Source organism: Dysidea avara, chromosome 4 (assembly GCF_963678975.1).
Source record: "Dysidea avara chromosome 4, odDysAvar1.4, whole genome shotgun sequence".
In the NCBI taxonomy this organism is placed as follows: domain Eukaryota; kingdom Metazoa; phylum Porifera; class Demospongiae; order Dictyoceratida; family Dysideidae; genus Dysidea; species Dysidea avara.
The window spans coordinates 22,067,851-22,212,029 of record NC_089275.1 but is presented as its reverse complement, the minus strand read 5'-3'; the positions used below and the strand labels follow the sequence as shown (position 1 = coordinate 22,212,029).

Genomic DNA, 144,179 nt, shown 5'->3' with positions numbered 1-144,179 from the left:
GGAAGTGATGAGTACTTCTTCTGCTTTATTATCACAATTAATATCAATATGTTTAAAGCAAACCCTATTGTGAGAAGTGCATAATTTGCAACTATGAGAAACAAACTTAGTTTATTATCGTCATATTCTTGTTCACAATAACTGGTGGTGTTATCATTGACCTCCAGTAGCTGCAGTGTAGTGGTTGTACAGCCCAGATGATATTGATCATTATGATATGCAATATTCAGTTCATCTCCAGTCTTTATGATCTTTACTGTACAGTTATCAACATGACAATATTGTGTAGCATTAATTATCACAACAGTACTGATATTGAGGTCATCATAAGGAATTGTACAGTTGATAGGATCCAGTGGACATTCATTAGCTGCAATGCAAACTCCAAGCAACAAACTTGTTATCAGGGATAGGAACATGTTGAAAGTGTGAATGTGGAGCAGTGAAGTGCATTTTCTATTTATAGGTGCACCTAGCTCTGTACTAGAAGAAATTACCTTTACAAGCTTAACTTGATATGTATTTGAGATCACTATATACACAGAACTACATAGCACGTAATATGAAACTTCATTTCCTGCATTAATTGCATCATGTGTAAAATGTTAAACAGGTTCATGGATTCGTTATGTATAGTCAATGTGCATATTATCTTCTGTACTGTACAAGTATAAATAGATATACAGAAATTAAGAATTAAATTCATGTTCAATTGCTTAGTTACTCTCCACAAGTTTATACCCAAATACTGCATACCTACAGCATTTTGCATTTATGTGATTAAGGCGATTAAGCAAATTTAAAATTCAAATTGAAATATATAGCATACTTGTTTATGTGTTATAGTTATGTATGCATCATCACTGTTACAGTAGTAACTATATAGCTAGCTAGTTGTAGGAATTATAGATACTGGTTTGTTTCACACCATATTTACAGAGCCCTATTGTATTAGCATATAATGTGTGTTGGTTGCGTGTACACACTATAGTGTAAGTTCCGCTTCAGCTTTTAATTCAATTCTGTCAAATCATCCAATAATCCTGTTTTCCTTAAAGGCTTTGCATTGGCTCCATCAGTGCCCTGGTAATTGGTAATGTCTATTATATTCAAGTGCTGCTTTACTTGATAACAATTGTGTTTTATAAAATGCACTAATGATTAGGCCTGCGCCTATTATGCCGGCATAATCTTGAGAATAATAGGTCACCAATTTTTTATTTATTTATTAATGCTTTACAGCACAAGTGCTGAAGGTCTGTAGGGCACCTGGTCCTACAGCCAGCTCAAAGACTTTAGCTACATAAGGTGTGTTTGAAAAGTTGGAGAAAGGAGAAAAAATCCATGACTGGACCTAGGTAGCCTCGAACCTGCAGCCATCCGATTTACGCTCGAACGCTTACAGGAGTCTACCAGGTGGTCAGGATGTTTTCTCCTTGTTATTTTCATGTAATTATATCCATAGGAATTCTAGAGAGTAACTCAATATTTCTAAGTTCGTGAGAATAATTCCGGAATAATAGGATGGTTACACGCATAATTTTAGAATAATCGGACGACCACGGGAATGATCAGTGGAATTAGGGGGCGTGTCTCTTCTTGATTACCTAGAAGAAAGAGGTAAGGTACTACAAATGATACAAAGCTGACGGAGTGCTGGCTGAAAGGAGCTGAAAAGCCTCTAAAAGATCGATATACTCTAATAGAACACTCAAATACTCTAATAGAGCAGTCAGATAGTTTCATGTTAACAATCTACAGCCAGCATCATGGATTTAACTGCATGATTATCTGCAATTCTGAAATTGTACATCTTATACCAGTGTATCTTCTTCAAGTCTTTGAGCATTATTATCTACCTAACTTAGTAGCTATAGAGTAGTTACAGCATATTATTATAATACACTAATAATTAAATACACTTGAATTATTACTGTAGATAGCTATTCTAACCCTGCTGTAACTATTATGGATAGAAAAATGATGTATAAGGTGGAATGCTTCATATATGGCTATTAATAATTCGGACAAAACTACTTATAGCAGCATCTTGAAAACTAAGTGACTAGCCACAGATATATACTGAATGAGAATAATTATGGAATAATAGGCTGGATACAAGAATAGGAGAATTTTTTTGGGAAATTCTGGAAAGAATAGTAGGTAAAATTTTGAGCATAATAGGCTCAGGCCTACTAATGATATGTGCTACAAATTATCATTTCTCATTGCTGAGAGCATATAATATGTATATATTGAGAAACTTATATGCTCCCTGATATTTGTGAATCACATCATCACATTCAAGAAATTTTCACAAGCTGTAGGCCCCACACATACGCTGAATTTAAATATTTAAACTGAAATTACATATCAAGACATGTTGGATATTATAATGACGATTATGTAATACGAATAATGATGTTTGATTTACACTTTGTCTGGGGAACTATACAATTATTAGTAGTAACATATTTATTATATTGAGTGAATGTCCATTGCACCATATGTCAACCTACATGGCACCTAATGTGTAAAATCTAAGCTTATATGCACAAGTGCACATTTGTTAATTCTACATGATAAATAATAACATAGAGATGGTAATATTGCTATATCTTGCGATAGACAGCAGTTTAGCTACAGCAAGCTGACATTACACAGTAAGTGTTAAACTGTATTAAACTATTACATGCAATTATTACCTTAATAACTGCATGACTCCATTACATAATCATAAATATGTAAGTAAGTCTGCCCTAACTGCATGTAGCAGGATATGAATGTAGAGCCCACAATTTATAATGCATTCAACATGGCTCAGTTGACTCATGCATGAATTGCTGCAGATGTTAGTACACATACATGTCAAGTGATTACGTAATAACTAGAGAATCAATAATCTGAAACTGTATAGCTAATGTAATAGTTACACGTCAATGTACACGTCAATGTACACGTCAATGTACACGTCAATGTACACGTCAATGTACATGTCAATGTACAAGTCAATGTACACGTCAATGTTCACATTACACTTTGTCTGGGCTAGTAGACAAGTGTAAACTGAACATCAGTATTGACATTACATAACAATCCCATTTATGATACTAATATTATGATCCTTCCTTTATCCTTCCTCTACCACTAAGCCTGTATTCATGAAGACTGTGCAGTATCTTGAGGACACTAGCTCCCCATCAAATGAATGGGTGGTATAGATGCACAGCTGCAGAAAAGAGTGTTCCTTAGCTACGTATATTTTCACTAGTGTTTAGTCTAGGGCTGTTCAAAAGTCTTTCTCAAAAACTCAGACTCCCTACTAAAAGTGACAACTAAATACATGTATGCATTAGGTTAAGCTTAATTGGTTTTACTGAAGAAGTGCACAAAACTGTCAAAAATGCTCTCAGGCTTGGTTTAAAAGCTACTTAAAATTTCCCAGTTCAAGCTTGCTTAAAAATTGCACAAACAACTTAAAAACTATCAATATGACCACAAATTCAATTTCAAAAAGTGAAATTTACAAGCCAGTTTGCTTTAAAACAAATTTTTACAATCAACACAAAAACTCTCAGATTTAATCTCAGAATGCCTAATTTTAAAAAGTTCCTTCGCTTTAAAAATTTTATTTTATCTTGGAAGACATCCACACAGAACTTTTAAATTGTAGTTAGCTAGTGCCTCATTGTGGTATCATACAAATATGATAATGATGGCTTACACAAATTGATTACTCAACAGACTCAACATAATTATGATATTAATTTGTGTATATGCGGTTGCCATCGAAGTCCTATTACATCATTATATAAGTCATCATTGTAAAACTCATACATCAAGCTCTGCCAACCATAGGACCTAACTTTACCCAATCAACACTCTGACGTAAGTCTGAGTAACTAGTCAACTACATATTATGTTTTAGTTGTATGTAGCTACATAGTTATTGTGTAGACTTTCACCCAGTCCCCCAAATTCCTGATCTCCTCTCCCCCCTCTAAAAGAGAAATCACTGATTTGAACCTACATGTATTAGAGGTGGCAACTACGTAAATGGTGGCATTAAAGTGGCAGCCACTATAGTAAGGTTTGCTATACTAAAAATAGACCAAACTATAGAGGCCATATAGGTCCTAATTGAACATTAATGATACTGTCACATTCCTTCAAGATAAGGATTAGATATTTTTTACACAGCACTCCTGTCACCATGGGGGCTCTGCACCAGCTATCCTACTACATGACCATGTATGCAAGTCAAGGGACAACAACATCCTTGTAAGTTCCATAATACTGTGGATACCAGGAGCAAACGAAGTGGAGTATTTCTTTTCCTTTATTATCACAGTTACTGTTTCAATGTTGGTTAAAAGTGCCATCATGCCAATTGCATAATTTGCAGCTACGTAAACCAAATGTTGATGTGGTTAATGTGACCGAGTCTGACAGAATCAGCCTTATAGCTGGAAAATAAATGTGTTCACGTAATATTGTGGATCTCCATTTCTGTGTAAGCTATAACAATTCTGTAAGTTTCATCCATAAATTTCTACATAAAGTGGTGAAAATTTTAAATAGTTATCATGTCCACAGAAAAAGTTACTGAATTTCAAAATATGGTCAAAATTTGATGGGCTATAAAACTGATTTTGTCTGACCATGCAGGTCACATTTATTTTCATCATCTTCTTGTTCACAATAACTGCTGATGTTATTATTTACCTCTGGTAGCTGCAGCAGCAGTGTAGTTGCATTACTACATGTTTTAATAACACTTACAAGCTTTGTGCAAACTTTTTGAAACTGAAAAAATCCCTTACGGTATTCTATACATTTAACCACTGCCATAAACTATACTATCTGAGGAAGCTATACAGAAACTGTTTCGGAGCTTGGATATTGTATAGATGTCCCTGACATGCTTGTAGCTAATCCTTTCACACAAATCATTAGTATAATAGAGTATACCAGTGCAGTTGTTCTTCAGATTATTTTCATAGTTTGTATTGTTATTTTGCTCTACACTTTATCAAAGAATAGCAACTCCACACAAGCTGATAGCAGTCATAAATGTTTACTAAAAAATTGCAGTAATTTTGTCACCTGTCAGTTTGGCAAGTAGAATTCAGCAATATACATGCTCGGAAAGTACTGCATTTTAGTTAGTACTTGTGTGATGCTTTGTGAAAGATAATTATTATTTTGTACATGCTGCTAAACAAAGGCAACTTGAAAACTTTTTGTAAACGTTGTACTTAAAATAAATATGATTGTGTCAATGTATTGTTATATACTAAAATACAGAGTGATTGTTTCATTGTAGCTGACTGAAGTTCATTGTGGCCACCCAGAGTTAAATGATGACAGAATGGCAGGTGATCCAGTGATTATTATTATAGCAGAAATATGTGATCTCCAATAGGACATACATTGACAAGCTTCTATATCCAAACTACAATAGCTTGTTTTGTATGGGCACACTCTTTTTTCTCACAACTTTTTGATTAGATATCATTTGTACTGTGTTACGTGCCTTAATTGCACTATAGGTCTCTACGCCACACACACACACACGTACACACACACACACACACACACACACACACACACACGCACACGCACATGCACACGCACAAATGAATAAATGCACACACGCACAAATGCACACACATACACGCACACACACACACAATGTAACAAGTACAGCGAATCAGCTCTAACTTCCTAGTGCATGTGTACTGTAATCTAAAGTATAATTCATCCATAATGGTAACATGTGCCATTGTAGATACCATTATTATCATTTTAATGCATAATTAATGCTACTGTATACTTACGTATGACAAGTGCAAGGAAACATCGATCTATTTTGGGATTTTACAGGCTAGGGATCACTACAATCAAGAGTAATATATACTCTTAAAAGTGCTTAAACAAAGAGGATCATTACCTTAAGTGCAAATTTAATAACCCTACTACACTGTATGAGCTTGGCTAAAGAAGATAGGGCTTTAGGGGTCGGTGGCACTTTTTATTGCAATGATCTTTGTACTTGTAAATTCTGTTAGTTAACCAAAGTATTTTTTTTTAAAAAGGATTAAGTGCTCACTCTATGTCATACACAGCTAGCTGTATCAATAACAGGTAATTTATAATAATAGTACAAAGTGAGTATACATCTAAACATTGTTCAAGCATATAGTTTAAAAGTATCACAAATAAATAGGATCGTAAGTAGAATCTCTCAAGTAAGTAGAATCTTCCATCGATCTCTCAAATAGGTAGTAAAAAAATCTCTCAAGTAGTTGAAAATCCCTCAAGTGAAAACCTCTCGAGTAGTCTAAAATATCTAGAGTAACTAATAGTCAGTAGAGTGGCATAGTGCAATAGTTGTGCAATTTTTGATACAATTACGAAACTTTCCATATAAGTTGTACTCCTTGTGACATATATAATTTTTTGGATATAGAGCCATCGCATATTTAACCTTTGGTGACCTTTACAGCCGTTTTTGTATTGAAAATTCATCATTTTTGTCTTTATCTCCCTGAGGCATCATTTTTTACAGTTTCAAATTAAAGGAGATGCTTAAACGAACTACTCGGCTTTTATTTGAAGTAAATAGGTGATTGCATTCCAAAGTTATGATCATTTATATTAACCATGAAATTCTATGAATTACTTAATTCATACCCGAAGGGCAAAGAATTTCATGACTTACAAGAATGATCATAACTTTGTAGTGGAATGAGATACTAACTTCAAACAAAAGTCAATGTAGTTCTTAGATCAACACCTTTAATTTGATACCATGTTTTAACAGTGTAAAATAATGCCTCAGGGAGATAAAGACAAAACAGATTAATTTTCAGTGAAAAAATGGCTCTAAAGGTCACCAATGGTCAAATCTGTGATGGCTCTATATCATAAAACATAATTATGTCACGAAGAGCACAATTTGTGTGGAAAGTTTCATAATTGTATCACAAAGTGCACGAAATGTCAATTTTTTGGTGCTATGCCACTCTACTATAAATAAAAATCTCACAATTATTTTCTCAAGTAAAATATCTCAAGTTGTCCAAAATCTCTCAAGTAAGAAGTACTCTAGTGGTGCAATATCTGTCTAGTGAAAATCTCCTAAGTGGCTAAAAATTTCTCAAGTACGAATTAGAACTTAGCATGTACACAAGTATAAGAGTTCAGTACAATATACATGACTTTTGTTATTCTGACATACAGTATGGTTGATATAAATAAGGAAAAATTAAGAATTTTAGGGATTACAGAAATAAAAGTAGTGAAACAAGGGAGGTTGCATTCCTACACCTCAGTTTCAGCAATATTCCACCCATTAATGGCCATTATACAGCATTTCAAATGAAGAGCAGTATGAGAAGTATCTCTGCAATGAATCAGTCACACTATGGAAATTAAAGCACTGAAGCCATGACACATTACTGTTAATCAACACCTACGTGGTAGAGGAGAAAGACATGAGACACGAAGGAGGACCAAGGTAAGTTTATGATGCATGAGCTACTGGGGTTGGCAAAAAGGCAAGTCTGCAATTGAGCCAAAGCAACGTTGAGTAGTGAAGAAATTAAGCCTGTAGCCTTGTGTTATGCTTGGCTGAAGGCGTCAGTTAGTTAGTAAGTCAGTTAGCTAGTCAACATTAAATAAATTTTACAAGTTGAAGAAACATTTTGGAAGGGTTTGGGGTCACTCTGAAGCATTTTGAGATACCTAACCAGTACTGCCAAGGTGAAGCTGTCAAAAAGGAAAAGCGAGGCTGCAGGTTTTTCGTTATATAGAATCCAGATTTAAACACAGAATTTCAACACACTAAGCTGCCTTGTGTTGCTCTGTTTTGTTATCCTAGCAGTTTATATCAGCTTCTATCACGTTGTACTGTGTGAATGACAAGAGGTTTGTTTATGACTTAGTTTGTATATGCTAGTCTGTTATTCTTGGGATGAAAATGATTGGGTAAACTTCCATGATCCTAGTTTTAGAAAATTTGCTGGCTGGTTCCATGTATCTCCCGGCCAAAGTAGAAGAAACTCATCGTTACTTTACTTATGCATAGTGTAACAGTCATGGTCCATGGTTTCTCTGATACTTTACATTTGAAAAGGGGTTTCACTTGAAGCAATCATGGTAACTATCCATGAGTAAAATAACCCTAATAAACCATTTCACTGTTGAATCTTACCATTCCTGGACTTAAAGCCAGTGTAGGGTTAAGAATTGAAATAACAATTATTTTTAGAGGTGCCTGGAGGAGAAATTTTGTAACAAAAGAAGGTAATTTACTTATGACATTTGTATGGTCACTGAAAGTTGCACAATAGGTAATATCTTCAACATTTAGACTTTGGAGTACTGTACAACAGGAAATTCGATGGAAGGAAATGATGATGAACCATCAGCTTTGATTGAAAATCAAGAAATCATATAGATCTAAACTCAGATTTAAACATATACTTTTTAAGGGGGCCTATTATTTTTTTCATTTTAGAGGGAGACTGAAATTTACTGCTTTTCAGCTACGTACATCCATGCAATACATAATAGTTACACTACATTAGTCTTGTGTAGCCAGACCCTTTTCTTTCTTTCATGTGGGGGCAGGGAAAGTCTAAACAATCTGGAAGCTATGCAGAAGAATCCCCACAACCTCGGAATAGGCCAATGATGATGCTATACCATGTTCACCAGACCCTATTTTCCAAATCCCCACACAAAAGAAAGAAAGGGGTCTGGCTACATGAGACTAACACTACATACGCCTGACATTTGATGAATTAACAGTTGATGAATTTAACTAATTTGTCAAATTCATGAACTGTTTTCTTCCATAAAACTTTCCTGTTGTACAGTGTTTAGAATCTTACAATTTTTCGATCTTTAAAAGTTAACTAGTTATAATATAGTTTCCAGATCCAGAAAACCCATGCCCAATCCCTAGTATTCACTACTACTGCATAATTATAGGCAATTCTAAGGTAGAGGGACATGGCCCCCCTGCTGAAAAACAAGTTTTAAAAAATCTTGGGGAAAAGTTGCACTATAGATTGGCATTGTTATTTTTAGCATTTTTCATGTCTTTAGCATAAATTTTAGGTTGTTATTCTGCTTTATATTACAGCCATACAGCAATAGTCATGCTGTTCCTTACTTGGTCCCCCTGTAGGTCAGGTCTAGAATTGCCACTGCCGTACTGTATGATTGGTATCAGTTTACAATGTCATGATAGCTACAACCAAGTCATAATACAAGAAATGACTGAATTCTTCCTATATACAACACTGCAAAAAATCATACTCCATTTATTTGTCCTACACAATTTTCACTTGTATTTCAAAGCAGGTACAAACAGCTCCACTGTCGTCAGTCATGTTAGACTTAGCTGCCACAGAAATCTGTAATTATACCACACCAACACTATAGGATGCCATTCACTAAGTAAACTTACTTCAGGGTATAGCTTGCTTATAGTGAGGCTAAAAATGTACGTTGCATCTGTGTCACTGGGAACAGGACATGCTGGGGTGGTATTGGAACAAGCATCTTCCGTTTTAAATTGAACCCAAGTTCCACCAACTAATCCTTCAACAGTGTTCTTCAAATCTTTCATTTCACTACCTGTAAATCAGACAAAGGAGAGGCTAGCTCCGGCGGATGGTTTTGACTGCATGCCACTCACTTGTGGTGAACTTCAATGTCATGTTGACTGTTTGCCCTCTGACCACGTCGCAGCTTTGAGCATTTTCCGCACAACCGCTTACGTCCACAGAGTTTATCTTACAAGTAGCAGAACCTGTAAAATACCGTAGATTAGCTATTGACTCGGCTATTGAGCTACTTATACAGTATAATTACGTATACTTTACCGCAGTCCTTGAACATGACGGCCTGAGTCACAAAGACCACGGAAAACAACAACGCAACTGCGTAGAAGAGCTTCATCTTTCTTCGACAGTCTGCTAGCTGGTAGCTAAGATTAATTGCCAGTGACCCGACGCAGTGACCCTTTATAACTAGACCATACGAAATAATGCTGCGATTTGATTGGTTGCACTAGTCGGGCGATATCCACGTGTTTTCGATGAGGCCATCAATCATACGATTGTTGCGCAAGTACATAATAACATTTTTGTGCATGCATCGAGATTGGTTTCCGATAATTGCATCTGTTGTTCGAACAAACGTTTTCCCCCACCAATACATGAAGGTTAACTAGTTAAACAAGGTTAATAAGTACGGAGGGCGCGCGGCTACAGGAAAAGGCGTTTATTGGAATGTGCTTGCTAGAAGTGCACAGACGAAATTGTGGGAACCGCATGGCAAGGCGAAAAAAACTGTTGTCCCACCCATCCCATTCCCTCTTTAACCAAAGATAGGTCTACGTGGGAACAAATGGATATAGTCACCCTACACAGTTGCTCCATCAGCATAATAAACAGAGTCCTAGGACTATGTTGTGCATTATCGTGTTCCTTGTTGTAAGATGTTGGTACAGTAGAAGATCTGTGAACTTAACAATTGGTTGAATAGGATATAATCAACTTGGCAAGTGTGCATTGAACAAATTTGTTACACCTATACTCGGCATGCACCGGCATTCCCAGGAAATGATGAGTGGTCAATTGATAGCTCAAGATATCTCATGTCTAATTTTAAGGAGTTATATAATGTACAGCATTATGTATAATTTGATATATTTCATTATGATCTTTATAGTTATTCATTCAGAAAGAGCTTGTTTGCCACTAAAATGTAATGATGTGCTACTTCCAGTTAAGTGAATGCATGCTCTCTCACTTTTCCATGAGGTGACTGGGTGTAGTGGAAAGGGCCCTTCTCACTTATTCTCCCCCAAGCTGATTGTGAATACTATTTTTGTATAAAATACAGCCAGATGCACTTCTCTACCCAAGGCAAGGGGTAAGGAACGAGTATGACAAGAGTGGGGCCCCTCATGCAATAGAAAAACAGGATTTTTAATTCTAGAGCCTCCCCAGACTGGGATCTATTGATTTGCCTAAACTGAATTTTCTGCATGCTATAGAATTTTTTTTTATAATAGTGTAAGTCTTGCCAGGGCTCCTGTACTGTCCACCCAGTGCATGGTACCCCTGAGTCTAGACACCTGTACTTATGTTGTATATTGTCTTAACAAAATAAGATGTCTCTCTCCTATCACTTCAGTTTATAGCACTGCTCAGGCTTCATGCATTTCATCCTCCAGCCGCAATTTCCCTCTGCAAGGCCTCGTAAGCTGGGGAGTTGGTCGAAGCATAGATAATATAAAGCTTACCATCTATGGTCGAAGAACGAAAGGACATCGAGATGCTGTAGAGGAAGGTTTTATTTGGGGCCTTTGGCTTTGTGGAAACACTTCTGAAATGTTGTTGTCTAGCATCAGGAACATCAGATCTATCTTAGTTTGGCAGCAATCTTGAGTTTTTCATTTCATTTGAAGGATTTGCCTATGTATTTTGATCACTATGCAATATCTGATTAGCCATAGATCCATAATTGATATTTGCCAGGAACCAAGCATAATAATTATATTGAAATAGTCCATGAAATCACAAACCTAATGAATGTTGAAGCATTTTAATGCTCAGCGGTTGGGGTTGCACCCCAGACCCCCTGCACTAAACCCATTACCAAATCTTGAAACCCCCTATATAGGTGTTCAGGGGCAGACCTAGGATTTTTAGAAAGGGGTTTCCAGTGGTAGTAGGACTTAGATGAGGGGGTCTGGGGGTGCAGTCCCCAGACGCTGACAAGGTTTTTATTTTACAATGCTTGAAATTTAATAAAATTTACTATTTAAATAATAATCATACTAGCTATTTCACAGAGCTTCTGATCAACTGAGAATTTAGTATAATCATGTTTCACCAATAGTTATGTGATAGATTGGTCTACTGAATGCTTTATGATTATAGCTTCAAGTATTTAGCTATAGCTTTATAACTAATCATGATTCTGTTATCAACTCTTTGCTTCTTCATGGCTACTTGGCATTTCTCCTTCATTATCACTATTACCATATACGTGTATCCTCTTCTGTTTGCTCTGGTTTATACTGCTATGTCAATAACAAGAATTAACAATAGCAGAGAACAGTACTTTAAGTCTTTGGCAAAGTCATATGAGGTGGTTAACATTCAGGATATATCTTTAACTGCACCTTAGTGTGAAAATCACAATATTAGGGCCACAGGAAATTTTTGAGTTCTGAAGTAAGCCCAGCCCCAGAAACCCCCTATAACTGCCCCCGGTGTTGGAAAATTCCTGCATGGATATGTCCCTGACAGCCATGGCACTTGGTGGATGAGTGTGCCATTAGGGCCAGTTCTTCTGTCCTAAATGAAATACAGTCTAGGTATATAGGCATTCCATTGTCCATTATTTCTATAATGAAATTTTTATGTGATTGTTTCGTCATCCAATCAAGCTGGCTGTGGAGAAGAAACTTGATAATTTTTTTAGTGTATGTGCATACACTGATCATTGTGGAAATCTTAGTTTTATTTCGCATGTTATATCTAAGTATATAGCTACATTTTGTGTTGTTTTGTATTATTTTAAGAACTTGGAAAAGCGATTTTCAGCTGGCAATTTCCTGATTGTTGTGGTCAATTTAATCACCTTATAATACTGTTGCATCATTGTGACACTTCCATTTCAGTTGTTTGTGTCTTTATACGTATGTTATTAGCTTCCAATATTTTACCTACTTGTGGTGGCCATGCAATTTGAAAGTTCCCAACAAATGATTGGCTTGCACATCTATAACAATATAGCTAGAGCTCATTCTGTATCTGCCCAGTGCAATTTATATGCTTAAATCTCTTTTCTCTGTTGTGATATGAGTTCCAGAGACCTAGCTGGTTATACAAATAAGAAACAAACCTGATAATGACTATCGCAGGAGCAGGGAAAATTTGAAGATTTGCAATATGTGATTTGAGCATGGATTACAAACAACTAACCAACTCTCATAAGTGGAAGAGGATTTAGTTGGTGTCTCGTACTAACTTATTGAAATTTTGCAGTAAATAGCTTTCCTGGAATCCAATCCTGGCTGAAGCTCCTTCAAACAAACTCACCAAGGAATCATTCGGTGTAGCTACACAACCCCTAAAGCATAAAAGGCTGGTGGTATAATAAAAAAGGAAAGTGAATTAGTGTTGTACGTACCTGACAAACAAACATCAGCCACTAAAGCACCCATAAAATTAATATTCTGAAAATTAAGCACTTGTGTAATGTAATAGTCAAGTGTTCACCTGATTAATATTCAAAAGTAGGGTAGCAATAGAACTTATACCATGGCATAATCCTGCAACAATAATGGCTGCCAACAACAACCATCATGATCATCTACTACTTATTATAGTACTACTTGACTACAGTGCTAGGAAATAGTTTACAGATTTATATCATGATTATGATGTTTTCATATGGCTAACAGGTCACTGTAATTTTTCAGCTTTGAAAGTGCGTGAATGTTTCATTAATTGACAGAATGTTATATTAGAGTGTTTGACTGCTCTATTAGAGTATTTCATCTTCACTTATTTAATTACCTAATATATAGCATCACATGATTCAATACTATGATTTTAAAAATAATATCTGTATTATACATCTACGTAGATATAAAACATTATTTTTTAAAACCTAGCAGTAACCAACCAGTTAATAAGCTACATAGCTGCACATTGTATCCTAGCTAGTCTATGGATGGTGTAAAGACTGTAATGCTTTCATGCACATAAAATTTGTGATGTTTGATTTCATTGCACTAATGATTTATATAAAGTGTTATTTTTGTAATTGTCAACAAAACATATACACATAGCTGTTTCTCTGTATTAAACTTGTTAGCAAGAAGTCCTGGATATAACTACACAATTTGTTTTCACCTCATATCATCAGAGTCATATGTGCACAACCTTTCATGTCAAGATCATCATTTCAATGTGTGATGTTTCTGCAAGTCTTGTCTAGACAATTTCCAGAGAACTACCAATGTTTATGCTAGTGCACTGTATATTACAGCTCCTATTACATTAAACAAGTTAACCAGGACATTGTGCAGGTGTCTTCATGTGATGTGCACAACAGGGGCAGGAGTTGTGGGCAAAGCAATTGACATAAATGAAAAACATGACAGCTGTCATGAAGTATATGATGACATGTAGTGCAAGTGTGGCACTATAGTGGTATAAGATACACAAGTTTGAGAGGTAATAATGCAGTCAATCCTGTAATCCCGTATGACGGTTGCAGATTAAAAGTTTTAACTGCTCTATTAGAGTATATGAATGTTCTTGCTATTACAGTATGTATATTACTCTTATAATGGCTTTTTCTCATAGCAAATTCCTCATAATACCACTGTTTATGTCTCTTGGCGCCCAATAATTCTGTATAGTATAGACTATAGTGGCTTCACAAGCAAAAAAAAATTGTTTATTAGCGATTCATAGTCCTAGCAGCCTATACTATGTACATAGTAGTGACCTTGCATGGGACAACCATTACAGTAATTAACAAAATTGTCATGTGCATGTCTGAAGGGAATACACCCTCAAACACCACAAATAGCTGCTATCCTCAATAATAATAATAAAAAAGATACACCTCAAGTTACTTATAAATGGGTATTACGTATGTATACATTAGGGCTGTGAATTTTTCAATGTCCAAATGATAGTAAGACACTGTTCATGATAGACAATAGTATAATGATAGTGAAAATCTACTTATTACCTCCACAGAGATATGCAAGGAGGGATGTACTGCTTATGGATATGTTTTTGACTAAGAGACTAAACAGCCTTAGACTGATTGTTGTTCCTAGATATTATTTTTACAAGTGTTTTGCATTTAATGACTGTCCAGTAGTAATTTTTCGAGCAATAGGCAATGCATGATAGCGATACTATCCTGATATTCCGATATGTTCATACTATCCCCCAGCTTATAGTATACATACGCAACTTTGCTGTGAATTGCTTATTATGCAGTAATGATGCAATGCACAACATTAATATATACATCACTTCATTCTTATGTGCACAAAATATACAATGCTCAAATGTACATCCCACTGTATAAATAAGTTTCTAGCTTGTCTCTCTGTAAATGATCATCATCATAGAAATGTAACTGAATAGTGAAACTTAAAAGAAGATTAATATTATGTATCATTCCCTAACTGCCCACATATGGTTTAAAATCAGCCGTGCAGAGTTGGGATACATGTAACTTACTTTTTAAAGCAACCGAAAGTTACTTTCATAATGCATGTTTGTTAACTTTTATAACACGTTTTCATGATTGTTATACTTAGCAACTTCCGGAAGAAGACCACTGTAGCTATACATGTGTGCACTTCCTAGCACTTCCTAGAAATGATATTGTCAACTATGATTCTGCTATTTTTCTGTCTGTTATTCAACTGCATCATGACAAACAGTGCATAGAATGTGTCTACTTAATGTAGCTGTAGCATGTATGGTGCAAAAATTATAAGGCATGATTACTAGTTGCTATTACGATTCTAACTTAGTTACTTTTCAGACATATATACATGTTCCTGGTTACAAGCTACTAAAGCATGTAACTAGTTATATTGCTAGTTACTTTGGAAGCAATTTATTTTGTATATTACTTAACTACAGTTCCCTGCTATATATGTGTACATCAGTTGGATTCCATAATGTTTGGTGTCAGTTTGCACATAATGGCAGCACATCCATTGTCAAAAATTAATTACTTGTAGTACATATAGTTTTCAAATTCTCACTTACTCTCCACCCCACCTGTACACAATCTTATGCAGGATTTAAAATAATAAGTTGATGACAGATATACTAGTGTTAAGCTATTAATGTGCATGACTTTTGACCATGTACATGCATGTACCTATTTCTCACATGTTCAAAATGGAGATGAAGTCTTGAGAGGAAGAAGCAAACAGAAGCATAATTAATCATCAGTTGGAATCGGTGACTACAACAGATGATACCTTAGTTACCAATCTTCTGTGGTATAGTAGCTATATCAACTGTTTTTAATTCAATGCTTTAATTGAGCCCCTAAATGTTAATCATGATCATGTAATTTGGATATCAGTGTTAGAACCTCATGCACGATGATGATAAGATCTGATGAATGCACATCCAATTCTATTCACTGAAGATTTAGTTGCCATGGAGGGTTTTGAATCATTCTTTGCTTTGCTTAATCCTCCTACCTATTATAAAGACACATTCCATTAGTAACTGTATGTTCTTTTAGATAAGTCTTGACTGTTCTATTAGATACGTAGGAATAGTGTTTTCGATATCAAATGCAAGTGCAAAACTAAAAAGAATGCTGGTGCATGTCAACAACACGGGATCCATAACTCATTACCTAATCTTGTAGTAAATTTCCCATACAAAATTACAATAAGCTCATAGAGATGCCACAACTTTGGGAGTGAAACCTAAACTCCACGCAAAGTCCCATGCAATTGTTATTCTAGGAAAACTGCAAACCACACATGCACATGTTTTGTAATGCATGATTGTTTATATAGATTGCCACAGTGTTTTGTGCGAGATGCATTGGCTACCTCTATACTGTCTATATTGTTAGAGCCAAGGAGTCTGACATGGTTGGTGTCAACTTTTTGAACTATATATTTTACTTCCTTAGCTCAGACATGGTGATAATGGCTCATGTGATCTAATTAACCACAACACCTATACTTTTCTCTATATCTACTGAATTACCTATAATGTGCACACTTCCAACAATGTCCCTTAAATAAGGAAAAAGTATAATTGTAGTGAAATAAGAGAGGTCGCCTACATCTGAAGATACTTATAACAATGGCGAACAGTGTGGACAAGGTTTTATGAGCCAGCAAAACAAGGGATATGCAAAATCTCCTATTAGATACTGTATAGAGGGAAACTTTGGCGAAATAAACTTTGGCAAATTCAAGCTCAATCTATAGCTATAAAGATGCTAATCTCAGACAATACAAGTAATTGGCGGGTTAAAACTTAGGCGAATTTGTAGCGAATCATCAATTAGCCAAAATTTCCTTCTACACAGTATATTGGAATAGTTCTTTCCCATAACATGGAAAATCTGTGAACAAATAAATAATAAATCTGAAGTGTGGCAATGTAAACAAGTACTTGATAGACATGCCAGGGACCTTAAAAACAAAAGTTTACAGACCTAAAGATATTTTGAAGCGTCTTCTACTGATGCACGACTAACAGTTGCGATGCCACCATCAATGTGTTGGCAATGCAATGGAGCCTGTCACAAAGGTTCAATGTTTGATTTGTGTAAGAAGTCTTGAAACGACTTTCATGAAGCTTTGGTACAAACGGGAGACCTATCACTCAGAACTGGTCACTCTTGCTAGCATGGCTGTAAGTTTGCAACACTGACACCAACTGATCAACATTGTAATTGTAATATTTAAGCAGGGAGTCCACTCAGCTTATGCTGATTTTCAGTGGAGTCCTGAAAACAACATACACCAAATACACAATACAATAACTAGAAATACACTTAATTAAAATACAAGATTGTAGGTATGTTGTGTACAGGGCGTAGCTGAAGAACAGCTTTGGCTGATGTTGCCTCCCTGCCACACTTTTAAAAATGTTACCACTCTAGTTGCTTAATGTACGTAGCTTTATGAACTGTATGTGTATTGGGCCTCAGTGCTAAGATGACCACTGTGTGTGTTTTGTTATAGGGGAGAAGTGTACAATCAAGAAAGAAGCCCTAATGATGGATGAAGATTATACTTTACAACTGCACTTCTCAGAAGTTTATCAATTTTCTGCACATTATGTACTGTTTCATAAGGTTTCTTACGTGCAGTGTACTTCATGAGATCTTGATCTGGAAAAGTCATTGGCAATATGTTTTTTTTTTCTTTTTTGTGCAGCATGTTGTTTGTTGCGTTTCGTAACTATAATCACAATAGTATATTTCAATTGAGACCATCAATATTGTTCATGTCGTACCAGTCATTATAACACACTTTACTCAAAGCCATTCCAACAATTCAATATATTTAGGGGACTGCTCCACAAAAGTACCAAGTCATACAGTCAGCTGTACATCTTTGTAATATTAGTGTTTCAGTCGTAACTGAGAGATCTGGAATAACAGTTAGTTCTTGTAAACTTCATATGTTCACTTAGTATCTCCATATAACTGCCTGATTAATTCTGTTAAGTTGTGACACACATGAGAGAGAACATCCTATATAAGCACAGTTAAATATAGACACATACAAAACTATACTACTAGGAGACACATCAAGGGCTCTGACCACTGGGTATGCTGCCTACACACACAAACACACCACAAGAAACAGCAAGGTGTAATCAATTCAAATATAGATGAGACTAACTTCAAACTTACTCCATAGCTTTATAACCATCTAGTGCCATCAGTTTTTTCACTCAAGGTATGTGTAATGCTGGTGTGATTACTCTGCATACAAGACCATACTGCAAGTAGATGCACATGCATAATACTCAGGGGCGGATCTAGGATCTATAAAAGGGGGGGGCTAATTCAAGGTACTAATCTCTTGGGTAGAGGTGTTCGAAGCACACTTAGCATGCTGGAACTAGGAGGGTCTGGGGGCATGCCCCCCCAGGGAAAATTTTGAAAAATAGATGCTAAAACACTGCAATTTGGAAACATTTCCACATAAAATTCATAATATTTTCTGCCTGTAGGTATTTTATATACTGCCTTTAGATTATAGGTATGGCTCTCTGAAGCATTTTGTTAATGAAAGGTTTGGGTAGGGACAGACAACCAAGTACATGATGGACCCCTCTCACAATTGCACAACACTGAATAGGTACATGTTAGAATAATAATGTTGAAAGTGGAAAATTTTGAAATTTGAGCAATACAAGATTAAATCTGAGAGCATTTTCAATGTAAATTGTGTACCTTGAATTAAGTATTGCCATACATATTAACTACACAAGTAGATGAATGAAGCCCTTTAAACAGACCAATTCACTTCATTGTATGTATAGGTGCAGGCAGATTTGGAAAAATTCCATAACAGAACCAACTGCATGCTTCCAGTGAATGTCCTATTAGAGTAGTTAGCTGACTGCTCTATTAGAGTATCTCGATCTTGTACACCTCCAATGCTGATCCGGGTCCTTGTTGCATAAACTTTAGCATAAATCCACTGATATTATACCTTGGAAAGATGTTTATAAGGTGGTTTTATGAGTATTTGTATTACTAGTGATCATATAATTATGCTAAGACAAAATTTCATTATAGTACTCAGCATATTGATCAAGTAAAGCCTAAATATGAAGGGGGGGCTTCAGCCCCCAAAGCCCCCCCCCCCCCCCTAGATCCACCCTGATACTCACTATAAATACTAGTTAAAGCACCGCCTCAAGCGCAATATGGAAAAAATAGCACGAGGACGTGGGCGTGAGACTAATACAGCACGAGGTGAAGCCGAGTGCTGCATTAGGTTCGAGACCATGCCCGAGTGCTATTTTTTTGCCATGTTGCACGAGCAGTGGCGGTGCTTTAACTGGTTTATTGTACTAAAGTAGTGGCAGTGAAGAATGGGGGTGACGCCAAGTAGCAGGAGATGAGTGCCTATCTGCGTAAGCTTGAGACCTTGTGTATTCAGTGCAGTGATTAACATTATTCATACTCGTTCATACTGCACCAGCGTCAGAGCACCAGCATGATGAAACTAGCTAGCTACGTAGCTTTAATTGATTTGAGCTGCCGAGAGCGACAGTCACGGTTAAGTGACCAACTGCGGTTGAGGCCTGGCCGGCTTAATGCCCATGAGTAAGTCTATGACTTTGTTATAGAGAGGCTTGCTATCCGGCGTGTTTAGCGGGTGCGAGTGCATTTATAGAAGCCATGGTGTGGCGCTGGGAACGATACCACTAAGGCAACTGGAGCGAATTAACTTATCGTGTTCCGCCTGGCTTTACAACATGGACAGGAGTCATTTTGTAGTGTTGATAATGCCGCTCTGTTCCTTTTAGTGCAGTTGTTGAAGGTTAAAAAATGACCATGCCCAGAAAAAAATGGTATAAAGATAAAATTGGTATCATTAGATGCAGAATTTTCTGGAGAACAACATATCCAAAATCCTCTAAAATCCTCTTTGGGAAAAAAAAAGTAATGGATGTTTGAAGCTTTATGCTAATATAGTGCAACAAGGCATTAACCTCCAAAAAGTTTCATTTCATGTTTCTGTTTATAACTTGAGATGTACACCACATATCTTAATTCTGTTTTTTGTACATGGTTATGTTAATGTATCTGTACTTATTTGTACACTGGTTACCATGACAACAACCATAATCATCTCGCGATTTGTATATATATATATTAATTTATGGTTTTTTAGTTGTTATCCATATCTGCTTTTACACAAAAGCTACTTTTGAGTTGGTAATAATCATTTTTGTGGTATAGATGAAAACTCTCATTAAGCCCAAAAATTCAGTCAGTAACCCATTTTAAAAAATGCTTTAAAATTAAGTTTCGGCCATTTTTGTGATTTGCTTAAGGTTTCATAAAAATATTTCTAATTTTATGTCCTCAAAAAAATTTTACATAATATGTTTCTGGAAGAAGATAAACATGTATTGGTCTGGCTGTTGAAGGGTGATAACCAGCAAAGTAATATCATGATAATTTGGTGTCATTAACAACATATCCAAAATCCTCTGAGAAATCTCTTTTCAGAATATTTTGTACAGTCGTTTGATTTTTAATGAAAAAATTACTATATAGGAGCATGAATTACTTATTGAGTTTATAAAAAATAGCTTTTAAAACACTCTAACCTTAACCTTATGTACATAAAATTCTATGTAAACTAAACAAATTCACTTTTAGGTAATTCAGAACTGTGCAGCTGCATGTTTGTTTTGTTGCAGTTTGTATACACATATAATTATTGTTTTCAATGTAAATAGCTACGTATAAGCAAGAGATATACTCTTGGTATAAGTAGTACCATGCTTTCTCAATAACAATTTCTTTATCAATAATCTTTTAGCCTTGTACAATATTCTCCCCTCAAGCTGTAAATCCATGATTGATCACTGTTATGACATAATTTAACTTTTTTGAAACTGCCGCATGTACACCATAAGTATGACAGTTTGCATTTAGATTGAACTGTGTACATGTCTTATTACAAATGCATTAAAGCATAGCACAGCTTAGTAAGCATTTATGAGCTCATTCCAGTATGTAACCTTCAAGTGAACCTGCAATTTAAATACCTCAACCTCAACATCAATACTTTCATGCTTTCCACCATAATATTTAGTGAGACCCCAGCAGCCAGCCTATATATGGCTACCTTAGAGCTTACTTAATTGCTTCTTTGTGAGGCTGATCACAACAAGTTAGCATACACAAGGTGAAGTTTCAATTATTGTTGTTGATTTTCAACAAAGATCAATAATTATTGAAAGAAAAATAATTTAAAATATTGGAGTAGCATTATTAGGTCATGCATTATTTGGTGAGTTTCTGTTTCATCAGAAAATGGACATGTGGGTCAATATTGCTATAATATAGCTACACAGTAAAAACGACTTTGTCATACTAACATATTTCATGTTATTTCAGATGCAAAACCAAGCAAACACGGTTCAAAAACGGTATTTTGCATTTCAGATAACATAAAAATTGTTATAATGACACAACTGTTTTTACTGTGTATAGGCTTATTATCATACCCCAACTCTCTGTATCACTGTTAGTTAGCTATATACATACAGTAACTGATCTGAAAGCAGCACAACACCATGGTCTACTTCAGATGTAGCTATGTATAGTTGTCTTTTGTGATTACAGAATTTTACTAACATAAAATTAATGTTAGAAGGTTCACTGCGCAATCCTTAAGGATTTCAATACTACAGTGAACAAGGTAGCTGGTATATAAGTGCAGTAATCTTAAAAACTTAACTTCACATGCTCAGTCTTTTGATATTCAGACAAATAATAGTTGGCTACATCTTTAATAATGGGAAAATATTTGTGGCAAAGAAAATACAAGTGGGATGCTGATGAGAAACAGAAGATCACTAAGGCCTTACAGAATAGTTTGACTATTTGACTAAAAAATACCCACCACAAATGCCACAGTAAACTAGAGCACAGTTCTAGTGGTAAAGGATATGGAAATAACAGATATTTGGTTTCCTAGAACTGGCCTTTATACCTGGTGGATTTATATAACTATAAGTACTGCTCTTTATTCACATGCACTAGGCATTGTACTTGTATAGTTTTGATCATTGTATCTAAGAGTGAATCATTCCTTGTCCATTGTACCCTAATGGCAAAACATTTGCCTCTTGTGTTTATTAACACTTTACAGTGACCAGCACTGAAAGTCTGACACCCTCCTGGAGGAAGACTGAGTATGGCCTCAACTAGACATTGGGTGCATGACCTGCAGTTTGGATACTGGGGTTGGAGGGATTTTTTTCCTTACTTTGGTCCCTTTTCTGTTACACCTTATCAGTTATAAGTCATTAAGTCTAAGTCCTTGAAATTAGGTTAGGTAATCCTAAGGCTGCAGCACATGTTGCATGGGTAAACTTAAAGTATTCATAAGCGCTACTTTGTTCATTATGCTTTATGTGGTGCACTGCCCAATGGTATTGTGTAATTTGCAGCTTTACTATGGATATACATTTACAGTGTCAGATCACACTTTTATACATAAATTGTGGTTTCAACCTGTAACATGAGTTCACAATGTCATTAAACAAAATACTAAAAAGAAATGTACAAAAACCACTTCTACAGATTTTAGCAATGTCCATTTTCTTCCAGAAAACATATGCAAAATATCTTTGAAGTAGAAACATTTCTTTTATGAAACCCTATGCAAATCACAAAAAAGACTGTAGCTTAGTTTTAAAACATTCTTTTTTAAATGGCCTACTATATGACCTGTTGGGCTTAATGAGAGTTTTCATCTATGTACCACATAATTATTACCAAACTCAAAACTATAGCTATTATACGTAAAACTATAGATATGAAAAACTAAAAACTATAAATTAATATACAAATCGTGAGATAATTGTGGTTGTTGTCATGGTAACCTGTGTACAAATAAGTACAGATACATTAACATAACCATGTACAAAAAACAGAATTAAGATATGTGGTGTACATCTCAAGTTATAAACAGAAACATGAAATTAAAATTTTTGGATGTTAATGCCTTGTTGCACTATATTAGCATAAAACTTCAAACGTCCATAACTTTTTTTTCCTCAAAGGGGATTTTAGAGGATTTCGGATATGTTGTTCTCCAGAAATTCTGCATCTATTGATACCAAATTTATCTTTATACCATTTTTTTCCAAGTATCACCCTTCAACAACCATACTATTTGCTAACTGCATTCACTAAGACGGCTTTCACGGTAATTCGCCCACTTGTGTTTAGGTCATGGCATTGTTCTATGTGTTTATGATACGTCATAATTGTTGAATGGCTTCATAACATTGCAGTGGTTTGGTGAAAAGAATGCAATAATGTGTCTGGCATTGGTCATGTTTTGGTCAACTTGTTTACTGTTTCAACAGTGCTGTATAGGGATCAAAGGGAAGATACAGCACACTTGGGCAAATACAGCACAGTTGAAATAAATACAGCACCCTATCAGCTTTGAAGTGTGCAGCCAGGTGTACAGTATGGAAATAAAAGTACACTTTTCACTTTGATCTTTTCACCCAAAGTACAATAAGGTAGTGAACAGAATATGTACTATGATATCACAATGTATACATAACCAGTCAGGGACACATCCTGCACTCACAATACCAGTGTGGATTTTTATTTTATTTTTTACTAACTAGATAGCTGAATAAACTAGCTAAAACGACTTAGAAAGCACAGTTTTCTTACACTGCTCTAGCAAGGTACCAACTTTTAAAAGGTGCTGGATGGCTGCACTAAGCCACCAGTGGTGCAAAAAACCCTAAGTAAAATGGCAATGCGGGCGGGGATGAGAAACTAATAATTAAGTTTATGTGGCCTTAGATAGTTAGATTTAGCACACTTGTTGCAGCCCAATATTTGTTTCTGAAATCCAGGTTTTTCAAAAAGCTAATGCGGGCATTTTACCCATGTAGCTATTTCTGAAATTTCACATTCTCCAAAAAAGGATGCAGGTGGTGGACCTGAAACATAATCTCCAATTGGAGTGGCCTTACCCAGCCATGCTAGCAAGAATTCCAGGAAGTCGTTTGAAGACTTTTTACACAAATCATACATTGAACCTTTTTGAGAGACTCTGTCCTTTGCCAGCACACTCAACATCGCAACTGTTATATAGCCGTACATCTGTAGAAGATACTTTTAAAATATCTTTAGACCTTTAAACTTTCGTTTTGAAGGTCCCTGGCGTGTCAATCAAGTACTTTACGTCGCCACACTTCAGAATTCCGTGAGATTTTCCGCCTGAGCGCTGTCTGACTCATTACAACGTTGCAGGACGAAAACTTTCATCAACAATATGTAGCTTCAAACAATAATGTTATGTACGTAATCACTCATTTCCATCATTACTTCTGTTGCCCTGCAAAAATCGCGTTCACGTGATCATTTTTTTTTTTGAAGTTTTTAAAACTATACAGTCTATTTCAGGTTGGTTGTCCACGGAAGCCAAATGCAAAAATATCACGTGAATAGAATAACCAATGAAATTTCACGCCAGGCGGACGGCGCTAGTTTAAACTGAAGGCTACTGATCTCATTGGCTACTTTCAAGCACGTGACTTTTAACATTTCGTTTCTCTAGTCAACCAACCGGAAATAGACTGTAATCACGTGACGTCTAGTCTCGCAAAGTAGAACCGCTGTATTGTATTTTGCATGTTGGTTGTGGGTAATGGTAAAAGGAGAAATAGGAAACGGGAAACGAGAAATGAGTGGAAATGGAATTCCTTCGTTGCAGAACACTCTTCATTTGTAATTGAAGGGGTAGCAGAGCACAGATTTTCTCACGACTTTTATGGCCGAAGTAGCAGTGACTGCTGTATTAGAGTGTTTGCAACTCAATTGCTAAAAAAAATCATAAGATAAGCATACAACTGTACTAACAGAATGGAAATTGTATAATGTCTTTGTACAATATCAAATCTATCAGTTAGATAAAGTCCAGAGGAGTGCACCCTATTTCATTATGAATGACTTCTCGATTCAGCAGCATGCTGGATCATCTACCCTGGCCAACTTTAGAACAAAAGAAGAAACTACTTATGCTCTTTAAATTGATTCACTGTCTTGTTGAAGTCTCATCATGTTACTCTAACTCCCTTAATCTCATGTACTTGCGGTCACTGTCATCATTATGCTATCAGTCCACCAATTAGAACTGAAAATATTTACATTCTTTCTTGACTTTAGCAACAAAATTATGGAATGATCTACCTCAATCACTAATGATGTTGATGATTTTATGCAAGTACTTGAACTCTACATATATATATCCTTCGCACCCCCTGTATGATTATCTGTGTTTGTAAATTCTTTTACACAGTAATAATTAAATTTCTGTTGGTGGATAATGCATATCACCCTGGCGGTATCAGTGGCTTAAGTTGAAGTGACTGCTCTATTACAGAATGATCAGAGCATTATACAGGTTTAACGTCATTACGAGCTTCTGAGAATTTTAAAATAATACAGTGGTATACATGCCAACTTGGATTTAAGCATTAATGTCATAATAGTGGTAGTGCATTTGCTAGCTGACTATAATTATAATCTAGCCACTGATACCACCACCATCAGAAATTTGATCAAAGATATTATTCAATTGCCATTCTGTTAATACAGTCATCATTTTTAGCAATTGAATTGCAAAACACTCTAATACAGCAGTCACTGCTACTTCGGCCACCAAAATTGTGAGAAAATCTGTGCTCTGCTATCCCTTCAATAGAGCGTTTTCATTTCCATGGTAACGAATAATGCCGTAAAGGGCACACCTACGGTCGCCATATTGTTGAACCACGTTGCGGTAGTGATTGTTGTTTTAACAGCATTTGTATTGTGAATACAATGGTTAACTGTGCTATTGTTGGCTGTTCTAGTGACAGTAGCAAGCCTGGAAGGAACAATTGCTCGTTCAAAATCTGTGCTCTGCTACCCCTTCAATTACAAATGAAGAGTGTTCTGCAACGAAGGAATTCCATTTCCACTCATTTCTCGTTTCCCGTTTCCTATTTCTCCGTTCCTGGTTTTACCACTACCAGTCGGTTGTCAGTCGTACAAAAATTCTGAATAGGACTCACGTGAAAAGCAACCAATGATAAGCGGCCAGACATTTTCAAATTCTTTCGAAGTATCTGATTGGCTGTTTTTTACGTGATATCGCCAGCGAAATAAATTGTAACTGACAACCGTCTTGCAATCTAGAGTAGTATCGCCAGCGAAATAAATTATAACTGACAACTGTCTTGCAATCTAGAGTAGAATCGCTTTTTGCAAGACGGTTGTCAATTACATTGTACAATTTATTTCGCTGGCGATATCACGTGAAAAACAGCAAATCAGATACTTCGAAAGAATTTGAAACTGTCTGGCCGCCTATCATTGGTTGTTTTTCACGTGTCCTATTCAGAATTTTTGTACGACTGACAACCGACTCGCAAAAAGCGATACTGTATACAGCCTACAGCGGCTGGTTTACAGCGGCTGGTTTACAGCGGCTGGTTTACAGCTACTGATTTATTGAAGTTATGGAAATAGATCTAGTTACGCAGACTACTCAACATTGCCTTGGTGGATACGACCACAAATTTGTTGCCGCTCCCCATGATCGTTTTGTTTGCAAAATATGCGACCTTCCTTGTCGAGATTCTCAATTGACTGTGTGTTGCGGGCACAACCTCTGTAAGTCTTGTCTGGATAATGTCAAGAAAACTACCGAAGTTTGTCCATTGTGTCGCGATGGACAGTTCTTCACTGTCCCTAATAAGCAGGCTGACCGAGAAATAAGAAGCCTTTACGTGATGTGTACTAACAATGAGAGAGGTTGTGAGTGGCAGGGTGAAGTAAATAACATCAACAATCACCTTCTAAATGATAATGGTTGCCAATATATGGATATAAACTGCCCTAACGAATGTGGGAAGTTGTTACAAAGACAGGGACTCACTAGTCATGTTGAAGCAGATTGTTCACGTCGCAAGATTGAATGTCAGTATTGCAACATTAGAGGTGAACATCAATTTATCGAGAACAAACACAAGGAGCAGTGTTCTAAACTTCCCTTGCCTTGTCCCAACGATTGTCAGGTAGGGACTATTCTTCGTGAAGACATGGAAGCCCACAGAAAGGAGTGTCCCCTAGAGATGATCCAGTGTCAGTACCACAATGTAGGCTGCGAGGTGGGGATTGTGCGTAATAAGAGAAAAGCACATGAAGAAGAAAGCACAGAGGAGCATTTACAATTGACCAAAAGTAAACTAGCCAAAACTGAAGAATTGATGTCAGAAAGGATCAATAATTTAGAATTGGTGGTGAATCAGCTGATCAGTAAGAGCATATCAGTTGATAAGATAATTGCTCCAGCACATTCTTCCATACATCTGATTACCACGTCAACACTCGTATGTCCAGTTACAATGAAGATGTCCCAATACAACAAGTACAAAAGGAGCGGTAATAGTAGTAAATGGTACAGCGACAGCTTCTATAGCCACAATAATGGGTACAAAATGAGTTTGTATGTTTTGGCTTCTGGTCACGATGCTGGTAAGGGGACTCACATGTCAGTGTTTCTGGTTATCATGAAGGGTCCATATGATGATGAACTGTCTTGGCCACTGAGGGGAGCATTTGAGATAGGATTACTGAACCAAATCAGTGACAGCAACCATCATTCATGTCCCGTCACATATGATGATGACACCCCAGATGAAACTGCTGGTAGAGTTATTGAAGGAATGAAAGCTGCATACGGGCATGGAGTTCCTCTATTTATCTCTAACGAAGATCTATTTAAGAATACCTCCACTTGTCAGTATATCAAGGACGAATGCATCTTCATTCAAGTTAGTAAACTGTAAGCGTATATATATAGGTGCTACTTTTCTGTGTATGCATTCAGTATGCAAGCTTAATTTTAGTAATAAACATTGCAATATTTTTTATTCATTTTATAGTAAAGGGATTTTGCAAGTGTACTAAGTAGTAACATGACAAGAGCAGGGATTATAGTACCCTGCCTTGCACTTGCCCACAAATATGAACTACTTATTGACACAAAATGTCTTGTTTAATATAATGCTCATTAGGAATTTCCAATGTATTGTCAAGGTTGGCTTGAGTGCTGTAGGCATAAGTATACAGTGCTTCTGATAAGAATTCTTACAAAATGTTGGCAGTAGGCAGTACCTTTGTTGTGTTGGATAGATTTTTGTGTTGCTAGGTACATTGTGTGGTCACTCATTTGGGTGGCCTGAATGTTTTATTTTATATAGCAGCTAAGTGACAGCTGTTACCTGGGCTTGGTCTCCTTTGATAGGACAGTATGTCCTGCCAAATGGAAGTATGGTCAGACAATGGTAAATTTGTCTGGAAGTTGTGTGACCATTATCAGGAGCACTGCCATAAAGAGTCCTTCTTATGGACCAACTTTATGAATTCTCTTACACAAAGGGAATTTCCCTTGGAATGTTTACACTTGGCCACTAATGTAGGTTGTAAAAATTGTACCATTGCTTAGCAACAAATTAAAGTGATTTGGGTCATTAGTAGTATGAATTAACAATTAATCAAGCATATACACATCTCAGACCTTAGGCTTCCTTCCTTGTTATTTGACAGGACACTAGTAAAAGCAATGGAAGGCAATACCAGGATATTGACTTGTAACCGTTACTAAATTATTTGTAACTGGTAAAATAATGCTTTTAGCATCATTATAAAAACAGTAAACAAAGAAATTTTATATTTTTGAGTATGGGATCATAGCAATGACACAAGTGATGTCATCAACACCCTCAACCGTACTATTGGTCATGTGTAGCTATGTGACTGAAGTAGGAATTAAATGTGCACTAGTATAGCTGCAGGTGTAAATGGCCCATTGCCTTTTATTTCTATGATCCCTATATACTCGATTATAAAACTTCTAACTTTTCCTTAGACTATGAATAAGGTTACGGGCTTGAATTCTTCACTGTTCAGGCCTTAAATTAACGTGCGGTCAATGGACAAAATTAACGTGCGGTCAATGGACAAAATCCGCGCAAATAGCACAATGTCTGCACATAATTGGTTTTGGGCGGACACCCATGTCCTTGCAAAACCAATAGTGGTACCATAAAAGCTGATGTGTGCATGTTTGTAGTGCTAACAATAACTGCATGTCACTTGGTTGCTAGGAGATACTACATTTTCCCAACCCAAGGATTTACCAATGCCACCTCCCCTTGTGTACTGCTATCACCAGCAGCTGTTATGACCATATGTTGCAGCTATGTGGTTGTGTTTAACCTCAAAACTTTCAATGAAAACTCCCTATTCCAATTCCAGCAGTCTATACAAAGTGCTCCTCTAGCTCATGTCTGTACAATTTGACGCTATGTCTGTACATTTGTGAATATGTAAGGACATTTATCCTCAGCACCTTAAAAATTAAATTAAGGCCTGCTGTTTGACATCACTTCAGCCCAAGACATGCCTTTTCGCCAGTTACGATACACACAACATGGACCTACCATGTACAGATGTAACATCGCAACATACATGTTAACACATGTACAGACACATTAAGGGGAAAATTATAAGATCTAAAGGACAGCTGCCTTATTCACTTACTTACTTACAATTAATTATAATCACTTACATACTACAAAATATTATTAAAGTTACATGAGTGGGGAAGCTGAAGCTGTTGTACTCCTTTGTGTACCATTTCTTTTTCCACTACCACCTAAGTGTTGATTGGTGGTAACGCATGGCATGGCTATGGTGCTTTATTTTCCGTAGTGTGACTGGATTGATTGCAGGTACTGTTCTTCATTTGTAATGTTCTAACAAGTGGAACATAGTTGTAACTGAAGTGAAATGGCTACTTCACAATTGATAGTCGGGGCACATGTTCAAAAGTAATTCCCATAATGACTACATTGATTGCAGGGGCACTTCTCATAAAGTATTCTTCATTTGTAATGCTGTATAATGAGTGATAAAATGGTGACTATATACATTTCAGTCATTGATATTTGGGGCACACATTTACTAGTGTGAGTAAATTGTTTCCTTTGATGCGGTATGCAATGCTAATGAATCATGTTACTACAAAAATGTAAACACAACAAGTGCATTAAACAAATTTAAGGAAAATTTTAAAATTTTACATTTGAATATAGATCGCAAAAAGTAGTGAAACAAGGGAGGTTTTCTATACCTGAACATAAAAGGTTTTCAGTATGGACACTACAACAAACATTTAAAAAGTGTGGCAGAAAGCTTAAAAGGTGGTCACTACAAGCTTTGTAAAGAAAGAAAAATTATGAAAAAGGTGTGTAAAAAAGAAAAAGAAACCAAATCAGGAATTGAACCCTGGCCATCATGACAACTTTGGCAACTTGAGACTCATGCGTTAACCATTGTGCTACCAAGTATAGTACTTATGTCAACTTTTCACAGATACCGATATTGATTTGGTACCGGTACACCTCTAGTAGCTGCTGTACTGTTGACAGGTTGTTGAAATGAATTAACTGACATGCAGATAGTGGCTTTGGAGTTTGTTTTTACTCTCATTTCTTCTTATCTACAGACAATAAGACAGATGATATAATTGTATTGTTTTGACACATATACATGTGTACTATAATGTAATACAAGTATAAGGAAAAATTACAATTTTTACCTAGGGATCACAAAGTAATGAAACAATTAAGCTAGGTCATCTAGACCTGCAACACATTGCCTATGGCTGGCCATGTAGGGTATATACAAAAAGATACAAAATCTGAAACAAAAACAAAGCAGTTATGCTAAAAAAGATGCAATTGAAAAGAGTTGTGAAATTGAAGGTGGTGGACAAGAAATGGCTGCATTGCTAATAAATTTTAATAATGGCTATATTCAAGAGGGCCCCTTAACTAATAGGTTCTAAGGAATGTTCATGCAATTTTGATGATTTTCTCTGCTCTGTCATGACTATGGAAAAATATGACACTAAGCCAACTAACTTAATGCAACAGTCAACATGCACAAAATTTAATATACATTCTGACAAGGAATGCATTAAAAGTGAAGCGTGTTTGCCATCCTGTGCCAGTAGTCCAGTCCACACTGTACCTACCCTCTGGGCTATATAGTCTGGGGGTAAACCCTTTTGAAATTTGTACTTAACATTATAGGTTTGGAGCATCAAAATCACTCTCTAATCCAACATGGCACCTCTACAATTCAGAACACCTCTATAATCTGATATCATTTACAATTGCTTCACCAATATAAAATTTTCTATACATTGATTGATGGAAGTTCCCAGTTCAGCATGATGCTATATGAATTCTTTTTGTGTTTGTTTGCCTGCTTGGGCTCCAATTCAAGGAAATAAAACCAACAGCATTCACGTAAGTTATTCTATCCAATGGTGTGTTCTAAGTTTTCAGAAATTTGTCAAGTAATGTATTCAGGGAATTGATTTTACATACTGAGATATTCTAATAGAACAGTCAACCACCCTAAGTGTATTATTACTGCATGCTTCATAATGATCAGCACTAAATGTCAGTATCTCTTAAACATTAATAGAGTGCTCCTTCTATTATCCGAACTTGTTGGGCCCTGAGTGTGTTCAGATAATCGAAAATTTCGGATAATAGAAGCCCATTCATTAATATACACAGCCCTGTTCAATTGTTCTAATAGAACACACACTTTAGACAAAATACTCTAATAGAACAGTCACCTCTACAGGTAATGGAAAAATTGGATAATCAATGGGCCACTGCCTGTAGCAGCACATGTATAGTGAAGATAGTCTATAAAAATCTTATCTCAGGGTGAGGATATCTAAAATCTAAAAAAATTCTGGCAGCATCCCTCAAGAATTCCAGAATGGCATCCTTGCATTGCATACTTCAAATTTCACATTGACCCTGTCACCTATATGTCAGTAATGAGTTATAGAGTTTTGAGGAAATCTGCTAGGTTCAATTTCAGTCTAAAAACATACTGGGGAGAGTATACAAATATCATCCACAAATAATTCAATACACACCATTAAAGCTGCACACATTACTCTAGCTACATGTGTACATGTATTAAGTACTTGTGTCACTCCGTGGTTATAACTATACAATGTGTGCACAGCCTCTGTAAATCTTGTCTGGATAACGTTAAGAAAGCTACCGAAGTTTGTCCAGTTTGTCGTGATGGACAGTTTTTCACTGTTCCTAATAAGCAGGCTGACCGAGAAATAAGGAGCCTTTACTGGCAACCGTTGTACCAATCAAAACACACGCATACGTGTTGATATCGATCAGAGAGAGCAACTCACGGCGAACTATATAGCAATGTGTAAGTCAATAAGTATAGTTTATTTAGTAACAATGTTAAACCGAGTCAGGTCATCCAGGTCCTGCTTTACAGATTATTCGAGTCTGATCCCACGTGCTAAATTAAATGTGGACGTGTTACCACACGTCATAGCGTAGCTCTGCTTCTTTCGTGAGCCACGCCCACTTACGTAAATTACAGTCTGTAGACATGGTAGCCACGTCCATTCATCAGTGTGTAGGTATGCACGAATCCACGCCCACTTACGTAAATTACTGTCTGTAGACATATGGTAGCCACGCCCATGTAGATATGCACGAATCCACGTCCATTATTGTCTGCAGGCTTATGTAGAGCCACGCCCACTGATCAGTTGTTATTGTATTAGTCATAATCTAGTATAAATTAGTGCTGTGAGTAACTCAGCAGATATTTAGTGCACTGTTAAAACAGGGGAGTAGCAGTAACTATGGGAGTAAAATATTTTACTCTAAAAGGGGAGTTCGGATTACTAGGAGAGTAACAGTAACTCACTAAGGGTAAAGAGAACTCCAAGTAAGTGAAAGCACCAAACTGAAGAGTTCCCATTACCAGCTAGCTAGTAACTAAGGTGAACTCAGTGAGCCAGTATATATATATATAGCTAGCTACTGAGGCCATGCACATAGCTGAACTGAATGAAGAGCCACTAGTATAGCTGTCTCACTATGATATTTTCTCCATTAACTAGCCAGTTCAATTCTAGCCACTCAATGTAAAAAGGAAAGTAATTATTTAGGTTTCCTTTTCAATGGCAGCCATTTACAGACTAACCAAGACATAGTGAAGGAAACAGACAGTACGAAAGCAGGAGGACGAATTGTTACTCAAGAGTCAAGAATATTTTGAAATACGTATGTATAATTATTAAATACCATTTATATTACAAGCGCATTATTTAGAGTGAAGAGTATTACCATAGAAACGGCTTCTTTAACAACAGAACCCTGTTGAGTAGTTGAAAGCGGTTTGTTTCTCTGAGGAATTGTAGTGCTTAAAAGGTGATACTAAAGTGTTTACTTGTTCGTGAATAATTACTGGACGTTCACTATCTCGTTCATTCTTTCTGCAGGCACGTTTGAGCTCATATCTTAGTGGTCTCGTGTGACACGCCGGGTTTATTAAACTGGTTCCAACGAAAGTCACCACTGCTCGTGAGGGTTTAGGCGCCTTATCGTGACACAGCAGAAATAGTTCAAGACTCAGGGAAAAAGAATAAAATTCGGTGGACTCAGCCGTATCACTGGCTAGTACGTACAGTATTCAGCCCACTCACCGCTAGCTACTAGTATTCAGTGTGTAAGAAGTTGAAGACTTGAAGGAGGAGAGGAAAGCCACCTAGCTTAAACATGGCGTACATATCATGTCCGTCTGCTTTCAGTTGACGTTAGCAGCCGGACACAATGATATTGCTGGTAAGGTCAGTAGCCTGTATCATTGTCAGTGTCTTTACATAATTACATGCAGATTCACTGGAATTAACTAGTAAGATATATCGTCTGCAGTTAACAAGAATCTTTATGATACAATGTACATTGTGTGTCTTCGACTTCATCAACTTTCCAAGACCTGTAAGGAGATAATGTTTATAGTTACGTAAGCACATAAGCACGGATGTCTCAATGTCACTGAGAACATAGAATTTAAACAACATCCAGTAAGTGTGCTAACATACAGTGACTGTGCATCAACTTGTAAACATATATTACAGGTGCCACAGGAAATCAGTGAACAAGTAGACAAACAAAAATGAATGATGAACTCCAGGTAGCAAAAATGTGCTGTTTGCATGATAGCAACCGTGGTTATTTTAGTTTACACTACCAATGCTGCTGGTCTGGCAGAATTGTTTTTACAACTTGGTTGGCAACTGCGTATGATGTACCTTCAGCCATACAGGTAACAAGTATGTGATTGTTGAATATTTCTTTACTATACTACTATTTACTACAGCTGATAACATGTCATGTGACAGGCAGTAACTCCAGTGAAGTGTCGTTTGCTGATGATGAAATGAAGTCTTGCTACTGATCTCTTGAGTGACTTTCCAATATTATAAAGCTGGATATTGTAAACATTTTGTTACAGTTTTGCTGTATGTCTTTAACATCATTTGAGATTTTATACGGAGTCATTTGTAGAATTTCATGGAGTAAAGGAAACACCTTGCATGCTTATGTGAACTCTCCTAGAGTAACTAAAACTCCCTACAATAGATTTTTCAAAGGGTTCCTGTTACTCCTTTGCAGGGTGTTAGTTACTCTCCACAAAAATATAGGGGTGTTAAATCCTCCCTACACTGGGAACTCCCCTAGGGGAGTAACAGTTACTCCTTATTTTTAACAGTGTGGTCATGAGCTTGCAAAAAAAAACTTCACAAACAAGTATAAGAAACAGCACAGTAGGGATATTCACTTCTTATTGTTTTATAGTATTTGGACATTACGTACTACTCCGATCCAGCTTGTTTCAGTACTTTTTATTGCAGCATTATACACTGTCCCTAAAATTTAAAATTCCAATTTTTTTCTTATACTTGTATATATAGCTTTAAGGTCAATTTTGTGCTAAGGTTAAGCTAGTAAGTGTTATTTTGTCTAGCTTTAGTAATAGTTAGACACTCGCAATAGGTGTCTTCGAGGATTTAAAAACCTGGGTGACGTCAATAATTACCGAGGCGCAGCCGAGGTAATTATTGACGTCACCGATGTTAGGGCCCGCAATCCGAAAAATCAACTTTTACAAATCGATCCCCTACCATTGTGGGATGTTCATTGTGGTATCCCATTGCAAGATTCACCATGAAACCGGAGGCACGATTGTTGTCTTCACAGAAATATCGATTTTAGTATTTCGTGAGATGCAAATATTATTTTTAAAATTTCGTGCTCCACACAAAGAACAGGATAGAACTTGCTGCTTAGCTAGATATTATCTAGAGTTAATGTAGTTAAAAAGTACGCACAGTAATAAGCAAATGATTCACTGGGTTCCCGGCATAGGGTCGCTTTCTCTCAAAAAGCAGAAAACGAAACACAAATTTTCGAATTCAAACTGCCCTACCAGCCAAGACAAGAAAAGCCAACTCTTCCTCATAGTGATGTGATAAGGTTGGATGCATAGTCTGTCTATGCTGTTAGTCTGGATAGGATCTGAGACTTCTCACCATCTGGGTGAAGAACGTCAAAATTTTCGTGCGTCATTTCAAGTGATTCTCTCAATGGTACCAAAGTGCTTTCCAGTACTTCTGATGCCACACTGGTCACTTAATTTTGTTTAGAATGATGATAAATGATGGATCAAAACGTTTGGTAGTAGTGGTAGTTGGTGTTTCTGTGATTTCATATGATGCAGTATACCAGCAGCTCACCAGGAGCTCCACCCAGCTCGAATCAAAAATGACAGATTATGTGCTTTTTTCGGTTTGTTTTTGGATGTTTTGCATCATAATGGTGATGTAGGGTGATCTAGTGAAGATTTGAAGCCGCTGTGGAGCGTGAGAGGTGAAGTCACATTTGGACGATTTTGCTGCCTCCCTTGATGCATAGCTTAGAACGAGGCGTGGAAGCCATAGATGAAATAATAATTGACAACCGCTGTTACCAAACGTTCAGGGACATCTTTTGCCATAGTTTTAGTTTATAATTGATGATTGTTGTGGCTGCAGAGGCGCTGGAAATGGCTAGAAAGCGCGACACAATTCTTTGATGCTGCAGAAAATTTTGACGTTCGTCACCCAGATGGTGAGAAGTCTCAGATCTTTTCCAAACTAACAGCATAGACAGACTATGCACCCAACCGTATCGAAACACTATGAGGAAGAGTTGGTTTCTCTTGCCCTGGGTGGTAGGGCAGTTTGAATTCGAAACGTCGTATCTCTTTGTCTGTTTTTTCAAAGAAAGCAACCCTGTGCCGGGCACCCAGCTAGTCATTTACTTATTTCTATGAGTACTTTTCAACTACAACAACTCTGGATACCATTTGGCTAAGTAGCAAGTTTCATCCGGTCCTATGTGTGGAGCACGAAATTTTAAAAATAAATTTTACATCTTGCGAAATACTGAAAACAATATTTCTGTGAAGACAACAATCGTGCCTCCGGTTTCATGGTGGATCAAGCAATGGGATACTACAATGAACATCCCACAATGGTAGGGGGATTAATTTGTAGAAGTTGACTCTGATTTTTCGGATTGCGGACCCTACCGATGTTTTTTAAATCCTTCGAAGACGCCTATTGTGATTGTCTAAGTGTTTTAGACAATGGCGTAGAAGCAGTGAGTTAGTATAGAGAGTTCCCATTGTAAACACCTAGGGTATTTCAGCGAGCAAGAGGTGAGGTTGCGCAAGCCGGCATGAAGCGCGAATAACTGAAGGTTTGTAAAGTCGATAAAAAGTATGTTTGAGGCATTATAAATACGTGTGAATGGCAGCAAATGGGAATAGCCAGTGCCAACATGGCTGTCTTGGTCTACAGAGCGTGCTTTAATATGGCGAAGGCCACAAACTGAATTAATGGCTTGTACCACGATGGTCTCGGTATAAATCCACAGAGCTACCCACGATAACAGCGTACCTGAGTGTAATTTCTTTGTAATAATCTGCTCGCAATCGCTTGGTGTTTACTGATGTGCGAAATACTAATTGTCCACAAAAGGCTAATTGCATTACTCTGTAGGCCACATTGTGGGGTGTCTTACCAGTAAGGCACCTGATACCAGGTTTCTTCGCAAATAAGAGACCTCCACACATCAAACGAAACGCTAGTAGATTGAAACACAGTTTTAATAGTTGCCAATTTTATTTCTATGTCTTCTTATAGACAACACTGTTTGGACAGTAAATTATATAGATTATCATCAACATCACTGCAGCCATTTCATGGCCACCACCTTTGATTTCACAACTTTTTTCAACCAGGATTTTTGAAGGCTGTACCCTTTTCATAAGCAGCAATGTAGTGTATATTATAGACATGCATACTTGTCCGTAAACTATCCTTGCTCACCATCAGTATGATTTCACACTGTACCCAAATGAATGTTCACCATATGGATCCACTAGGTATTTCATTAAATTCCATGGATGTGTAATTTTCTTCCCGACCACATCATAATATAACACACAGAATAATATTATACGCATTATAGTCAGACAAATGTTTACTCAATTAGTCTCGCATTCATGATTTCCAAAAGTACAAGACTCCTTATGATGTAAGACAGTAGAGAAGACTGTGATGTATAAATTCTGAAAAAGTTGTCATGTAATAAAACATTAACATTAAAATAGGCACAAAGTAGCAAATAAATAAAGGAACAGCATTTATGTGTGTATTTGTATACAAAAAGTACTAAACTGTGTTGTATGTCAAACGTGAATAACTTGAAGACGCCGATTGCTCCCCTCTGAAATCAAGATAGTACCAACACTGTTGATTGCTATGCCATGGATATGATTAAATTGTCCCTTTTCATTTCCTTGCATTCCAAATGTAGTAATCTCTTTCTGCGCAGGGTCGAACACAATAAAACAATTATCGGAATGATCATTGGTTAATATATATTCACCAGGAGTAAGACAAATGGCATATGGTTTGTGCCGGTCTATTTTTGTAATAAACTTTCCAGCTTCACTGAACATAACTATTCCTCCACTACCACTCTGGTCAGTCACATACACTTGGTCACTGGTGTCCAGGGCTATACAACGTGGATACTGAAGCTGTCCTGGACTAGATCCTTTAGAGCCAAATTTGAATAAAAAGTCATCATTTACATCAAAAACTTGAACTCTGCAGTTACCATGATCCACTACGTACAATAAATAGTTACTATTAAAAGCTAACCCTTGAGGGTTATAAAATTTACCATCTTCACTGCCACAGGAACCAAACTCTGATAGGTATTCACCTATTAGAGAAAACTTCTTCACCACCATATCACTATACTCACTGACTGCTATGACATCTTTACCTACAGCTACACTTTCAGGATTGTTCAGTCGATCTTGACCAAATATTTTGATGAGATTCAGATCCTTGTCCAAAACTATGATGTCTCGATTGTCACTGTCTACAATGACAAATTCATCATTATTTGTTATGGCAACATCACGAGGATGCTGAAACTGCTTTCCCCCATATTGAGTAATCAGTTGGCAATTGCTTGATTCAAGTTTAGTGTAGTCTCTCAACCTCGTTTCCACACTAAGGTAGTTTAAAATGATGCATACCATGCAATAACTATGTACTATGTAACAAATCCATAGCTGTATACAGGAGCAACATATAAGTATGTAACAGAATCTACAAAAACTGGCACAATGGCACATTTTTTGAATTTTTTATTATTGAATAGTTATCTACATAGCCAAATCAAGCAAAGTTTCAGCCTCGTATGCCAATAACTTTTGGAGTTGCAGCCCTACAAAGCAACAACAGAAAGATTGATTTGTACAGGAAGAGTAGGAAAAATAAATTATAGAATACAGAAGTTTATAAAAATGGTTGTAACTTACGAACGCAATGATATACAAAGCACCTCCGTGTTTGCCATGAATAGGGAATTCACTGCTGGGTAAGTTTTTCTTCGTATCACCTTAATTGCTTTCTTCACCACATACAGAGACAAAATCAATGGAGAAAGATTGGTCATGTATGATCACTTCAATGCAACATAAATTAAAACAAATGTCCATAACTACTTGTATCTGTTAGTCTACTGCAAGTCTGCAACAAAAGAAAAATTTTCAAATTCTTCTTGAGTAGGGGAATAAGATGATATACATGTTTTTACTGTTAGATCCTTTCTTTTAAGGATTTTTATACGCAAGTATTTTACCTAAATGTTGTTATCAACAGTTTATACTGTAAATTTAGGCTTTTGCCATTGTGCCAGGTTTTGCAGATCCCTTCCCATTATCACATCATATGCAACCACATTTTTAAAATGTACCCTTTTCCATTAAGTACAATAGTGTAATTGATGTGGTAGCATTACATACACTACATGGCTAGGTGGGAATATCCTTACATTGACATGTTTGTTTAATGCAAAGTGTGGATTTCTCACATAGCTATGTAGTGTAATGCTACCATCATTCATATCACCATAATCCAAAATATTGCATATAAGTTAGGGTAAATTGTGACTGGATTTTGGAAAAACGTTCCAAATTGTACATTGGAAGTTTCGAGATTAACAGTTTTAAGTCAGCATAACTTTCCAAGGATAACAAGCATGCATATGAAATTTACAATAAAGATGCATTGATCAGACCACTTCCAGTACTTGTAGCTGCTTGTACAGTTTCCTGCCAAATAAGATAGAAAACCTGAGCAGTTGGACAAGCGAAGTAGTATCACGAGTACTGACAAAGGGTGGGGAGTGGCAAGGTGGGCAAGAGATAGACTTTAAAATGGAGGCAGACCATGATTGAAGTCCAGGCATGAGATTACAGGGTTGTGCTGGCTTCTTAGTGGCTGATATGCAGCAAAATCGTCAGAAAAATATTTGGCCAACAATATCAGGCCATCCACCAGCAAACCACTGATTCTTACCAAGCCAGGCCCTTCACAAAGCCAGAAACCACCATTCGAGCTAGCCACACCACCCAGAAAAGACATCTGTTAAAACCAGCCTTGAGTAGTTTAAGTAATGCTGAGGGTCAAAACTATTAGTATGATAGCGTAGCTATGCAATGGTGGTGTTAGCTTGATTTTACCTGATGTGTGATTTGGATTGGTTTTGTAAAATCTGGTCACAATTCATGATTGTAACAGATGTGACCTAATTTTAGAAAATCGTCGATCTATGCACAATAGTACTTTTGTAATAAAATGCATCTAAAAACAATGGGTAAAAAAACGAAAGCTCCAGAAAAAATTTACACAAGTTTTTATTACCTTGCTGGTCAGTGAATTGACACTCCAGTGGATAAATCCTGGGCATCATCATGTTCCCCAATTCATAGGGAGTTCAAAAATCCTTCATACACAGGTGGGTTTCTAAGTTACAGATGTTTGTTTACATTGCAGTGACGAAAGGATTTGTGACGATCTTACTTCGCCTTCCTTCCGGATTACAGAAGAATACCTTTGGCAAAAGCTATACCTTGGTGGATTCACAAATTCATGGCGAATACAATAAGCAAAGATTCAACTCCATATGCCATTGTATCAGTAAGTTATGATGGTTCCTGTAAGTGCCTGTAGATTATTTTCTCAATGGAAACAGATATATGGATGATGGCTACTTTGGCATTGAACAAATGTTATGACATGCAATGTAGGGATTTCCCACTAGGCTATGTTGTAATACCATCATTACTATCTCTTGTTTTACTAGATTTTATCGCTTGGATCCCTACTTCATTTTAAATGATACATTTGTTGATTCAAAAAATAATTGCCAAAACTTTATTTTTGGTCTACCAGCCTGCCCGCCTGCCTGACCACAGTAACAAGGCTAGAGGCCAAACAAAGTACAGCACGGCTGCCACAATAGCAAACTCACTTGTGGGCCTTTTCTGGTTCTGACAAGTGTCTGTTTTCTACACTTTGTCTTTCTTTTTATCTTCTAGTACATGGTTGTCTTCTTCACGCAAGGAAACCATACCATGGCATTAATTTGACTTTCCTTAGGGGAATGGATGCCACAAAGCTATTTGAAGTACTTAAGTTAGGGAGTAGAAGCCTGTTGCAATCATGTACAGTAAAAACAAACTATAGTGAAGGTCACCACTAAACATAGTGAAGGTCACCATTAATGTCTGCTACAATACTCATTATTTTTATATGATGTTCACTACTAATTGCGACCGTCTCAGCAAAAACCCTACTTGTTCGCACAAGAATGCGTATTGAGAAAATAGAAATTTAAAAATATTTCGTAAAATTATGCATGCTACTATAAAAAAAACTACGCAAGTTTTTATCGGGCCAGTACTCGAAGAAGGAAGACTCAAATTGATTAAAACTATATACCATCCTATTCGCCTGTTCATGGAGAGTTTGAAAATCTTTGTTTCATTTCTCTAGCTCCAACTGTGTGCATGTCATGTGCGTTTGTTTACGATGCAGTAAACGTAAACAATATTGTCATCGTTTCTTCTACCAAACCGCCTTCATATCCATATGTGCAAGTATCTACAGGGCTAACACTATAGATGTGCTGATCCATGGTGAACGTTTTAAGCCAAATTGCAACATTGTAGACTAATCCAAATGGAAGTTATGGCTGCGAATGTAAACGCCTGTAGTTTATTTTCAGTATACAGTAGTTGCTGTACAAATCGATTACCTTGCTCTTCCTACTGTCTAGCGCTATAATTCCAAAACTACACACCACAGAAGGCTGACACTTTGGTGGTCCATTCTGTGGACACTGCTGATATTGCTGAGTGAATAAAAAATTTTTTTTTAATTGTGCGAACAAGTCGGGTTTTGCTGAGAAGGTCACAATTTTGTAGTGACCATCACTACCATGTAGTGAGGGTCACTACAAATTAAAGTAGTGATCATCACTACCACGTAGTGAGGGTCACTACAAATTAAAGTAGAGAGTGTCACTACACAAAAATAGTGAGTATTGTGGCAGAAATTAGTAGTGAAATTCATACTAATTTTTTTACAGTGCAACTACAGTTTTGCTGTAGAAAAAAACAAGAACCATGTGTAGCTCACTGCAGATAAGCAGGAAGATCAAGATACTCTAATAAAGCAGTCATAGCCACATGTGTATAATTATCATAACTATGCTATAACAAACAAAGTTAACAAACTTGAGCATTTAATTTAAAATGAAGCAGGGTTTCAGTGATAAAAAGTAATGAAACAAGAAATATGAATGATGGTATCTATTACAACATAGCTATATAATTAATATGTGGATTGGACAGAACAGGTGGTGGTAACATGCCATTTCCCACAAGCTATGTTGTAATTGTTACCATTATTCATATTTCTTGTTTCACTGCTTTGTGAAGTAGAATTCAAGGAAAACGGTAATGAGACAGCAACAGAAAGCAGGAATGGGAACGACCCACAGAAAATGCCTGATAAAGGCCATCATGTAATACACAGGTTGGATAGGTTTTTTACAGCAAAATGTTTCTTTGCAACATTGTTAGGATCCTTTGGCTAAAATGATCGAAACACTCTAATAGAGCAGACACTTGCATTAAAATACTTTAATAGGGCAGTCAAGAATATTTTGTTAAACTATCCCACCAGGGACCCACACTGATGGCCTGTGAATTGATGGACTATAGCTGTCATAGATTAGGTACATAGAGAGCTAAGTCATCAATACTGAAAGTTAGCTATACTCCTTTGAAACCATAAACATTATTTTAAACTATTAAACATTAATGAAAACGAAAATTGAGATTCACAAAGTATTCTAGTTAAATGACTGCCTATTATAGGCTTCGAAAACTGTACCTACTACTTCCAGACAAGAAGTAATTTGATGGGAGTATGGATGCAGCACTGGTATGCTTGTCAAACTGAAGTGGCTCCAAGAGGAATTAGTCTCCTCATTGGAGCCATGTACATACACATATTGTAGCTACCACATACCCATCATGTGCTTTTTCCTGAGGTTGCAGGGGCACTGGCACTGTCAGTTAAATAGAATCCTTTGTAAACCTATTTATGCTATAATGGTTTAAATTTTATGGTTTCAAGGGAGGAGCTAACTTTCCATGTTAATAACTTAGCTAGTCTATACTGACCCACGCGCGGAGCGAGATGATCTGGTGACAGCCACATTACACACCTGTGCCAGCCTTATGAAAAACTGGTACGTCCAATCAAATCACTCTAAGATCAATTAACGACATTCTATGATGTGACTTCTTCTATAGCCAGCCTCGAATTAATTCGTGCATGCCATACAATTGAAATATTTTGACAGGGAACAGCATATAGCAGCCTCCTCTCTGGTGAGTTTGTTATACCAAATGAACGTCCAGCATAAATGTAGGAGTTTGTTGCCATTCAAGTGTCACCATAGTTCTGTAACCGAAAATTGTTAGTGTTTTCACGTGCAAATTTTGAAATTAATTGCATTCTATTTGCACAAGTGCCTAATGCAACTGTCACCAGACCCTTGTGCTCCGCGTGTGGATCAGCTATGCCAGACTGGCTAGTCTATATACCTAATCTATGACAGCTATAGTCCTTCAATTCACAGGCCATCAATGTGGGTCCCTGGTGGGATAGTTATTGAAATATCCTTGACCGCTCTATTAGTGTTCAAGCAGGTGATTGCTCTATTAGAGTATTTTAATGCAGGTTCGATTGTTTTAGCAAAAGGATCCAAACAATGCTACAAAGAAACATTGTGCTGAATATTGCATAATGACTTCTATCAGACATTTTCCATGGGTCGTTCCTGTTCCTGAATTCTACTTAATTGCTAGAACCCTACTTCAGTGCTTTTAAAAATATTATTACACTATAGTTCAATGTTTACATACATAAGGCCATGTCATCTGTTTTCTGGGCCCAACTGACCCACCTTTTCATGATTGTAAAATTATAATAAATTTTTGCATTAGTCAAAAAAAAGTCAAACTAAAATGCCAGCTTTATAATTACAGACGATACCTGTGTAGTGTATTTAACTCCTGATTTATGTTTATATATATTACTTATATACTGATATACCAACCCAATATCTTCTGTCCGTCAAACAACTAATCAAGTCGAATAGGCCAACTACAGTTCTAGCAATTACAAGTGTGCCGGTGACACCAATAAGACAGTTAATTACAAAGCTATGGTACCATTCAAATGCAATGTCGTCTCACGAAAATGCAAATGATTCAAAAACTAGCCAATTAAAGGGTGTAGCACTCATTTCGCTCACTAGTATTTATCCCTGACAAAATGAGATGAATACTTGCGAGTAAAATGGGTGCTACACCCTTTAGTTAGTGAGATTTTAATCGCTCCCACTCTTGCAAGATTACGTTGCATTTGAGCAGTAACATATGTAAGTTTCTAATTATTGTATCTACTGTATGAACCTACTTGAGTGGGCTTCCAGGAATCTGATATCCTCCCACAAACACAAAAACAGCATGACTTTCGCCACCTTTGCAAACATAGGAACCTTCACAGGCGCTGGCATTAACAGCTCTGACAGAAGCTACATCAGTTGATGCGTCAGCATACTGGACTATTATCTGTACATCTATTTCTTCAGCATTATTAATGTCCTTACCAGAGGTGTCTTTCAACAAAACTCTTACAGAAGTTTTCTTGTTAATAGGTACTATATTCTTTATATGATTGATAACACATTTTCCTGGGTCACAAAATAATCCTAAAGAGGAAAATCGACTTATCAGGTTGTTTATTCTGAGTGTAATTGGGAATTGCTCCTGGTTTATTGGATTTAGTTCTGCCTTGCATTTAACTTCTTTCAGTGTATCTCTTCGTTGCAGCATTGATTTCTTCATGGACAATACATCTTTGCTAACACCTCGTTGTAGTTTGTCACCGATGAAACTCCAGCAGCTCTTCAATTGGCTTAATAAGGAACACAGTTCAACTTCCTGTAATGCTAAGCCTTTATCCTTCCCATCCGCATCTTGTGCGATGTGTTGTTGTAACTGTCTTTTTCGTTCATCTAGGGCAGCATGGAGAGCTTCGAATGTGCCATCTAATTTGTGCAAGTTATCTTTCTTCCTGTTCTCTACAACTTGCCTTTTGCTCTTCACACCATTGACAGCTCCTTCTACTTCATCTATTAGTTGCTGGATATCAGGAAGAGTTTCCTTCAGTATCTCCTTTTCACTGTCTACAACATCAGAGATCACATCATAGTCATGGTCCTTGTGTTTCTTGATGCAGGACCCACAGATTAATACATTTTTGCACCTGCAATATAACTCCAGTGGTTCTGTAGGATGGGTGGGGCACATCTCATCCTTCTCAGTTAAAACTGGTGGGATTTGGTTACCATTTTTTCTCATGTCTTCCAGAGAAGAAATGCTGTGGTTCTTCGTTGCTTTTACCTTTCGGTGAGCCTTCTCGCAAAATTTACACAAGAAAATTGCGCACTCACTGCAAGATGACGCTGCTGAGTCTTCCTCACAACTTTGACAATTGGGCGTGTCACTTCTCGCCCTCTCCTGTAGCCGGATGATTTCTAACATTCGGATAGCCGAAAAATGTGATGGCAGTTCTTCTATAGCTCGTGGACTGGATAACGTAATTTTTCCTCCGCAACATTGTAATGGACATTCTAGTTCTTGCTTTGATGCCTCCAAGTATGACGGCACTCTGCCCAGCCATTCCTTAAGGCAGCCGGTGCAAAAGGAATGAAGACATGGAAGTATCTTGGGATTGTTCAGAAGATCTTGACAAATTGAACAAGTAAGCTCCTGTTTAACCATTTCCCAATTTGTCTCGTAGCTTGTCGCCATCATTAAGCGGTATGTCAAGCATTAGCGCGGGCCCGGTTGGACACGAGACACAATTAACCGGACATTCACCGCAGCTAGACTAGTCGCGCATAATGCTAGCAGACCTACCAAGTCACACGCCTAATGCGCATTTTAATCAAATCTCCAGCATACTTACCTAAATCTCCAGCATTTCACTGCCTGGAAAAGTCAAACCCACAATCGAATCCTGTAACTGATGAACGGACACGTAATAGATTTGCTAGTGTAAACAACCTATACTACTGCTTATGAAAATAACTGGTATGTTGTCCACTAGGCATACTTTTTCCATAAAAGGCATGAAGTTGCTAGGCACGTGATTATGCACTTGTCAATTTCATGCCCCACCCCCGGGGGAGGTGGGGGAATACAGGGGGTTTGACAAATCGTGGTGTCAAATTCCCCACTACTGGGGCAAAATCGGCTGTCAAATCCCCACTATGTCCCCACCCCCATAGTAAGGGGATTTGACAACACCTCAAGGATGACTAAGCGCATATTTCATGCATGCGACTAGTAATAAACCTGCCCTGTAACTAGTAAAATTATAGCAAGTGCCGCGATTTTATTGTTTAGAAATGCAACTACCGAAAATCGGTCAGTGAATTGGACAACTGTCAATTGCCCCAGGGGTGGGGACAAGAAGCAATGTCAAATCCCCACCTGGGGTGGGGCATGAAATTGACAAGTGCATTACAGATGCAGCGCGGTTGGGACATTGGAAACAGTGGAAATTGAAAACTGAAACAGAAAAACTAAATTGTTCAAAACTTCATATTAACTGGTACCTCTTAACAAAGACCACCTCTATAATAAGACCGCCTCTAAAAATAAGACCACCTCATTATAGTAGTTATGTCAAGTAGGTCCGGCTAAGGTGTATTCATAATGTAATAAAGTATCAATCAATCAGACAAGACAGTACTTAAAAGTTTAAATGACAGCTACAGGGTTGTACAAAAGGATATACTACCTTACCGTGCTAAGACCTAAAGTCCATGGTCATGTCACAAATGAATATGGAGCAATTGCATGTATAATTTACTCCTCTGATACTGGATTTGATAATGGATTTCTCATGAATTGTGCATGATTTAGTAGTTGCATAGTTACAAAATCAACATTAATGATCTTGGACTTTGTGTCTTGATAATTGTTAGGTACTCGTAATAAGCATCTTCAAAGATTTAAAAACCTGAGGTGACATCAGTAATTACTGAGGCACAGGTAATTATTGACATCACCTCAGGTTTTTAAATCCTCGAAGACACCTATCACAAGTGTCTAACTATTACTAAGACACAAAGTCCAAGATTATTAATTTAACTATGCAACTCTTAAATCATGCACAATTCATGAGAAATCCATTATCAAATCCAGTATCAGCAGAGTAAATTATGCATGCAATTACCCCTTTTTCATTGTGACATGACCATGGACTTTAGGTCTTGGCATGGTAAGATAGTATATCCTTATGTACAACCCTGCAGCTGTCATTTTAACTTTTAAGTACTGTCTGATTGATTGATACTTTATTACATTATGAGTACACCTAATGGCCTTTTTGTTGGACCTACAACTACTATAATGAGGCGGTCTTATTATACGGGTGGTCTTATTGCAGAGGTGGTCTTTGTTAAGAGGTACCTGCTAATATGAAGTTTTGACCAATTTTTGTTTTTCAGTTTCAGTTTTCAATTTCCACTGTTTCCAATGTCCCAGCGCAGTTTATAGAACTTTGTCCTCTTACGGTACAAGGGCAATACTCCTGTAGAACCATTTGTGACCGGGATCAAAATCGAATCAAACGATCATGATCAAGAGGTTATTTCACACTGAATCAAACGATCAAGACTTCCTAAAAAAGGGTGATCAAGCACCTTGGACAAGACCTTAGAAAGCCAACTTGTAGGCAAACCGAGAATTTACAAGGCTTCTATGCTAGATTGTCAGGGGATCAAGGTACCTTTTAAATGAAATCAAGGTGCATTTTCGTCAATCAAAAATCTTGATCCCGGTGGCAAATAGTTCTACAGGACTACTGGTAGCAGTGTTTATTCTAGGGATGTTAGGGTGGGGAACTTTCCCCCCTAAAATCTCAAACTCACCCCCTAAAATTGTGAGTAACTGCTACACCTATACTTAGGTCCAGCTTGTTTTTAAAATGGCACACAAAACTTTAAAATGCTCTCAGATTCAATCTCAAGAGTGATTAATATGTAAAATTTTCTCAGGTTAAAATTGCATGTGCTAGCTACCTTACAATGCTTTCAGGTTCAATATTAATGTTTAAAAGTCTCCTAGGGTACATGCACAATGAGAGTTCAAGTTTCCCCAGTTTCTTAAAATGTTCTGTAATTTTGTAAAATATTTAAAATGGCAAGCACAGCCAGCAAATATACTGCCAGATTAAATCTCAAAGCCTGATTTTAAAAAATCCATAACCATAAAAATACCCTAACATTCAATTTGAAATAGCCTATAAGGTTCTTGTAAGACAACCACCCATGCAGTTGGTATTATACATGCAATGATAGTCAATACAACATCTTAGTGATCTCACACAAATTGTTTATTCACCAGATTCAACAAACGCAGTGCACTACTAATAGAATAATTGTGTACATGAGGTGCACATGGTTGTCCTAGATATTACATCACTATGTGAGCTACCAACCATAGGATTTGGCTTCACCCAATCTGCACAAAAATCAAAACCAACACTCATGACACAGCCTTAAACGACTAACCAGTTTCACAACTATTTCAACTGTTTTAAATTATAGTGAACTTGGACAACTATAATTATGTAGACTTTCAGGCACCTGGTCACCCCCAAAATTCCTGATCCCTCCCCCCCCCCAAAGTATAAATCCTAGAATAAACATTGACTGGTAGGGACTACCCCTTGCAGTAGAACGACGTGTGATGATCCTGAGGTTTGCGGAATGTTTGCAACAAAACCGTAAAGCGCCAACCGGAAAACATGATCCATCAACTTTGAAATGCGTCACCACAACTTTGATAGGTCACATTTCTGGTGACTTACTGAGATTCTGCAATCTGAATGTACCTTATCCACAATCATGTCAAAGCACAAAATGGCGGCCGATAGTGTGCATGGACACTTTATGTGTGCTGAGTATTTGACTGACTGCTCTATTAGAGTATCTCAAATTTGTTTTTTCTTGTTTTTGGAGACATGCCCCCCTGGAACTGCCATTGATCATGTACTAGCTACTTCAAAAGTATAGCTAGTTAATTACTACACTCCCGCTTGGATTGGATCTAGATCTCTTTCCTAGGTCATTTATATGATCACCTTAAAATCCACCATACACACACACAATACAAACACACGCACACACACAACACAAGTACATATCCTTCAGGGGTCTAAATGTACATAGCAGAAACATGTGTAAATTTTTTGAAAGCTAGTTCCTACTTTTTGGTGATAGATTATTTGCTTTTAAAGACTATGAGTAGGACATGTAATCTGACTGCATCTGAAGAAAAACATGCATGCATATCAACCTGGGATTACTTGCATGATTTTGGCTATATGATACTATTACAGTTCAAGAAAGTTGAATTAACGTATATACCATATACACACATGTATGGATTGTTCTTGCAAAAACAGGCTTACGTAACTACACAATCTGTCAGTATAGCATGCATGCATAAACTGTAGATATTCTTTACTCAATCAAACTTACAGAATCTGTACATTTTGAAATTCAAGTGATCATTGCCAACACGATTAACAAGTAACGCATACACCCTTGGCAGGCAAAGACTGTGATTGCATATACAGTGCATGTGCACATGCAATACGTATGTGGTATAACTGTTCTATAGCTATCTATACATCATATAAAATGGTTCACTACACTTGAGTTAAAATAGCTACTGTGTCCTAGTAGTAAACAGGTAGAGAATTAATTACATCATTATACTCATTGTTTATGCCTTAATTGGTTCTCATGTTTATGCTAATAGATTAAAACTGTGCTTTCTAAATGGACTTTTGGAGTTGTGAGTAGGTAAATACATTGTTTGCCTGTACAATAACGTCACCTTGTAATGAATAGAATAGTCACACCAAATACTATATTACTTGGTTAAACACAAGTAATCAGTGTGATTTTGTTGTGATTTTAGTAATAAACACCACAGCATTTATTACAAAAATTCAATGCAGCAACTAGTCAAACTCGACCACTACTTGATGATTGAAAACAATGTTTAAGCCCCCCCTTATTGTCAAACTCAATTGTGGCACTATGCTACTATTTAAGGTAATAAGGTGCAGTGAATGTGTTTAACCAAGTAAGTATGGCAACTACCTGACTACTTTATTAGATATACTGATTGTTCTATTAGAGTATAATTATGTCAAAGTTTTGTGGAGGATGTTTTTCACAAGCAAATATTTATAACATTACATTTGGCCTGTTGTGACAGCCTTAAGCTTAGTGCTTCAGGCACCTAAAAATTAATTATGCCATCATAATCGTCAGGTGCCTAACAAAATGTATTTGATTTTAAAACAGTGATTCCAGCATAAAATTGAGTATGGATAATTAGTGGAGGTAATACATGTTTGATGTACAGTAGCCAAGCTCTTCACACTACTCTCTTTCATGTTGACTGAACACCTAGTTATAAAAGTAATTAAATAAGTTTCTCAACACCTACACATGGCTCTGATTCCTACTGTTATCAGTGCGGCCTATTTTTAAGTACATGCCGATAGCTTTACTCAGAGTTAATAGATCTCCTTTCTTACATTATACTAGCATTGATACCTGCCCCATGCGCAGGACCATCTCCCTCACCATCCCCACATTAAGCAATTTATACAGAAGCCAAGCATTAAACATCAGCGTGCACCATTCATGTAGCTAGCATACATGGTGATATCACTTTAAAGAACATGAGGTTACTTCATGCCATCCTGCAAGTCTACTACAAAATGATCTGAGCATGCATACAGGCTATACAATAGAGCTAAGACAGCTGTAGTATTGTGCTTATAGCTAATTATATGTTTACCACACATGCAGGTGTAAACTATGTGGAATAGTAGTACCAGGAAAATATTATTTATGCTTTGATAGTACGTACCCATACTCACATTCTACATGCTGGATTGCAGCAATGAATTTGTAGCTAGCTATACATATTGTACCTGCATACATGCCATACAGTGCAGTACTTGCCCTATTGTGTACATATACATGTTACTCACTTAGTTAATTAGTTACAAAAGTTAATTCTTTGGTATTTATAAATTTTTATTTATTTATTTATTACTGTGTAGGACTCCATCAAGGAGTATAACACAGAGATACAAAACAAAATCAAAGTAAATTCAGATGATTTAACAAAATGTCCTTAAAACAGTTTATAGATGGCTGATTGACCACATCTTCTGGCAAAGTGTTCCATAATTTAATAGTGGATGGTAAAAAGGAAAATAAGTACAAGTTGATTCTTGTTTGTGGGATTCTGAAACGTTGTGAATGACCTCTGGTAACTGATGACATTGATGTTAGTGAGATAGATGGAACTTCCATTTGACAATTGATTATCTTATAAAACATAACTAGTTTGCAAAATGTACGTCGTGATTCTAGAGAGGGCCAATTAAGTGATGTGAGCATGTTAGTAACACTACTTCTCCAGGAGTAATTGTTCATTGTATACCTTGCAGCACTACGTTGAATCTTTTCTATGGCACAAATATCAGATTGAAGGTGAGGAGCCCATATAGGTGAAGCATATTTTAGTATGGGTCTGACAAGGGACTTATAGCAATGAGATCTTACAGATCATCACATGTCCCATATTTAATGCAGTACCATGCACTATCCTGTTATTGAAGCAGCTAAAGTGCACAGTGAAGCAATTGCAAATTGAAATATTCCAGCACACATCCTGAAACCCAAGTCTCATGGTGAAACTGAGAGATCTGAACATTACTGAACAATTGCATATTAATAAGTAATATGTTTTTGCAATCCAACATAACTCACAATGACCAATCCTATAAACTTGTTTTTTGTCTATTGTATGCATACATATCTATAATACAGACTCCAGGGATAGGCAACTACATACATGTTTCATACCACTGAGCATCTGCACCTTAGTGTTGAAAGTCAACCATATGGAACTAGTTAGAAACACTAAGCAAACTGAGAATCAAAAGATTGTGAGTGAGCCTTGGAAAACCTTCAGCCTTGAGCTTTTGGAAAACCTTGTGAGTGTTTGACTGCATAATGCATGTCTTGAATCCAATATCAAGGCCAACATATTATATCATTTTTCCCACTCTTCCAAGCCTCTTCATGCAGCACCGATTCAAAGAGTGTAGTCACTCACTCATTATAATTAATGAATGTCAACCCATGCTATACCCACCAATTTGAATCAATGTTGTGTGAATTGTATTATGCAAGTGATAATGCTCCTGCTCTTATTATACGTCTGGGATTTCCACTAACTTTTCTTAGCATCTCAAGCTCAAAAAATTTTAGCAATTTTCTACACACCTTTAGTGCAGCTCTCAGTTTCCCAGAAAATTTAAATTTAAATCCCACATGACCAGTGTGTGTATTTAAGCCCTATGTGTATGACCAGTACTTGACGGAGTCTAACTGCAGAGAAGATTGGGTAAGGTTGCTTTAGCTTCTCCTGGTGTTATAGGTGTATATGTGCATCTAGTACAGGAGGGACTGTCCGCAGTTTATTCTTATATCCATTGATCAATCAGAAAAGTTTACACCCGCAATAATTATCTACATAATTATACCCAGAAGGCTTAAATTAAGCTATAAATTAATTACATATGAGACAACAACTAGAAAGGCATGATTGCGCAGCTTGATAGATTTATGTTGACTATACAGTAGATTTAGCTCAGTTTCAGCAATGTTAGTTCAATTATCCTATAGCCATCTCTTGAGACTCATCGTGAGATACCCAGGCTGCTAATTCTACACAAGGCACTGTATCATCAACTTGCAATCTCCATCCCATCATATTCACCAACAGTGAGAACATATCACCCATTACACTTCATCACACTGCTTTCATCCACAAGGTGGAACAACAACAGACCTCTCAACCTGGAAGCAGACCTGATCGTGAGAAAGCCAACCACTCATCCCTCATGCAGCTGTGAAGCCTACCATGGGGCTCATGCACACACACATTTGTTTTCACAAAAAAAACAAAAAAACAATGTTGAAAGGCACAACTAGCTAGCTACATGGGTGCAATACTGCTGTTTACCACAGCATATAATATCTCTATGCTATATATAGTGTAGCCTACACTATGATAAGAAACTTTCTATCCTTGCACCACGTGATATCAGTCTCAACTTCTGTAATGCACTTGTTGAAATTACTTCTCACTTCAAGGCTTGAGTACATATAATATCATTATACATGTAGGTATGCAGCTGTGGATTCAGTGCTCAGCACATCATCTTGATTTGATCCTCTGCACAATGCACCTCACAACAAATTAAGTAATAAATGTTTGTAATAACATGGGGCATTTGGGACAAATGCCCCCCCTCTGAAGAATACCTAGCTAGCTATAGCTATTACTTTGATAATGCCAATATCAGTTTATTACTCAAGAAATGAATACTGTTTAGCTTAAAAGGCAGGAATATTACTTCTTTTTACTACACACATAACCTGAAATTAAACTCAAACTGTCATGACCCAGCACTTTCATGGTATTAAGCGCCTCTAGAAATAATTATCGTTTGACGGGTGTTTTAGTTTTTGTAGCACCTTTAAACACTTTACAAGATTCTGCAATGGCCTAAATGGCACAATTCAACAGGGAAATACTGCTGAGAGGTGATTATTTGCACCTATGTGTATATCAACTACAACAGCCTGAGATTGTAGCTAGTGGTTGATTCCTCTTCAATGGTGTGAATCTGAACTTGTTTGTGCCCCTCCCCTTGCCAGCTCCTGGATCCGCCCATGCATCACTGATAGCAATTCACGTTAAATCCTCATAATTCTTATGTGTTGAGTATTTTCCCAAGATGTAATAATGCCCGGCTGTGTTCAAAACTGTCAAAAATACGGAAAACCGCTAAAAATTCCAGAACAATACAGAGCCACCCCACTGCTCTAATTGATTTATCACATGATAGCTATACCTGGTACAAAGGATACTTTAGTGTGCCTTAACAAATTTTAGAAATTGTGAGATCAGCAAGCAGTCGTGATATCAAGGCTGAAATTGTATGTCTTACGACCAAATCTGAGAGGTATTCAGCAATAAAACAGCACTTGAAACATTAAAGTTAGCTTGTTTCTTCAGAATATCTGGTACCAAATTCCACCAATGGTGGTAAAAGAAATTCAGGGTAAAACTGAGATGGTACGTGATCAGGTGAGATTGACAAAGCATGGTTTAGTCCTCATGAAAACCAAACTAAATTGATGGATTAAGCTGAAATTAATGAAGCATCAAACAAGTGGTACAAAATTTTACCAATTGTTCAATAGCCATTGTAGTAAAGTGGCTAGCTAAGCAACAATTTTTTTTTATAAAATTGTTCACTTCATGATAAATTAAAAGCATGGAAGTTGAGTAAGGTAGCTATAATAAATCATTTGAGATATGGTGCCACATCAAAATCAGCATGTTTGGAAACTTAAACTAAGTTATAGGCCTATTTCTAGCTGACCAAGAAACCATACAAGTACACAAGTCTTCATTTTACCTTAGCTACATAGCATGAATGTATTTCAAATTTACAGGTAGCATGGAATCAGAAAAATTTTCAAAATGTGGTGAAATGAACTGTTTTCCAACACTTCTAATGGGGCAATATGTAAAAAGTACAGGCACAATCCAACAGAAACAATATATTACACATCTATGGCTTCGTAAACTTTGACCCTTCGTTTGCAAGCCAATGACCAGGATGGACATCAGCTTTTGGATATGAGTATCATATGATCCACCCTTGCTTGTCTATGCATTTGCAAAGTCCCAGCACATTTACTATTGAGCATTTTTATGGCTTCCATAGTAGCTATTGGTTTTATGTGTCAGCGTGGTATGATTGGCAATTTTAATGGCACCGTATCAAATAGTTCGTGCTTTTATCAAAAGTGAACGATTTTTCGCTTAGCCGCTCTATTATTACATAGACAGTCCTGAGTCGGGCGGGTAGGCACAGTACTCTTATTAATGCTCCCTGGCAACTCGATTGCAAGGTTTCTGCTCCTCAGCGGCAGCGCCTATTTTACAGCAGTGAATTAAGTGATTAAGCTACTGATGTGTTTATGGAAATAGTTACGCAGAGCACGCACGACTGCGTTGGTGGATACCTAGGTGGATACGACCACAAATTTGTTGGCTCCCCCCATGATCGTTTTGTTTGCAAAATATGCGACCTTCCTTGTCGAGATCCTCACTTGACTGTGTGTTGTGGGCACAACCTCTGTAAATCTTGTCTGGATAATGTCAAGAAAGCTACCGAAGTTTGTCCAGTTTGTCGTGATGGACAGTTTTTCACTGTTCCTAATAAGCAGGCTGACCGAGAAATAAGAAGCCTTTACGTGATGTGTACTAACAATGAGAGAGGTTGTGAGTGGCAGGGTGAAGTAAATGACACCAACAATCACCTTCTAAATGACAATGGTTGCCGGTACATGGTTGTGAACTGTCCTAATGATTGTGGAGAAAGTCACTGCAACGACTCGCCAATCATGTTGAAGCAGATTGTTCACATCAAAAGATTGAATGTCACCATTGCTACATTAGAGGCAAACATCACTTTATTGAGAATGAACAAAAGGAGCAGTGCCCCAAGCTTCCCTTGCCTTGTCCCAATGGCTGTGAGGTAGGGAATATTCTTCGTGAAGGCATGGAAGACCACAGAAAGAAGTGTCTCCTAGAGATGGTCCAGTGTCAGTACCAGAATGTAGGGTGCGAGGTGACATAATAACAGAAAAGCACATGAAGAAGAAAGCACAGAGGAGCATTTACAATTGACTAAAAGTAAACTAGCCAAAACTGAAGCGTTAATGTCAGAAAGGATCAATAATTTAGAATTAATGGTGAATCAGCTGATCAGTAAGAGCACATCAGTTGATAAGATAATTGCTCCAGCACATTCATCTATCCATCTCATTCATCCATCCATCTCGTTACCATGTCAACCTTCATATGTCCAGTTACCATGAAGATGTCCCAATACAACAAGTACAAAAAGAGCGGTAATAGTAGTAAATGGTACAGCGACAGCTTCTATAGCCACAGCAATGGGTACAAAATGAGTTTGTATGTTTTGGCTTCTGGTGACGATGCCGGTAAGGGGACTCACATGTCAGTGTTCTAGTCCTCATGAAGGGTCCATATGACGATGAACTGTCTTTGCCACTAAGGGGAACATTTGAGATAACATTACTGAACCAAATCAGTGACAGCAGCCATCATTCATGTCCTGTCACATATGATGTTGAAACCCCAGATGAAACTGCTGGTAGAGTTATTGAAGGAATGAAAGCTGCATACGGGCATGGAGTTCCTCTGTTTATCTCTGATGATGATCTCTTCAAGAATACCTCCACTTGTCAACACATCAAGGATGATTGTATCTTCATTCAAGTTAGTAAACTTTAACCATACACATTACCTTTGCTGCTCATGCATGTTATACAGTTTAGTAATAGGCACACTATACGTATATTCCTTTTGTGATGTGCTCAAATAAAACATTCAGTTGAATGATTTAGTTAAAATTGTTACCAAATTCAATCTCAAAGGTCTAATTTTCCTGTGGGCATGGAATGCCCCCAGACTCACCTAGATAGACCATGATGAGTATATATACTGTACGCATTACTACGCAAGCTATGCAATTTGCATCAATCAGTTACCATTTTTCTTAACCCCATCAATTTAAATTTTGCTGCTACTCCTGCTGTACCAGCTGCTCAATAAACTGAAAGATCTTCTCAAGTTTCTCAAATGATGAAGAGGGTTTCCCAGACCAATGTTCACATTTGTAAAACTTACTATAGACACCACCCATTACTGGTTGTTTATCACTGAAGAATGTTCTGAACAACTTCAGGCTTCTTGCCCGATGGAATAATGGTTTACTCAAAAGTATATATTCAGATCTCATGTTATCCTTTCATTTGTAAAACTACCACGGTAATGGTATAGCTGTAATACTTTATATATAGGGCTGGCTGGAATAATATGGTATTTATAAACAATAATACCACCAGCATAAATATCTAATTAACAATATGACATCACTTTAGAACTGTAATATAAGGGAAAATTTCCCCTGTTCAAGGCAAACACGATGGAGGAGCAAGTTACAACTCTGCATATCATTGCATTCATAAGTTACAGCTGTTTTTTGTAAGCACCTGTAATTTTTCCCAATACTTGCTGTGCAAATTGATCTTTCTGTTGTTGCTACTTTGTAGGGCCGTGACTGCTCTATTAGAGTAGCTAACTGCTCTATTGATTTTTAAAAAGTGAAGGGGCTACGTCCCATCTAAAATAAGAATGGATGGGGTTCTAGCCCCCTCTCCATGCCTATGTGGTACAATAATAAGCCTTTAATACATGATCCAATGAAATAATACAACACCCATTTCATGGCATAGGTGAATTTCAATTTCACAGTAAGGCAACCCATGAAATATTTCATGAGTATTTTCAAAATTTTTGTGGTCCTTCATATGTGACCAGATCTGGCATTTTCAAATTCTTTATTTAAAACAAATGTATGCTCTGGCAAAGTTTCAGCCTCATAGCTATGCCAATAGTTACATAATCTCCCAATTATGAATAATGGGAGAATTTTAGTTCTCATTTTTGCATTGTACGCTAATTTAATTGTCTGCTGGACCTCAGGCTTCTCACTGAGAGCTTGTTCACCCTTTACTTGTAAAACTATCATGGTATTGCTGGTCTCCTAAAGAAATGTTTTGTACATTATATATAATGAAAGATGTTGGGATTTTAAAAATCCATTGCAGTTCATTGCCACACAATCTTTTGAGCGCCTCCAGGCTTTTCACCTTATGAAATGTTCTGCTCAGCTTATATTAAAGCTTCCATGATATAACTAATCTCCTCTAGAAATGTATTGCATTAGCCCACCCGGTTTACTTGGCACTCTTTGCCTCTGCACTTGTTATTACTCAGTCATTTGTAAAGCTACCACAAAAGCTACGTATAGCTATCCTGCTAAAAAAATGCATATACTATATACAGATGATGAATAATTTCAATTGTTCCCATTGCTTGTTAAACAATCTGGTGGGTAATTCTAGTTTTTCAGTGGCAGATGACTCATGCCAAGCTTTTCAGTTCAACCTTCACTCATAAAGCTAGTTAAGCTACTAAATATGGAGAAGTTTACATGCCTTTAAATGGCTGTTCATCAACTGAACAATCTTACAGACAACACCACCTTCTGTATAACCTGATGGAAGATTTACTCAGAACCAGAGGAGGGCGGACATATTTTAAGTGCAATGTAAAATTATTGCTTTAATTGCATAGTTCCACTTGGTATTTCATATGAGCCTCAATAGACCAATACAAATCTAGCGAGCGGTGGGGTTTACTGGATAATCAAATTGGATTTAGTGTAAGTTTTAAGATGGTACATTTGGCTTTTTAAAACCCTTTGGTTTATGGCAATATTAGCAATGTCATTATATATCATGCGCAAGTACCTCAGCCCTTCGCATGCCTTACAATGCAGAAATAAACATTGCGTAGTAACTCCTGTTGTAAGCTTGGTGTTCTTCAGCACATTATAAACAAACCATTTGTATAATATATTTTAGCAGCGCTTAAATTGTGTCCGCCCTCCTCTGACTCAGAACTGTTCAGCATGCCCTTCATTTGTATGGTATTAGTTACTTACTGTATAGCCATAAAATTATTAGTATACATTGCATTATTTCTATAGCACCTCTATAACACTTCCTAAGCTTTGTCAATTAGCTATGTTAAAATTGTTTCTAGGTCCTAATTATATATTCTGCTTTATCCCCTAAATCAAACCTACTACATAGTTGAGTATACATGTATACATTTGCACTAAATCACAATCATTTCTAGATGCTGCATCCTTAATGTTCATTTGGTAGTTTTATGTTCTTATGTCATTGGATGATTTTGTATATAAGCTGCATTAGGCCTGCGTCCAGCATAATAAAAAAGCACAATAGGCTAAAGTGCTATGCCATCGTACTGCTAGCATTTAGGTGGATATTTCAACTTATGGAACTTAATTCCTTGAAAAATAATAGATTGATACTCCCTAATAGAGTGGTCAGTGGAAAATACAAACTGCAATAGAGCACTCAAATGCGTCTTAGATTGCATATTCTCTAATAGAACAGTCATGCATTTTGTATGAAATACCCTAATAGAGCATTATTAGGGTATAAAAATGTGTTGTAAGAAATGTTGTTAACCTAGGAGCATAATGCACTGAAGCATATAGCACAATGAAGAACATAATGGGTGAAATTTTTGGGAAATATTCCTGAAAGCATTTTGGACAAAATTTTGAGCATAATATTATATGGCTTGCATGATAGTAGGGGCGGATACAGATACAGGGGGGTTCTTGACCCCCCCTCCAAAAAATTTTAGGATAACAAGATTGAGATACTCTAATAGAGCAGTCACAATATTAGAGTAGTGTGTAGTGAGCTATTTAAGGATTTTTATGTACTGTATCAGTTATAAATGCGTGGTTGGTAAGGTGGGCAGCTATTGTCAGCTGGTTGTGACCTTTTTTTTATCTCACCGTATCAAACCAGAGATAATGTAGTGCCTCAGTTCATTTTTGATCCCCCCTTTCCATAAGTCTGGATCCGCCCCTGCATGATAGGTATTACTAGCACCATGCAGTTTGCATGTACTGCAGCTAGTTAGCTGTCTTATATAGTTAAACATGCAGCTCCTGCATGCATGCATGCTCATTGCTCACATCATTTTGTAGTAGGCTTGCAAGAAGGCATCACGTTCTTTGAAGTGATATCACCTTGTATCCTAGCTACATGAATGGAGCTCAGTGCAACAACAGGGGGAGGGGGGTAGAACCCTCCATTCTTATTTTAGATAGGGTGTACTGCCCCTTCACTTGATCGAGATATACTCTAATAGAGCAGATAGCTACTCTAATAGAGCAGTCACATACTCAACATTCAATTGCATGATTTGTTAAAGTTGTTACCAAATTCAATCTCAAAACTTTTCAAATGCCCCCAGACCCCCTAGACTGAGTATACACACTGTATGCAAGCTATGCGATTTACATTAACCAGTTATCATCCTTCTTAGCACCCTCGATTTAAATTTTGCTGCTATTCCCCTGTTGCACCAGCTGCTCAATAAACTGAAAGATCTTCTCAAGTTTCTCAAATGATACCCAGACCAATGCTCACCCTATATTCATTTGTAAAACTTACTATAGATAGGCACCGGCCAATTATGCCGACATAATTTAAAGCATAATAGGTGGCCAAAAGCATCAAGCATAATGCCAGCATAATAGGGACGATGTTTGAAAAATTAATTAAATGCGCAATACGTGCGCCTGAAAGAAAGCAAATATTCACTGCCAATAGTATTATTAGTGCATTTTATAATCAAAAACACGTAATACAACTTATTAAACTGTTTCTTTGTTGGTTATTCACACTTTGCAGAAATAAGATCGAGATACTCTAATAGAGCAGTCACTTACTCTAATAGAGCAGTCAAGAAAGGCTGATATACTCTAATAAAACAGTCACTTCTAGAGTATAATTTTGATTTTGAAAGCATGATTTTGAGCATAATAGGCTTAATTTTTGAGCAATGCTCAAAAGCATAATAGGTAAAATTTCGGGCATAATAGGCCAGTGCCTAACTATAGACACCACCCATTACAGGCCGTTTATCAACTGATCAATGGACAATTAGCAACTTCAGGCTTCTTGCCTGATGGAATGGTTTACTCAAAAGTATGTAGTCAGATCTCATTGTTATCTTTTCATTTGTATAACTACCATGCTATAATCTCCCAATTATGAATAATGACTTTTAAATTCTCATTTCATGTGTCATATGCTAATTGAACTGTCTGCTGAACCCCAGGCTTTTCACTAGTTTACTTAGAGCTTTTTCACTTGTATAGTTATCATGGTATTGCTGGTCTCCTTAAAACATACTGTATATAAATAATGAGAAATGCTGGAATTTTAAACATCCATTTGCAGTTCATTACTGCACAATCTTTTAAACACCTCCAGGCTTATTTAACTGAACGGACGACACAGTGAGCAGATAGGGTATACATTTTAGTAACCTGAATGTTAGCTGTGTTGATACATGATAGACAGCTGCAATGTATGGTTTGTCGGATGTATGTTTCTCTCTATGCTATCCATCTGGTCTACCTCTTTGTATGTAGTTCACAAGATGCTATATGTATGAATGTCCCTCTTCCCATTATGCTCCTGTATGTATATATAGTGTACATATTTACAAAGATATAACCGTTAATATAAAGTAACTGTGTGCATTTATTCAATTCTCCTTTAGTTTCTTCTCTATCTTTTCAGCAGCAAAACAAAGGTTATCAATATCTCTAATCCGCTCCAAAAGCTTCCTCCAGGTATGAGGTGCGGGGTAATGATTTGTGGAGAGCCAATCTTTGAAAAGCTTTTGGCAACAAACAGCTGAGTCATTTGGAGACTCCCTCTCTATTGCCTTAACATCTGGAAATCTATATTCCATAGAATAGGCAACAGTTTTCCATTCATGTTTGATTTCAGGAGTAACAATTTTCTGCAATTTGTGCATATCTGGTTCTGTAAATGTCAGCTATCATTTCAAGTTTGTAATGCATATTTCACTATTTACCTTCATCGAGTATTTCATTGTCACTTGCTGCTGGCATCACTGCTGCTGTCGATTCACATGTTGCTGTAAAGATTATACACAAATGAATTACAACTATGTTGGGACTTAACCAACTACTATACTTTAAATATATTAATTATATGTAAACACATACCATGTCCATGACCAGTTAATTCTGGTATATTCTCAATTGCTGCAGCACTATAAGCACAATAGTCTTCTATGGAAAGCATCAATATTATTACATCATTAAGTTCAAGAAATGAAGGAGAGAAATAGAATATTTAACTTGTAGTAGTACAGCAGTAGAGCTCAAATAACAGGAACAAGACAAATAGCAAGGAATGATGAACAAGTTATCATCACTTTTTACTAATCCTGTTAAGGCGTACCTGAGAAGTATGGGATAATATTCACTATTAAAGTCAACATTTATTAATTCCTTGCTTCCTGTCACCCATCCACACATCACTTGCCCTACCAAATTATTGCAATTGATTTAAAATTACTTAGAAATATGAAATATACCTTAAAACTGGAAATTTTCAAGGGATGAAGCTTTTGCAAAACTGCATGTATAAAATTACTGTTTTAATTCATGAAAATGTTTGCAAATATTTTACATCATTTTGCTAAGGTAATATCTATCATACAGTACTATCGTACTGTATAGTAGGGACCACAAAGGAGTAGGAATGGCCCAAGAAATAACATCACCCAAAAACCAACCTCAATTTTCCCTGACGACGATGGGGCAGTGTTGGTTAGGGCATAACTAAGCCCAAACAAGCCTTCAGATCGACCCAAAATGTTTTCAACAAGTTGCTACGGAATTTTTTCTAACGGAATTTTCTACTGACTAACTGACTGAGTAACTGACTGATGCCTTCAGACAAGCATAACTCAACAACGGCTAAAGCTACAGGCTTGATTTTTTCACTGTTCGACGCCGCTTCAGCCTGAGAGGTGCCTTTAGCATACTGCAGTATGTACAATGCATTCTTCATGGACCTACCAGTGTCCTCCTTTGTGTGCCATTCATCTTTGCTGACAGCGAAAAGTGTTGATTTTTGGGGGGGGTTAGTATTTTTGGATCTAATAAAGTGTCGATTTGGCAGTAGCACGTGATGGCTTCCCTTCGTAACGGAAATCGTCAGTATTTTTCATAGTAGATATTTTGATTGCAGAGGTGCTTTTTGAACAGTTCTTGATTTGTACTACTGTGTAATGGGTTGAACATAGCCGACAACAAAGCATAATGGATACTTCCCTTTTCAGACAATAATTGATATAGCTGGGGCACGCGGCACCATTTCTTTCTTTCGGTATACGTGGATTACACAGATGCTTTTCGAACATTTCTTGATTCGAAATACTGTGAAACGAACAGATACTTTACTTTTCATTTGCTTCTCCTTTTCAGACAATAATTGATATAGCTGGGGCGCAATGCCATTTCAGTTGTAGTATGTGTGGGTTCACCAGTCATAATAATTTTTTTACAAAAAAAAAGTTAACAAACAAGTACACAAAAAAAATTTGGAATTTTCAACTAGAGTAGGGACCATAGCACATTGATAAAAAGTATTGAACCAAGCTGAAATAGTGCACAATATTAAATCACAGTAAAACAATAAGAAGTGTTATATCCTTACTGGATTTGTGTACTTGTGTATAACCTCAAACATTTCGTGTAAATGTTTTCACATGATGCAAATGTTTTCTTTTGTGAGAATTTCCCATTATACTCCCAATGGTGATAAACTACAATATCTTACTTGCTACATTGCACATAATTCTTTTCACTTCAACATCTTCAATGTCTTCTTTACTCATGTCTATTTTTCTGGTACCATCAGCGGTTAATTCTGCCATTAAACAGGCTCCCTTCTGAGTAATCAGATTTCCCCACAGCATCATATGCGTTATTGTACTAGACTTTAAGCCACCTGCAAGTGACACAGCTCCATCATAGCCAAAGCCACAGTGGTTGATATGTAACTCCTTTATGGTGCACTGACCAAACACACCAGCTATCTCAGCAATTCCCTTGTCACCAACATCATTTCCATGCATAACCAGAACCTCAAGTGTTTTATTTCTCTCCAACATGGCAGCAATAAATTTGGCACCCTCAGCTGAAATATTACACTGCCAAACCAGTAGCTCTTTTACAATGGCTTCAGGTTGTTGTATGGCTTTGGATAGTAACTCCATACCTTCATCTCCAAATTCATTTCGTCCCAGGTGTATCCTTGTCAGTGATGTGATATCTGTAAAATAACGAACACAGAGAAAGTATGCCCATGCAATATTACAACCTTACTGTACATACTTGCATTGATGATTTTCATAACTTGTGTAATCCCTTTAAAAGACAAATTATTCCAGTGCAGATTCAAATCTTCTAACACACTGACAGAACTGGGGGATATCATTTTAGCTAGTAGCTCTGCTCCATCATCTCCAATGTTGCACCACCAAATCATCAACTTCAACACAGGGTAACGAGACAGCAAAGAGGAAATGCATAGACAATCATATGGAAGCAGTGATTTGTAGGAGCCTATGTCTATTTTCAAAGGCTCCAACTGTGTTGACAAAGTTGCTAACTGTTGCTCACACTCACAGATGCAGTTAATAGCACACTTGACAACATCACTACCATTCTTATTGGGATGGTGGGTCAATTTTGACCATACAAGCTGACACACTGGTGTGGGCACTGATGATTTGGACAAGCCAAAATAATACCAGAACAAGTAAGGAAAAGCATCAAAGTGTTCATCAACTAATTCATATTGCTCATTGTCGGGCAGGAGGGAAATGTATAGTGCACAAAAAAATTCTTGCACAGAGAGATGGATAAAAGAATATGTAGGAATATCTTTTGGTAGTTGATGAATGTGTGAGGTTTGGAAAAACCCGTATCCATCAAAATCATCAGGCACGGCAACCCCAATTGATTTGATTTCATCAACTGTAAACACTAATTTTGGAACCTTGCTGCTTTTGAAAAAATTCTTTTTATCTTTTACACACCAATAGAAAAATGCAAGGTATGCAATTTTGCTTAGTAAATATGCTGGCCCTATTGCAACATCAGGAATACCAGGTAACTTTAACTTTATTGCCTGATGCACATTTTCATTGCATTTGGCTGTGGTGTTAAGCCACTTTTGCTGTTGTTGCTGCTTGAAGATTGACACGACAATGTTTTGTAGCAATTCAACCACATTGGAAAATTGATGTAGCTTGATTTGGTTGTATTTCAAGACAGAGGTCAACATTTTTAAAAGCATGGGCATGCGGCATAGGCTTAAAAGGTGAGAATTTTTCTCTAAATCTTTGAGAAATTCTACAGTTGATTGCTGATTGCTATCAGTGATGCTCAATTGCACAAATTCTCTAACTTGATCCTTGTTAAACCCAAGTATTTCAATTCTCCGTGAAAAACCAGTCAAATTGGTGGTAGCATGTGCCCTGCTTGTAACAAGAAGTGTAATCTTTGGTAATTTTTGACTTGTATCTTCAAAAAATTGATCTATTCTCTGATGCTCGCCAGCTTCATCAAAGCCATCCAGAATTAGCATAGCGTTTCTTCCCATGCTTTCTTCCAACCCTTGATAAGCGTGGTTGCCTAACAAGGACTTTATGGCCTGTTGAAGTGGTACATTCCAGAATTCCCTTAATGTCACAAGCAAAACCAATTCAAACTCCACCAAGAGCTTTCCATTGGACCACTGCTGACAGATCTCATAAGCTAAGGTGCTCTTTCCAACACCTGGAGCCCCTGTAATAAGTACCCTTGAGGGACATGGCTCATTCCGGTAGTAGAAAATGTCCTCAATACCATTTAACTTTCTGTGACTATTCTGTGCATATTCTCCATGTTTACTGTTGTAATGTGGTTCAGCCTCTTCAGGTACAACAGCCAACTGAAAAGCTTGAAGTCTTTGAAAATCTCCGGCACAAGGTAGAGGTTGATTTTGATACTTGACCCTCAGAAAATCAGCAGCATACTTTAAAGCAAGTGACCCATCCAAAATGACAAGTTGTTGATGTGCTAAAATTGAAATATGTTCATGTATGACAGAATGATGTATCCAGTAATTTAAATACAGTTTAATTGTTACATCTTAATAATATGTACATATGTGAAACTGTTTGTATATAAGCATTATATCATACCAGATTAACACTTACAGTGCACTGAAAAATTGTTTCTGCCACAAACATTGACGGCATGTATAAGAATGTCATTATAAATTCAAATAAAATTCACAGTAGGTTAATTGAGGTCAGTACAAAGTACAACACTAGCCTATTGGTCAGTGCATTAGTTTATTCATAGCATACCTCCTAAGAAGTTATTGACAACCACCTGTAGTAGATAATTGTCAGTTCTTTTTCTCATAAAAACAAACAGTTTGCAAAATGGAGTACTGCCATGTTGGACAGGATCAACAACATTGTGAAGATAGTACACTGCCTTATCAGCCTGTGTTGGCTCAGCCTGGATAGCTTGTTTTACATTTTCAGGCAGCAATCCTTCAGCCTCTAACTGGGAAATGAAATCAAGATCATTCATTGGTAGAGCTTGAACCAGATATGGGTAATGTTGATTGTAGATACATTTCCATGATGTGGCCTTCACATTGTCCTGTTGATGTCCAGACATAATGGTGTACCTATATACAGAAAATGTGATACACTGAAATGTTATCATACACACCCATCATCTGCCAGTGTTCATATTAGCTACTGTATCATCACTTAAAAATATTGTCCAGAAAATGTAGAAACATATATCAGGTAACAAACATTAGATACCATCTCACTACTGACATAGAGAAGTGTGAGAAAGCTACCAAAAGCCTGTAAATCAGTACAGGTAGTCAGGATCTCAACATCATGCATGAATCCAGAAATCCCAAACCCAAGCAGTGGTGACTTAATTATGCAGTCTAGGCAAGTGCCCAAAGACTGGAATTTAAGACTTCTTCTATAACATATACTGTTTACCTTATTTCTTTAGATCTTTGGTTGGACCTGATGTAGAAGAGCACTTGGTCTCACTATCTGATCACCTATGGCTTGGGTGGTTTAAATACAGACTGAATGAGCCAATCAAAACATGTTATTACATTATGATGTAATGTACAGGGGATGGATCTCTACTTTGCCAGTTGTGGATTTGAGGCACAAACCACACCAACATCCTGTATGTAGCAGATCATGTTGACCTATGTTACATAGTTAACATAAAGAAACCATTATTGTAATGAGGATGACGTACACCATTGTTTATTAAGGCTTTGCAGTACAAGTGCTTGAAGGTCTGTAGGACACCTGGTTCTACAGCCTGTTTAAAATTGTCATATATGTTTGATATGAATATATGTGTAAAATAAACCGAATTCAAATTACATATCTTCCACACTGGTTATGTAGTATCTGTATATTCAGTACACCCATAGTCTGTGGCAACAAGTGTTGTTCAATTCGAATATTTTGTTGTTTAGTATACACGAAGGTTTAAATTCTTGATCTTTAACTTGAACCTTACTAACTAAATTATTCAGGTACATCACCTTTTGGTCTAACCATGTGCCACATACAATAAAAGTTGAAGGGCTTCAGGTTTTCCCATAAATTATCAGCTTTATTGATCTAGACAAACCACAGGTTATCTGTCTCTACAACTGAGAAATAAAGCTAGAATATGATGATCATGAAGCAAAAGCTTGAATTTAGATATGCTAACTGTCAGTGTATAAGTATGTGTGGGACAATTCAATATTGAGGAAAAACAAATTCCTGAAATCATGTTATGTTTGATACAAGATTTAATCTGTTGGTTACAGAGGCCACAGAAGTTCAGATGTTGAGGTTTTTATTCTTCTTAGCACATTTCAGGGCTTTTCGTTAGTTATTACATCACTGATTAACACTACAGGGTGGGTGTTTGATAAGCTGAGCATGGCCCCACTATCTCAAATTTTTAGTATGTGGCTTGCTAGGAAGTTAATTAGTAGAAATTAAGTAAGTGTTATTATACACACAGAGACAAAGGAAAAAACAAAAAAATGTGATATAGAAAAAGCAAGCTATAATCTCTTCAAGAAATTGGTCAAATTGTCATATTTAAAAATGGTTAATTAGGGCATAGATGAAAACTGTTTAATTCTAATAGAATAGTAAACTATTTTAATAGAACATTCAAAATAATTCATAACAACTTATGGTAAATTATATAGAAAGAGTCCATTGTGGGAACTGAAATTGAACCTCTTCTCCTTGTTCTGTGTACTACTATCTTAACTTTGCCATACAAATTGTTGCCTCTAACCTTTTAAATATATATATAGCTACAGATGGTATTTAAATTTTAACTGCAAACTTGATGTTGAGTTGACATGCTTACGTTTGCAACTAAATGTCAATTGCAAGCATCTTAAATAGGCTGCTCCAGAGATACTGTACTTGGTCTATTGCAAAGTACACACATTATAAAAAAAAATCATGTCTTGTGCAACCACTGAGCATTCATAAAATCTTTGTAGGTGGCGAGAGCTAGATGTGCTATGTGGGCAAGAGTTTTCCAACTTTGTTGAATATAGCTGCAGTCAACTGTATCACCGATCATACTATACTTACACTGCACTTTAATTAAATTATCTCAAACATCTGAGGGATGCAGGCTTCTTTAGTATTCTGTCTTAATCTCCGTGAGGCATTAATTAGCTTGTTAAAACATGGTACCAAAAGATCTTGTTGAATGTAGGAAGTTTTTGCTATGTAGCTCAGATTTTAGTCTGCTAGCTGCTAAACACGTGTATCTCTGTGTATTGTATATATGTAGCAACTCACATAATACTTACTAACTATAGGTTTGTACAAGAGAATGTTATGTAAACCAGACACATACATGAGGTGAACATATTTACAGATAAAAACAAACAGCATGCATTACAAAAATAATCCCTGTGTGCATGTGTTTATTTCTTTTCCTTTAGTTTCTCCTCAATCTTTTCAGCAGCAGCTTGAAGGTTATCAACTTCTCTAATGCATTCCAAAAGTTTCCGCCAAGTGGGAGGTGTAGGATAATGATTTGTGGAGAGCCAATCTTCGTACAGTTCGTCACAACATGCAGCCAAGTCTTTTTGAGACTTCCTCTCCATTGCCTTAACATCACTCACTTCATACTCCATAGAATATGCAACACTTTTCCATTCATGCTTGATATTTGGAGTAACAATCTTCTGCAGTTTGAACATATTTGGTTCTATAAATGTCAACTATCATTTCAAATTTAACAATGTTTTAATCACTTACTCTGATCCAGTACTTTATCATCATCATCACTAGCTTTTGGTGCGGATGTCCCTGCTGATTACACAAGCAAATTAAAAAAAAAACTCAAGTTGTATACACAGCAATAAATAATGGATAGGAAGATGATTTTGATAGGCAAAACTTTCGTGGTGGTGGTGGGAATTTGGGGTTACACTTTCATGGTAGAGCTCATTATGGTAGTTCCAGCTAAAAGCACTAAGCCACTTAAGTAAACAAGCCACCACCGGTGAGTTTATAGCTGTACATCAATCACACTGCTATCATCTATGTTGCCATGAGTTCATTTTGTTCTTCATTCAGAGTATGTGGGTTTCACATATACAGTACAATACGAGAGCCATTTATCGGGGAAGAGCTGCAGTGTGTTAGGGAGGAAGATAACAACCATGATCCAGAGTATTACCAAAAGAAGACATCTTGTTGGGCATGTTCCCTGTTCTACTGTATATCTAGAGCTTATGCAGTGCATTTGAGAAGTCATGGTACAATCACGTGTGGTGTTATATGTAACAAGTGGACAAGAGTACTCTTCAGATCTTGATCAAGGTGGGCGGAAGATTCCTATTCTACGCTTTACTGGTGATATTAATTAGCTAGAGAAATCAGTGAGGTTATGTAAGTAGCCAGATGTTCTGATAGCTCCAGTTGTGAAACTTGAGCTGGTTGAGCTTGAGAGCATGTCAGCATGAATGCAAGAAGGCTAAAATAGAGGTAATTGACAAAGCAGATGATAATACAAGTAGCAACAGCTTAGAAAGTGATGTGTGGGTCAAGTGTGACAAGTATATTCGAAAGAATGAAGACAAAGAGGTCAATGAAACTGGTAGCGAGTTAACAGCCAAGCAAACACAATATTCACAGCACTTAATAATGACATTGTTCTATATTCAACTTTGCTACAGAGCCGTCAGAAGAGGTCCAATGGAGTCAGCAAACTCTTTAGTATTCTACAATTTGGTTAGCATAACGTGCCACTCTTGAAATTTCTATCTTTCACAGGTGTATGATTTGTTCTCCAGTACAGTTAGTTGGAACGTACATACTGTGGTGATCACAACAGTTTCAACAAGTCACCTGTACACTGAGCTCTGAAGCCATCAATAGTTCACAATGCCCTGTATGCAAGGCACAATAACTTTTAAAGCTTTACAGTTTCTTCATTACACTGGTGGTTGTGGGTATAAGTAATATGCCAGGAATCTGTAGCTGGCAGACATGCATGGATTATACTGTTATGGATAAGTTGAGGTGGCATAAATTCCCAAACATCGGAAGGCAAAAAAATAATAGCATTTGTCGTCCAACCCTGCCAGTCTAACTTTCTTGGTCCATTGTCCAATCTGACATGCTGTTTGATCCCTGGCTCTCAGGTATTTCTTCAAGGCTGGTGCTTTAACATCAAATAGAAACTATGCACGTGTCTTCAGTTTCTCAAAATCTTCAACTAAAATGTTAGTCTTGGTAAAGACTTTCCTTTTGTAAACCCCTAGCAAGCTACGCACACACAAACCCAATCTTGTGTTAAAGTAATATTTTAGGCTAAAAGATTGCTGTCCTTTGTATATAATGCCTTCAGCAGCACCTATAGCAATGCCAGAAGTCACTTAACCTGCTCCCTTACACCTAAATACAAGCATGCTTGAACTTGTTTATCTAGGACTGGTCCCAGCATAAGAGGTCGTCCCGGTTTGGCATGATTCCACCTTTAAATACCCTTCCTGATGCAAAGTTCCTCTTTCTTACATCCGCACACTGTGCTTTCCTTCAACTTGTAAGGAAAGTCTGACTCAAATTGGGTCATAGCTATTTACAATTCCATGTTCTGCAGTATATACTTTCCAATGATTTCCCCCTCATCATCAGCCACTCTCATTATGCTTTCCCAACATTTGCAATGCTTCAAGTGAGCACAAGTTGGCCTCTCCGATAGCAGACGACAGTACAACTTTACAAAGTGGTCCAGTTTTGTTAGGTGACTTTGCAGGAACACTTGTTTCTTGAAATAATCGAGTAGAAGCATTTCACAATACTTATACACAGCTAGCATTCACAGGGAAACTTTTAATGGTCAAAACCACGGACACCATGACAGTTTTGCTCATCAAAACTTTCCCTTATATTTATTGACTCACAAGGCTGATCATCATCATGTGTTTGTTTATCATCATCATCATCATGTGTAGGCTGATCCCTTGACTGCAGCTCTTTGTCTGATTGACCTAATGCTTTACAATAATGACAATTACTAAATTAGAAGTGTAAGGAAAAGTTACACATTTGTCATAAATATAAATAGGAAGCAATGAAACAAGGGAGGTCATGCATCCACACCTGCAGTTATAATAGTGGACACATTTAATTCCTACTTCAGTCATCTAAAGTAGAAATCAAATCTCATTGGGCCTTGAGTGTGTTCATGCAGATAATTGAAAAGTTTGGATAATAGAACCCCTTAAACAGAGCCCTGTTCAATTACTCTAATAATCAAAATACTCTAATAGAACAGACAGTTTGGATAACAGAAAGCTCGGCAGGATAATGGTATGTACTGTACGTGACAAGTCCCTCTGACACATAGTGTTGTGTCCACAATACTTTAGTTTTGTAATCATGTAATAGGGATCATGAAGGTTTGGGCTTTAATTTCATGCTCCAAAACATCACCCAAAATCCTGCTTCACTTTTTTTTCTTAGCAGTATTGGTTAGGCAGCCAAAATGCAATCAGAGCAACCCCACCCCTTTGAACAACCTTTTATGAAAATTTAATCTCTGAATTTTCTACTAACTAACTGCCTGCCTGACTGACTGACTGATGTCTCCAGTCAAACACAACTTGACTATGGCTAAAGCTAAGGGCTTGATTTCTTCATTGTTTAACATGATGCAGTGCATGCATTATGAAACTACCTTTGTGTTCCATTTCTTTTTCCGCTACCGTGTATAGATGTTAATTATTTTGTAGTAACACATCATGGAGAGAAGTGTCCTGCTGACCGGATTGATTGCAGAGGAGCTTCTCACACTGTCCCTTTATTCGTTGGTGCCGTATATATAGAACATAGCTGAAAGTGAAGCAGAATGGCAAAATTACTTTTCAGTGATTGATAGGTGAGGCATGTTTTCAGTTGTAATACAAAAGCACTTCTCGCACTGTTCCTCATTATGTAATAGGCAAAATGTACCTGAAAACAAACTATATCTCCATTCTTGCCTTTGTTGCAGTATGAGTTGATTTTCCAGTGATAAATAACGTTACAAATAAAGTAAACAAACAAGAAAATTATTAGAAATTTTGCTGTAAATTATTAGAAAATTTTGTTTGAGTAGCAATAAAAAGCAATGACACAAGCTGAGCTCAGGTAATAATAGATGGACCACTGTATTATGGTATATAGCAAGGGCGGATCCGGGGGGGGGGGGGGGCTTTGGGGGCTGAAGCCCCCCCTTCATATTTAGGCTTTACTTGATCAATATGTTGAGTATTATAATGAAATTTTCTCTTAGCATAATTATATGATCACTAATAATACAAATACTCATAAAACCACCTTATTAACATCTTTCCAAGGTATTATCAGTGGATTTATGCTAACGTTTATGCAACAAGGACCCGGATCAGCATTGGAGGTGTACAAGATCGAGATACTTTAATAGAGCAGTCAGCTAACTACTCTAATAGAACATACACTGGAAGCATATAATTGGTTTTGTTATGGAATTTTTCCAAATCTGCCTGCACCTATACATACAATGAAGTGCATTGGTCTGTTTAAAGAGGTTCATTCATCTACTTGTGTAGTTAATATGTATGGCAATACTTAATTCAGGTACACAATTTCCATTGAAAATGCTCTCAGATTCAATCTTGTATTGTTTAAATTTCAAAATTTTCCACTTTCAACATTATTATTCCAACATGCACCTATTCAGTGTTGTGCAATTGTGAGAGGGTGCATCATGTACTTGGTTGTCTGTACCTACCCAAACTTTTCCATTAACAAAATGCTTCCGATAGCCATACCTATAATCTAAAGGCAGTATATAAAATATCTACAGGCAGAAAATATTATGAATTTTTTGTGGAAATGTCTCCAAATTACAGTATCTTAGCATCTATTTTTCAAAAATTTCCTGGGGGGGGCATGCCCCCAGACCCCCCTAGTTCCAGCATATGAAGCATGCTGGGAAGTGTGCTTTGCACACCTCTACCCAAGAGATTAAAACCTTGAGTTAGCCCCCCCCCCCCCCCCCCCTTTTATAAATCCTAGATCCGCCCCTGTATAGTATCTACTACTGACAGTCAAACCAGCAGTAATACACAGTGCATCCTCACTAATCCGAACTGTCACAAATAAAGGAAATTATGCATTTAGAGTATGTTTGCCACCAACTGTGTGCTCTATTACATGTAGCATTAGAATAATTAAACAAAGGTTTGTATGAAAACAAGTGGATTTACTAATCAAATCAAACTGACCAGTGTGAATAAACTTGTGACAGTTTGAGGACAGAGCTATTCAAATTAGTATATTCCCTATATAGTATTTGTTTTTATGTGCTGTGTAATATTTTATATTTATAAAACAGGCACTCGTGGTCTGCCTGATATGTCCACCCTCATCCCCCAGGCAGCGCACATTATGTAACACTTATATTGCAGACTAATAGCCTGCCAGGTGATTAATCACCTATGCCAATATGAGTGAAACCACTGGATTCATTTTATATGCATGCCTGAAAGGTTTGATTGTGGCCAGACAGCAAGTAACGTTGCAGCTCCATTCATTATAAAAAAAAAAAAAACAGATGAGTCCCAAAAATATCACTCTGAGTTTTGCGAATCACGGGGAATTTACAAGTGTGTTAATGCTATTGAGTTGTTTAAAGACTAATTACATGTAACATATACTAAAGGCTGAAAGGGGTAAGCTTCATTGTAGCATGGTTAACTCATGCTATCTGTAATGTGGGTATGGTCCGTATTCGAAAACATGCTGAAACGCTTGTGTATGTACAATAAGACTAGTTCTCATCTTAAACTAATGTTTCCCAACTTGTAGAATGGCAAGGATAATGAAACGCCTCTATCTGAGTGTTTCTTTTGGCCAAACTCCAACTCATGAAAAAAAAATGGTTACATGAGCATTAATTTTATTTCCATAACTGATTTCAGTCCGAGCTTTTATAAAACAAACTGGGCAGTACCAATACCTCATGAGTTTTAGGGCATTATAAAAATAATGCTCTAACCAACAAGGCATTATACAGATATTGCCCCAACCACACACAGTAATATCAGATATGTATACTCAAAAATTCCTTTGATTTTCCCATGCAAAGGTTACATAAATCATTTGTACTCAAAATCACAGTTTGTATATATGCTTCATATGTCTATACGTACATACACCCCGTACATACCTATTTCCACTGATGCAGCAAGACTGTGTAGTTCAACACCTGGTGCCTTTAGTGCTGCAAGTAATTGATTCCAAGTGGCATTGGGATGACTGCTCATCCAGTATTTTAACATTTCCATACAGCGTCGTTTTACATCAGACTGAGCCTTAATTTGATTTAACACTGTTACCTGGTCATCATCTAATAGTTCTAACCCCAACTGAAACCATTTTGCACTTGCGCCATCAATGACCTTGACATTTAGTAACTTCTTCAGAGTTGGCTTTGAGTTACCTATTGTAATTGAATCTTATGATTTGTAGCACACATGTAAACAATAATTTATTATACAATGCACACAAAAATACTTAGGCGGCCATGAAAAAGTTTAATAATTTAATGACGTTGTCATACTGTGACACACAGTATGGTTATGTCATACTGTGACACACAGTATGGTTATGTCATACTGTGACACACAGTATGGTTATGCCATACTATGACACACAGTATGGTTGTGTAATACTATGACACACAGTATGGATATGTCATACTATGACATAACCATTATGTCATACTGTGACATACGGTATGGCTATGTCATACTGTGACAATTACATACAACCTAGAACCAGAAATACTATTATTACATGATGGGATAAAAGTGACAAAACAAAAAAATCTATACGGTGCACTATGTCTAGTAGATCTAATCTATCTCTGCAGTACAATTTAAGTTTTGTATTGCACTATGTCTAGTAGGATTTGAAATTAAAATCGAAAGTAGCAATTGACAGTTGGACATATGTGCAGCACAGGTATACTAAAATATCCTGCTGTGAGCTATGTCACTGACCACATCATACTAAAATGTCCCAACACTTACTTTACTCATTGTCTGATGTCTACATGTATAGTGGTACAACAACAAAGAATCTTTGTGTAATTGCTCTGCATGCCGTTTGAGCTATCCTGTAAATAGGTTAACTATCAAGCTTATAATGCTGGTATGGGTAAATGCTCAACAGAAAAGCTGCCTATTTGATGGATGAAGCTCAAACTTACCAACCCTAACCATTCAATAGTGGGGGGCAATATATATAGTGGTAAAGAAAGAAGAGTGGATGACACATACAGCTACAGTTAGCTTTAGATTCTCAGTATTCTTGCAATAAAGGTATGAGCAAAGTATAGCAATTGTTTTTGCTGATCTAATAAAACATGTCAGAGGGAGCTGCAATACATCAAAAAGTGTCCCTAATATACAGTAACAACGTAATTTATCACCTCTCATTGATACCTGGAAGAAATTTTCCCTCCATCCTCGTTTTTTTCATTTTGATATGCTTATTCTACTAGCTTCCCAGCTAGCACAAATGTAGTATAAAATTTTGATGGGTACTTCGGTATTTCTCCTAAAGCTGCCCTTGCATCCAGCCAGAAGAAAGTGGCAGAAAGTAGCAATGAGCAAGCAGCAGCAACCTGTATTAGTAGCAAGTGGCAACAGCCAGAGGCAAGGAGTAGCAGCAAACAGTTGCAGCCAAATTTGATATTAGTCAGCCTGTTTCAAAATGGGTCAACCTGTTTTTAGAACAAGCAACCCATTTTGGAACTGGCCAAACTTTAAAATTTAATTGGTTAATAGCTATACACACAGCAGAAACAATACAGGTTTTAATACGAGAGTAGCTAGAAGCATTTGCTCACATGGGTGTGGAAAACCATAACATAGACAAGTACACAATAAAAATTGGAATTTTTAACTAGAGTAAGGACCATAGCACATCGAAAAAGTACCGTTTCTTTGTAGCATTGTTTGGATTCTTTCACTAAAGTGATCGAAACACTCTAATAGGGTAGTCACCTACATTAAAAATTAAAATACTCTAATAGAGTAGTCAAGGATGGACTATAGCTGTCATAGACTAGGGATATAGACAATATTGAAAGTTTGAAACCATAATTTTAACTTATTCAGCTATTAAACAAAAACCCGAGACTCACAAAGTACTCTAGTTAACCGACAGTGCCTATTATAGGCTTCGAAAACTGCACCTACTGCTTCCAGATAAGAAGTCATATGTGACCGTCTCAGCGAAAACCCGTCTAGCTCGCACAAGCGTGCATATTAAGAAAATCAAAATTTAAGAATAATTCATAAAATTACACATGCTACAAGAGAAAATATGCAAATTTTTATTGGGCCAGTCCTCGAGAAAGAAGACTCAAATTGATTAAAACTATACACCATCATATTTGGCTACTCATGGGGAGTTCAAAATCTTTGTTTCATTTCTGTAGCCCCAATGGTTTGTGTGTCACGTGCATTTGTTTATGAATCGGTAGATGCAAACAAAATCATCGCCATTTCTTCAACAAAACCTCCTTCATACGTCTATGCGCAAGTGACTGCAAGGCTAAACTATACCTTGGTTGCAATCTGCCAATCCATGGTGAACATTGTAAGCCAAATTCCAACTTTGTAGACTAATCCAAACAGAAGTTATGGCTGCGAATGCAAGCACCTGTAGTTTATTTTTAGTATAGTCACTGTACAAATCGATTTCCTTCTTTCTAGTGCTGTAATTCCAAAACCACTCCCACAGAAGGCAGAAGCTTTGGTGAACCATTCCTTGGACAATGCAGATAATGCTGAGAAATTTAAAAAAAAATTCGGAGGTTGTGCAAACTAGACGGGCTGTTGCTTAGATGGTCACATATGATGGGAGTATGCATGCAGCACTGGTATGCTTGTAAAACTGAAGTGGCTCCAAGAGGAGTACCACATGACTGCTCATATTGTCCTTAGTCTCCCCATTGAAGCCATGCACCTATATACACATACTGCAGCTACCGCATACCCATCATGTGACTTATTTCTGAGGTTACACGTCCAACTTCCCTATATGCAGGCACTGTCAGTTAATTACTGTCCTTTGTAAACCTACTTATGCTATAGTTATGGTTTAAATTTTATGGTTTTAAGGGAGTAGCTAACTTTCAATGTTAATGACTTTGCTAGTCTATATACCTAATCTATACAGCTATACTAATAGTCCATCAATTACTAGGCTATTAATGCTGTACGGTAGGATAGTTAGTGAAACATTCTTGATTGCTCTATTAAAGTATACTTAAATGCAGGTGACTGCTCTATTAAAGTGTTTCGATCGTTTCAAGGACCCAAAACTTAATGCTGCAAAGAAACCTTGTACTGCAAAATCCAACCCATATCCAACATGATGACTTTTTATCAGGCATTTTCCATGAGCTGTTTCTGTTCCCATCCCATTCCCCAACAAACGAACATGTACAAATTTTTAGGAAAACAATTTCAGGAAACTATACGCCAACCCACAGGCTGGCTACGAATATGCACCTGGTATCAGCTATTACTGTAACAGCTGATTCTTTTGATGTACCACCAGCTATTTTCCTATACAGTCCCTAGTAAATACTGAATTTAGTTTCTCATTCTGACAACGGCATTTTACTTTATAGCTGTTGTAGATGGGAATTGGGCATCAAAAATATTAAACTATGAGCAACGTGGGTGGAGCCTGAGTCAAGGAATTAGAAAAAAACTTGTAAAGTTAGCTGACTAGTGTACCTTTGGATTGCTTTGTTGTAGCCTCCCTTTTACTCTGCTCCTCCTCCTGTGTTGTTTCATCTCGTTTTTTTGCCTTCATCATTTCATCTCCTTTGGTTTTTGTTGTAGTGTCCTCTTTACCTTGCTCCTCCTCCTGTGTTATTTCATCTTGTTTTTTTGTCTTCATGACTTTATTTCCTTCAGTCTGCCTTGTGGTAGCATCTAGCCCCTCATTTTGAATCATTATTTTATCTTGTTCTTTTGCCATGACCTCATCTTCTCTGGTTTGCTTTGTGGTAGCATTCCCTTTACCTTGCTCCTCCTCCTGTGTTTCTTCATCTTGTTCTTTTGTCTTCATGACTTCAGTCTGCATTGTGGTAGCATCTCCTTTACTTAGGCCCTCAGTTTGTATTATTAGCGGTTTATCTTGTTCTTTCGCCTTCACCACTTCATCTCCTTCAGTTTGCTTTGCGGTAGCCTCCCCTTCACTTTGCTCCTCCTGCGTTACGTCACCTTGTTCTGTCGTCTTCGTGACTTCATCTCCTTTGGTCTGCTTTATTGTAGTGTCCCCTTTACTTTGTTCCTCTTTTTGTGTTATGTCATCTCGTTCTATTATCTTCATGACTTCATCCCCGCCGGTTTGCTTTGTTGCAGCGTCCTCTTTACTTTGTTGTTCCTTCTGTGTTATATCATCTTGTTCTTTCGCCTTCATCACTTCATCTCCCTCTAGGGGTTTCACCGTTCGCCTTTCGGCATGTCCTTCAGGAGACTCGGAGTGATTGTCTTGTGGTTCTGAAGAGCGATTCCCCATTACGTTCCCCATTACGTTCCTCTTATAAACTCGGTGGAGACTCGAGCTTGCAGGCTTGCACTTACCTCGAGACGTATCTTGTGAGGAAGTGGGTGGGACACATTTTACGTGATACGTTAATTCCGAAGTTCAGTTCCGAATTCCGGTTATTAAGTTATAACTTGCCTACCGGAAATTTCAGTTCCGTTTGAAAATTGTGCTGTTGGCATGCTAGCCTCTCAGCTAAAAGAGATGTCTGACTTCCAGGGTTTGTGATTTAGTGAAGCTACTAAATTTCCTGGGCTCTTAGCAGCAAGCCCAGGAAATTGTGGAGACACTTTCAATGCTTATCTAGGCATTCTAAGGGTGTTGAGGACACTCAACTTTCGGTTACAGCTAATGATTTCAACAATCATTCCCTAGCAATTCCACATAAGACTGTTGCTAGCTAATGTTACTTCTTTTGTGCCAGCTACTGTGTAGGCTTGCGCCAATTATGCCGGCATAATTTCGAGCATAATAGGCTAGCAAAAGCATCAAGCATTATGCCAGCATAATAGGACGATTTTCAAGAAATTTAATTAAAACGCGCAATGCGCGCGCCAAAAATACTGCACAACATGAGCACACTGCACGTTATTAATATTACTGCATTTCATATCAAAAACCTTGCAGTGTTATTACTTTTACTATTTCTTGACTGATTATTCACACTTTATGGAAATTAGTCTCGCGTTGCCAAAGCAGGCGCTTATAATTTCCAATCAATAAGCGCCATGCGGAGAAATAGGGTCTGGCAACGTGGAAATAAGATAGAATACTGTAATAGAGCAGTTCACTTACTCTAATAGAGCAATCAGGAAATGAAGATATACTCTAATAAAACAGTCAGCTCTGCATTATCTTGATTTTGAGAGCATAATTTTGAGCATAATAGGCTGGATTTTTGAGCACTGCTCAAAAGCATAATAGGCTATTTTCAAAGCATAATTGGCTCAAGCCTACTACTGTGTTTGTGGAGAAACTCTTCAAAGATAGAACTGTACCTTCTCTTAAGTTTGCTTCTGCCAATACTGAAATAATTTCATCAGTTGTCACCGGTTTGGATTTACATAAAGCTACTGGATCTGATGGTTTGTCAACTCGGTTCATTAGGGCTCCTCCTTAATATGGTGCGACTCATTAAAATTTAAATTAATAAGTGTATTGGCAGTTCTTTAGTTCCTTACTAGTGGAAGCAAGCTTTTGTGAGTCCTGTGCCAAGGTGTAAGCAATGCACTAGTTTATCACAATTTTGACCTATTTCTGTACTGCCCATCTTATCCAAGGTTTTAGAGCAAATTTTATACAATCAAATTGTTTCACATCTTCATTAATACAATATAAAAATACTTTCTGCCCACCAATCTGGTTTTTGTGCTGGTTATTCTACACAAGATGTATATTGTTACATGTAACAGATAAATGGTTGAGAGCTACTGATGAGGGTAAATTTACTGGAGCTGTATTTTTAGACTTAGCCAAGGTTTTGGACACTGTTGATCATGATACTTTGCTGTCTAAATTGAGGTTTTATGGATTTCAAGGATCAAGCTTTGACTTATTACATGACTATCTTTCTGACCAACAGCAAAGAGTTACATTTCGTGGTGACCTTTCTGATTGGGGCACAGTGTCAATTGGTGTGCCTCAAGGTGCTTTTTGCTCTGTATATCAATGACCTGCCTACTGTTGTCAAATACTACAGTTTGGATTTGTATGCTGATGACGCTGAGATGCACTGTAGTCATTCAGACTAAAGTGTAGTGGAATCACATTTACAATCTGACATAGATGATGTGACCCACTGGCTCTGCAGTTCACAGCTATGTTTAAATGTTGTCAAATTTAATTCAATGCTTATCGGGAGTTGTCAAATAAAACCCTTAATGTTTCTGTTGGAAGCACATTCAATATTGACTCAAGCTAGTTTTTGTTCATTATTTAGGAGTTACAATTGACCCTACACTCTCATGGAATTTGCATGTTTCTAATGTAATGTCAAGAGTTCGATTTAGAATTGCTTCAATCCTTTGGTTAGGGTCATTATCACCAAGAATACTTTGTTTGCTGTACACTGCTTTTGTGCTGCCAGTTTTTGACTATTGTGATGTTTTCTGGTGTCCTACTACTGCCAAGTCTACTAGTATGATTGAAAGAGTACATTCTAAGTATACCAAGAGGTTGCCACCATTCTGTGCTTCCAGGTTATCTTTTACTTTGACTGAATGTCGATGTTATCGCACAGCCATTCAAGTTTGCAAGTCTGTAAATAATTATTCCCCCTCAAATTTGCTAAATGTTTTTCAGTATTCTAAAGATGTGACAGGTTATTGTGGACGTAATATTAATCACCTATTTGTTCCCAGAGTTGCCACTAGCTTTTGTAAAAGAAGTTTCTTTTATCATGGAACAATTTTATGGAACAGTTTGGCATTAGCTGTTGTACAGGCTACCACTTTGTCATCACTTAAGTATTTGTATTTTAATTAATTAAGTATCTTTTTTGCTGGTGTGTATATTTGTGTTGTGTATTTTTGTATACTGTTTACATGGTTCTGCTGAAAATCAGCTTAAGCTGAGTGGACTCCCTTTTTAAATATTACAATTACAATTACAAGTTACCATTCTACCAACCCTAGTCACCACATCTTTTCAGTAGCCAGATATTGTTGTGTATTACTCAGCTACACCCTCAGTCGCTATTGAACTAACACAATCTTTAGCAGATCAAACATATCCTTCAATCTGCTACATCTAGGAAACAAAACAAGGCTGAATATCCACAGCTGCTTGCAGTGCTTGATTTACCTGCAGATATCCAGCTGCCAGCTACTATGAAACAATTGAAACTAATTAGTGTACCGAGTTTTTCTATACCTGCTGACTTCTATTCAGAACAATCAACAGTTTCACTGATTTTATACAACCTTCTGTTACCATCAAATCTATTATCAAACAGATCCTTGACAGCGCAGCTCATACAAGTATGATATGTTCTCAAAAGATTTTCATGGCCTGTAACTGCTGCTAGCTAGTGGACAAACATAACTGTTTTGTTTTTTTTACAATTGGTATATATTTATATTTATATACACTTACACTCTCTTGCCATGCCCAAGCAGATTTTCCTTAAGTGTGACAATCTGACTGTGGTCACACAAGACTGAGGATTAATCTATTGTACTTGTTTCATCTGCCTTTCTGTCATCTTCGTAAAGTTTAACTAATGTTTGATGTGTAAATATTTTCTACATTTGTTTTTTGATATTTTTTGTATTGTGTTGTTCTTGATACTGTTGTATATTGTGTTGCTTTTGTTACTGCCAATTAGATGAGTCTGTATGCTAAAGTGGAACATATTAGTTATACCATTGGGCACTCGTGCTTTGCCTGATATACATGCACTCGCACTTGGGCCTGCGGCCCTCGTGCTTGTGTGTATGTATCAGGTAAAGCACTCTTACTCGTGGTATAACTATTACATATTATAAGGCACATTTCTCTGGTTAGTTAACTATGTTTATTCACACTCCCACTTATAGGTGTACAAGACAGATTCCCGGTGCGATTAGAAATCAAATAATGGTTAAAGTTTGATTGATTGTTTGTAAATCATTTCATTTTTTTTAGTGGATTTTGTATGTGTAGGCCCCTTGGTTCTGGTCCAAAACTTAACAAATTGCTATACTTATGGATGAATCATTGTGATTACTGTAATTACTCCTTAGGACTTAAGTGCATGGAAGGTCTCAAGTTGCATTGGGCCTGTACCCCCAAATCCCTGCTGCTAACAACTTAGGGGTGCTGATGGAAACCCCCTGGGAAAATCCTGGCTATGATAATACAGATTAAGATTATATATTGTTGTGTGAAAGAATAGAAATATACATAGCAAATGTATTGTTGACTTGTATAAATGAGATCCTTTATAATAATTATTTCAAATTGAGCTAAGGTTACTAATCCAATAAAGGTGGGTGGTTTAGACAAAGTACATAGTTACACAAAAGATTACAAGTACTTGTAAAAGTTAAAATAAATGCTGGGTTCATCTTGTTTAATATACAAGTGTGCATAAGTGATGGAAACTGAGGGAGAAGACATGAGTCCCCTGTGATCTACGTACAGTTTCTGATATCCCAATTCAGGGATCAAATTTGGACTCTTCATGGACAGTCCTTGCACTCAAAAAAAGGAGAACACAACTGGCAAACTCTTCAAGGCATCTCATCCAAGCTCACTACACACTATTCCAACAAATCCATGAGTGTGTGAAAGAATATGAATATACATAGCAAATGTACTGTTGTCTTGTATAAACGAGATCCTTTTTATAATATTTTAAATTGAGCTGAGGTTACTAATCCAATGAAGATGGTGAATGGTGCTAAACCTCAAATTATGGCTTTCACAGGGTCTATATATAAGCCACTGCAGAAACCAGACTTGCAAGTTCCGAAGAAAAGATAGAGTGGAATATGATAGAGCATTGGGCCAACAATCCATTTCTGGTAAAAGTACGCATTTTATTTTGTGTATGTGTGTGTGTGTCAGGAAGCTGGGTGTATTTCACAATTTATGAGTCTTAAACTGCTTTTTCAAAAGTACTGATAATCTACTGTATGCTTTATTAGAGAGGTGTTAATTTCACTTTGAATACTTAAAAATCATGTATAATATCAAGTTTGCATCATGTTGTTTGATGTGAACAGCTGCAGACACAGTGAGACAATTTAATTAGCAAACTAGCAGATAAGATACAGAATATGGCTAAGTTATCTGAATGAGCTGCACTAGTACTGTACTGATAGACAGTGTACAGTTTGCTACATATCATATCTGCTGCACAGTATGTTTACCTATTTGGATGTAGGTAGGTACATGACAAGAAATGTAGGAGTGTTCAAGAGAACATTCATTTTTTGCTCATGCACCATGGTGGTGTATATGTCTCCAGTGCATATATAAGATTAATGGCATACATTGCATAATTATATAATATACTGTGTGTGTTTATTTCTCCTTTAGTTTCTCCTTGATTTTTTCAGCAGCAGAATAAAGGTTATCGACATCTTCAATCCGCTCCAAAAGTTTGTGCCAAGTGTGAGGTGTTGGGTAATGATTTGTGGAGAGCCAATCTTCGAAAAGCTTTTGGCAACAAACAGCCAGGTCATTTGGAGACTCCCTCTCTATTGCCTTAACATCTGGAAATCTATATTCCATAGAATAGGCAACAGTTTTCCATTCATGTTTGATTTCAGGAGTAACAATCTTTGACAACTTGTGCATATTTGGTTCTGTAAATGTCAGTTATTATTTCAAATTTAATAATAGTATATCTACCTGTATCTAGTATTTCAATGACACCACATTTTGGTGTGGCTGTTGCTTTTGATTCATATGTTGCTGTATAAAGATGACACATACAAGCTAATACAACTATATAGATGTACAATCACTTAACCAAATCATACTTAAATGTGGGAATAACTGCATCAAATCACATACCATGGCCAGTTAATTCTGGTACACTTTCGACTTCTGCAGCATTGTAGAGCTCTGCGGAAAACAGCATTGCAATAGTATCAACAGGAAATAAAAATAGAAGAAAGCATTTTAACTCATCCATATATATATTTTTAATTCAATGAACACGCATGAGGTAGAAGTCATGTATTATCAAAAATAAAACACATAGCAGCTACAGGATTGCGAACATATTAAATAATCCTGTAAAGGTTTCTCTGGCAAAATGTAACAAGGCCAAAAAATAGTTTAAGTAAGAAAATTGTTTTAACTGCCTCAGTCTAAACCGAACTAAGACAATTTGTACATGATGGTTATGAACAATGTAATAGCAACATCATACCTGCTGTAATATGCATGATTCTTTTCACTTCATCATCTTCCATATATTCTTTATTCATATTTATTTTTCGGTTACCATCAGTAGCTAGTTGTGCCATTAAACAGGCTCCCTTCTGAGTTATCTGATTTCCCCAAAGCTTCAAGTGCTTTATTGTCGTACCAGACTTAAAGCCATCTGCAAGTGATTTAGCTCCATTGTAGCCAAAGCCACAGTGGTTAATATATAGTTCCCTTAAAGTGCACTGGCCAAACACACCAGCTATCTCTGCTATTCCTTTGTCACGAACATCATTTCCATGCATGACCAGGACTTTAAGTTTTCTGTTTCCCTTCAACATGGCGGCAATAAATTTGGCACCTTTAGCAGAAATTTTACACTGCCAAACCAATAGCTCTCTTACAGTAGCTTCAGGTTTTTGAATGGAATTGGATAGTAACTCCATACCTTCATCTCCAAATTCATTTCGTCCCAGTTGTATCCTTGTCAGTGATGAAATATCTGTAAAAAGCCATAAGTATACCTATACAATATAAGTTGATACTTACTTGCATTGATGATTTTTATAACATGTTCAATTCCTTTAAAGGTGAAGTTGTTCCAGTGCAGGTCTATGTCTTCTAACACATTGACAGAACTTGGAGATATCATTTTTGTTAGTTGCTCTGCTCCATCATCCCCGACATTGCACCACCAAATCATCAACTTCAACACAGGGTAATGAGAGAGTAAAGAGGAAACGCATAGGAAATCATACGGAAGCAGTGATTTGTAGGAACCTATGTCTATTTTCAAAGGCTCTAATTGTGTTGTCAAAGCTGTTAATTGTTCCTCACACTCACAGATGCAGTTAATAGCACACTTGACAATGTCACTACCATTCTTATTGGGATGGTGGGTCAATTTTGACCATACAAGCTGACACACTGGTGTGGGCACTGATGATTTGGACAAGCTAAAATAATACCAGAACAAGTAAGGAAAATCGTCAAAGTGTTCATCAACTAATTCATATTGCTTATTGTGAGGCAAGAGGGAAATGTATAGTGCACAAAGAAATTCTTGCACAGAGAGATGGAAAAAAGAATATGTAGGAATATCTTTTGGTAGTTGATGAATGTGTGTGGTTTGGAAAAATCCATATCCATCAAAATCATCAGGTACGGCAACCCCAATTGATTTGATTTCATCAACTGTAAACACCAATTTTGGAACCTTGCTGTTTTTGAAAAAATTCTTTTTATCTTTTATACACCAATAGAAAAATGCAAGGTATGCAATTTTGCTTAGTAAATATGCTGGCCCTATTGCATCATCAGGAATATCAGGTAACTTTGACTTTATTGTCTGATGCACATTTTCATTGCATTTGGCTGTGGTGTTAAGCCACTTTTGCTGTTGCTGTTGGAAAATTGACATGACAACTATTTGTAACAGTTCAGCTGCATTGGAAAGTAGATTTAGATTAATCTGGTTATAATTCAAGACAGAGGTCAACATTTTTAAACATATGGGTATGCGGAATAGGCCATACAAGTTAGAATTTTTCTCTAGATCTCTGAGAAATTCTTCAGTTGATTGCTGATCTCTATCGGTGGTGCGCAATTGGACAAATTCTCTAACTTGATCATTGTCAAAACCATGTACTTCAATTCTCCTAGGAAAACCAGTCAAACAAGTGGCCGCATGTGACCTACTTGTAACAAGAAGTGTAACATGTGGTAATTTCAAACATTCGAGCAAATCTTTTAAAAAGGGATCTGACTTTTGTTTCTCACTGGCTTCATCAAAGCCATCCAGGATTAACATAGTTTCACTCCCCATGCATGCTTCTAACTCCTGATAAGCATCATCTCCTAACAGGGATCTTATGGCCTGTTGAAGTGGTACATTCCAGAATTCCCTTAATGTCACAAGCAAAACCAATTCAAACTCTTCCAAGAGCTCTCCATTGGACCATTCTTGACAGATCTTATAAGCTAAGGTGCTCTTTCCAACACCTGGACCACCTTCAATAAGTATCCTGGAGGGACATGGCTCGTTCTGGTAACAGAAAATATCTTTGATACTGCTTAAGCTTTCATGGCTATTCTGCATCCATTCTCCTTGGACTACATATTTACTGATGTAATGTTGTTCATCCTCTTCAGACACAATAGCTAATTGAACAGTTTGAAGTCTTTGCAAATCACCAGCACAAGGTGGAGGTTGAGTTTGATACTTCACCCTTGAGAATTCAGCAGCATATTTTAATGCAAGTGATCCATGCAGAATGACAGGTTGTTGTTGTTGTGCTAAAGTTCGTAAAATACATGCATTCACATTTTTTACATCAAATACACACTGTTTCATTAATGAGTGGGTTGTGTTTTGTAAAATTCATTACCTATGAGTGGGTTGTATATATTTGTGGAATTATATCATTTCCTGTGAGTGGGTTGTGTTTGTTGAATTATATCATTACCTATGAATTGTATATATGTAAGAATTGTATCACACTGGCTTATTCTATTACCAGTGTACTAAAGGGTTGTCTTGAACCGTGATCATCTGAGATGTGCAGATATTACTCACATAGAGTTTATGGTGTATGGGCTGTATGGTTAAAGGTCAGTACAAAGTATGACACTAGCTAGCCTATATGTGTGGTATGGCCAATGGCTTTTTTATACTTAGCATATACCTTACCTCCCAAAAAGTTGTTGGCAACCACCTGTAGTAGAAAATTGTCAGTTCTTCTCCTCATCAAAATAAGTAGTTTGCAAAATCGAACACTGCCATGTTGGACAGGATCAACAACATTGTGAAGATAGTACACTGCCTTATCAGCCTGTGTTGGCTCAACCTGGATAGCTTGTTTAACATTTTCAGGTAGCAATCCTTCAGCCTCCAATTCGGCTAAGAAAGTGAGATCATTCATTGGTAGAACTTGAACCAGATATGGGTAGCATTGATGGTAAATGCTTTCCCATGGTGTAGTGATCTCCATATTGTCCTGTTTATTTTCAGACATACTATATATAGCTGTGCACCTATAACTGATGTTTGATACACAGAAGTGTTATCATACCCACCATATTATATATCCATATCATGAGAGCATAAGCTCATCATTAAATTAGTATATACCCCACATGCACATATATTTGGTGATCTGACATGCATTATAGATACTATCTAGGGTTAACCCATGAGAAGGCTACTAAAAACTTGTAAAAACAGGAAGCCAGAATCTGAATATCAAAATTCTGAAAAATATCACAGACCATACTTGCAGGGAGCTCCTTGCATTCATCGTATACTTAAACATGCACCTACTGCTTATACCTTATTTCTCCAGATATTTGGATGTACTTGGTGTAATGCAGCACTTCACACTATCTGAACAACTACAACTTATCAGTGAGTTATATATGCAGAACTGCCTTGAATGATCTAATCAAATGCATTAACATGATGTAATGTATATGGGATTTATACTGTACCAGTTAGGCACAAACATGCACACTAACATCCTGTAGTAGCTAGTCCCTTTTGTAAGGTAGTTATAGTTATGCCGTGCCATGCATGCAGATCTGCCAAATACACTGTCACCATTTGCATGTATCATAGTGGATCACCACTACATGGCCAGCAACCATAAGATAACACCCATTTCACCCATGCCAATGGCAATGTATATAGGTCTGTATACATGCTGACTGAGAAAGATGCATACTGTGTTCATGAACTCATATAAGAAACTAGTGGCCAATAACCTTTATTAGGCTATATACCATGAGATAACAGAACATTCATGTAGCTGTAGTAAATATAACATGCAGAAAATGTAACATCCTGTATCAATCACGTACACCTTTCCCTACTACTCATGCAGAGACTCATCATACACCAAGTAACAGTATCATACAGTTTGCATGTCTTACACAGTATAATTACTTACACAGTATGCATATGAAATTATTATGAATCACTTCTTGTAAAGTAATTCACATAATACATTTGACTATAATCTCTACTCATGCAGTATGCTTTTGGAAACACATTAATTATTTGTTTGCATTCAACAACACTTAGGTCATGTGACATAGCACACGTGCATGCTGAAGTTGCATATATGATTCAACCATTTATTGCCTAGTAACCATATCTCCACAGCAACACTTAAATTAATTAGATCATATCACATGATCTCATGTCCTACATGTTGGCTGGTATATGAACTTGAACTTTAAACTATAATAGCTACATCATCTTTTGATCTATATATAACCATATGCCACGTCAACTGCATATAGGTATTTCCAAGAAACATGAGATAGCTAGATTTAGACAAAATAATGTCAAGTTATATCTGTGTATACTTTGCTAATACAGCCATCACTAACATCAGCTAGCATCCATGCATATTATATGTAACATATTAACTGTCTCTAACCCACGCCAGAGTTTGAATGTTGGAGATCACCCTTACAACCACTACAGGTAGAGCTTTAACCATACCACAGATACTTGATGTAGTCAGTACTCCCGTACGTAAACTAGAAATTAAATAGTTGAAATCCTTGAGTTTATCTCTCAAAGGAACTACTCTCTACGCTCTTCCTTATAGTCTTGTTTTTGGAGAGCTGTTAGTTTAGCACAGAAGAAAGGTGCTTCTTTAGTTGGCTTACTGCACTACCTATGCAAGAGCATGGCTTTTCCTTGCACAATACTGCCTTTCAGGATGCCCTGCATGGCTTTGAGATATGGTTGGATTCCCTCCCATACACCTTCACATTGTGTATGTGTAGTAACAGCTTCTCTATTGATGATGCCCTGTCATGTCCAAAGAGTGGATTTTCTTCAATTCACCATAATGAAGTGTGCTATGATGTGGAGATTGAACCACAGAGATGTCTACTAGCAGCCCTGGACATTGTGCAGTCACTTCCTGCTATTTGCACAATTGTAAATTAAGCTTAAATGGTACCTGCATCACACCATTAGGCTTACCGCTATGCATGTACACATCACACAATACCCTGATACACGTGTATTTAGGTATCTGATGTCTGTCATGTACATGTCTCACTCCTTCACAATGTGTGTATGTGCTAGGTTCAATCTAATGCATAATTATACCTAATAAACAATTGCGTGGATGCAAGATCATCACCAGTTACAATTCTGGTACATTCTCAACATTTTTAGCATTATGTGCTATATAAGGTAATACTGTAATAATGGTGACAAATCAAAGTGGCATTTTACCTACTGTAATATTATTTCTTTTCATGTTGGTAAATATCTTCCATTATATTTTATATTTTTTGGTCACCATCAGCAGCTATATTTATATATATATAGTTGTGCCATTAAACAGGCTCCTTTCTGAGTAATCAGATTCCCCCAAGCTCCAAGTGCTTTATTGTTGAACATGCTTAAAGCCATCTGCAAGTGACTTAGCTCCATTGTGGCATGTAACTCTCTTACGGTACACTGATCAAACACACCATGCAGCTATCTGAGTAATTCAACATCATTTCCAGAACTTCGAATTCAAGTGACTGTTTTATTTCCCTTCAAAATGCCATTATGGTGGCAATACATTTGGTACCTTCAGCTGAAATTTATATTGCCAAAACCAATAACTCTCTTACATCAGGATAGTAACTCCATGCCTTTATCTCCAAACTAATTTTGTCCCTGATGTATCCTTGTCAGTAGTAGTACACATAAATGCAGACTAAAATTAATAATAATGATAAAAAAATTACAGCAAGCTTATACTTGCATAGATGATTTTCATAATGCATGCCTTCCAATCCTTTAAAGGTGGAGTTGCTCCAGTACATGCAGATCTAAGTCTTCAAACAGATGGACAGAACTGAGGAATATTCATTTTAGCTAGCAGCTCTGCTCCATCATCTCCAACACCAAATCATCATTATACCAGGTGGTGAGGCAGCAAAGAGAGGCAATCATGTGAATTGTAGGAGCCTGTGTCAGCCTTTTTTAGAGTGAAATGAGGTTTACTTCGATCAACCTTTTAAAAGTTTGCCTAATTTCAGCGTGCATATCTTGAACAGTTATATAATTCTCAATGATGAAAAGCAATGAAAGTTGATAACACATGTATTTCATTTTTACTGAGTATAACATGCACACTGTGAAAATGCAATTTCGGTATCCTTCACCAATGAAATATTACTCCATACAGTGTTTTCATTTGCAAAATCTCTAGTAGTAATATTAAACAGGACTTTGTACAAGTGTAACTATACAGCCCATCTTTAAGGTTGTCTTTTTAGGTCTGTATGCTGACTAAGAAAGCTGCATACTGAGTTCATGAATTCGTAATGGTCAACAAATTGTATCACAGAAAATTCATGTAGTTGTGGTAGACTTAACATGCAGAAAATGTAATATCCTGTTAGTGTATCATCTATAATTAAAATCTTTACTCATGCAGGGACTCATCAGTCACCACACACCAAGTAGCTAACAGTATCATGTTTGTATATGTCTCACACAGTATTAAAATTACTTACGCAACATGCATATGAATCCCTTCTTGTGAACTAATTCACATTATACAGTTGACTATAATCTCTACATACTTTTGAATTATTTGTGTGTATTCAACAACACTTAGATCATGTGACATGATATAGATATGTGCTGAATTTGCATGATTCAGCCATTTATTAGCTAGTAAGCAGTACAGCCATATTCACAGCAACACTTAGATTATATCACATGATCTCATGACGTACATATTGACTGGTATATGAACTCGAACCGTAAACTGATATAGCTACATCATCTTTTGGTCTGCATATGCCACATCAACTGCATGTAGGTTTTTCCAAGAAACTTGAGTCAGCTAGAAATAATTTCAAGTTATATTATCTGTATATTCCTTGTTAAAACAGCCATCACTAACCGGCATCAGCTCAGTAACATTCAGTTATATGTAGCATTAATTTCACAGCTGTTTCTAACCCATGCAAGAGTTTGAATGTTGGAGATAACTCTTAAAATCACTACAGAGAGTTGAAATCCATGAGTTTACCTCTCAAAGGAACTCAGTACTCTCTAAGCTCTCTCTTATATAGTCTTGTCTTCACAGAGCTGTCAGTTTAGTACAGGAGAAGTGCACATGTGTTTCTATAGTTGGCTTACTGCACAACCTATGGGTTTTTCTTACACAATTAAGACTGCCTTTTGGGGTTCCCTGGCTTTGAGATATATATGGTTGGATTCCCTCCTTTGCATTGTGCATGTAGTAACAGCTTCTCTATTGGTCACACCTTGTCATGTCCAAAGAATGGATTTCCTTCTATTCACCATAATCCTCACTGAGCTATTATCTGAAGTGTGCCATGACATGGAGATTGAACCGCATAGATGTTTACTAGCAGCCCCAGACATTGTGCATTACTCAGTCACTTTCTACTATTTGCACAATTGTAAATTACACTTAAATGGTACCTGCATTACATCATTAGGCTATGCATGTACACATTACACTACCCTAGCTGATGCATGTGTGCCTAAGTAGTAAAATATATTATATGCATCTGATGTCTTTCATGCACATGTGTCACTTCTTTATCACAACTACAATGTGTACATGTGCTAAGCTCAATCTAATGTATATAGCTAACAAATAACTGGATGCAGGATCATATACACCAGTTACAATTCTGGTACATTCTACCATTTGTACTGTATACTGAAGGTAATATTGCATGTAATAGTGGTGACAAACCAAAGTGAAATCTTACCTGCTGTAATATGCATATTTCTTTCACTTTGGTCAACATCTTCCATAATATTTACTCTTTATTGGTTACCATCAGCAGCTATAGTTGTGCCATTAAACAGCTCCCTGCTAAGTAATCAGATTCCGCCAAAGCTTCAGCTCCATTGTGGCCAAAGCCACAACGTGGTTGATATGTATAGCCCCCTTATGGTACACTGATCAAACACACCAACTATTTGAGTGATTCCTTTGTCACCAACATCATTTCCGGGACTTCAAGTGACTGTTCTATTTCCCTTCAAAATGGTGGCAATAAATTTGGCACCCTCAACTGAAGTTTTACATTGCCAAACCAGTAGCTATCTTACATTGGATATATATTAACTTCATGCCTTAATCTCCAAACTAATTTTGTCCCAGATGCATCCTTGTCAGTAGTAGTTGCAGCGGCGGAGGAAGTAGTTGATATGAGGGGGGGCTGGGCTGACCCAGACTTATTTCTATAGTTTGGTAAGGTGAGACCAAAAAAAAAGAAAAAAAAAGAAAAAAAAAGGTCACAACCAACTGACAAGAGCTTTCCACCTCACCAGCTACCATTTCTAGCTGATAAACTACATAAAAATCCTTACATAGCTCGCTACACACTGACTACTTTACTGATTAGAGTGACTGCTCTATTAGAGTATCTCGATCTTTATCACGGTTTTCAGCCCCTCTCCAAGAAAGATAACCAGTTCGGTGTGATATCATTCTGAGGGGGGAGGGGGCCCCCCTTTCCGCCGCCTATGAGTAGTTGTACACACATATATGTATAACACAGACTAAAATTAATACAAAACATGAAACAATATAGCAAGTTTACTTGCATTTTCATCAGCGTTGTTTTTAATTTCAGTATGCATCTTGAAAACTTTTAACTGATTCAATGATGAAAGCAATGAAATATAATACATGTATTTGGTTGTTATTGAATTTCACTATTATTTCCATCACTCCCACCAATGAAATATTACTTCTTACAGTGCAAAATCTCTAGTAGTAATATTAACCAGTTCTTTTTTTTACAAGTGTAACTATAAAACCCATCTTTCAATTAAAAGGCTGTCTTTTTAAAGCTTTAAGTGTTTGTGCATTTGCAAGTCATATGGGGTACATGCAGGCATTAGTGCTCACACAGACTGTCTAATCGATGATCCAGTGCATGTTCCATAAGTGAAACGAACTGAACAGCTATAGGAACAATCAGGCAGTTAAGCACACTAGCTGATAAGGTGTACATAACCAATGAGTTATCTGAATTGTTACCGACAGTCATTGGGTGGTACTGCATGTAACTTAGATTTTCCTGTTGCTCAACAAATGTATGAACAGGGTATCTCTGGCTATTTAGCAGCTCACAAGACACTTAATTAAAATATAGGCTATACAAGAGAATGTCATGTAAACCAGCTGCATGAAGTGTGTATATTTACGTACAAAGACAAACGGCATGCATTACAAAAATAATATACTGTGTGTTTATTTTTTCTCCTTTAGTTTCTCCTCAATCTTTTCAACAGCATCTTGAAGATTATCAACTTCTTTAATGCGCTCCAACAGCTTCCGCCAAGTCTGAGGTGTGGGATAATGCTTTGTGGAGAGCCAGTCTTCAAACAGTTTTTCACAACATGCAGCCAAGTCATTCTGAGCTTCCTTCTCCATCGCCTTAACATCAGCCACTTCATACTCCATAGAATAAGCAACAGTTTTCCATTCGTGCTTGATATATGGAGTAACAATCTTCTGCAGTTTGAACATTTTCGGTTCTATAAATGACAATTATCATTTTAAATTTAACAATACTTTCATCACTTACTCTCATCCAGTACTTCATCATTATTGTCATTAGCTTTTGGTGCGGATGCTCCTGCTGATTGATATTCGGCTGCACAAATGAATTACAACTATGTAAAAAACATGTGTGCTCAATTATACAGTAGGAGGGTACTTCATCCAAAGGCATAAAAAACAAGCTTGAGTTGGTAAAATTACTGGGAAGCTAATGAACACTAGAGTACCGTGATACAAATGTGGCTAACATTTTGTTATACTACTAAAGAGATTCCTATCATCTGTAAGTTAATCATATATGGCACTCTCACCACAACATTAAACCATCAGCGCCTGTATCTGGCAATAAACACCTGTGCTAGAAAATATGATGGGCTTGTTTAAATGTTGGGAAGAAAATCCCGTACCAACAACTTAAATTCCCGTACCAACATATATGTGACCTGAAACCAGTTTAGCAGATACCCAAGTTTGATAACTCAAAACTTTTGATGTCATTTAGCACTGCAAATGGCAGTGTAATGGGCTTCTTGCACCTTGTGGATCTTTGCCATATTACTGTAATATGGAACTGCATTACTACCTTATTCACAAGACAAGTTATGGTTTGTCGAGGTGTGCCAATTAGAAAGGCTGTAATAGTTACAATGTACACATGTATGCATGGATGTATGTGTGTTGGTGTTGTTGTGTGGAAAATAGAGACATCTTACAAGACGAAAAATCACCTTTATGAAACAGTACTAGGGACTCAGGGTGTGGAGGGCTTCTGTGTGCTAGGAAATTGAAGTTGGCAGTCAGTTTGCTGTCTGGAAGTGAAGATTAGGTAGTTTTACAATAGGTTTATAGCTTCTATAAGCTGCATAAACAGCAGTGTGTAGGTTTTAGCTAGTTAGATGCACAAACAGCATGTTTTAATGTTACTGCCTAAGGGCACATTTTTGGTTATGCATCATTTTCGACCCAACATGGTCTAGGGGAAGCACCCAGGCCTTCCCCTTGAGACATTCCACTTTAAATCCGAACCCCCTTCATAAAAATCCTGACTACGCCCCAGGCTTATGCACTCATTACATGAATGCTACATCAACTGATCCATAAAAAAAACTTTTTAATGGTAGGAAAAATTTTGCAAGAAAACATTTGCGAATGCACTTAAAATTGCAAAATTCATGAATGTTTTCTTCCATGAATCATTCCCGTTATACGGTATACGTGCATCGAACACATGCAGTAGGTGTAGAGGAGCATAGCAGCCATTAGCAGGATAGGGAGTGAAGAGATATAGCTACGCAGTATAGGTGTAGGGTTATTAGCTAGTGATAAAACATGCCACAACATAAACGCACATATAAACTGGGTACGGGGACTGTATGGACCCTGTGTGTCTGCATGGGTGTTATGGTTAACTGGCTATGGCTATCTTTCCCCCCCTCTGAAAATCGTTCCTATGTCTTTGTTGGCAGCATTTAGCAAACTCACCAGTATAGGGTACTAGCACTAGGTTGGTTGAAAACAGTTTAGGTTATAAATTATCCATTCTTAAACCAAAATTATAGTAAAACTTTGTTGGGGAAAATAGGACAGGATGTCTACATTATTAAATATTTGCAAATTGTTCAGACAGCAGAAACTATTACAATAAGATACACAAGTTGTAATAGCTGACTCAATACAAAGACTAACCTATAAGTTGCTTTTCAAGTTCATGTGAAACAGCTATCAACTGAATCCCAGGTGACCTCAGTGCAGTAATCAATGCGTTCCATGTAGCATTTGGGTAATCTGCCCCTAGCCAGTGTTGGAACATGGCTAAACAAGCTTTTCGGTAATCATTAGGATTAGCTTTTTGGATTTCATCAAGCACTGGCAGGTCATCATCATGAAACAGTTCGATACCAATCTCATTGTAGTGAGTGGATACTTTGGGTATAACAAACTTTTGTAAGTCCTTTCTCACAGGTTTCATTTCACCTATGAAATATAGTAAATACATTCATAACCACATACGGTAGGTATGCCAGAAAGGTCCTGGTCAGGGTACTTTTAATATAGTGGCTATTCGTCCAGTTCTGGATGCTGACTTATACAGGCTATTTGTCTGGCACTTACCCATCATAAATCAAGTATCAAAGACAAACACACTAGCTGTATGAAGGTAAATTTGGTGAGTTCAAGGCAAGCTAGGATTGGAGTGAGCAAACGAGTGTCCTGGTAAAGCCAGGCCAATTCTAGCTTGCCTCAGAACTACCAAAACTTACTTTCATACAGACAGTGAAGGACATTATGCTTAACAGGCGAACTTACATGTAAGTCAGATTCAGCTTTGGCTTCTTCTTCACCCAGTCACTTATTGAATGACATTTGTAAGATAGGAAAGTAAGGGAACTGGGTAGCTAGCAGTAGTAACACAGCTGGTACGTACGTACCACACTGACCATTCACACTAGTGCCCTATTTTTTGCCAACCTTAACTTTTTTATTATGTATAGACCTGGACGAATAGCCCCTTCCTAATTTCAACTTTCAGGTTTTTTAAACACCTACCACATACACACACATTAAATCTATCAACCAGAATATACGTCCACACTTTGCATATACTCTGCACTAGGTAGCAAAGATGTAAGAGGTTTATTCACCATCATTTTTCCATCACACAGATTTCTGTGATTCTTTTAAAGTGCAATGATCAAAGTATACACATACAGTGCACCATATATGGTGTGCTACCTATGAAGTTAATGTTGGTATTGACCAAAATCAAAATACTCTTCTTAGCGTTCTATGTACATGTAATTGAGATACAGTACAGGCAGGTTTCCTCTGAAGTTTGTGTAACTCTAAGGTTGTGTGATACCTCAGAAGTAAGTATTCCAATCCAGTCAATTGCTCTAATAGAGCAATCATTTGAATAGTAACTAGGAATTACACAAGGTTGGACACGCTTTAAGTGCCACAAAAAGAAATTATGCAAACCTGTGTTATTGAGGAGAATAACACATCGATCTTGGCCAATATAATACAGTAAAACATCGATTGTTCCGTTTACAAAATATGTATGTGACAAGTCTGGTGAAATTGTATACACTAAACCGCGACTTATTAATTTCACCAAGCACTTTTACAAAACAAAGTACATTGCCTTGAAGCTTACGTGAACGAATATCTAACGTACCCCAGCGAAATCCATTGTTTTTAGTGGGATACTGAGGGTCATGTGAAACACCAAATAAAACAATGCAATCAAGGGCAATATGTTTAGGTGGCACTTAAAGCATGTCCAACCTACTCTGGAATTACATTAATTTTTTGGTTCCTTTTAATGCACATCATCAACATTAAATTATCACACTGAACAAATGTTGCAATTATTGGAATGATATAGCAGGTGCACAACTTTTTCAATACACAGCCAACCTTGTATCTGGTATTTAGACAACCTGAAATGAAACAAACCTGTACTTCATTGCCATACAGTGGAACTTGTTTAACACAGATACCATTAATTAGATAACCTATTTTTGTCCTTTGTGCAGAAGTGTTATGATTACTGTAAGGGGTGCATAAACTACTAACATTGATCTGAAACCTGGCCCTTTATAAAGAGAGGTTCCATTGTACATTGTTATTCTGTATAAGCCAGCACTAATCACAATTGAAAATCTGCATCATGTACATACATGTAATAGTGACCAAGAGTGTCAAATGGTATATTAGCCTGTCACTAATGATTAAGTAAAATAACATGGATATTTCAGTAATAGTCCATTTACGTAAAACGGCAATATGAAATGTGTATGTAGCAACGGATCTTTGTTTGCCAGTTATCATGCTATTCAATCAAGTATTCGACAGTTATTGTAAAAGTACAGTGTAGTAAGACATAACTACTCAAGCTCGCTCTGGTGACACAAACGAGCGTGTTGCAATACATTTGGAGATGCCACAGTACTATAGCTCTAACATTAGCCATTTCCCTTCAATGCTATCACGTTAGTGCTAAACACAACAACCATTAACAACTACATAGAAATGAAGAATTACTGAAATATTTCAGACAGCCATTAATCACAATTTGGTACTCTCAGTTACTATTATCTACTCTTGACTGTAGTGCAATAAAACAAATACTGTAAATCCTCAAGTACTTGTTAAGATCACATGATCACCAGCTCACATGATGTAAGATGAAGGATGTGGACTTTGATTTGTAGAATTTAATGTACTTCGCTTGTCAGAACATTTACTTGGATATGAAGTACGTACATTACTTTCACCTGTAAGGTTATTAAACATGTTACAATGGTATAAGGCTAATATTCGTGATTATATTGACAACACTATGGAGTATTCAAATACTAAAAATGCATGAATCACTCAGCCATACTAATTATTTGCTGCGAATGATTATCAAACCTTATTCCAGATGACGTCATGCAAATTTTCTAGTTGGGGTCATACTTTCAATCATTGTACCGATGGTGATTGAGGTTCATATGGTGGGTGACAAACAGATATAACAGCAAAACTACTAAGTACATATGGTTAATACAACAATTTCTACTAAACTTTGAAAACCAGCTGAAAATTCTAACCCAGCATCAAAGGATAAAGTTTGTACCCTTATAACCATACCAATTAGATGTCTTCTAGGATTGAATAGTGAATTGATTCTTATTAAACCCCGCTAAAACTCATACTCAATCAAATACCCCAAATAGAGCATTCATTTGCAAATTCTGACATCACTTGGAACATAGATAATATATACCTCCGGACACGGGATATGAAACGGCAGTACTTCACTATACATTCTGATATACACTCCGCACCTCGGCTATCAACACCTTTGGAAGGTGTCGATAACCATTACACGGAAACAGTATCCGTGAATATACCAGAGGCGCGGTTGCGCGAATTAATTTTCTTCCTCATGCTTTCGTTTTGTGTGAGTGTATCGCTTTGAATCAGCGTCCAGCAACGTTCAACCATTGAGGGAACAAGTCAGGTAAGGATTTTACGAAGGTTGTTGTGTTTTTGGGAGAGATTTGGTGGCTGTGGGAGTATTTGTGTACCCACAACTCCCTCGTAACGATAGATGCGCACTTGTAACTTTATTCATAGTATAATAGTACCCAACTGTGTGTGGTAGTGGCGGTGAAACTTCCATTAAATATTCTTTCTTCATTTCAGGCAGCAATATGTGTTATAAAGAGGCTACTCTTTGTGTACCCATATTTGGATAACTGGGCAAGGTGTGAAGAAATATCCAGTGTTTTTAAGTAAGGTAGGTATCACATTGTGCAGTTTTGTGAATAAATTTCCTCCAACAATAAGTGTAATTGTTTTATAGATTTTAAGGACATGCCTCGCAAGACTAGACTGTATGTCCCAAAAGGAGCTTCAAGGAAGTCAACAAAGAACGCTGCTCCTTCAAGTAGTCCTGCTTGTAAAGATGCACCTACATGCAGTGATGGCATGGAGGAGGTCACAACTGCCAGCAACTCCATCCAGGTGGCCTCGCCAACAACACGGAATATATCCGTCGAAGCCATTGTGACTACTGCTGATGTTTCATGCCAGACTGATTTTGAAGCTTTTGATGAACTGGCTGAGGATGAAGATCTGCCTGAGCCAGAGAAGATGTGTGAAGGGAATAATGATATCAAGTTCCATCCGTTAATCATTAAGCACGAGGGTATTTTCACCAATCATAAAGGTACAGTATCTTAAATTCATGCATGGGCATGTGCTGTAAGTTTTGTCCATTAGGGTCATCTGTTGTTGCTTATTACGATCAGCTTCACTTGACAATCCGTCATGTCAGGTGTTTGTGGAAACTACCGGAAGGTACTTCAGGAAGTAGATGCCAGATCTGCAAACAGTACAGGAATGTTTTACGCAGTGGCCTTAATCGACTGCTTAAGCAGCAACAGCAACCGAACTCAGAATCGACTGGAGCCTCTAGCCATACCAACTACAGATATTTGACATCATCACAAAAGGATCAGAGAATGAGGAATCTGCATGATGAGGTTAGAAAGAAGGAGCGACAAATACAATCTTTACACAAAAAAGTAGAAGATATGATTCGTGAGGAAGGAGTGAAAGTGGACAGTAACATGCACAGTGATTTATTGACAATTATGAATAAGCACAGTCCTTCAGGTGACGATGCAAATGATACTAAATTTAAAGAAATTTTTTGGCAGCAGCAACTCAAGGCAGCTTCGTTAAAAGATAGTCGTTCCATGCGATGGCATCCAGCAGTGATTCGATGGTGCCTTTACTTGCACCACAGATCTAGTGGATGCTACTCAACTTTGCGAAACTCGGGAGTTATAAGGCTACCATCAGAAAGGACACTGAAAGATTACAAACACTTTACTCCTTCTGTTGTTGGTTTTTCAGTGTCGATGGATTTACAACTTCTAGACCACCTAAAGCAGCAAAAGCCTCGTCAGCTGTCAAAATATGTGAACATTGTTATAGATGAAATGTATATAAAGGAAGGATTGGTGTACGACAAGGCCACAGGGACATTAGTGGGCTATGAAGATCTGGGAGAAGTCAATAATGTACTGATGGAAGTAGAACAGAAATTTCAGAACCCCAGCAGTGGTTTGCAAAGACCACTAGCAAAGCACATGCTTGTGATAATGGTGAGGGGGCTCTTCAACAGCCTCAAGTTTGCGTATGCACAGTTTTCGGCCTCTAGCACAAAGGGTGCTCAGTTATTTCCACTTCTGCGGCAATGTATTTTTCGTCTGACTCGCCTTGGATTGACTGTGGTGTCAGTAACTTGTGACGGAGCCAGTGACAACTGGCGCATGTTTTCTTTGCATGGAAGAGGAAAGGGCTTGGTATACAAGACGATGAATGTGTTCTGCAAAGGGAAACCACCAGTTTTTTTTATTTCTGATCCCTCACACCTCATTAAAACTATTAGGAATTGTTTTGCTCGAGGAAAGCTTTGGGTAAGTATACATTTTTTTAAATCATTGCTATAGTGTACCTTTCTTGTAGTGCAATGGTAGTGCGGTTGATTGGCAACTAGTTGTGGAGCTTTATCACAGGAATGCTGGTGCTAATACTTCAACACCTGGTCTTTGCTTAGTACCAAATGAGCACATTAAGCTCACAAGTTTTTCGAAGATGCGTGTGGATTTGGCAGTACAGGTTTGTTAGTGTCTGTGTATGTTTCATATTTATATTATTGTACATTTGTGTTGTGCATAAAGGTTCTAAGTGACTCGGTATCCAAGGCAATTTTGCTCACTGGTGGTGGGGAAGCTTTTGAGACATCTTATTTCATAGCCAAGATGGACAAGTTTTTCGACTGTTTTAACGTGTCATCGTACTCTGCTGGCAAAAGAAATAGAAAGCCATTTCTACAGCCATACCGAAGTGCTGAAGACTTCAGACTAACAGTAGGTTTTCAAGCCTCTTACATAGTCTAATTATTTGATTGTTCTATGAATAGTTTTTGAAGGAGCTGATACTTTATCTGGATCATTGGAAGAAAACTGTTAATGACCGAGATGACTGTGAAGACGATGAAAAAAAGCAGATGTTACTCAGCAGTATTACTGAGCAGGGAATTAGAATGACAGGTGTGCATTTGATGGTTACCATTGTGTTATTTTACTTTATAATTTTAGTTTGCTCTTTCCTGGAACTAATTCCGTATTTGTTTAGTATTGAGGGGGTCAGCAGTTTCCTTAGTGAAAAGCTCAGCCAGGATGCTCTCGAAAAATTTTTTGGGATACAGAGACAGCAAGGAAAGAGCAATGATAATCCGACTGTCGCCCAGTTTCTTAAGAATACTCAGAGTATCCGTGTCATCAATTCAATTTGGCTAAAGGATATAACTGGTAACTGCCGTGGATGCAAAAGAAAAAGCTATGATCTAGAGTCAGTTGATTTGAATGAGCCACTCAAAAAAAGGCGGAGGCACACATCCAAGTGACAGTTTAAATTTTGATTCGGCTGTTCGTTGATGCATATCACTATCTATGCAAGTAGCCATTTTGCATTTCCCAGTTGTAACCATTTTGTTTACCCATGCTTGATTTGTTATTCCTATTTCATTATTATTGTATACACAATAATGAATTACAATGTAATTATGTACACAAAGTACTGCGCAATGATTTAGCCTTTTCAGTTCCTTTCTTATTGTTCTGCTTGTACATTTCTAAAATATTTTTAGCAAAGGAATTGGCTCTTATGGTTATCCACAAATCGGCAATCTTTGCCAAGCTTTTGTCAGCAACCTCATCACCTTCAATCTGTCCAGCAAGACACCAATAAAATAGAACATCACTATCTTGTAATATATTGGCCTGCAATGTATCCTTGATATTCTCCAGTATTTTAGGATTATCAGTGATCAGATGTCGCCTTGCACACATTTCAATTGCATAAAATAGTCGATAAGCTTCTGTGGTGATCCTGGTCAACCCTCCCCTGTCAATAGCATTGACCCACTCCTGAGCTGGTCCTTCTGCTGTACAAGCACCTGTATCTATTAGTTCACTAAGCACCTGCTTAACACCACTATCTACACTCTTGTGCATTAGCTGTCGAATGACATAGCCTCCAACATATCGTACAGCATTTTCCTCTTCAAATGTCAATTTCTCTTGATCTACACTGGTACCACCTTGTTCATTTGTTGGTAACTTATTCTTGATGAGGAGCTCAAAAGTCTGGTCTGTGATGTACTGGTAAAATAAAGGTTCCTTTGCAAGCTTCTCTCCAACAAGAAACCTTTCCCACTTTTCTTCAAAAGTGTCTGAACTACACAGTTGGTGGTATGTACTCCACAGTCTTTCTTCATTAAGCGAGTGAGAACCACGCTTTTTTGCTTTATCAATAAGTTTACTCAACTGCTCAACCAACCACTTTGAGTGGTCTAAACAGCTCCGTGAGCACTGGTTAAATGCTTCAGAGAGAGATGTAGCAATTTGCAAGCACAATTTAGATTCTTCTGTCGGCAAAGTAAATCCCTCATCGGTTAAAACGCCTGAAATGACGCTCTCCACCAAACAAATTGGAGTATCTCGTCTATCGGCAGCAGCGTGAGCAGTATCCATCTTCTCAGGTGGAGTGTACAATAGAAGCGATTGTGGCATCAAGTTTATCTCAGGCGAGTTGCGAACTGTAAGTGTGAAGTGAAGCCGTTTCATATCCCGTGTCCGGAGGTATATATTATCTATGCTTGGAATAAGGCTTAAATGTGTGCTCTAATACAGCCTGGTAAACTTAACACACCCATTTGAAATATTCCAAAACATAAATGATTTGAGCATGTACAGAAATGAGATTGAATAGGTGGTGAACCAAGCAATTATGTGACTTAACCCATTAATGGCCACTACCGCCATATGACGGCATGGCATCATAACTCACTCATAGAATAAACTTTAGCCTCGCTATAACTTGTAAAATGCGTTTCATAGCAAGATGCGCTAATACTGAAATGGACACACATAGAAGTCCTGTTTCTGGGGTAACTTCCCGGACTAGTGTGCGTTTGTTATGTAATAATGTAAAGTGTAACCTTTTAAAATAGGTGAATTAAATCATTCTTCAAATTGAAAACTAGTAGCTGATAACAAACAAAGTGTTATACATCGATGGAGACAGGTAGAGTCGACAGTCGGCTGCTTTATCATGGTGGACAGGAGTGCAGATATACATGTGCAACAGCAGAAATGGGACAAATCATGAAAGAAACCAGCTTTGGAATGGATTGCACCGTAAGTAAACTAGTTCTTTGGAGTATAATACACCTTGATAAATAGCTAGTTGGGATTCTGGTGTTTGTTCGGGCTGGTTATACCACAGTTTAGACTTTGTTGTTTGATAACTTTGTTGCGGTTACTGTTATGGAAACAAAACAACACAGTTGACCTCCTTAGTTGATAGCGAGTATTTAGATATATGGATACTAAGTAGTTCTGTGTATTGGACGGTTAGTATGATGCAATTCGGCCAGTGGTGCTGGAGAATTTGGCCATCAATGGGTGAAGCATTAATACTGCTCAGCTATCAACATAACACACCATAAGAAATGCTAGCCACTACTCTCTTGTGTGTCATCTTTGTATTGTACACATGTAAATCTGCGTTGTCAAGTCTATTTAGAGTGTATATCGATTGTGGATTTTTGCACCCTGATTACAGACAGCAGGTAGCAATAAGTATTGCAAAACTGTGGGCAATTGGTAAAAGCACTCAAACATAGGCTGAAAACTGGGAATCTTAAGTTCAATTTTGTTATATGTTAAGGAAGTCACCTTAGGCCACGTAAACTATATCATAAGTTTCTCATCCCCCACCAGCATTGACATATTCCTACCACACATCAAGGATTGTTAGCACCATTGGTGGCTGGATGTAGCCATTCAGCATCTTAAAAGTTGGTAACTAGTTAGTTTTGAGCCAAGTGAGCTATCTATTTCAGCTATCAATAAAAGAATCAGCTCATCTGGTGTTGAGGATTGGATAATTAAGTTTATGTGGCCTCTAGACTTCACTACAGTGATGTAAACAGTTGGAATCTTGTATGGCACCTTTGTCCCTTGATCTCAACTGATTACTTCATGCATTGCTCATATCATTAGTTGGGAATCCCAAAGTACAACAATTCATTGCCTGACAACTACTCTACATGCATGAACAAAGAATACTAGTAGATATTTTAACATCATGATGATCATTAGATCTAGTACATATCATCAACATTTATTGATCAGATCTAAAAATGGCAAAGTCTGTTTACTACCATAGAAAAAAAGAACCTCAGAAACTGACATCTTGATCTGACACAAAGAGGAACAAATGTTAATGGCCATGAATGGGAACAAACTCTGTGAACTATAGCCGACTGCTGTGGTCGTTATAAATGCTAATTATTGACCATTCAAGAAAACACTATTGTGGCGGACTAGGGCGGACATGGTTCCCCAGGGAAAGTTTTATAGCATTGCTGAATAAACAAGTACGGCCACAACATATACGCGACTTACCAATCTTACTGTCGAGTTTGCTTTTTCCTGACATATTATCTTACTTGGTCAGTTGGTTTACCAGTCTACAAATCTCAGTCTGACAGACTGGGCTTCTTCAAGAACTAGACTAATCACGTGATTTAGAGCGTTAGCACGTGCTGTATTGATTAAGTAAATTCTAGACAAATGGCGCACTATACCAGTTAACTTATATTTTTTCCCCAGTCTCACATTTCATCTTCAATTCTTAAAAGCAGCTAAGTGTCTCGAGGCTGTAGAACGGTTACACACCATGAACACCTCCAACCACGCCCATTATATGATCACGTGAGTCTCCCCTTACACAAGTTTTGAGATTAATGGGTTGGCGTGTCAAGTTCTAGTCCTGCGATGGATCTTGGGAAAGACTTCAGTCCACTGGTGAGTTGTAAGGGTAGAGAGAAGATCACTTACTCTTTACACTGAAGTGTGGGCGGGTAGTGTTCCCGGCGCAGCTGGGAACATGGGTCGACCCGTAAACAAACGAAGTTTAATGGCTTCAGAACCATCTCTTCCTTATTCTGTGAGGGGAAATCCTGTTCTTTTCAACATCACCAATACCTTTATACCTATCGCAGGCTGTTGTGTTAATATAAATTGTACTGAAACTCAAAGTGTTTTAGGCGCATTCAACAGATCCACAATGTTAATTTCAGGGGCCATGCATGTTGCTATTAATACATGCGGCGTTATTGGAACTACAGACACTAAACCATTCTTCCAGTATTTAAGATGTTAAGTGATTGAGACTTGTTGATCAAGACATATTTATTTATAATTACTTTCCCCTGCTGTTTGCTCCAATTTTAATGCCATAGTGATCTAATATTTGTAGGCAAACAATAAGTTGTCACATCTGGTAGCCTGGTACACAACCACATTTGTTTAACATATAGTTGTGCTCCGATTATTAGTGTAGAGTTGTGAAGAGATGGCCACAACTGTCCTGCAAGATGGAGCATTTGTTAATTTAACGTATAGTTCAGAATAAATAGTCGGATGTACATTGCGTGCTCGTGAGAATTCATGTATATCCATCATTAGTGTTGACCTGGGTGATGGTATGGGTGAGATTTATTTTGCCAAGATGTCAAAACCTGTTAGTGGTAATTGGTACTAATCATTGCATCTTGGTATAATTGGTTGACAAAGAGGTGGAATTTGATGTGACAAAATTAATTATGTGTAATTGTGCTGCAGAACCCCAAGAAAGCCATTGTATTAGTGTACACAAATATAGTGACCCCTGAAATCAGGACACTTCAACTACTGGGCACTGCAATGTTGTCATGGTGTGTCCAGAATAGAGAGGTTCCACGTATAGAATAATATAGTTTGTGTGTGTGTGTGTGTGTGTGTGTGTGTGTGTGTGTGTGTGTGTGTGTGTGTGTGTGTGTGTGTGTGTGTGTGTGTGTGTGTGTGTGTGTGTGTGTGTGTGTTCATGTGTGTTCATGATGATCTACTTGGTGTGGTTATCAGACATTCCCTACATATACTGTATACACCTACTATTCACTTCCAAATTGTTTTACAGAAATACGTGATTGTGTACACCTAACAAATTTATATACTACACTCAACATGTTGTTCAATTTGCATCATGAATGTAGGATTACTGCCACTACAAATATGATTACAATCAGACCTATAACAAAAGATGGAAGTGTCACATTGGCAGATTAAAATATTAAGGTGTTGGCATTGGTGCAACATTAGTTATAGTCATGTGTGTATGTACATGTATGTTGTTTCAAGTCAGTTTTTGTTAATTCTTATTAGGATGCCATTCATGGCTTCCATGTGTTGAGGGAGCAGGGCAATCAAGCCTTCAAGGAGAACAACCTAGAGATGGCGAAATTCTTTTACTGTACAGCCATGGGTGCCATACAGGAGAATCTTCGTCATCAAGCAATGTCAGACACGTTTGATCAAATCCTAGACGAGGCATGCAAGTGTACTTGTAACCTGTCACTGGTTTATTTGAAGGAGAAGAATTACAAAGAAGCGTTACATTCAGCAGAGAAGTGTTGCCAGATGCAGCCAAACTATGCCAAGGTTGGTACAAATTAGCAGTATGTGTTTGTATGTACTTGTAAAGGGGTGGACTTCTGTTGGGGGACAAGGGCTTGTACACATATCTAAGGTCTTCACATATTGTTGTAGAGGGTATCCGTTTGACGTCACGCTAAATATTTTCTGTATAATCACAGGCTACCTCCGTGAATGCGTAAGGCAAGTATGAGGTGAAGGATGATTTTAGTAATACTGCTTTGCAGCTGGAAGGAACAGGCCATTACACTCCAACTGCTAATTGGTTTGTACAGCTAAGTCAACCCAGTCCCCTTTATTCCTAGTGTAACTCACTCACTGTAGCAATTTCTACAGCTAGAAGAATGTATTTTATAATACAATAGAAGATACAAGAGTTTTAGGGTGTGGTGACTTCTGAACGTTTCCACTTTCCGAAAGGCATCAGCAACTAACTGCACTGGGCAAATATGTAGTACGCATCATCATCCTCCATCTTGCTTACACAATTGCTCATTTTCTTACATGGAAGCCATTGATTTTTTTTGCCTCAAAAGCAACCAATACTAGTTTTAAATGGTGTAAACGGATACACTCTATCGTGTTGCGGCTACTAGAAGTCATCATCCATTAACTATAAAAACTAATGTATGCAATTAATCTATTAACAATGAGTGGAACACCCAAGTGGACACCCTGAAATGTGAACACCTTGATAATACTCTTTTGTGGTCCCTTTTGCTTAAGTGTACAGTACACACGTACATGATTTGGACCCATCACTACAACTTGGGTGTCCTGCCTGGCAAATATAGAGACACCACTATACATACGTATCTCAAATACACATGGCCTAACACGGCTAGCAAGTCCCATACTAGAGGTACTTTGTATGATCATGTACTCTTCATTGTCATTATGGTGAAGAGTAGCTCAGATTAACCCCAGGTAGCAACGTTGGAATAAGAGTTATGTATGGATACCATCATACTAATATTATTCATGGTCTGTCACATATCATTAACATCAGTGTTACTGTATGAGATGATCTGTGTGCTGTAATGTTGTTGGAGTGGCTTCTGTGTAACTGATACTAACTACATAATCAAATGCGTATGGCCATGTTTAGTAATGTGATAGTGTATGGTACACATGTGTGGCTGTGTTTGCACGTGGTGTGTAATGTATTCTCTGTGTGTATTATAAATGGTATTGTATGTTGTACAATTGTAACTGACTGTTCTATGTGATAGGCTCATTTCCGTCGTGGTGAAGTTCACAGAGCTCTAATTAGCCAGCCACTGGTGCTCTCATCCAAAATGACTGCACACGATTATCGTGTGAAGGCGCTCAATGATTATTACCACTCGTACCAGTTGACTAGTGATCCTACCACGTTGACCTACTGTGTAATGTTGTCTGTTGATCTAGGTATGTGTAGTGTTTGTGTTTGTTTGTGTGTGTGTGTGCGTACGTGCGTGTGTTTGTTTGTGTGTGTGTGTTTGTTTGTGTGTGTGTTTGTTTGTGTTTGTGTGTGTGTTTGTTTGTGTTTGTGTGTGTGTTTGTTTGTGTTTGTGTATGTTTGTTTGTGTGTGTGTGTGTTTGTTTGTGTGTGTGTGTTTGTTTGTTTGTGTGTGTGTGTGTGTTTGTGTGTGTGTGTGTGTGTTGTGTGCATGTGTGTGTGGCGTGTGTTTGTGTATGTGTGACTGTGCAGCGTTCACGTTTGAGCTAATGCCTGAGATGAGACAATGAAGCAAGTTTTTCGCAAAGAAATATAATTTTGGTTACTGAGATGATTGGTGACAACAATAAAGGTGTGAAGAGAACTGACATGCGTGGTTTGGCTCCATCAATAGTTTAAAAAAGACAACACAATATGGGCCACTTTATGGCTTTCCCATAGGAAACATTGGTTGGAAGCTTGATGAATCATAAACAAAATGTCTGATGTTTAAATCATAAGATTTGTAGCAGGTCAAAAAAGCCAAATTTCACCATCCAACATATTTTGAAAGTGTGTCTGTATGTATGTAATGTCATGTGTGTATGTACTGTATGGTAATGGTAATGTACTGTATGGTAATGTTAATGTTAATGTACGAAACTGACTATAGTATAGTTGGTGCTTAACATATACTGTTTGTTTGCATGCCAAACTGTTCAAGCTGATTTAAGTGGGTACTTGTAAGCATGCAGTTGGTAAAGTACTTGTGATACTTTTCATGATAATTTACACCCTAAAGCTTTTCTGGTGGTGGGTAAAGTGTTAATGTCAAAACTATTCAGTTAGAGAGATTGTGCATCCCATGACAATGTGATCAAATAAGTGTTGAGTGGTACAAAGTAGACTGTTTCCTTTGATACAAGAAGACTTGTAGGAACCCAATTGCCTTGAACTAATGATGCAAAGTATAGTGTGAAATACTCGTATCCTCTAATGTAGCCATGGACAAATGTATGCACCACACACACACACACACACACACACACACACACACACGCACGCACGCATGCACGCACGCACGCACACACTTTTTCTACACATGTACATACACACAAACATCCACATACCATTGAAGTGAAGTCATCCACTGGGTGATGCTCCCACTATTGGTAGTATTTTTCTTCCCTCATAGATGTGTCATTTTACATCAATGTCTTGTCTTCTACATACACACAGTTACACATTCTCTCAACTCACACTGAAGTGTACATATGACATAATTATCCTTAATCAAAAAAGTTGTAGCAAGTTGTCAACAGAAGACTTTCGAGTGATAACTTTCAGTTATAGTTGATACTTTGTACATATATGGAAATGCATTACACTTCACCCTTTGTCCACTATCATCATTGTACTCATCCTGTAGGGTCATCAAAGTTCATGCCTCCAGTGAAACAGTCGACAGACTTCACTCCAGTTCTCAAGAGACTCTTTAAGGAACCAGACTTTAAACTACGCTACTTGGAGTTTCTGTTACTGAAGCCAGATATGTCAAAGAAGTGTGCAAAGCGGCTGCTACCAGGCAGCGGAATGGCCAATGGCAGATGTGACACATCGTGGCTACTACTTCCCGACATCATCAAGAAATTCACAATGAGCCGAGAGTTGTTGATGACACTTGCCCAGCATGGAACGTCAGTTACAGAAGAAACCGTAGAGCTGGCCATCAGCTTATTCTCTGACCCCCAAGTTCCTCTGATGCTATGTAGTGTGATTGAAAATCTCAAGCCACCAAGGAAGATCGACAACCATCGATTATTGCTTTCTGCATTAAAACACAAACGCAACAACTTAGTAGAGTATTTCCTAGGAAAGAATCCAGCACTTTGTGGTGATGATGTTTGGAAGTTAATCTTGTGGAAATCACCAAATTACACCCACCATTTTCTTAAGACCATATTTCGTGACAAGAGTAATTTGAATGCTAAGAATTCGTCTGGTGGTATGGTCCCAATTGAATACTTTCTCTTTCAAGGAGTATGGGACATTTGCGAGTTCATGTTGGAAACATTCTCACCAGATACGTCAATGGTAGATCTTACCAGGTGGATTGTCCGTTTCAGAAATGTGATCACAGAGGAAATGCTTGTGAAGGTGATCAAATGTGGTGCCAAAGTTGATGGTGTTGACAAGTCCATTCCGGAGCCAATGGTCAGTGCTATCACACACCAGCGGAGTGATCTGGGGGCTGTCCTATTGAATCATGGGGCCGATTTGAGTGCCGTACGCTTGTCAGCATCAGCAGGCACAACTCTGATGCATCTAGCAACTACACTAGCTTTGAGCACAGGTATTAACAATATTCCTACCAAAGTGTTGGCTGTATATTTTTGTTCCTTTACATATTAACATTTTACATCGAAAAATACTATAGTAATTGTGTGGTACACTAGTGCTTTGAGGGTTTAGGTGTTACTGTAGTTATTTTATAATGTTACAGGTATTGCTAGTGCTCTGGACCGGGCTCTGACCTGCCACACTTACACCGTGGATCGTCCTGTGGTGGACTGTGATGGTATGTGTGCAGTGTGTGTACTGTATACTGCTTGGTTATCTGTATACAGATTTAGTCATACGTTTTAATTACATTTTCTTTGGTGTACAGGTCAGACTCCATTACATTATGTCATTCTGGACAATGGTACCCATGCTATTATGGTGTTGAGGATGTTGTGTAAGTATCCACTGGACACTGATGTGAGAGACAAGAAAACCAGCAAGACAGTGCTGGAGTTATGTAACACTAAGGGACGCAAACGTCTGATGCCACTACTGGTGGAAGCCATCCAGACATGGAACGATTTCAAAGAAGCAGTTATGCTTGGCTTGGATAAACCTGAAGTAGGTCTATACATATCCCATATTGCCTGGGATTAATACCATACCCCAAGGGTACGGTGCAGTACCAGTTCGGGTACAAATGATATTGTTTGCTCCATTCCTATTGATGTTACTGTGCCCTCAAGTGATTAGCTACTTACCTGGTACAATGTAGAAACATTGCTGTGTATACCCTGAAATCAGAGCTCTTTGCATTGAACATAACAGGCATGTGTATACTAGCATAGATATTATACACTACGTAGTGTATAATATCTATGATACTAGTACTAATGTATATCTCAAGAAAATTGTTTTACTGTAGACACCTTGGGACCATCTACTGTCTTGTGTCTTTGCAAACTCTTATTTTACGATTGACTTATTGGTTTTGATGTGCTTGAAACACTTAAATTTTCTCACACTGCAAGGCATCATGCATCACCTTTTAGCCATTTTATGTGTGAAAAGTGACACCAGTAGTACACCATGAGTGAAAGAGATGAAGGCTATGAGCTATTTCTTCTTGCTTGTATGAGAGGAGGTGTCTGTTTAGGCGATGGTATGACAATTGTGTGCGACGTAAAAGAAGTAAGTTATATTGCATAATATCATTGTTTTTGTGTTGGTCAATTAGCGCTGCGCTGCTGTATAGCTGACCCGACATGCTGTCGTGTAGCTGAATTGATTTACAGGTGGTTTGATGATTGTTTAAACACATGTAGCTTGTAGTATTATGGCTTGGAATAGGCGTGCCTCTAAGCAAATCCAACTGTATTGCTATTTAGTACAACAAGATTGAGCAGCTGGTTACAAGCTACGGGCACACACCCCTACACCCCTCTGCTGCTGTCGCTACTAACAAGCTACTAACAAGCGCAATATGGTTAGTCAGTTCAGCTCATACTTTGGCGTTTCATATGAAGAGAGAAAATGGAGAACGTGACATATGTCTACATTGCTGTGTTGCTGCATGTCCAACATATTCAGTCAACAGTTGTAGTCATGTGTACACCAGGACATTGGTATTTGAGTTTGTAATTGTTTTATTTGTGATTGTGTATGTATTTTAGTATAATAGTATGGTATGATGTCATTTGTAGGCTGTGAGAGACTCATGTGACATACTCAGGAAGCGAGGCAATGAAGCCTATAAGGCCCATGACTATTACACTGCAAAGAATTACTACTTGCAGGCACTCAATCAACTGAAGAAACTGACACAGATTTGTAGAGGTGGTCCAAGTTGGGTGAATGGTGAGTATGCTCGAATATCTGCCAACCTGTCCTTGGTGGAGCTATCCATGGGGCGTCTAGCCGAGGCTCTGGCTGCTGCGATGGAGAGCATACGAACCAACCCCACCTGGGCAAAGGTGAGCATTGTGCTGCAGTATGTTCACTACATACACATGGTAGTATGTGAATTTACATATCATACAGTACAATGGCACTGTATATTAGGGTTTGGGTTTTCTGGCCAAAAATGTCACTCTAAAGCCAGCCTCACAATACCTTCACAACATATTGGCAGTATATTGGTTAGGTACAACCAAGCTCAAAAGTGCCTTCAGTATGACCTGAAACACTTCCAAAAAATTGCTATGAAATTTAATTTTTTTTAATTTAGTAAAATTTTCTACTGACTGATTAACTGACTGATGCCTTCAAACAAGTGTAACTCGATAATGGCTTAGGCTACAGGCTTGATTTTTTACTGTTGAATGTTGCTTCAGCCCAACTGGTGCCTTTAGGCATACCACAGGATGTACAATGCATGCTTCATGGACTTACCTGTGTTCTCTTTTGTGACCCATTTATCTTTGCTGACAGTGCAAGGTGTCAATTCGTGGTAGCACCTTGTGATGGCTTCCCTATGTTTGACAGGAATCGTACGAATTTTTTGTTGTGACTGGTTGACTTCACCAGTCATAATAATGTTGCAAAAAAAAGTAAACAAACAAGTCTAAGTAAAACTTTGATTAGGGATAATAGAAATATGGGAGGTCACCTACACCAAATATGGGAGGTCACCTACACCTGATTATATACTAGTGGACCTTCCAATCCCTAATTCAGTCATGAGTATAGACTGAATTTATATGGGAAAGTCAACTTCTCTTCCTTGTTTGTACAAGTAAACACTACACATGTTGCCCTGTTGAAAATATACAAGAAATACTGCAAATCTATCATTAGAAAAAAAAGTGTAGGTGGCTTGTTTTGCTACTTTTTATTTCTATGTCTTAAATTTGTGAATTTTGTGTAGTAGTAATATGAGAGAGGAGAGTATCTGATACCTTATAGTCCTGTAACAAATCACTGAGTAGAAATGAAATGGCTTTCTAATCATACTGTATGATAGCACTGTGTATTTTGGATCATGAAGGTTTGAGCTTTCACGGCAAAAATATCACCCTAAAACCTGCCTCACAATACCATCCTGGCATCTTGGCAGTATTAGCTATATAACCAAGCCCAAAAGTGCCTTCAGTACAACTTGAAACCCTTTCAAAAAGTTGCTATGAAATTTCAACAGAATTTTCTACTGGCTGACTGACTGACTGCTTGACTGATTCCTTCAGACAAGTGTAACTTGATAACAGCTAAGGCCACGGGCTTGATTTTTCACTGTTCTACTTTGCTTCATTCCCGACTGGTGCTTTTTGGCATACCACAGTATGTACAATGCATGCATCATGGACTTATCTGTATCCTCCTTTGTATCCCATTCATCTTTACTGTCAACGTAAGGTGTCAATTCACGGTAGTGCCGTGTAATGGCTTCCTATGTTTGATGAGAATTGTTCACTATGACTGGATTGATTGTGGAGGTCCTTCTAGTGTTGTTTGTTTGTAACACTGTGTGACATGTAACACTGTGTGATGTAACACTGTGTGACATGTAACACTGTGTGACATGTAACACTGTGTAACACTGTGTAACACTGTGTAACAGGTTGAACATAGCTGAAAATGAAGCGTAATGGCCAATTTCAGTAATTGATATTTGGGGTGCTGTTCAGGTGAAGACAATAAGACTGGTGCCTTTCTTTCTGTCCTAAAGCGGTATGCATGAGTTCACCAGTCATAAAATAATGTTACAAATAAAGTAAACAGAAACAAGTATAAGGAAAAATTAAGGTGTGATTCGAGATCATAGAAATAAAGACTAGTAAAACAATGGAGGATAGGGATTTAAAAGTCCACCAGTTTATCTTCAGGTACGGTGTAGGCGACCTCCTTTGCTTCACTACTTTTTATTTCTATGATCTCTCATTTTCCCTTATACTTGCGTATAGCATTTCACCTTGCTACAAATAAGTTAGCACCATGAATTTTTCGAAGGCAGCAAGAACAGCAAGGCATCCAACTGAACCAGCAAGACTGAGTGCTGTACTCTTCTATACATTACAGTATGCTAGGAAGTTTGTTTCTGATGAAACAGTGATGTAGTTGAAATTCTGAGTGATTTTGTTGCTATTTACCCCATAGTTATACAACAGCTCTGCGCTTGAGTCATTGGAACACAAGCCCTCATGTCTGGCTGTGGTTAGAAGTGAAAATGTACTAAATTATTCATAAAGGAAGCTGCTTAACTGTTACAAGACCATACGGCACTAATAATCCCTGTATTATTATCTCTTGTTGAGTTAGCATACTGGTCGTCATTATATGCAACCAAACTGCTAAAAATAAGTGTCGCTATTACCCATGGTTTTGCAAAAATCCTAATAGAACGCACACCAAAAACCACTTTACAAAGTGTCCATTATCACAAGCAGCCCTCTGATTGTTCTTTGCATATAGGTACACCAGTAAGTATTTATATTTAGTGAAAAGGAAGTAGTATTTGTACTTTTGACAAATTTGATTATTCATAATCTTTATATTTCACAGGGCTAAAAGTAGCAAAACTTGCTGGACAGATTAATGTGTGTGTCTGTGTCTGTGTGTGTATCTGTGACTTATTGTTTGATTTTGTGGTGGGCTCATGGGCCAAGCAGGGCCATTTTTTCTCATCCAAAAGTCATTGCCTGTGGGAAACTGTGCAAGATTACACTTGTGTTTGGTTTTGTCAGTGTACATTGTGTACATGGGCAGATCAAATTAAACATTCGGGTACATGGATACTCAGGGGCGGATCCAGGGGGTTCAAGTGTTCCATGGAACCCCCCTTTTGAAAGAGCCTCTCTTACTCGAGATACTCTAATAGAGCAGTCACAGTATTCTTAAGAGGAGCAGTGTAGCAGGCTACATGTGGAGTTATAAATAAGGAAATATAGTTGGTGAGGGTATCTATGGTGAGGGGCAGCTATTGTCAGCAGGTGATGATCCTTTTTTTTCTTTCTTTCTTTCTTCGACTTACAGCTAGGCTGAAGTTGCAATTTCAGAGTGGAACCCCCCTTTTAAAAGGTCTGGATCTGCCCCTGATACTCTAATAAAACATTCAAGTAGTGTTGAGCAAAATATGGCAATTTACTTTAGTTATCCCTTGATACCAAATTGGCAATACCGTACCATCTATGAAATGTCAGCACTACATCTCAAGTGAATCTGGTAATGTGGAGATTTGCCAGCTATTGAAGTCACTATTAATATAAATAGACACTATACACTATTTGCTATTCATTTCATCACTTTCTCATGTCTCTATCTAAAACTATAATCTTCATGATTAATGAAATAATTATAAATTCGGATTTACAAGAAGTGGAAATTTCAAAACGGAATAGAGATTGCTGAAATAGACCACTAAACAAAATGTATGGGTGGTAGTGTAAACTACAAATTCTTATTTGATACGATTTACTGGATTGTGATCTCCTTTTGAAATTCATTGTATGAAATGACTGTATGTGACAGCAAAATTTTGTGACTACAAATAAAAATTTTAATTATAATTTTGTAGGGCTTCTTCCGTCGTGCAGAAGTGTTACGATACATGGGTGCCAATGGGTCAGGATTTTACCGGACCAACGCCAAAAGGAATTGTTACCGTGAGGATGCCCTGAAGGATTACTTGACTTCTTATTCCTACGAGAACGATGTCACCACTTTCTGCAAGTGTCTCATACTTGCTGTGGACATTAGTATGTGTGTGTGTGTGTAGTCTGTAATAAGTAGTTGACTAACATATTGGAGCTATACTATGTGTATTAAGAGTCCCAGTGATATTTGAATCAGTATAAAATTTGGTGCCAATATTTGTTGTTGGAAGATATCAGTAATTGTGTTATTCCGATACCAATAAAAACCATTTGCACCAAATACCTTCATAATGTGCTGTGCTAGCAGAATTTTGGGGTGTAGTAGGTTGGAAATGGCCTTGAGAAATGTTCTAGCACAAATGGCACAGGATCTGAGATACTCTAGTAGAACAGTCACACATAAGTAATATGGAAGGCAAGTATGTAATAAAATATAGCTATGTGCCAGTATTAGGCATACAATTATATGTTCCATATTGCATTGCAATTCACTACTGAGTATTACATCAATTGGTACTTTGCTGTATCATTGGAACAATAGTATGCAGGGTAGGTCCTGGTATACAGTAAACTTGGTCTAAGATTTTGACTACGCTTTATTTTGGTAATTATTGTTTGACATTAGTGATTTATTCAAATACTCTAATATAACATAATAAACTCTTATTGAACAATCGTTTTCACTCTGAGAGCCAGGTAGCTGAATACCCACTGTGTACCCATAATTATGTCTAATCCAAAACTGACATAGAATACTCTGTAACTCCTTGTGTATAACAGAACATTGTCTTTCTAACCTTTTTTTTTACTGCATGTGTATGTGTTACTCTGTAGATACCACTGAGAAGATTCCTGACAGGTTAGAGTTCACTCCAGTCGTTGAGAAGTTGATCACCCTGCCCGAGGCAGAACTGCCCCACTGGGAGTTCCTGTTTACCAAACCATCAAAGAAGAAATCGATGCCAAAGTGTGGCATGGCTAAGGGGAAGTGCAAGACCATCTGCATCAAGTTGTACGAGTTCATGAACAGGTTTCATCCAAATCTAAACCTGTTGAAGGTCCTTATTGAGCACGGTACAAAGCCTTGTTTAGGATGCATCACAGTTGCCATTGATCAGCGTAAACCAGATGTTGCCGTGTTCCTCTGTAATGAAGTGAGGCGTACGGACTCAAAAATCACCATCGACTATCGGGATCTGCTGGTTGTGGCATTACAGAAAAGATGTCTCGGTGCGTTTGTTGAATACTGTGTAAAACATGGTGCACAGTTTGTTGGCAATGATATTTGGATTATTCTAAGTTGGAAAACAGCCGATATCACAGAAGAAATACTTACACTACTCCTGACACATGGTGGTACAACTGCTGTGGCAAACGACAAAGGACAGTGTCCACTCAGCGTGCTACTTGATCGTGCAGCATTTGAGGCCAGTACCACACTGCTGCAGTTTAATGCAGATGCCAGCTCTGTGGACATCTCTTCACTGATAAAGAAGCACGGCAAAAATGAGATCTTTACTGTCGAACTTCTCAGTTTGATTCTTGACAAGGGTGGTAAAGAAATTGGGGTGAACTCCAAGCTGCCTTCTCCCATGTTATGTGCTCTAGAAAAAAGTAGGTATGACCTGGCTGCCCTACTGGTGGATCATGGTGCTGGCCTTACCAAAGTTGGAGTTAGCAAGCCCAGTACAACTTCAGTACATGTTGCAACTAAAATTGCTCTTCACACAGGTGTGTGTGTGTGTGTGTGTGTGTGTGTGTGTGTGTGTGTGTGTGTGTGTGTGTGTGTGTGTGTGTGTGTGTGTGTGTGTGTGTGTGTGTGTGTGTGTGTGTGTGTGTGTGTGTGTGTGTGTGTGTGTGTGTGTGATGTATTTTGTTGTGTTGTGTTTGTTTGTTATTTCCACCTATATCTCTAGTGTTGTCTCACTACCTTGTACCTTTTGTGTGGGTGTACAGTACTTCATAATTGTTTGTTGTATTCATATCCTTGGTATTACTTTTAAAGGGAGTAGTATTGGTGGTTAGGTACACCATAACGTACACAGAGCTTGTGTCATTTCATATTTTAAAGAAGCTCCAATTAAATAGTTAGGCTATCACTTAATGTTGCACACTGCAATTATAGTAATGATTTTAAAAGTACGTATATTGTATTCTTACTTAAAGCATGCACAAACGTTATTACGTATTTTGCTTTGTATACAGGTAGAATTGATATTCTCAAGCAAGTACTGGACTCGTACAAGCTCCCTGAGAATAGTAAACTAGTAGACAGCAATGGTCAGCTACCACACCACATGGCAGTGGCTGAAAACACTAACCACAGTAAAGACATCATTGACTTGTTGTCTAACTACCCATTTGACATGGAGGTTAAAGACCGCAACGCTAAAACACCTCTGGAGTGTTGTGGTAAGGCTCGGCGTCACTTGCGTCCCAACGTAGAGATGGCACTGGTAAAGTGGAGGGAGCACTGTGTCGTGGTTAAAGGAGGGATAACTAAGGGTAAAAAGAAGCAGAAGAAATCTCAAGCAGCAGCGGATGATGATAGTGAGAACAAGAAACCACACAATGGCAATACTGGTAGTGGTATTATCAGTCCATCTAAACAGCCGGAGAAGAAGGTTAAACTAGTACAAGAAGGACTTATGGTTTTAGATGGTAAGGCAACGTATAATTTGCTCCGCAACTATGCCAAGGCTATGGTGGATGATGTGGTGCAGAAGCCAGACATGTATAGCCATTTGTTTCAGGAAGGTGCTACAACATATGAATCAACAGGCAAATTGGTGGATGTTACTAGAAGTGAAACAACTGTCACTGTTGTTGAAAACATCCTCAGTAGATGTTCCGATGATGAATTAGAATCAGATGATGACGTTGAGTATGGAAATGAGTTTTATTGTGATAGATTTGAGGATTACACATGGGAAGTGGAGTGCACTGAGAGTGTCTGGAGGACATTAGCCAAACTAGACATGCCCTTGAGGAAGCTTGCATTGTCCAAGATTCGGCGTTTAGCAAAGGGAGAGTGGCACCACAAATTTTGCATGCCGATTCACAGCAATTCGAATCTGCACTTGTATGCACTGCGGCTAACAAAAAAGTCACGAATAATCTGGGAGCTAGCTATAGCATACTCACCACGCTGCACTCAGAAGAATCAGACCCTCCACTTGGATACATCAGGTGAAGTAATCTACTCTGAAATCATCAGAATATGGAGTGTAATTTTGAACTGTGATAACACTGATTCTATTGTCAGGCAGATAGAAAAATCACATATCCGAGGGCAAGGCAGTGCTGCAGTCAAGAAATTGCAACAGCAAAAAGAGCTACCTGTTAACGAGCAAAAGTTCATCAACAAGAGGGAAAGGATTCCTCGTCTCTTCCGTGTCATCGATTTGCAAGGCAATATTTCATGCACAAGTATTTCATACAATGATTTCTACCCTCCTGCTAGCACCAAAGATAGCGAATACAGTGTTGTAACGTTCTACTCCTTTTCTGATGGGTTTGTCCATAATTTGCTAAACAGTGAAGATTCAAGGAGGGATTTTCCATTTAAGGGATGGCCCAAAGAGCATGACATCATAAACTTAGACCAAAATGAATCCATTCTCCTACTGGGTCGTAGTGGTACAGGTAAGACCACCTGTTGCCTTTACAGAATGTGGAACCAGTTCAGATGCTATTGGGAGACAGCTACTGATCCATGCCTTCCACGAGTGTTGCTGATAAAATCTCGAATGCCAGTAGCTGCTGCTGCTGTTAATGTCACAGATGACCAGCAAATAAATAAAGCAAAAGAAGAAGACATTTTCCCGGAAGATGGTAACAACAGCAATAACGTGAAGGTGGAGAATGTTTTGCCTCCGCAAGTTTCTGGGTCTGTGTCTAAGAGTTCAGTCTCCAGTGAGTTTGTAGATGATAGTGGCTCACAGGGTACACCTTCAGAGGTTGATGATGATGGTAGGTTAGCGTTTGATGATGATGTTGACTCGTGGTTTGAAGATGAGTCTGATGGGTACAATTCACCAGATGAAGATGAACAACAAAGCTCCGATCGGGAGACACCTGAGATGACTGACAGTGTGGCTGCAACCGATTCAGAGGTCACTTATATTTATGATGATCTACAGCAGGCTTTTATCACAAAGAATAGTGTCTTGTGTGCACAGTTTAAAAGAAAATTCTACGACCTTGCTCATACTGAGCACCATTTAAGCGCACATTTAGAGTACGAAGATACCCGCTACCCTGCTACCCTACAAGAGATCAAACCACATGGATATCCACTCTTTCTCACCTCGCGTGATTGGCTAGTGATGTTGGATGCATCACTTGAGGATAATGATAGTTTTTTCCCTCGCAACCCAGACGGATCACTTGCCATTGAAATCCTTGACATGGATTACAACTATGATGACTACACCGAGACGCTGGTCATGTTAGATGAGTCAGGAAGTGAAGATGAGGATGAGACCACTGATTATGCTAAACAACACTCACACCATTTTACAAGAGAGAAATCAAACTGGAGAAAAGTTGATGCTAACTTCTTTATAGACAATATGTGGCCAATCATATCAAAGGAGGATAGGAAGTTACGCAAAGCAAAAAAGATGCCGATCAATCCAATTCTGATTTGGATGGAAATCAAATCCTTTATCAAGGGATCATCTCAGGCACTGCGAACTACCAACGGTTACCTGTCACTGGAGGAATATCAGAATCTTGGGCGTAAGATGGCACCAAACTTTGCTAACAAGAGGGAGATGGCTTACGCGCTGTTTGAAAAATATGAACAGATCAAGAAGAGGAGTGGATATTTTGACGAGTGTGATTTAGTCTTCAACTTATTTCAGCGGCTGTCAAAGCTTGATGACATCAACTGGTGTATCCATCAGTTCTACATTGATGAAGTACAAGACTTCACGCAAGCAGAGTTGACATTACTTTTACATTGTTGTCGATGGCCTAATAGTCTTTTCCTAACTGGAGACACTGCCCAGAGCATCATGAGAGGTGTCTCCTTTAGGTTCAGTGACCTGCGATCAGTGTTCCATTACATCAGTAAACATGTGGATATCTCCAGGGGTCGGGGTACAAAGGTTAAGGTTCCCCATTTGCACGACCTAATACAGAATTTTCGGTCACATTCCGGTATTCTACAACTTGCTGCAAGTGTGATTGACTTGTTGATGAACTTCTTTAGGTCATCTCTTGACAAACTCCCCAGTGATCAAGGAATGTTTCCAGGACCCAAACCAGTATTGTTGTTATCCTGTAGCTACAGTGATCTTGCTCTGCTGCTGAGAGGAAATAGGAGAGAAGCATCTGCCATTGAGTTTGGTGCTAGGCAAGCAATTATTGTACAGTCTGAAGAGGCAAAGAAGAGTCTCCCTGATGAGCTGAAAGCTGGTATTGTGTTGACTGTATTTGAGTCTAAGGGTTTGGAATTTGATGATGTCTTGCTATACAACTTCTTTGCTGATTCCAAGGTATGCGTATGTATGCAAAAATATAATATTGTGTGTGTGTGTACATGTATGTTTGCGTGCATGTATAATAAAGCTTGTGCATACATTGTGCAAGTTATGTTGAACATGTTTATTTTGCTTTTATTTTTGTTTGTAGATTGAAAGGGAGTGGCGTGTGGTGACAAGCTATACCAAGCAGTATCTGACAGGACATCCAGACCTGGACTACCAATGTCAGAATGGAATAGAAGAACCTCGACCATTGGATTTTGATGAACGTCAACACAAGATGCTCAACTCAGAATTGAAGTTCTTGTACACAGCACTAACAAGGGCAAAGTGCAACCTGTGGATATATGATTCTAATCGTACAAAACGTGCACCAATGTTCCACTATTTTCAGAAGAGGGACCTAGTCAAAACCATATCAGTGCCTTCCTATACTGCTGGCAGTGAAGATGGTTCTCCTATGGAGTCAATGATTGCGGCCGTGTCTTCTTCAGAGGATTGGAAGAAACAGGGTGACTACTTCAAGAAGAGATGCTTGTGGGACCTTGCAATTCTATGTTACAACAAGGCAGGAATGCCTGAACTCACTAGAGAAGTTAAGGCTTACTCTTGTGTGCTGATGGGTAAGAAGTACAAGCATGATGTGAAGAAGATGAAGGAATACTTTGTGACTGCCACACTCAACTTCTTTGAGTGCTTGAAGTTGCAGCCATCAGCTAAATGGATTGACAAGGCAGCAGTGTGCCTGTTCAATGCCCGTGAATATGATCTCGCAGCACCGCTGTTTGTACAACTTGGACAGGTAAAGTAATCATAGTTGTGTACAGGGAACCTCTCAGTTATCTGGACTCCACTTATCCGGATGCTCGGTTAACCGAACTACAGTGACTGTTCTATTAGGGTAGTTGAACAGTACCAACATTTTACCAATGTTCTTTATGCTATTTTAAGGTTATTTTCATACAGTTTTACAGATATGAACTTTTCAGACTTATGGACCACCCCTGGTTCCAAGGGGGGTTCGGATAACTGAGGTTCCACTGTATAATGTTGTAGTTTTGCTTTGTTTTAATTATAAATGTTCTGTATTTTTTTTTATGTGTAGGAAGAGTATGCTGTTAAGGCCTACCAGAAGTGTGGCAATCTTACTGAAGTAGCTAACATACTGAAGAAGAAAGGAAATGTGGAAGGTGCCATTCAGATGTTGATGATGGATACCAAGGGGACCCTGTTCCCAACAGCACTCAAACTAGCAGTGGAGTACTCTAATGACAAGTCAAACCCACCTCTACGAAAAGAATGCACTGTCAATGAAGTGGCTCACCTGACTGCCACCTACTACCTTAAGATCGGTAAAAAAGGACTTGCGGTTGAATGTGTGGAGCTATTCACAGAGATAAAAGACAAGATCAGTTTCTTGAAGAGAGCTGGGTTTATTGATGAAGCTGTCGATATGTTGTTTAAGATGAAGCAGTACGACAACCTGTACCGGCTGTTAAAGGGCCAGGGGTTGTTTGAGAAGGGCACTGCAATATCTTCCAAACTGCATGACTATGACAACTACTGCGTCTTCCTTCTATTGATCATTAAGGCTAGACTGTACACTGCACTGTGTGCCAACAGCTCAGCCTCCTACAGTGTCCAATCACAGGCAGAAGATGCTGCAGAATTACAACGAGCTTGTAAGCAAGCCAAAGACGGGGATATCAAATTGCAAGGTGATTTGATATGTGCTATTTTAAAAGACGATATCAATGCTTGCTTTGCTGTTAGTAAGAGCTATACCTATTTAAATCCATTTGGATCTGCTGAAGCACTGAATGCATCCGTATCTATTTATTTGAAGAAGGCACCATTATCGTTTACAAATCAACAGATTGGCAGCATTTTAACTAGTTTGCGGGTTATACTGGAAACGTGGGATGCCCTAAGGGATACAGACGCAGTACCCCAGCAAGTTGCACTTCAGTGTCTAAAATTCTACGAATTTGAAAGGTCAGACGAAACCCTATTTTTGCCCCCACAGCAATTCTACTGGATCCCAGAATTAGCAACAAATGCTTTAGCTCAGACAGATAGTGATGGATTATTGCAACTAAAAGTCATTGATGTATTTGAGACAGTCCAAAAGCATATAGTTGGGTTGGCTTGTAGGTGTTTACAACTGAAACTAGAAGACTACCTGCTCGATCAAATCAACTTGGAAAAGTATGCCTTATTAAATGTAGCACTTACTAAACCAGAAAAAGATTTCGCTGTAGCTTGTTCCACAGTACCTGACCTGTCAGTATACCTCCGATGTTGTGCACAGCTAATTGAGATGGGTTACTACCATTCAAAGTTTGACAGCTTTCAGCCAGTGGAGGATGGCAATTTTAGCTGCACCAATCATATTATCCACTATGGGTCCAGTAGGCTGGTCAACGCATTCTCTCCACAGTGGAACTTCTACTTGCCACTTATCAAGAAAGATGTGAAGATGATACAGTTCTCTAAGGTGGTTTGCAATCAACTAAATAGATCCATCAATCAAATTATTGAAAAGAAGAAGTATCACCCAGCATGGGACATTAACAGTTTCTTGTACAAATGGCACTTCTTGAAGATCACTGGCTCCAACATATCAGAACTAGAGAAACCTCTAATTGAAGAAGGTACTTCCGTCAATGACAACGTCAACCAAAATTCCAGATACATGCCTCCACCGGTTTTCATTAAAGAGAATATTAATTTAAGCAATGCCAAGTACTTTCACAGCTTCTTGATATGGTCATCCACTTGCAAGGGTCTGACATCAAGTGGTAAATTTATGGCTTTTGCAGAAGGGGTGGTTAAGAGGTTATTGCTACTGGTAGCAAAGAATAGGTACATACAAGCAAAGGTCTCTGCACTGAATGCTGTGTCAATGCTAGAGATTATCAGTGTAGGCCTACTGGGTGTGTTACAAGCTAGTGGTGCCCACGTGGGCTATGGGGATATAGCAGTTATTATTCCTCAACTGTACGAACATGCTGTACAGTTCTTTGATGACTTGAATGTCAGCGAGAAAAGTAAGAACATGTGGATGCTTACTGCAGTGGTGCAAACAGTAGCCAAAACACCAGCAAAAAAACTAGAAAAGTTGTATTTGGATTCTCTTCGACTTTTGCAGCGTATTGTATGTATTTTGGTGGGTTTAGAAGTTCCATCATTTAACATACTAACGTATGCATTAGGAAGGAGCATTTACAACAATGGATTTGAACGGTGCTTTGTTCTCTGTTTGTGTTTGCTTGGAAATCTGGCTCCATTGATAGTAAACAAAGATTTACAGGCAATTCACTCCAGTATTTGTTCACTAGCTATCAATATGCAACATCTTCAAAGTACGTTACAAGACCGACCACATCTTTTGAATGCCATCAAGCACACAGCAATGGCCACTGATGTTAAAGAAGTGTTTTGTGTTGTACGAGATATACAGCAAAAGTATTCAAGTTACGTGGTTAACATGCGATATAGCTATGGAATTAAACCTTTTGTCTTTACAAGGATCGAGTCTCGTTTCTTTCCACAACATGGGCTGCAACCATTGCCAATGTTAGTTCAACAGTTTGCGTCTAATCCACAACAGCCCACTATAGCCCCTATTGGGTCACACATTAGTCCTAAGAATGAACAGCAAAATCAAGATGTGCCCAAGGTCAAGGTAGGATTCCCTACCACTGATAACCCTTCACTTCCCATGAGATCGAAAACGTCCATTGGACAGTCAACAACAGTTGGTGTTAAGGGATTAAATATTGATCTTGGTACTAGCATTGATCCTAATTCAGATAACACATCTCTTGTGTTCTCATCTGAAGAGTCCCCCAGTCCACACATGTCACCATATCTTGCGTCAATTCCTGTAGAGCCTACAGCTCCACATTCAACATACACATTTCCCTATGCAACTTCAGGAATGCACTCTGCTTTAGACGAGGCTATATCAGAAGGTTTACAGCAACCCCATCAGTTTGGTGACCTCCAGTCATTGTCAGTTGAATATGTCACTCCACAGCAACACTTTGATATGCTCAATAGCCTAATAGCAGCTGGGATGACACCAGAACAGCTCCAGTACCAGTTAGCTTGGGCACAGCAGAACTATTTCCAGAGCACAGAAGCACCGTTACCTGACCCTGTCACCAACCATTACACACCTATGCCACCAGTTATTGGACAACAAATGGGAGGAGCTGCACAACAAATGCAGTTTATGCAACCTGGTGACATCAATACTTTATATGAGGAATTTGAGCAAACTGACTACTACTCTGAAGCACTCGGTACTGGTGAACCAATCAGCCCACCAAGTGTCATTAGTACTCCAGCATTAAATTTAGCAGGCAGTGGAGTTGGAGAGAAGTGGTATTGTAAAGTTTGCGGTGTTTATTTACGACAAGAGGCAGAACCAGAAGAAGATTACAACTTGGAACAAGATGCCTACCACATCCACTGCACCACAACTACTCACGTGGAGAAGATGCAAGATTACATGAGATACCAAGAGGTACTGAAATGGTGCTACAATGATGTAATGGAGGAGGCAAAACGAATTGTAGACAACAGAAAGAAAGTGCCACAAGTTATCACACTTCAGGCCAAGGTAGACAACATTAGTGAAGTCCGTAGCAAGCTAGGCAGAGCCCACACCAGCACAGAGAGCAGTAATTCATGGGCAGATGGTATGAAGCGGGTCGAAGTGATAGCCAACGAGTTAATGAAGCTGGTAGATGAATATCACAACCAACTGAAGGTCATTCCAAAACAACCTGGTTATGCTGCTGTTAAATATGATGTGTTTGTGAGCGACGATGATGAGGATTATCTTGATGTGGATGTTCCCGATGCTAAGTCAAAGAGAGAGAAAAGACATAAGCAGTTCTGACTAACTTTCTTCTTAATAACGTATTCTTGTATGTGTTTTAAATGTCTTATTGTCACTGTCTGTGTCCCTTATTTCTTATTATAGTTCTACTTGCAACACAGACATAACGCTACTATATGTGCCCGGGCTGTGCAGATCTGCAGCCGAGTGTACTATGTTTGTCGTCATTGCTCAAGGGTATGGTTAAATTATTATAAAGCATAGCTTCATGCTCTGCCATCCGGTATGCTCAGGATACCGTATAGTCTAAATATTTTGAGGTTGAGCAATGTTGCTAAATATAAAATTTTCGTGGATTTGCAAACACTACCAAAATGTATTAGACTATATGGAGGTCTAAATATTTCAAGGTTAAAATTTTCGCTGATGACCCCCAAAACCGCGAAATCAGCGAAAATTTCCCCCTCGAAATAATTAGCGCATCAAAAAAATTTTCAGAGGTGGATGTGTACTTATTGCGAAGTTTCATCTGTAACTGCCTGAGCGACACTGATGGTCCTAACTAGTTCTACCGATTATCTGCGAGTATACCTCATTGCCACTGGATCGTCGTTTTTATGTCTAGTTATCGTGACACTGTTAATTTCTAACTACTGGGTACCGATACCTGAAGTGGCTCCTGTACGTGAGTGGGAATGTATTATACCGGGTGATCTATCAATTCAATGTACCGTATAGCCTAAATATTCGAGGTTGACCAATGTAAAATTTTCGTGGATTTGTTATGCGCCTATCAATGTTAAACCCCACTACCCCCCTCCCGGGCTTACTAGGGGATTAGTGGGGGAGTTTGACCTGATTTGATTGAAACTATGCCCCACTAGTGGGGCATTTGACCGCTCGAAATTTTAGGCGTTTGTTTTAACTTGCAAGCTAAAGGAATTGACCTGTTTCCTAAAGTACCTAACAGCCATACTACATGGAGATTTGACCACTAGTCGTTCCCCCATGGGTGGAGAATTAGATTTTTCAAAAAGGCATATCCCCACCATTTCCCCCACTACGCCCGGGAGAGGGTAGGTGGGGGATAACATTGATAGGTGCATTAACACTCTCAAAATGTATTAGACTATGGTCTAAATATTTCAAGGCTAAAATTTTGCTGATGACCCTCAAAACCACGAAATCAGCGAAATTTTTCCCCCTCAATATTTAGGCTATACGGTAGTTTATCCCCCCCACCTCAAGGGGGTGACACAGAGGCACTCACTGTAGGTAGATCTGCAACCGCGGTCAAAGTCTAAGTCAAAGGTCAAGGCCACCAAAATTGTGCCAATTCAATGGTCAAGGATAAAAGCTTCCAACCCACAATCGAAAAGTGCTGAAATGTCGTTGCTAAGTCACCGGTCAAAGGTCGAAAAAGGCTCTTAGTCACAGGTCAAAGTGAAATTTCGGCCGGTCAAGACTTTGCAGATCTACCTACAGCACGTACGTACGTGACACCCCCCTGCACCTCCCTCCCAGGAAACTAGTCTCGTGTGGCCAGACCGCTATTCCAGCGTAGGGCTTATCAATTAGAGATTGGGGCTTATAATCTCTAATCGATAAGCCCCTGCGCTGGAATAGCGGTCTGGCCATGCGAGAGTACCGGGAAGCAGTGGGGACATGTGAATTTTTTCAAGAATCACTTATGTTCCTGTATCGACATGTAATACGTATTTTAAATGTTTCCCTCAAAAGTAGAATAACTATGATAAATCATACAGTGTTTGAAGCATATGGTGAGGTAGTCTCACGCAGCCAGATCACTATTTCAGCACTGGGGCTTATCGATTGGAGATTATAAGCACCCGCGCTGAAAAGGGTCTGGTACACTTCCAATAGGCCAGTTGTGTGACAGCACCTCATTTAATACTTCGAGACTGTTGACTGATTCAAATACGTTTTAAATCACCAGTGCTGATAATTAGAGACTAGTCGAACAATCAGCCTATTGACACCTCAAGGTGCTGTCACAACTGGCCTATTGGAAGTGTACCAGACCCTTTTCAGCGTGGGCGCTTATAATCTCCAATTGATAAGCCCCAGCACTGAAATAGTGGTCTGGCTGCGCTAGACTAATGGTGAGGCATACAGGGACATCCCAGAGAAGTTAATTTCATATTTTGACTTATATAATGATGCCAGTCTTGTGTAACCAGACACACACAAAAAAGTAGTGGTCTGGCTATGTGAGACCATAATGATACTTATGAAGACCTTGGATACAAAGTCCAGTTGCTATTCTCTTCCATTGTCGCCGATTTAGTGCAGTACACCCTAGTTTTCAATATAAACCTTCCTCTTTAATATATCCTATGAGCTCGTATGAGTGTGTTGTAGGGGGAAATGCCTCCAAGTTCACCATGTTGCTGAAACTGAAGCATTATCCCCAGAGTGGGATCTATTGGACCTCTTGATCTGAACTTTGTTACTGTGTAGTTAATTTTGTACTGTAAGTTAAGTAATGTAAGTCTTGCCAGGGCTCCTGCACTGATCGCTCTTTGGCTATCAGTGTATGGTAATCCTGAGTCTAGGCCCCTGTTTGTATACTATATGTGACCCAGTCTGGGAAAACCGGGCTTATCGCCTATTTAAAGGTATTGAGAAACGCCGGTTTTAAGTATTTAGTGTGTTGTAGCTTGCCAATGGTTGAAGCTATGTGTACCAAATTTTCACACGTTTTACACTAATTCCTTACCTTCCAGAGTATCCACTGTGCAAGTAGCCAACAACTAAGTTTCCCGCCATTTTAGATAGTTTTTAAACCGAGGTTGACTGTACCAGGCGAGCTGCAAATTGGGTGGGAGGGGGGGTCCTGGAAGGCAGGCAAGATGGTGTTCAAAAATTGAAAAGGAAGGCCAAGGATGAATTAGGGCCATTGAAGTCTCAAAACTGGCTAAAATGAAAGGAAATTCACAGCAGAGGTACTTATTCAACACCACAGAGCTATACAGCCATGTACAGTCATCCCCAGGCTGACCAGGGCTCCATTGAGGCCCCACACCACACGTACGGATCGCCACTGGGTTTGGGAAAAGCAGCCAGCAAAACCAGACCACTCAAGTTTTGATTGTGGAATTAGATAGTTTATTCATGTAGCTTTGTGTCCTGGATGAAAAATCAAATCTGCTGACATGGATGATAAGACCGGTTTTCTCAGACTGGGTCACATATATTGTCTTAATAATCGATAAGAAGTTTATTATCTTTTACGATTTTAAGCACAAAACAGGCAATATGCATGGTATCCTATCTCAGTACATTTCAACCTTTTATTGTCTTGTTGTATGCAATGGGTGTTCTATTTAGAAGATTTAGTTTTAGTCACATGTTTGAGTGTTTAGCTACATCAGTAATGCAAACATTGCTTGTAAGGCTCAGTAAGGTTTTCTATCTTCCTGTAAAACAACTGTGATGTTAGTACAGGATAGGCAGTTTCTAGTAAGATGTGCATCTCAACATTCTTTTCTGCTCCTGGATGTATTTGATTTTTGGCAAGTCCTACCATATAGTCAAGCCCCACCATATAAGAATAGCTGTGATTGTACTGTCCGTTCAAAGGAAATACCATATAGCCAGACATTTTCAAAGGATGAAACTTTTGCGAAACTGTGCAACAGCGTTGAAAGCGGGTCTACCCACTGACCCGGATGTGACCCAGATTGACCCGGATTAATTAAAGCCGAGGCGTGCGATAAGAGCTATGTTTCGGCTAGTCTCGAGCAAGTGAGCGAGACTACGTTTTGTGCATTCGATTCGTGTTGAGTAAACAGGGGCGGATCGAGGCTTTTAAAAATGGGGGTTCCATTGCAACTTCAGCCTAGCTGTAAGTTGAAGACCAAAAAAAAAAAAAGTCATCACCTACTGACAATAGCTACCCTTCACCACTCAGTTTCATGATACATACTGCGCTTACTAATAAATGAGCGTGGCTGAGCGTATGTTGGTAATGCAATAAGTGGGTGTGGCTCACGAAAAAGCTACGCAATAGCGTTTATAAGTTTCCACGTCGTCAAATGAAGAATTTCGTTTCTCACGTGATCCAATCCGGGTCAGACCCGGATAATTTGTAAACTGGGTCGGACCCGGATGACCCGGAGAAAATGTGACCTGGTTGACCCGGATGACCCGACCAGGTTTCAACGCTGCTGTGCAAGTACGATTTTCACATCTTTTTATTCATGAAAGTCTAGAAAACATTTTAACATTGTTTTGGTAAGGTAATAGCTACATGTATCAACCTCAAACATTTCATGATTATGTTTTACAAAGCTGTCATTACTCACAAAATTTGCAAAAGTCTCATTCCTCTAAAATTTCCAGTTATATATATACTAGTGTAAAAATATTAAAACATGTGGAATAGAGATCGCTGAAAAAAGTAAAGAAACAAGAGTCAAACAAGCCAGCATGTTAAACACACAGAGATCTCTATTTGGACTCAACAGATATGGTAGAAACTAAGGAAAAAACAGTAGTTTCTCCATAAATCAGGGGCAGATAAGTACTGAGAATGCTTCTATATAAATATTTTTTTTGAGTCCAAATAGAGATCTGTGTGTTTAACATGCTGGCTTGTTTGACTCTTGTTTCTTTACTTTTTTCAGCGATCTCTATTCTCATGTTTTAATTTTTAAAATTATTTTTACACTAGTTTGTTTGCTTTTTATTAATCCATTTATGGATAGCTAACATGATAATAAGAGTTGTTAATATTACACAGTACTAAACATCTATATCAAGTTAGTCATCATGTATAGTAGCTGTTAAGTAGTCAGCTAACATTATCAGAGTTAGCAAACACCAGTGTATTGTTTCATTACTATTGAATGTACTTTGTACTGTAGAGCTTTGACATATCCAACTATAGGCAGTGTATAGCATGTTGTGGTCAGCAATAGTATGGCTTCTGATATGTGCAGCTATGTGGTCACAATAAGTCAGGTACACAACAACATTGTTGCTCTGGTATGAACTTACCATATGCAAGGAAATTTTGACGTCAAAAAAATTTGACTAATTTGACGAATCAGTTTAATTCATCAAATTTAAAATGTCAAATGTTTATAAGCGCCTTTAAAAGTACAGGTTTTGTCTACAATTTGTTGATTTTCGTCAACGTTTAATTTGTTAAATCTGCTGAAGTGTGAATTCGTCAAATTTTTCTTACGTCAAAATTTCCTTGCTTACGGTAATATACTGTGGTTGAATATAGGTAATGATATAAGGTTTTGAACTTGTTAACATAAATAGATTGGTTACTTATTAACACAGTTAGCACGTTGGTCACCCTTGCACTGCTTGCAGACACTATGTCAGAAGATCAATGGCAAAGTGAACCTATACAAGAAGCAAATTTGCTTGAGAATGTGTTATCATTGTAATATGCATTTAAAAATAGGTCATGGATGTGAAGAAAGACATAGGAAGGAAAGTTATGTAGCCCAAAAAGTACTCACATTTTGCTTCTAGCCCTGTGGAAAAAATAATAAGGCGAACAAAATGGCATATTTCAGAAATTTAAAAAAGTACTTTTATTCATTCCTTTTGACTTCATATTTCCAGTGAACCTAAACATCTTCCAAATTTACTTCTAAGGCTTCTTTTGTGGCTGGGGGGGCTTCCTAAGGTGGTGTTTAGGTGTGTGTTCTATTAGGATTTTGGCTAAAAACATAGGCGATCTCTATTATGAACCATATTATGAACCACTAACATGGTTCGTGATACACCAAACATTATAACAAAGCCACCTAAGCACTAACCAAGCAATCTTACATGGCTTCACTATAAATATATATACCATTTAGCCACTTACACTGGATGGCTAACCACAAAATACAAGTTTCACTTTTATGGTCTATAATGGACTCAACCCCTCATGGATGATAACTGATAGCTATGTGTAACATTTGTAGCTACAGCTATTTGAATTGGTTCATGGTTATGCTGTATGTGCTGCTGCATGCCAAATCTGTCACTATATAACCAGGTCTTTTTATTACTTTACTCTGTGTTTTTTTCTTCTATATTGTGTGTGTGCATGCGTGAGAGAGACAGACAGAGACAGCGAGTAGTTAAGCCCAGTTTCTGTTATTGTTTCCTTGAGCAAACAACTTTACTCACCAGCTGTTAAAGGACCTGGTGGCCTAGAAGCAGCCCACCTAGCTGTAACATCAATGTGTACCATGTGTTAACTGAGAAAGCTAACTCACATAACAGATGAATGGGACTATGGGTGCCACACCTTCACTTGTAGAGCCTAGCCCTGGCCCAGGAGTATTTGCCTGCGCCAATTTGTAGCACCCGAAACTTGATTTATCTATTAGTAGCTATCTCTAGAACTTGCAAGGTGTAAACCAGGCATTCAGAAACTTGAAACTGAAACTATGTTGAATAAAAAAAATTATGTACTTTAAAAATACATTTAAACTAACACAACAACAACTTGAACTTTAGCATTGTGTAGTATTGTCTTTGAGAATTGAATTTAAACTGTCAACAGCCAACACCTGATGCAGAATCGCTGTTGAGAGTTCTGCTAGTTTACATGCACTTTCATAGGCAAAATACTCTAATAGAACAGTCACTTCTATCATTCTAAAGTTAATGGCTCAGGAGTTTCAATAATCAAGGTCCTATTGTACCAGTCCAGTGGAGATACAACCTGGAAAAGAGTTACTGTTGAGCTTGAGTCTACACAGTCTACTGCCCAGTGCAGAGATTATCACATCAGTACAGTTATTCAGATCCTCTTTATTTTTAGTTTGTGGTTTTGTTAATCAAAATCCATCCGGATTTAGATTTTTGCTGTGAAGTTCTGTATATTCAAAATCTATCTGGACTTTGAAATATGTGTGCATTCTTAGAAATTAAAAACTTTCAGAATTCTTGTTTTACTCTTCTAAATAGATCTCTACATTCTGCTGGATGGCACAAAATGTACCTCTTTTAGTCTTGTATAATATATGTGTTATAAATACTACGTAACTGTACCTACATTACCCCTTCTCTTTGAGAATCCGACCCTCTGCTGTATAGTTTTATCTTTGCTGATTTATAATGGCTCATTGTGTTTAGGATGTGCTTGTAGTGGAGCACACGACAATCAACAATTTTGGGAGTTTCCCTGATAATAAACTTGATCACAATCCTGATCACCCTAATCTCACACAAGTTAAGTATAAAGAAGTGAACTCCAACTACACTGATAAGAATAAAAGTGATCATAAGAAAGAAGTTCCCAGCTTACCTGATCATGTAAGTCCTACTCCACAAACTGATGATAAAGTAGCAGAATCCACTTCTGCTATTGAAAAAGAAACTTCTCCAGATAAACTTGATCACAATCCTGATCACCCTAATCTCACACAAGTTAAGTATAAAGAAGTGAACTCCAACTACACTGATAAGAATAAAAGTGATCATAAGAAAGAAGTTCCCAGCTTACCTGATCATGTAAGTCCTACTCCACAAACTGATGATAAAGTAGCAGAGTCCACTTCTGCTATTGAAAAAGAAACTTCTCCAGATAAACTTGATCACAATCAAGAAGAACCTGATTACACTAACCTCACACTACATGAAGTGAAGCCCACTTCTACCAATCAAAATCAAAATGTTAATAAAAAGAAAGCACCCAATTTACCTGATCATACAAGTCCTACTCCACAAACTGATGGTAAAGTAGCAGAGTCCACTTCTACTAATGAAAACGCGATTGTATCAGATTCTCCAGAAATTACTCCCATTAAAATTAATGGCAAACCATTGGAAAAAGTTAATGCAAACTACACTCATAATATATACTTTTCTGTGAAATCATCTGGGAAAAATTACAAAGATAGGCTGTTCCCTTCGATGTTGACTTGGTTTCAACTTTTAGATAAAGACGAGGTACATACAATACATGTTTACATTGATAATACATTCTGCCACTATTATTCAGTTAACAATAACCAGTGATAATGCTTCTGCAGGAAAACCATATCTCGATACAATTAAGAAAGCAGGTACATGGAAATATTTTCTCTACGTTTGTTATGCTATGTGTACTTATTTATGTACAGGGTTTAATGTGGTTGTTTCGTCTTGCATAGAAAATCACTCACTGTAAGAGTACCTTAATAAGGCCATTCTGTGTAGTATTGGATAAAAGCATGAAATTTGGTAGTGCTGTATGGTTTATGTGTATCAGAAATTTCTTTTCAGATATGGAGTCGCTGATCCTTCAAGATAATTTTTTTGGGTGCAAATATTGCTTTACTGTACCATCATTTAAATGCCCAAACGTGATGTCTAATTGATAAGCAATTGATATATGCAAGAAGACAAAAATGGAATGGTTTCACTGGCCCATCACATGGGTAAAATTCTCACACTAGTAGTGTAGCAACAGTCCCCCTCTCCTTTATTGCCCTTCCACTCACTCCTCTTGACTAAAATATGGCTCCCATCTTTATGGTACAATCTAGGGATGAAACGATCATGGTTTTTTAGTATTCAAGTACTCTCTAGAATTAATGATCAAGTATTCACGAATACTAGTTGCATGTAGTCATTCCTATTAAACAGTTTACAGCTTTCCAAGTAATAACAATGATACACACACTGTATTAAAGTACTGATGTTAGTGTCCCTGACAAAAAAATTATGTTAATAAAATTCTACAGCCTTCATTGTGTCACTCCCTGATAACAAATACATCATGTTAGCTGGGTCAATGAGTACTTGAGTATCAATTTTACTATCCAAGTACCACAATCCTTAAAGAGTACCCATGGAGTATTAGTATTTGTTTCAGCCCTAGTACAATAGTCATGTGTCAAGCTGTATGTTTTAATTACAAATCTCACAACTGAGCTAGTCTTCAATCATCTATTGTTATACAGTAAAGGATTGTGCTGTAAAACTGGTACAGAGTTCAGTTCATACTACAAAGCCTTAGAGAAACACAATGATAACAAGGACAGGTGTGGTTGTTAGATGTCATGAACAGTGTGCTATTGTCATCACTCCATAGATACCAATGGTATTGTCATGTTGATGATGATATATATGTGAATGTTCCACGACTCAGTCATGTTCTACAACAGTATGATCCTAGTAAACCATATTACATTGGGCAATACCCATGGAAAATACGTCGTCAGTATGACAAACACCCATACCTACCAGTAAGTGAAAGAGTTTAAATCCTGCAGGGACTATTATAATTCCCTGTCTACATTCTAGGTTAAAGAAGATGCAAAGAACCGTATCCACAAACGGAACTTGGTATGCCAGTAAAGAATGTCTTTTTGTGCAATCATTATTTTTGTTTTTAGACAGTTATGGCTGATATCTTTCAATATGCAACTGGTGCAACCTACTGTGCAAGTCGTGCACTGATTATGAAAGGAAAACATTTATTGAAGTTAGGAGCTAATCTAATACTCCTCATTAACAATAGACCACCTTAATTACCATACTCCATGCATACGTAAGCTTCTATATGCCTTCCTACTATTTGAACATAGGTACATGTGTATTCTAAGTTTCTGCTTGCAGAACCCAAGCTATGAAATAAAGCTCAGTATACTGATTTTTTTTGCTACCACAAACTACTAAGTTTTATTATTGCCAGTGGTTTGTACATGCTTAGCTTGTTTAGTGTTTAGTTAGTTTCTTTTTGAGACACCGTTTTTAGGGGTTCTGGGTAAATACGTACTTCACTACTATGGATACTCATGAATTTATTCTATACAAACTGGCATAGGCTACTTTGTCTTGTGAAATGACACGCTTAGTAGTTAGAGTAGTTCAAGCTATAACTATGAAGTGACAAAACAAGTATTAAATGTGAGTGAATAAACCATACCAGTGTAATAAAATAAACAGAAGAATGGAGATCACTGAAAAAAAGCAAAAAAAAAAAAAAAAAAAAAAAAAAACAGAAGAAGCAAGAGTGTTAAAAAGTCAGCATGTTAAACCATTGTAGACCTAAAGCCTACTACTTTGAATTGCCACACATGGATCTCTCTTCAAACTCAAAGATATGGTAGATGCCCTGTCTTGATAAGTAGAAAACCCTAAAAGAGTTTGCTGAGATTACTGCTATGTACACAATATTCTCATATTGGTAATTGCTTGCTAGGATGTATACCTGGTAGTGTAGCTACCTTTACCACGTCAAAAATACAACATATATTTATAATAATTGCAGTGCTTAACCATTTCTTGACATACAGAACTTACGTCCAATGCTGGAGTCTGAATAGAGATCTGCATGTGTGTGTGGCAATTGAAAGTTAAATGAGTTTGACATGCTCCATCATAGCTTCATGTTGACCTGCTTGACTCTTCAGTGATCTCTATTCTTGTACTAAAATTATTCTTACTCTAGTTTGTGCCCTTTTTATAAATCACAATTATGCATGAGATATTGTACATAACATAGTGATGATTACATAACAAATATGTCTGTGTGTCTATGTTGCTGATGTTGCACAGCTAGTGCTAAATGTGTCCATCATCAAGTTGTATTATTCAAGCCAAAACATTGCAATTTAGATTTGGATTTTATTACTGTGTAAGACAGCTGTATGGCTGACGCAACACAGGAGGTGCAACTGCACAACCAGAAATAATAGACACAATACATTGTAAAACTATATGACTGTTAGATTATCTAAATGTTCAGTCTAGCCGCTAGTCATACCTAATCCAAAAACTTAGGTGATGTGAGAATTCATCTAGGGTTGAGCATTCAGTTATTTCATTCTGTAAATCATTCCAGTCAGTAATGGTTAGAAGCTTTGTTGAATGATGTTAAAGGTCACTGATGGTGTGATAAACGTGTTGGTATGTGTTGTCTTTTGCAATCGAACAGCTTTGATCTATATCTAACTTTAGGTGGCTGAGGTTTTGTGATGTGTGTGTATTATGGTTCTAGTAGCACACATACATATAAGTAAGCAAGTCAAGCTGGAAGTGGTAGGCAACCACATTTTTTGTGAACTTAATTATACTCTAGTTAAAATGATATTATTGGTTTTCAACAAAACATGTTTACTTGTTAGATTGGGTAAATATTTAAACTCATCTATATAAATAAGTGATTGTAGGGAGTTTAATTTTGAAACCACTTTGTTGCTGCTGCTGTGTTTACAAGTGGCTTTTGTGTAACCCACGAGTTACATGTGCATGTACTTCCAGTGGTAAAGATAATTTCATTGCAAGCTGTCAACTCGCTGGCAACTTTGATGACATAACAGTTGGATTTATCTTCGGTAACTACACTGCTATAGTGTGTGTGTACAGTGTTATAAGGTATAAATACTATAGGGGCAGTACTGGGATGTAATCTAACAGAAGTTGATGGTATTTATAATCAGTTTTACAAATTGGATGATTTCTCAAAAGAACAGATATCAAAATTTGTTAGTTTGTGTTTGCTTAAATTATTGATTTCATAAACATTTCTCCATACAGCTTACTGTTAGTTACATAATGAATGCAAAGACTCATCAAGCTACCCATACAGTACCTCTACAGTCTAATATTCCAGGAGATATAACAAAGTGAGAGATGTTCATTTGTGTCATTCGGATTTATCCAGTTTGTACAGGTTTATGGCTTATCATTGTCTGCTGTATCCAAGTGTATCATGGTGTCCAAGATGAACAAACTTTTAGGTATACTTTTGTATATTGGTAATACATAGGCAGATTTTCACTTGTACAATAACAAGCTAAGCTTTAGATGATCTTTCTTCCTGCCTCAGTGTGAGTGTGTGCATGTGTCTCATTTACCCAATGCTTTTATCCTTATTTTCTGTGGTACACATCTATATGCACAACACATAACATGTACCACTAATGCATATTGCACTACTCTTTATTTACCTGACAATTACCAACCCACCATTTGTAGCGGACCGCAGCTGTATAGCAGCAGCAGTTTCTACAGCAAGATAAATAGATCTGTTCATATATATATAGTCTACTTTGTGGTGGCACAAGAATTCATCAGATATGTACAGTATGAACACACAATAGACTTTTTTAATGATCACTTGATGGATGTCCAATGCCATCATTTTCCTTGGTCTAAACATTTATTGGTATATATAAACTTTTGACATGATACTGCATGCATACCGAAAGTAAGTGGTGTTTACATATTCCAATGTACCTGTCTAGCAAGTCAAAGTTTCAGTTGAATATTGCACCATAATGCTTCAATCAGAGTATCAATAGAACAAAGTAGACAATGCAATACTCATTGATTGAAAGTTGGATAGGTAAAGTTTGTGTTTGATTCCTTTCTGGTGAATAATTTATTGTGATCACTATAATGTCAAGTATGACTGTACATGATGGTCTATTGGTGAAAATGATGCTGAGAATGAATTAAATAACTATTCTTAGGATTTAATATCCACCAGATATCTAAAGTGATGATTGAATGCCAGTCTGAATTAGTGCTATCTTGAAAAGTAATTAAATGACATTAAAAGTATCAGTTGGTATTTATAGCTTAACCAACACAAGTCCGATGCTGACAAAATAGAGACTAGTATGGTATTGGTGCATCACTAGTCTATGGACTTTTAAATTATCAACATATTTAATCATTAGTTATAATAATATAGGAATTAGAGTTAACATCTATAAGGACTCCACCATATCCATCTTCAGTTTCTAAAATATTATTGTGGTTGTCCATAGCCTCCTCACTGGCAGCAGTAGTCATCCCAGCAGTGAAGGAAGTAAAGAAGGCTGAATGGTGCATGAGGTCAACATAATTATAAAATTAAGCTGGACAACTTGGAGAGTAAAATGAGGTCCCAGAAGAGGTGACTATTCCTTGATCATGAAGAAGCCCTGGAAAGAGACATTATATAATTATGGCAAGAGTATATAATCTGGGGAAGGTATATACTCCAGCATGCATGATGTTGGATATGCAATGGGCTATATAGCTACCAGGAGATGGTCACATAACTACGGACTGTTTTTGAATTAATAATATAACATATGTGACCGGATTTGCGAAAAGGGGTCTTCCACACACATCCAATTTCCTGACTTTGATAATTCATATCTTGAGATGGGAAACAGCTATTAACTTGCAATTTGGTCAGATGTGAGCACCAACATAGCTGAATTAACAGTAAATATTTCAGATTGTTATGTTACTTGATCACAAAGTTATGGTCTCCCAAGGTTACAGAATTGGATGTGTGTGGAAGACCCCTTTTCGCAAATCCGGTATAAGCATGCATGTATTTAAGTGACAAGGGAGATCAATACCCAACCAAAAGTGAAATAAACTAATTAAGTCTATTGATATATAGTTGTGTCATAAGCCAGCTATGCTGCTAGAATAAGAGAGTCTGCATGCTTATTATAATCATGGTGGTTGATGTATTCAAACAGTGTACATATGATAAATTTTAAACAAAAGAACATTCTTCTCCAAGGGTATATATATACGTAATATTATTATTAATACTTTACAATACAAGTATGTATTGATGGTCTGCCAACAACTTGTGCTGGCAGTCAGGAAATTACTTAATTACAAAACTAATTAATTACAAATAAGAGTTAGCTAGACTTACATCACAGAGAAACTACTAGTTTTTCCTAAATTATGGCAGCTTGTACCAGGGGCGGATCCAGAGTTTGGAAAGAGGGGGGGCACCTTTCTGAAAAACTGTTGAAGACCAAAAAAACTTGCTGAAAACCAGTTGAAGACCAAAAAAAAAAAAAAAAAGGTCACGACAATAATAGCTAGTTATCCTTACCAACTATATCACGTCTGTTATGTAAAATAAAATCCTATTTATAGCTTCATAGGTAAGCTACACTGCCTCATGAACATTGTGACTGCTTTATTAGATTAATTGACTGCTCTATTAGAGTATCTCGATCTTGTATGCAATTTCTTGAAGGGGGGGGGGGCATTTGCCCCAAATGCCCCATCCTGGATCCGCCACTGTGTACATCTACAACAAAAATGACAGGTGCATGGAATGTTAGGTGAGAAATTAATTTGAAATGTTGTTGCAAATAATTATAGATGGTGGTTCTGATAGCTGGTAGTGACTGATCGAGATCAATGAACAGTAGTTTATTCCATACCCTAGGTAATCTGTTAAAGTTTCTTGTATAGTCGTTGTTGGTATGGATGTGAACAAGTTTGTTGGTGGAAGTTGATCTGGTATAGATGGTGCTGAAGGTCACGTAATGAAGTATATTGAAATGATCTGATGGCTGTTTTAGTTCTTTGATAAAGAATATGATGTCATAAAAGTCTAACATATACATTAGAGGCAGCAAATCTAACTTGAGCAGACGAGTCTTATAATCACTATCATAATCTCTTAAAATAAATTTGCTTGCTTGTCTCTGAATCCTTTCCAGCTTAACCGTATCTTTTATCAGGTAGGGATTCCACAATTGAGACCAATAACTAAGTTGAGATCTGACAAGTGTAGTGTAAAGAATGCGTTTGGCTCTTATAATATTACAGCAACTGAATGCATGTCTTAGTAGTCCTAAGTATTTATAAGCCGATGTTCATAATAGTTCCTCCAAGATAGATCGTCAGTAAATAACAGGCCCAGATCACGATGTGAATGCAGTTGTGGGAGAGAGTGTTCATCAACTGAGTACAAGGTCGGAGTCTTGTTGTTGAAGCTTAAACGTATACATTTGTTGATACTGAGCAAAAGATCACCATCAATGGTCCAGGTGTGTAGTTGGTTTAGGTCATGTTGTAAGTGCAAATAGTCAGAGAGTTGGAAGATGATTTTGTAGAGTTTGGCATTGTCAGCAAACAGGAAAAGATTCGAGAATTGTGTGATTGATGATATGTCATTTATGTAGATCAGGAATAACAGTGGGCCAAGGATGCTACCTTGTGGTACACCCGACAGTACTGGTAAATGGTCAGTAATAGTAGAACAGATTTTGACACACTGGGAACGATTCAATTGTGCAGATAATTGTTGAACCAGTTCCAAAGATTACCCGTAATGCCATTGTGTGACAATTAACTAGAAGTTTGTTGTGTGGTACGCTGTCAAAGGCCTTAACGAAAGTCTAGATATATGGAGTCAGTTTGATGGCCTTAAGATGTGGGCCATCATGTGGCTTGATAGATGCCATTTAGATATACCAAAAGTTGTTGAGTGGTGGACCTGCCAGGCAGAAATCCAAACTGGCATGTAGTGATGTTGTCAAGTACATGATTGATAATTCTATTGTAAACAAGAGATTCAAGGACTTTAGAGGTGTTGCAGAGAAGGGAAATAGGTCTGTAGTTTTGCACAGATGATCGTTCAGCTGATTTGTATACTGGATGGACTTTCCATTCCTGAGGGATAGCACCTGTTGATATCAAAACTCTAGGGCGGCTCTAGGATTAGATTCTGATTAAGAAGGCGAAGACCATAAAAAAGGGAACTGTATGCTCAGAATAACTACCCTCGACTAACATTGTATTAATATCACTGATAAAGCACATAAAAATGCTTAATAACACCTACATAGTTTGCTACACTGCTGCTCAGAATACTGCAGTGACTGCTTTATTAGAGTGATTGACTCAGTGTTCTATTAGAGTATCTCAATCTGAACGTGACCTCAGAAACTCCCCCTAGAACCGCCCCTGGTAATATCAAAACTTTCTACAAAGTGATCATGAGACACCAAATGCAAAAGGCTTTAAAATGTTATATACCAATTTTAGAAAATAGCCTTAATGTCATCACATTATATATTTATGATTAAAATAATTAGGCATTGCAAACTTCTATTCAGCTTCACAGTGACTCAATCAGTAGTCAGTACCCTGAATTACAAGAAATTCTGTGAAATAATTTAACTGGTGCATAAGTACTTCAGTTGTGACACATGATATATGTTTTATAAAATCCAGTCACAAATGCCACTGCTCTGTTAAGAGAATTAAAGGCATTATATAGTATAATAGTATTATTTATCAATAACGTATTACGGTAATCAGCTGCAGTTTCATCATCATAATAAGGTTTCCTCATTGCATGCAGGACAGCAGCTTTGTTCCCAGATACATGCACAATTGCATGGAACCAGCAGCAAACTGCAGATAACACAGTTTTAGCATGCACCTATACAGTTTCTCCCATACCAATGAGGTCTCTTATCCAGAGCCATCATTTGACCATGAGAAATAATGACAAGATCAACAAGCGTGGTATATAGTTGACATGCCATGCCAGCAAGGCTATATGGCAGAGCACAGTTTATCCAAAGGGAAGAGTAGTCTCCTCCAACCATGAGCATCAATGCCAGAAGGATGTAGAGCATAACAGGACTATCCAAAACATCAAAGATTACTGGATCCGGATGTACAGGGGACACAGGAATATCATCAGGTACAGCATTAAGGGTCCTTTTACTTGAGAGTATCATATGCAGAGCCGGATCCAGATATAGTAACAACTATAACAAAAAATGCCTCCACTTCTGGAGTGTGGAGGACAAAAGTTGGAGAATAGCAGCAGCAGCCAATGACCCAAGAACATCAATTTCAGTAATCTTGCAAAGGATTGTGCCAAGTTTTAGTGATCATTAGTTGAGATATTAGCATGTACATATTTGAAGGCGACTCTGGATAACCCTGCCCTCAA

The 144,179-nt window shown here is 37.7% G+C and overlaps 10 protein-coding genes across 13 annotated transcripts; 4 read left to right on the top strand and 6 right to left on the bottom strand.

The window, feature by feature from the left end:
* Positions 1 to 9,253: 9,253 nt before the first annotated feature.
* LOC136254509 (NPC intracellular cholesterol transporter 2 homolog a-like) lies at positions 9,254 to 10,121 on the bottom strand. Its single transcript, XM_066047225.1, has 4 exons — positions 9,900 to 10,121; positions 9,713 to 9,826; positions 9,482 to 9,651; positions 9,254 to 9,428 (listed from the first exon to the last, which is right to left on the bottom strand). Exons 1-4 carry the CDS (start codon positions 9,973 to 9,975, stop codon positions 9,345 to 9,347), a joined length of 444 nt encoding a protein of 147 aa, XP_065903297.1. The 5' UTR covers positions 9,976 to 10,121; the 3' UTR covers positions 9,254 to 9,344.
* Positions 10,122 to 26,775: 16,654 nt separating this feature from the next.
* On the top strand, positions 26,776 to 28,281 carry LOC136254331 (TNF receptor-associated factor 4-like). Its single transcript, XM_066047010.1, has one exon. It carries the CDS (start codon positions 26,862 to 26,864, stop codon positions 28,191 to 28,193), a length of 1,332 nt encoding a protein of 443 aa, XP_065903082.1. The 5' UTR covers positions 26,776 to 26,861; the 3' UTR covers positions 28,194 to 28,281.
* Positions 28,282 to 37,931: 9,650 nt separating this feature from the next.
* On the bottom strand, positions 37,932 to 46,211 carry LOC136254002 (E3 ubiquitin-protein ligase TRIM71-like). The gene is made up of 2 exons (XM_066046643.1): positions 44,732 to 46,211; positions 37,932 to 38,899 (listed from the first exon to the last, which is right to left on the bottom strand). Exons 1-2 carry the CDS (start codon positions 46,132 to 46,134, stop codon positions 38,062 to 38,064), a joined length of 2,241 nt encoding a protein of 746 aa, XP_065902715.1. The 5' UTR covers positions 46,135 to 46,211; the 3' UTR covers positions 37,932 to 38,061.
* A 9,244-nt stretch (positions 46,212 to 55,455) lies between these two features.
* LOC136253668 (TNF receptor-associated factor 3-like) lies at positions 55,456 to 56,849 on the top strand. The gene is made up of 2 exons (XM_066046327.1): positions 55,456 to 56,050; positions 56,320 to 56,849. Exons 1-2 carry the CDS (start codon positions 55,491 to 55,493, stop codon positions 56,546 to 56,548), a joined length of 789 nt encoding a protein of 262 aa, XP_065902399.1. The 5' UTR covers positions 55,456 to 55,490; the 3' UTR covers positions 56,549 to 56,849.
* Positions 56,850 to 61,622: 4,773 nt separating this feature from the next.
* LOC136254328 (NACHT, LRR and PYD domains-containing protein 12-like) lies at positions 61,623 to 67,398 on the bottom strand. The gene is made up of 7 exons (XM_066047009.1): positions 67,132 to 67,398; positions 66,466 to 66,797; positions 64,442 to 66,172; positions 63,885 to 64,379; positions 62,261 to 62,326; positions 62,107 to 62,169; positions 61,623 to 62,054 (listed from the first exon to the last, which is right to left on the bottom strand). The coding sequence occupies exons 2-7, from the start codon at positions 66,785 to 66,787 to the stop codon at positions 61,771 to 61,773; spliced, it is 2,961 nt and encodes a 986-aa protein (XP_065903081.1). The 5' UTR covers positions 66,788 to 66,797; positions 67,132 to 67,398; the 3' UTR covers positions 61,623 to 61,770.
* A 1,598-nt stretch (positions 67,399 to 68,996) lies between these two features.
* Positions 68,997 to 79,388, bottom strand: LOC136254327 (uncharacterized). 2 transcript variants are annotated; one of them, XM_066047007.1, is made up of 5 exons: positions 78,477 to 79,388; positions 74,888 to 75,160; positions 71,598 to 71,690; positions 69,445 to 69,498; positions 68,997 to 69,394 (listed from the first exon to the last, which is right to left on the bottom strand). In XM_066047007.1, exons 1-5 carry the CDS (start codon positions 79,276 to 79,278, stop codon positions 69,108 to 69,110), a joined length of 1,509 nt encoding a protein of 502 aa, XP_065903079.1. In that variant the 5' UTR covers positions 79,279 to 79,388; the 3' UTR covers positions 68,997 to 69,107. The 2 variants fall into 2 exon arrangements, with proteins under 2 accessions (XP_065903079.1, XP_065903080.1); XM_066047008.1 differs by having other exon boundaries at positions 69,445 to 69,495.
* A 4,801-nt stretch (positions 79,389 to 84,189) lies between these two features.
* On the bottom strand, positions 84,190 to 88,546 carry LOC136254325 (NACHT, LRR and PYD domains-containing protein 12-like). 3 transcript variants are annotated; one of them, XM_066047003.1, is made up of 7 exons: positions 88,481 to 88,546; positions 87,842 to 88,148; positions 85,702 to 87,447; positions 85,157 to 85,654; positions 84,796 to 84,846; positions 84,631 to 84,693; positions 84,190 to 84,584 (listed from the first exon to the last, which is right to left on the bottom strand). In XM_066047003.1, exons 2-7 carry the CDS (start codon positions 88,140 to 88,142, stop codon positions 84,301 to 84,303), a joined length of 2,943 nt encoding a protein of 980 aa, XP_065903075.1. In that variant the 5' UTR covers positions 88,143 to 88,148; positions 88,481 to 88,546; the 3' UTR covers positions 84,190 to 84,300. The 3 variants fall into 3 exon arrangements, 2 of the variants coding, with proteins under 2 accessions (XP_065903075.1, XP_065903074.1); XM_066047002.1 differs by having other exon boundaries at positions 87,842 to 88,191; positions 88,481 to 88,525; XR_010700432.1 differs by having other exon boundaries at positions 84,498 to 84,584; positions 84,631 to 84,846; positions 87,842 to 88,191; positions 88,481 to 88,525.
* A 5,742-nt stretch (positions 88,547 to 94,288) lies between these two features.
* Positions 94,289 to 106,082, bottom strand: LOC136254326 (uncharacterized). The gene is made up of 4 exons (XM_066047006.1): positions 105,773 to 106,082; positions 96,420 to 96,707; positions 94,759 to 94,827; positions 94,289 to 94,708 (listed from the first exon to the last, which is right to left on the bottom strand). The coding sequence occupies exons 1-4, from the start codon at positions 105,804 to 105,806 to the stop codon at positions 94,422 to 94,424; spliced, it is 678 nt and encodes a 225-aa protein (XP_065903078.1). The 5' UTR covers positions 105,807 to 106,082; the 3' UTR covers positions 94,289 to 94,421.
* Positions 106,037 to 127,633, top strand: LOC136254324 (uncharacterized). The gene is made up of 12 exons (XM_066047001.1): positions 106,037 to 106,174; positions 107,573 to 107,848; positions 109,075 to 109,252; positions 110,692 to 111,615; positions 111,766 to 111,840; positions 111,931 to 112,166; positions 113,249 to 113,518; positions 117,055 to 117,235; positions 117,968 to 118,864; positions 119,339 to 122,637; positions 122,774 to 123,427; positions 123,731 to 127,633. Exons 1-12 carry the CDS (start codon positions 106,145 to 106,147, stop codon positions 127,535 to 127,537), a joined length of 10,827 nt encoding a protein of 3,608 aa, XP_065903073.1. The 5' UTR covers positions 106,037 to 106,144; the 3' UTR covers positions 127,538 to 127,633.
* Positions 127,634 to 127,951: 318 nt separating this feature from the next.
* Positions 127,952 to 139,379, top strand: LOC136254323 (beta-1,3-N-acetylglucosaminyltransferase lunatic fringe-like). The gene is made up of 12 exons (XM_066047000.1): positions 127,952 to 128,158; positions 134,597 to 135,412; positions 135,465 to 135,528; positions 135,586 to 135,628; positions 136,408 to 136,488; positions 136,539 to 136,692; positions 136,751 to 136,792; positions 136,843 to 136,931; positions 138,713 to 138,786; positions 138,842 to 138,936; positions 138,989 to 139,077; positions 139,125 to 139,379. The coding sequence occupies exons 1-12, from the start codon at positions 128,030 to 128,032 to the stop codon at positions 139,177 to 139,179; spliced, it is 1,731 nt and encodes a 576-aa protein (XP_065903072.1). The 5' UTR covers positions 127,952 to 128,029; the 3' UTR covers positions 139,180 to 139,379.
* The last annotated feature ends 4,800 nt before the right edge of the window (positions 139,380 to 144,179 follow it).

What these genes read in the sequence shown, in the direction of transcription:
- LOC136253668 (XM_066046327.1), top strand. Translation starts at nt 55,491, where the DNA reads ATGGAAATAGTTACGCAGAGCACGCACGACTGCGTTGGTGGATACCTA. An exon ending in CTTGTCCCAATGGCTGTGAG is followed by an intron (nt 56,051 to 56,319) that starts GTAGGGAATATT and finishes TAATTGCTCCAG; the next exon opens with CACATTCATCTATCCATCTC.
- LOC136254328 (XM_066047009.1), bottom strand. Translation starts at nt 66,787, where the DNA reads ATGTCTGGACATCAACAGGACAATGTGAAGGCCACATCATGGAAATGT. An exon ending in TGTCAATAACTTCTTAGGAG is followed by an intron (nt 66,173 to 66,465) that starts GTATGCTATGAA and finishes TTTCAATTTTAG; the next exon opens with CACATCAACAACTTGTCATT. An exon ending in CAATGAAATACTCGATGAAG is followed by an intron (nt 62,055 to 62,106) that starts GTAAATAGTGAA and finishes TGACATTTACAG; the next exon opens with AACCAGATATGCACAAATTG.
- LOC136254002 (XM_066046643.1), bottom strand. Translation starts at nt 46,134, where the DNA reads ATGATGGCGACAAGCTACGAGACAAATTGGGAAATGGTTAAACAGGAG. An exon ending in ATTCCTGGAAGCCCACTCAA is followed by an intron (nt 38,900 to 44,731) that starts GTAGGTTCATAC and finishes AAACTACCTTAG; the next exon opens with TGTGGAAACGAGGTTGAGAG.
- LOC136254323 (XM_066047000.1), top strand. Translation starts at nt 128,030, where the DNA reads ATGGTCCTAACTAGTTCTACCGATTATCTGCGAGTATACCTCATTGCC. An exon ending in ACAAACACCCATACCTACCA is followed by an intron (nt 136,693 to 136,750) that starts GTAAGTGAAAGA and finishes TCTACATTCTAG; the next exon opens with GTTAAAGAAGATGCAAAGAA. An exon ending in AACAGTTGGATTTATCTTCG is followed by an intron (nt 138,787 to 138,841) that starts GTAACTACACTG and finishes TAAATACTATAG; the next exon opens with GGGCAGTACTGGGATGTAAT.
- LOC136254331 (XM_066047010.1), top strand. Translation starts at nt 26,862, where the DNA reads ATGGAAATAGATCTAGTTACGCAGACTACTCAACATTGCCTTGGTGGA.
- LOC136254326 (XM_066047006.1), bottom strand. Translation starts at nt 105,806, where the DNA reads ATGTCAGGAAAAAGCAAACTCGACAGTAAGATTG. An exon ending in ACTTGAAAAGCAACTTATAG is followed by an intron (nt 94,828 to 96,419) that starts GTTAGTCTTTGT and finishes TCATTTGTGCAG; the next exon opens with CCGAATATCAATCAGCAGGA. An exon ending in TGATGAAGTACTGGATGAGA is followed by an intron (nt 94,709 to 94,758) that starts GTAAGTGATGAA and finishes TGTCATTTATAG; the next exon opens with AACCGAAAATGTTCAAACTG.
- LOC136254509 (XM_066047225.1), bottom strand. Translation starts at nt 9,975, where the DNA reads ATGAAGCTCTTCTACGCAGTTGCGTTGTTGTTTTCCGTGGTCTTTGTG. An exon ending in CGTCATGTTCAAGGACTGCG is followed by an intron (nt 9,827 to 9,899) that starts GTAAAGTATACG and finishes GGTATTTTACAG; the next exon opens with GTTCTGCTACTTGTAAGATA. An exon ending in TAAGCAAGCTATACCCTGAA is followed by an intron (nt 9,429 to 9,481) that starts GTAAGTTTACTT and finishes GTATAATTACAG; the next exon opens with ATTTCTGTGGCAGCTAAGTC.
- LOC136254327 (XM_066047007.1), bottom strand. Translation starts at nt 79,278, where the DNA reads ATGGGGAACGTAATGGGGAATCGCTCTTCAGAACCACAAGACAATCAC. An exon ending in TGCTGCATCAGTGGAAATAG is followed by an intron (nt 71,691 to 74,887) that starts GTATGTACGGGG and finishes ATTATTGTAAAG; the next exon opens with CATTAGGTCAATCAGACAAA. An exon ending in TGATAAAGTACTGGATCAGA is followed by an intron (nt 69,395 to 69,444) that starts GTAAGTGATTAA and finishes TGACATTTATAG; the next exon opens with AACCAAATATGTTCAAACTG.
- LOC136254325 (XM_066047002.1), bottom strand. Translation starts at nt 88,166, where the DNA reads ATGTCTGAAAATAAACAGGACAATATGGAGATCACTACACCATGGGAA. An exon ending in ACCAGAATTAACTGGCCATG is followed by an intron (nt 84,694 to 84,795) that starts GTATGTGATTTG and finishes ATCTTTATACAG; the next exon opens with CAACATATGAATCAAAAGCA. An exon ending in CATTGAAATACTAGATACAG is followed by an intron (nt 84,585 to 84,630) that starts GTAGATATACTA and finishes TGACATTTACAG; the next exon opens with AACCAAATATGCACAAGTTG.
- LOC136254324 (XM_066047001.1), top strand. Translation starts at nt 106,145, where the DNA reads ATGGATCTTGGGAAAGACTTCAGTCCACTG. An exon ending in TTGGCTTGGATAAACCTGAA is followed by an intron (nt 112,167 to 113,248) that starts GTAGGTCTATAC and finishes TGTCATTTGTAG; the next exon opens with GCTGTGAGAGACTCATGTGA. An exon ending in TGTTTGTACAACTTGGACAG is followed by an intron (nt 123,428 to 123,730) that starts GTAAAGTAATCA and finishes TTTTATGTGTAG; the next exon opens with GAAGAGTATGCTGTTAAGGC.